The 126,686-nt window shown below is 38.2% G+C and overlaps 8 protein-coding genes across 11 annotated transcripts in view; 1 reads left to right on the top strand and 7 right to left on the bottom strand.

The window, feature by feature from the left end:
• The window catches only part of LOC114466548 (calcium/calmodulin-dependent protein kinase type 1G-like), a 12,165-nt gene extending 10,055 nt beyond the window's left edge, over positions 1-2,110 (bottom strand). The window contains exon 1 of the mRNA XM_028452066.1: positions 2,016-2,110. The gene's annotated coding sequence lies outside the window, so the exon portion shown is untranslated. The remainder of the gene's footprint in view (positions 1-2,015) is intronic.
• A 6,858-nt stretch (positions 2,111-8,968) lies between these two features.
• mical1 (microtubule associated monooxygenase, calponin and LIM domain containing 1) lies at positions 8,969-39,145 on the bottom strand. 3 transcript variants are annotated; one of them, XM_028452982.1, is made up of 24 exons: positions 38,964-39,145; positions 32,270-32,565; positions 31,473-31,680; positions 31,274-31,381; positions 31,073-31,168; positions 30,802-30,957; positions 29,288-29,388; positions 28,850-29,107; positions 25,908-26,023; positions 25,564-25,690; positions 24,096-24,174; positions 23,857-24,004; positions 23,345-23,535; positions 21,328-21,434; positions 19,945-20,007; positions 18,336-18,585; positions 16,538-16,605; positions 14,462-15,215; positions 13,958-14,085; positions 13,514-13,627; positions 13,164-13,257; positions 11,708-11,801; positions 10,953-11,026; positions 8,969-9,779 (listed from the first exon to the last, which is right to left on the bottom strand). In XM_028452982.1, exons 2-24 carry the CDS (start codon positions 32,525-32,527, stop codon positions 9,586-9,588), a joined length of 3,786 nt encoding a protein of 1,261 aa, XP_028308783.1. In that variant the 5' UTR covers positions 32,528-32,565; positions 38,964-39,145; the 3' UTR covers positions 8,969-9,585. The 3 variants fall into 3 exon arrangements, with proteins under 3 accessions (XP_028308783.1, XP_028308781.1, XP_028308782.1); XM_028452980.1 differs by having other exon boundaries at positions 14,453-15,215; XM_028452981.1 differs by lacking the exon at positions 38,964-39,145 and adding an exon at positions 32,646-32,779 and having other exon boundaries at positions 14,453-15,215.
• A 3,041-nt stretch (positions 39,146-42,186) lies between these two features.
• Positions 42,187-45,825, bottom strand: LOC114467019 (tubulin alpha chain-like). The gene is made up of 4 exons (XM_028452983.1): positions 45,717-45,825; positions 44,429-44,651; positions 43,488-43,636; positions 42,187-43,375 (listed from the first exon to the last, which is right to left on the bottom strand). The coding sequence occupies exons 1-4, from the start codon at positions 45,717-45,719 to the stop codon at positions 42,395-42,397; spliced, it is 1,356 nt and encodes a 451-aa protein (XP_028308784.1). The 5' UTR covers positions 45,720-45,825; the 3' UTR covers positions 42,187-42,394.
• A 1,277-nt stretch (positions 45,826-47,102) lies between these two features.
• On the bottom strand, positions 47,103-55,040 carry atp6ap1b (ATPase H+ transporting accessory protein 1b). Its single transcript, XM_028452985.1, has 10 exons — positions 54,886-55,040; positions 54,162-54,285; positions 53,955-54,029; positions 52,866-53,059; positions 52,753-52,790; positions 50,524-50,609; positions 50,229-50,452; positions 50,111-50,146; positions 48,022-48,259; positions 47,103-47,943 (listed from the first exon to the last, which is right to left on the bottom strand). The coding sequence occupies exons 1-10, from the start codon at positions 55,005-55,007 to the stop codon at positions 47,731-47,733; spliced, it is 1,350 nt and encodes a 449-aa protein (XP_028308786.1). The 5' UTR covers positions 55,008-55,040; the 3' UTR covers positions 47,103-47,730.
• A 3,082-nt stretch (positions 55,041-58,122) lies between these two features.
• On the top strand, positions 58,123-68,426 carry gdi1 (GDP dissociation inhibitor 1). Its single transcript, XM_028452770.1, has 11 exons — positions 58,123-58,479; positions 61,433-61,540; positions 61,723-61,822; positions 62,940-63,074; positions 63,175-63,373; positions 64,489-64,620; positions 64,736-64,835; positions 65,578-65,749; positions 66,241-66,385; positions 66,474-66,528; positions 68,211-68,426. Exons 1-11 carry the CDS (start codon positions 58,435-58,437, stop codon positions 68,361-68,363), a joined length of 1,344 nt encoding a protein of 447 aa, XP_028308571.1. The 5' UTR covers positions 58,123-58,434; the 3' UTR covers positions 68,364-68,426.
• A 5,444-nt stretch (positions 68,427-73,870) lies between these two features.
• Positions 73,871-96,666, bottom strand: itih6 (inter-alpha-trypsin inhibitor heavy chain family member 6). Of its 2 annotated transcripts, none has more exons than XM_028454217.1 (17): positions 96,122-96,666; positions 92,818-92,853; positions 91,987-92,141; positions 87,120-87,230; positions 85,250-85,497; positions 83,689-83,858; positions 82,679-82,795; positions 82,416-82,587; positions 79,256-80,827; positions 78,391-78,423; positions 77,467-77,484; positions 77,231-77,278; positions 77,120-77,149; positions 76,166-76,210; positions 75,974-76,087; positions 75,506-75,889; positions 73,871-74,649 (listed from the first exon to the last, which is right to left on the bottom strand). In XM_028454217.1, exons 1-17 carry the CDS (start codon positions 96,236-96,238, stop codon positions 74,408-74,410), a joined length of 3,612 nt encoding a protein of 1,203 aa, XP_028310018.1. In that variant the 5' UTR covers positions 96,239-96,666; the 3' UTR covers positions 73,871-74,407. The 2 variants fall into 2 exon arrangements, with proteins under 2 accessions (XP_028310018.1, XP_028310017.1); XM_028454216.1 differs by having other exon boundaries at positions 76,166-76,261.
• Positions 96,667-97,317: 651 nt separating this feature from the next.
• LOC114466858 (6-phosphofructo-2-kinase/fructose-2,6-bisphosphatase 1) lies at positions 97,318-110,026 on the bottom strand. Its single transcript, XM_074783810.1, is given in 19 exon segments — positions 97,318-97,430; positions 99,571-99,635; positions 99,711-99,773; positions 99,850-99,979; positions 100,150-100,254; positions 101,963-102,031; positions 102,033-102,059; positions 102,061-102,109; positions 102,189-102,229; positions 102,231-102,277; positions 102,280-102,404; positions 102,480-102,526; positions 102,528-102,602; positions 102,694-102,750; positions 104,074-104,148; positions 104,358-104,424; positions 106,721-106,817; positions 107,096-107,221; positions 109,820-110,026. Coding segments are annotated over 19 exon segments (1,377 nt in total). The 5' UTR covers positions 109,872-110,026; the 3' UTR covers positions 97,318-97,370.
• Positions 110,027-112,589: 2,563 nt separating this feature from the next.
• Positions 112,590-120,074, bottom strand: ccn5 (cellular communication network factor 5). Its single transcript, XM_028454137.1, has 5 exons — positions 119,923-120,074; positions 118,439-118,655; positions 116,978-117,226; positions 114,607-114,848; positions 112,590-114,137 (listed from the first exon to the last, which is right to left on the bottom strand). The coding sequence occupies exons 1-5, from the start codon at positions 119,983-119,985 to the stop codon at positions 113,850-113,852; spliced, it is 1,059 nt and encodes a 352-aa protein (XP_028309938.1). The 5' UTR covers positions 119,986-120,074; the 3' UTR covers positions 112,590-113,849.
• Between the last annotated feature and the right edge of the window lie 6,612 nt (positions 120,075-126,686).

A 126,686-nucleotide genomic window follows, 5' to 3' on the forward strand; every position in this document is an offset into this window, starting at 1 on the left:
ATTATATCGTATAGTGACATGCAAATCGTGAATCGTATTGTATGGTATTGTCAGATTCACAGCAATGCACACCCCCAGTTCAAATATGAAAAGGCTCTGGTACAAAGGCAGGTTTAGTTGTTGGTGTATTAGCTGAAATGGTGGTTAGTTTACCTGGTGACACGTCACAGCTGAAGCACCTATAATATGTGCGGAATTTCGTGCAAAACGTGAGGATGATTGACTGGTTCGAGGTAATTCCAGGTTTCATAAATAATGTTTTGGGACCATATCACACATTTCAATGTTTTTTCCTGTTAAATAAGTGGCTGAGGGTCAGCAGTAGCAGTGTGGCTAACGTCAATCTCACGTAATTTCAGCGTAAAATCTCAATTTTATAACTCCTCTGTAGCATATAAAGGTAAAATTAATAACAACAGTTGAATCTTTTAACCTTGTTTAGCATATTTAGTGCGAATTGGGGATGATTAATATCCAGTAAAGTCATCTAAGATGATGAAAAGACAATGAAACGGGAAAAGTGTAGAGAAACCCTGAAAAGGAATTTAGTAAACTTTGAAACAGAAAATAATCTGAGTCCCGAGTCGAGGAAGATCATTGAAAAAATAACATTTTATCATAAAAAGTTTAGGGTAAAAGGAAACAATCAGCCACTAACATGTAACACGAGATTTATTCACTCAAGCAAATGACACACGTTGATGAGCGTCACAGCATCCTAAATAAAAGACTGGACCAATGAAACGGAAGCCAAAGGATTAATGAACAGGTTTCCCTGCCTGTCCTCTTTTCTCTTATATAATGGATTAGTAACTCCTGATCTGAAGACATGACCTTGGCTGTGGGTGTTAACGAACCGCCGTGAGAGGAAGGAACCGCCGCTAACTTCAGAAAAGTAAATTCATATCTGCTTGTGAGAGGTAAACAAACAAGGAAAATAGAAACAGTTGCACAAGCAAATTATAAAATATTAATATTTATGCTTCACTTTGGGTCCCTGCAGTAAAATGTCATGAATGTTTGCATTTACCAGCACTGTTAAAAAAAAACAGGTCAAAATTGGTCCAAATTTAGCCCAATTATAGTTATTGAAATTCGGTTATTATTGCACCGTCCAACTTTAATCCTTATTTAGTCGTTGAAATTGGGAGTTTTTTTACTGTCAAAATTGAGCTCCAATATAGTAGTGGAAATTTGGTTATTATTGGATCGTCAAACTTGGTCCAATTTTAGCCCATTTATAGTTGTTGAAATGGGGTTGTTATTAAACTGTCCAACATAGTTCAATTTCAGCCCAAATCATAGAAATTGAGTTACTCTTGGGCCGTCCAACTAGGTCCAAATTTTTCCCCAATATAGCCATTGAAATTCCAATATTGAACCGTCCAACATTGTCCGATTTTAGACCTTATTTAGTCGTTGAAATTGTGGTTTTTTTTACTGTCAAAGTTGGTCCAAATTTAGCCCCAATGTAGTCCTTGAATTTAGTTTTCATTGGATGGTCAACATCCAACTTAGTCCAATTTGAGCCCAGTTATAGTTGTTGAAATGGGGTTGTTATTAAACCATGCAACGTATTCAATTTGAGTCCAAATATATCATATAAATTATGTTGTTATTGGACTGTCCAACCATGGTCCAAATTTAGCACATTTGGTCAAGGTTTGGCCAAAAAACAGTCATTGGAAATAGGACTTCTTATTTGGTGGTAAGTAGCTCAACCATTTTAACCCTTTTATTTTGATTCATTTGGATCAAAATTAGCCAAAAAATGAAGGAGAAAAGGTATCGTAACAACATGAAACATAATCCAGCCCACAAACATAAACCAAAAATGGTACAGGTTGAATCTGATCCTCTGCAGCAGAAACTGATCATCACACATTCACATCAAGTTCACAGCAGCTGAGCAACAGTAGATGCTGCAACCATGCAGTCAATGAGCAGCATTTTTACACAAATGAGCAGAAATATCAACACAGATGAGGAAAATGAAAAAGAATAAATGAAGTTACCTGTTCAATGTTCACAGACACGCAGCACACGGTCCAGGATCACAATCACTATCTGCTGCCAAAGACGCTCTGAGGTCTGCGCTGCTGACGTCACAGGGAGGGGGGGCGGGGCTAACTCTGACTGCAGCTGTTGCTGCGCCATCCGTCCCTCAGCTGTAAAACTATTATTTTGAAAGGCTGTCATCTGTGCAGGAACTTCCTGGAGGGGAGAAATGGGTCAGCTTCTTCTATGACAGGGGTTTTCAACCTTGGGGTCGGGACCCCATGTGGGGTCGCCTGGAATTAAATGGGGGTCGCCTGAAATGACTAGAAATTGGTGGCGTATTATGGTCACATTAAAATAAAATAAAAATTTGGGCACTACAAGATTAAAGTCGTAATATTTCGAGAATAAAGTTGCAATTTAAAAAAAAAAATAAAGTTGTATCTTAATAAAATTGTAATATTTTGAGATTAAAGTCGTATTATTTCGAGATAAAGTTGTAATGTTATGAGAATAAAGTAGTAATATTTCAGGATTGAAGTCATAATGCTTTGAAATTAAAGTCGTAACATTTCAAGAATAAAGTCATAATTTTATAAAAATAAAACTGAAATTCAAACTGGGTCTTGTCTGTGTTGCGGTCACTTGTGCGTAATGGAGAATGTTGAGCATTTAAGGGCTATTGGTATTTATTGTGTTCAATTCAACAGGGAATTCTGACCACTATACAAGTTTTTTTTTAGATACAGCTATATTCTAAAAAAATTACGACTTTAATCTAATAAAATTGACCTTATTCTCAATAAATTATGACATTATTCTCGAAATTTTACAACTTTAATTTTATAGTGCTCAGATTTCTGTTTATAGAAAGTTTTTGAAAGTTGCACCCATAATCTGATAATCTGAAAGTAGCAGCCCCAGGAATAAGGTAAGACTGCTGCTACGTTATTACAAACAAACCAACCATGCAAATTACAATCATTTGTAATAATCTAAATTCTGCGAAACGTTCTTTATGGCAACAATAATAATAATAAAAAAGTCAAACCGAGCCTGTAGAAGTGATGCCTGAATAAATGGAGGTCATCAGCGTTAGACCACTGTGTTCTATACCGTGAGCAGCATTGTACACAGTGATCTACAGTGGGTACCTTTAACAGGCTTATGCATTAATCTGAGTCAGGGGGCTTACGCTATACTGTACCTGCCGTACACACACAAGCTTTCATTTGCACACAGAGGTCCTTGACCTGGAACTTTTTCTGCACGTGAAATGATGAGTTGCTGATGGCTAGAGGTGAAAGTAATGGATTACATGTACTCATGTTACTGTAAATGAGTTGCTTTTATGGGTACTTGCACTTTTTGGAGTATATTTTTATATACTGTGATTTTACTTGGACTTAAGTAGGTTTTAAAATAAAAAATGTAGTTTGTTTACGTTTTTACACCCAACAGTTACTGAGTAAATGATCATTTTGTGATGATTTTTTATTGATTTGATTTCAGGCACATTGAACATAATCCATATGTTCTTAGTCGTGCCATTTCTGATCAACGCCACTTACTTTGGTTCAGGTTGTGTTTTCTATAACAGTGTATGTTGTTTCCCACATGGAACTGTTTTAGAGTTAATACATGTACAGTAGCTATACTGTAGAGCCTTATCATTTTTATTAGTTTTGAATTAAATTCAAAGATTTGGTCTTTTTAAGTTTAAACATGAGATATTTACTCTATGCAAGGCAACCATGTCAAGATTTATTACCAACAATAAATGTGTGGGGATGAAAGTAACTAGTAACTTTTACTTTGAGTACTATATAAGTGAGCTACTTTTTACTTGAGTTTTCTATGTATGACTTACTTGTACTTGTACTTAAGTAGAATTTCAATCCAGTAACATTACTTCTACTTGAGTAGAATATGTCAATACTCTTCACACCTCGGCTGATTGCATCACAGCTGTTGTAACGTTTCCAAAATGTTAGAAAAAAAAACATTTTACATTTTAGAAATGACATTTTTACCTGTTTAATTTTAATGCTTTAATCTGCCTGAGTTTAGGGCGATACATTGCGCATGCACAGTTGGATTATCATGTCGTTGTCATAGTAACCGGTTCAAAGAGGGCCTTGATGGTCCTCATTCATTTCACGGGAAGTACTTTATCAGAGGTTGAATGACTTCCTGTCTGCTTCAATCAGTACAAGATGAGACATTAAGTGAGCGGAAACATTAACGTTGATAATGAGTCAACTCTGAAGATGATGTTAAATCGAACAAGTCCAATAACAGAGGCAGTGATTGGTCTATTAAATGGAGCTACAGTTATAGGTTGTGGCAAACGCTGTGAGACAAATAATTGAATGAAACCTCTTTGTACCATCACACACTAACTCATGCATACAAGGCAAAGCAAGGCAGATTTATTTGTATAGCGCATTTCATACACAAGGCAACTCAATGTGCTTTACATGATCAAAAAGTGCAACAGAAAACATTTAACAGCTTAAAAATCAATAAAAACATTTAAAATCATCAGTAAAAACAATTAAAATCATCAACAAACACATTACATCATCAACAACATGACCAAAAATCTCTCTCTTAATCATACGCAGTAGAGAGTGCTTTTAACTTTGATTTAAAAATGTTCACATGTGATGCTGACTTCAGCTCTGCTGCAGTTTGTTCCACTTCTTTGCAGCATAACAACTAAAAACAGCATCACCGTGTTTACTGTGAGCTCTGGGCTCCACTATCTGACCTGTGTCCATAGATCTGAGAGACCTGCTGGGTTCATACCTGACTAACATCTCACTGATGTATTCTGGACCAAACCCATTCACACATTTATACACCAGCAGCAGAACTTTACAGTCTCCTCTGAGGCTGACTGGGAGCCAGTGTAAAGACTTTAAAACTTAACTAATGTTTTCTGGTTCTGGTTCAGACCTGAGCTGCAGCGTTCTGAACCAGCTGTAGATGTTTGATGAAGACCATTACAATAGTCCAGTCTGCTGGAGATAAAAGCATGGACCAGTTTCTCCTGATCTTTCTGAGTCATTAAACCTTTCACTCTGGAGATGTTCTTTAGGTGGTGGAAGATGTTTTTGTGATAGATTTGATCTGACTGATGAATGTAAGATCTGAGTCAATCAGAACACCAAGGTTTTTGACTTTAGCGTTTAAAGATCAAGAGTCAACATACTTGCTGACAGCAGTCCTCTTTTCCTTTTTACCAAAGACAATCACCTCCATCTTTTCATGATTTTGGTGAAGGAAGTTTTCACTCATCCAGCAGTTTACATTTTCCAAGCAGTCACACAACACCTCAATAAGACCATAGTCATCTCGATTCAATGATGGATATAGTTGTGTGTCATCTGCGTAGCTCTGATAATCAACCTTACAGTTCTGTAACATTTGTCCTAAAAGAAGTATATAAAGGCTAAACAGAAGTGGTCCAAGAACAGGACAAGAGTTAAAAAAAACAAAATAAAAAATAACGATAAAAAACTCTTCTTCTTCTACTTCTCTGATAAAAAACATGATTTTTACCCAGACAGGGGTTCTCAACCTTGGGGTTGCAAGACACTGTGAGGGGGTCGTCAGAAACTAAGAATTTTCTTTTAACAATTTTTTGCCACTTTTCCGCAACTACACCAATCTTGTCATATTTAAACCCATTTTCATTACATTTTCTTGCCATATTTTTGCTCCCTTTAATGCATTTTGCTACATTACTCTCATTTCTGGCACTTCTCCATCAAATTTCAATGGCTTTTCTGCACATTTTTCTTCCCTTTTAAGACATTTTCAGCACTTATAAACCCTTTCCACCACATGTTACACGTTGACCCATTATTGTCACTTTTAACCTCTTTTCACCATATTTCATGCTTATTTTGTGCCAATTTAACCACATTCACATTTGTCATGCCCATTATTTGCCGGTTTTAACTAATTGTTTCCACTTTGAAGCTAATATTGACACTTTGAAGTTTGAAGCCTTTTTACCTGTCTGTTTTTGGCCACTCTTTGCACTTTTTATCAGTTTCTGTGGCATTTCTGAACCATCACACAGCATACGTTTATCACCTGACATCCACACGCTTGAACCTTTTGATCTGAATTATCCCAGACTCCAGTGGCAATTATGTTGTTGGTGATGTAAAACTCAGCGGTCCATTCTCCTCTCAGGAGACAACAAAACAATCGAGCCATGAGACTTAAACGCTTAAGATCCATTGCAGCTAAACCGATGCTCAATGGGATTAAACTAACAGGATCAGGGAAATGTTCCGTTTATTTAAATCACCATTACACAAAAATGACTCAAGGTGCGTCCAACCATCTCTGACATGTGGAATATTCATCAAACACTCCATGTCTGACATTTAAATGAAATATTTAGGCAATGAAATTGAGTTTAAAAAAACAGGAGCTATTCCTGTTGTGTCCTTATACTGTACCTGTTATATAAGGTTATTTAATTGGTGCTGACATAACCTGAGATCACCAAAGTTGCATAAAAATGGCATTAGGGCGTTATACCCGAACGCGATTAATGAATGGTGTGTGTGTGTGTGTGTGTGTAAAAGTGTTGGCTATTTTAAAGATTAATTTCCTTTAACTCATAAGTATTCAGGTGTGAGATCATTCCACATGTTGAAACGATGTAATGTAATGGTGTAATTAGAAATATGAACTACTGTAAAAGATATATAAAATTAGAACTACTTTGAAAAATGACACTGTGTACACTGTAAAAAGTTACCTATAGTCTGCTCTATTAAAATGAGGTTACAATTCACACTCACTCTGTTGGAGTAGATATTACACTACATTTTTAGTTCAGAAAATTTGGGGAAAATGTACATTTTTTTTTCGATTTACCTGCAATTAATGCTCACTGTTTTATTTTCAATACACTAAACTTGTCTTTTTTTTTCTTAGGCATACTCCAGTACCAACTGTATTTCTGTGAAGAGGTAAAAATGTATTGTATTGTGTGTTCCAACCCAGGATGTCACTATAGTGTTACTATTGCAAGTATAAGACCAACAAAAATGAGGAGTGAAATTAATTAACTGTAATGACTAAAGAAATATTGAAGCGTTAATCCTCCATTACAAAAAAAAAAAAATACAATTTGAAACCACAACACTATGGGTGTATAACTTTTAAGTTGTATAACAGCTCCTACAATAAGTACGTCCGGAAAAAAGAAACTGAAGTATATGATTCAGATAATATAGTCTGGTCTGTTTGGGGGATTTTAAGGAGAGATGGTATAAATGTGTCTACAACAATGAAATTTGACACATTTATAGTTTCCGACCTGCTGGATTAAAATCTGGCAGGATCCAGAGCCAGTTCTCAACGGGGTCGCCATATTGGACAGTTCCAAATGGTGACCACCCAAAAACAGGTTTTTCTATTACTAGCCAACCAAACGTCGCATAATTAAAATTAAAAACACTTTTCTAAGGTTTTGGACCTTGGTGTTTCTAAATATGATGCCAACATGACAGCAATCTTCACTGGCATCACCGCCATATTAGAAAATCCAATCCAGACCAAATCCAACATTGGCCACCAGTGAATACTGAATACTGAACATTTACGCTCAAAAATGTCTTTATTTGACCTTGATCTGGGATGTCAGGCTTTTATGTTGTGAAATAAAGACATTGTTGATCGTAAATGTTCAATGTTAAATATTCACAGGTGGCCACATTGGATTTTCTAATATGGTGATGCCAGTCAAGGTTACTGTCAAATAGGCATATTTAGAATCCCTGAGGTCCAGAACCTTAGAAATGTGTTTTTAATTATGTGATTTTTGGTTGGCTGGTAACAGAAAAACCTGTTTTTGGGTGGCCGCCATTTTGAATCAACCAATATGGCGACCCCATTGAGAATTGACTCTGGTTTCTGCCATATTTGAATTCAGCAGGTCAAAAACTACAAGTGTGACAAATTTCATGCTTGTAGACAAATATGCACAATTCACGCCCTGACAGACCAGACTAATAAGACAAAATCAACTTCCATGGAAACATAATAATCTTCATCAGGTAGGCTGCCAGAAGCACAAACAACTCCGAAACATCAAAGTGCATCATCTTTATTTCTCACTGAGGTGCTGACGAAGACTCCGCCTCCTCTTCACGAACAACAAACAGTTCTCAGTCATCAGTACATGAATGGGAGCACCCGTAAATGATGGACAATGGCACTCATAAATACATCAAGCAGTCCATTTAAGTCCTTTCTTTTCTTTTTTTCTCCTCCCGTGTGTCCAGCAGCCAAACTGTTAAAGGCCATCAGTGAAAACTGCAAATTGGGATCAAAGAGGACTGAGCGATCAGGTCCTGAGAGAAAAGATCCACCGAGCTGTCAGGGAGGAGCAGGAAGTGCTACAAATGATCAGAGTAGAAAAAACAAACTAATAAATTATTACATGTTGGTTTTCTTTAAAGGGATCCTCCACTGTTTTATCACTAATGTGGCCTAAAATCTTTAAAATGTACTTATTGGAAGATATAGGCCTAAAAAAGGGACGACTTCACCGTTTTAGAGCCCATCTTGAAATCACGTGATTGATGATGTCACTGCCCATAAACATCCTATTGTTTTCTATTTGAGTGAAGCATTCAGGCCTGTTTTTCAGATCATTTAGCAGCTTTTTTAAAGTTTTTAAGTTAAAATGCCAATTTGCGCTGCTTTTGGTTTTAATCTAAATATTCAGGAAAAGTTGAATATGTCGATGTAAACATCTTTGGTTTACTGAAAGAGGAATAAAAACAGTTGTTGGAGGCTAAATGATGTAGAGCTAAAAAAAAAAAAAGCTGCTAAATGATGAAAAAAAACAGGCTGAATTATTCACTCCAATAGAAAACAATGGGATGTTTACAGGCAGTGACATCATCAATCACGTGATTTCAAAGAGATTACAGGGAAAAAAAGGAGATGAAAGAAGAGGAAAAAAGAAAAAATAAGAAAGAAAGAAAAATGATTTCAAGATGGTAGAACACAGGCTCTAAAACTGTTAAGTCGTCCTATTTATACAAAGCAATAAAGTGAATATGGTCCAAAATAATGATTTTCTAATAAGGATATTTCAAAGGTTTTTGGCCACATTTGTATAAACAGTAAAACGTCACTTTAATAATATGTAAAGTATTAGATTCCCTTCTTCATATTCATATTTAGTTAGAAATACATGACATAGAACTAGGATATGTATAAGATATTGTTTTAAAGCAAGGATCCATTCATCCTCTCTCTATAGTCACATCCTGCAGCTTTTCTTCAGCCTTTGCACTCAAGTCACGCCTGAGTCCCACAGCGATTATCTGCAGACAATAGGGATGCTTGGTGCACTGTTGCTAAGACCCTGTGGGATCAAAGTGACAGGCTTTGATCTGCAGCCTTACGTCTCCCTCTAGGGGAAGACGGAGCTTAATCCTGCTCGTAGAAGTGTGAAACCTTCCACAGTCGTGACGCGCGCTCGTCTTTGGTAAGTTACGAGTTTGAGGAGAAACCGTGAGCCGTGTGTACGACCTGATGACCTTATGACCAGTGAACCTGAGATCCAGCCTGTGAGTGTCTCTTGGCCTCCCTGATGGAGAACGCCTCCTGCTCTTCACTCATCTCCTTCAGCCTTTTCTCCTCCAGGAACGACACCAGGGAGTCCCTCATGTCCACCACCTCGATCATCTGCTGCAGGACACGTTCCTCCTCCGCCTGCTGCTCCTCACTCTTATCTGTCAAAAACCACCAGCATCCCAGCAATTACAACACACAACAATAAACCACTTACAGTGTGGTAATTATAGACTTCGACAAAAAACCCCAACATTACAGAACGTGGGCGCCTTTGCTTCATATACGGTGAGAACGAACCAATGTTGATTAACGGTTTTCAAAAGGTGAAGGACAGGAGGAGTGTAGTAATTTTGTGTATTTTGGTTTTTTGTGTCTTTTTAAAAATGCTTTTATGTATTTTCTTTATTATATTGTGTTTTTATATATTCATCCTATATATTTTTGTTGTGTTTAAGAGTCATTCTGTTTTTTTTTTTTAATTTATTTTTTGTACTATTAGTTTATGTCCTATGTTTATGTTGTATATATTGTTTATTGTTTACACTGTTTTTGCACTCTTACTGGAGTTGGCTTTTTATAACGTCATCCTACATGTGTACAGTGACAATAAAGGCCTTTTCTGTTCGATTGTTGTTTTGTGTGTTCATGAGAGTCAGTGTATGTTACGTGTGTTTTCAAGAGCTTTTTTGTGTATTTTTTTAATTCATTTTGTGTATTTTCTTTAATAATTTTGTGTATTTTGTAATCACTTTGCCTAGTTTTGTAGTATATTCTGTGTTTGTGGTCATTTTGAGTGTTTGTTGTTGTTTTGTGTATTTCTGGAGAATATATATGTTTTTCATTTTCTTATTTGTGTATTCAAATGTTTACCTTGTGTTCGTATGATGTAAGCATCATTTTTTGATTACCTTATTTATTTATTTATTTATTTTTGATGTGCTATCAGAGTGAAATTGAATATTTGTATTCTTCTATTTAGCATCTGTATCTGCCACACATTTTGGGTTAATAATGAACTTTGGTTTTATTCATCTTTAAACTTCTTTAGATTGTGTGGATTTAAGCCAAACTGTGTTCCTGAAACGTATTGAGCTGTTTACGTTCACATTTTTGGGCGTGTGTCGCTCCAGGAACGTGAAAGTGACACAGACTCTAATATTGATTTGATTCACGCTGTTCTAATGAAAGCTTCCATGAATAGAAAGCCATTGAAGCACAGGAGGAAACGTGCTGTTTGTGTTGGTCACTGAAGCCTCCGTTAGAAACAACGTCTCCTTGTATGAAATGCCAACAGCAGCTCATTCTATGCACACACAGACGCTGTTACACACCGTTCAGCTCCATGTATTTCCTCAGCTCCAGGTCCAAAGTGCTCTGCTTGTCCTCCAGCTCCAGCTGCCGAGACCTGAAACAAAAACGCAAATGTACGTCACACCCGGGTCGTTATAACGACAAACCAAGCTGCTGTGAGCCGTGTCGCTTCCAGCACACTCTTACCCAGGGGTGTCAAACTCATTTTAGTTCAGGGGCCAAATACGGAGCAATTTGATCTCAAGTGAGCCACAGATTTAAAGTGGGAAAACAAGTAATATCAACATTATTGTGCCCTAGTTTGTACTTCTACGGATACATAAAACATAAAATATGAAAGAAACTGACAATATCCAAGCAATAAATGACAGATATCAGTCCCAACAAGATCTTCACGTTAAATTTCCTAGGTTTTGTGACCAATTTTTCTTTAATTAAGGGAAATATTATGTCGTAATTTGAGGAAAAATGAAAGATTTTGTAAGAATTTTGAGTTTTTTTAACTGTTTAACATAAAAAAAAAACTGCAATCTGAGCATGAAAGGTAAACATTTTTAAAATGTTATTCAAACTTAATCAAACTTTCATGTGTTTTGGATAAGTCGCTTCTGAGCTGAGAGTTCACTGGAATTTCAGCTAAAACTAAAAGCGGATGCTGGACGGACAAACCGAGCATCGTTTGGTACATTTCATACCAGATATCAGCATGAATTACTTCATAGAATAAGATTGTGTTGTGTTGAATATTAAATGGTGAGTTAGTGTGCACACTTACGCAACCATGAGGTCAGACTCTTCAGAGACCAGAGCGTTCTTCTGGTGAACGAGCTGGATCCACTGTTCGATCATATCAGGGGCACCTCCGCTGTCTGCAGGAAGAAGTAAAAGGTTTGACTTTATTAGAGGAACACTAGCAATGCAGAGGGACAAGGAATGATTACATTAGGATGAAACTCAAAACAAAAATCTAATTCTGTTGTCTCTTAAATCATCATCAGGCTGATTTAAACTCTTATTGGTTGATGTGCTGAGTGATGAGCTGGCCCGTGATTGCGGAGATGAATTTTACTTCCTGAAACGGTAATACTGTTATTATATCTTAATTTAGATTTTTTTTTTTTTTTTCTTTTAAATCGAGAGGAAATTGCAATACACCCTTGAATAAACCCTCACACGTATGTTTTGCAACAATATCATGCATTTCTATGCAATTTTTCACTTTAAATGGGTGGGCAAAGAGATGGAAATGTCAAATATTGTGCAAAATATGATGTAATATGTCACAATATGACACAATTCACCTCCTCAAATGGAAACAGCTGTATAATGTAGTACAATATCACATTTACATGATGTTTTCTATCCTAAAACAAGTGATCTAATGTGTAGCAACTTTAGCAAATTAGCAGGCGTCAAATCTCATGTGATTTCAGCACATGCATTTCTTGCAAATACAGCAAATATGAAATTAATAATAATACTTAACTCCATCATCAAAGTATGTCAACATTTCTGTTTTTAAAACATCTCTAAACTCTTAAAAAACTGCTTTTTAAAAAGCATCTCTTAGAAAAAACATATATAAATATGCACAATGAGCACTGTTTCTGTCAACGTATCCAGTTGGTAAACTGTGAAAAATATTGAAAAGCTAGATGTGAAATTGCCATCTTCAAAATATAAGCAGAAGATATTTTTCTTTTCCTTGCTCTGGCAAATGCTCGTGAGCAGAGGTTCTCAACTGGTGGGTCGGGGGCCAAAAGTGTTTTTGGACAACAGTAAAAAGTAAAAAGTGCTTCAATTTTGAAAGAGATTTCAGTGGCATTTATTCTCACCTCCAACAGTAGGGGGCAGTAATGAGTTTTTCGATTTCTCATCACTGCTTAGAAAAATGTTTTCTCCACAAACTAATATTTGTGTTTTTTTTGTAAACACATTAAACATATAAAGAAATATTATTTTAAAGTGAAGAAAATAAAGCAAACCCACAGTTCGTTTCAACAAGTTGACCTAATGCACAGTGATATGATACATATCGTATAGTAACTGCACCATATTTTTGTGCAAATATTTCTTAATATTGGAAAAACCAGTTGAGAACCACTGGTCTTGAGGACACGCGTCACACTTATGGTTTTACAAACTTAGCTTGTCGTGATGTAACTGAGATAAAAATCTGTAAGACGTATTGGAAAACAATGAATTAAAAGCCACTGATATTCGATTCGTACCGGCCTCTCCTCGCAGAGTTCGTTCTAACTCCACCCCTTTCTGCTCCAGATCCTTGAAGGTCACCTCGATTTCCTCCAGTCGTCTCTGGATGGACTGAACCACAAAACATTCACTTTTAAAACAACTGAAACAGGTTTGATCATCACCAGTAAACCCAGTTTAAAAACATGAATTAGTACGTAGACATATGCAGAAGCTGCTATTTTGTTTCATTCCTGCACACTCTGTTGCCACGGTAACCAAAGCTAGTAAACTGACAGAATGCTCGACACAAAAAAGAAAAAAAAAGATATTTTTGACCTTCGCCTGAGCTAAACTGACTAATAAGGACGAGTTATTTAAGACCAACCTGAGCTTTACGGAAACGCTGCAGCTCGCTCATCTTCGCTCTTCGCTCCAGCGTCCTCATCTTCATCAACTCCAGCTTCTCAGCCTCAGCTGGGTTGGACGGCTCCGTCTGAAACTAAAGGTCACACAGATGTTAAAGAGTCACTGAAGCCCAAAACAAATGTATTTGGGTATCAAGTAGTGCTGTTGGATTTTTGTCCAACTCTTGACATTTTACTCAAAGTGTTTGGCCTATTTTGTTGTAAAAATGTAAGAGTGGCTGCCCTCTATTTGATCGAGAGAATTGTCAATTGAGAGCTATAGTGAGTATTGAGTAGCTAGTTAGCATAGCATAGATTGTTCTTTGGAGATGGTCCTGAAGCCCCACCCATAATCAAGATATTATGCTCGGGCGCACGTCAGTCCAAACCTCAGAGTTCAGTTTGTGTCCAACTCTGCTGCGTACCTTTTCATCAAACAGGTCAATGTCATCCCGTCCATACATCATTTCGTCATCATCATCATCGTCGTCGTCATCATCGTCTCCATCGATGCCATCCTCCGAGGTGCTGTGAGCATGTGTGAATGTCGTCTCTGAGAGCCAACAGGTCAAAGGTCACTGACTGAACACCTTCCAGCTTGGATTTCATTTCATTTCATTTATTAATTATTTCAAAGGGACAATGCACATGAATAGACAGACATGCTGTAAATGAACCAGAGTTAGCCAAAATAAGCTAGTTTTCATCTGATGTCCCTGGCTAGATTTTAAAAGGCAACCTAAATGTAAAAGCTATTAAATACAGAGAGAATACAACATGACAAAAGAGAAAAAATATAACAACATGAATTACTGAGAAAACAAAGCACCAAGCCTGGACTAAAACTGGAACACAGTTCAAACAAAATAGTTAATCAATACAATGTACAAAATAAAAATAAAATAAAATAACTCACTTACCGACTCTACCTGGGGGATTGATGAGAACGCTGAGTCGGGGGTCTCTGATGATGCGTGGAGACGACAGGTTCCACGGAGAGAACTTGGACCGTACTCTGGTCTGACCCTCAGGCATCTCCTTCCTCCTGAAGCAGCGACGGTTCTTCTTCTCCCGCATGTGTCCCGCTGTGCTGCCGCTCCAGTAGCCCTCCTCCTCCGGGGCGTCCAGGCCCCGCCCATCTTTAGTGGCTCCGCCCGTGTTGGCTGAGGAAGAGGAGCATGAGGAAGACCCGCCGTGTGTTTCTGAGTCAGAGTCAGCGCTGAAGCTCTGCAGGTTCACCAGCTGGTTTTTCTCTTCCAGGCTGAGCTGAAGCTTCCGCAGTGACTGCTTCGGACGGGAGTCTGGCCCCGCCTCCAAGTCTGGCCCCGCCTCCCAGTCTTTCTTGGTGAGTCCGGGAGACGACGGCTTCTCAGGAGAGGAGATGTCGAAGAGCATGACGGTGCGAGGTTTTATCACTGGGGGAGAAGGTTGAGGGCTGGGCGTGGTCTGACGGGAGAGGCGTGGCTTAGGGACAGGAACAAGCTCCGCCTCTGCTGAAGCTGCACCTATAGCAGCAGTGGTTTCACCTCTGGAGGGCCGAGGCTCGTCTTTGACTGCACACTGCTCCTGAGGGTCATTGTTGTGCGTTTGTGTGCGAGTGTGTGTAGACTCTTCATCTGATGGAGACGAGGAGGAATCTCTGCACAGCCCGTTCTCTTCCTCCTTCAGCTTCTCTTTGATTGTCTAAGAGAAATAGACAAACTGTAACACGAACAAATACACAAACAACATATCCCATGTTGTCTGAAAGGAATAATTCAAAATTCTTAACATGTCTGCACAGCTCTAGATCTTTCTCCGAAAAGAAACAACACAACTCAGAAAGTAGCAGCCGAGTCCAACAATATTCTCATTAGTCGTCTGATAACATTGATATTTTGGACTGAATGTTGTTTGTAACAGTTTGTTCAGTTTATTCTGGCCGTTATTAATCGCATCTTCGACTTAATAAGAATCCTTTAATGTTATTATAGCAAAAAAGCAAAACTAAATTGAGTGCAATCCCATTCAGTGCAAAGATAATCTGTAAATACAAATTGACAAACTGTGCAATATAAAAACAAGACATCTTTAGGGCCTGGAGATTTATATACAATATAAATAAGGGCAGTAATGGGCAAAAATATAGATATAAAATGTAATTTATTTACAGTAGCAGCAAGAAACAGTTACATTTATTCAGGTGAAATATGTAATTAACAGGGAGGGAGGGAATATTTTCACCGCCGCAGAATTACGCCAACAGTACTAACAATAGATAGACCGTACGCCAGTGGTTCCCAACTTTTTTGTATCGTGACCCCATTTTTATATCACAAATTTCTGGCTACCACACATTTTTTCTTCTCAAATTAATTTTTGATCATGTTTTTTATACTGTTACAAATACAGAGTAGCCAGGATTAGTGACAAATTGTGCCAGCTTAGATAATTTACACAGCATATTATTTGAACTAGATCTATATTTGAGAAAGTGAAATTTTTTTTTAATCAGTTACTAAAAATTCCAAAGGACCCAATTTAAATCCCAGGTGATCTCAAGGTTGAAAAACATTGCCTTACAGTACACCATGGAAGATTACATTTTAGGATTTAAAATTTTTTATAATAATTTTATAAGTTCTTAAGGAATTAACGTGGAAAACATTATTGAAAAAGTTAAGATAATTTTTGCAGCCTTATTTTTAACTTGTTTTCCTTAAATGGCACAAATATTCGTCTCTCACTTAATCAATAATTGTTTCTGTGCCAAAATCTATCCTTTCAAAGTAAAACATTTAAAATAATTACAGTTCATATTTCTATTAAATAATATATGAACTGTGACATCTGTCTTGATACATTTTTTAGGTAGTTTGTAAAAACGAAACGCATCGCTCGGAGCCTGCTCAGCTCCCACCACAGAAGTGATGCAATGAGCTGTTGTGTAACGAGAGCTTTACAAACGCACAAAGTTAACACAGTGTGAAACCATCAGAGCGTTTCACACATGCTCAGTGACCCACCTCGTGTGACGCTTCCGCCTCGTTCACCAGCTCCAGTTCCTCGGAGTGCTGCTCACAGTAAAACGCCCCTGTGGGAGACACACAACATGAAATGAGCAGAGGAGTCAGAGAGGATGTTCTCTGTGTTATTAAATTATTCATCTGCTTTCAGTCAGATCAGAAGAGCTTTTAAAAGGGTTTCAGCACAAAATATTAATTATGGAAGCAGGGAAAGCCACGCCTCCTCCTGACTAAGCAGGGACGGATAAGAGAACAGGTGCAGCTCCTCTTAAAGGACCATAGGGCAGGATTTGTGAAAAATTAAACATTCATTTTCAGTTTTAATGCTAATGAGTGATGAAGCGTTCAAAACCAAAGAGAATGAGCCCACACACATTTCTCCTTATTGCCTTGAACAGACTGTGTGATGCATTTTGTTCTGCAATTCTAGGCCCAAATTTCCCTCGTAGTTCTACAGACGCTCGGCGGTTTGGAGAGGCGGCCACTCTGCTGGAAAAAATGAAGAAGTAGAAGACGACGACTTTGAGACTGAAAGAAGACAAGCGCCGTGGACCAAACTACTGTTTTGTTCCACAGAGGCAAGCGGAGGCATGTAGAGGATTGCGCGCAGGTCTTGCAGTAAACAGTCATGTGAACGGTAAGTAAATAAATAAACGTGTTGCAGGTGGAGTGTGGATCGGGCTGCATTTTTTCGTCCGAGTGTGACCCGAACTCAACATGCATTTACCATAATTTCCGGACAATAAAGCGCACTATTTTATTGGCCGCATTCCAATAATTAAGCAATTTTCTAAGAAAGATTCACACAGATGCCACAGGAGAGTGCCCTTTAGATAACTTGGCCTATCAAAACGGGCAGATATAACAACTTTATGCTGTTTATCCTTCTATGACAAACTGGCTGACTTTTACTTCATCCACTCTGCTGCGGCGGGCTCTCTCCCTGACATCTCTCTGTGTCTTTGCCATGATGAAGAAGTGTGCATCATGACAAAATGACTGATCAGAATGAATAAGTGGGAGCAAGAACAATTTAACGTAAACAGTTTCATTAGTGCACCTGGTCTAATGTGATGGAGCTCAATTTTGTGGCGGCATGAAGCTTGAAAACTGGGAAAAATCCACAAATCAGCCGCGCCGTTGTTAAAGCCGCAGCGTTAAAAAAAAGTAGTGGCTTACAGACCAGAAACTACGCTAGATATTTATATCTAAGCCCGACCTGAAACCGACAGTTAAAACCTCATTTTTTTCCTCACACAAATGACACATTTATGTTTGTTTTAGTGGTAAGCACCGCTTTTGTTAACGAAGAACTGTTAATTTCAACATCAGATCAGCAGACGGGGTAACAAAAAAACTTTAAACACAGACAGGCACGTAGTAAATCTATTTAAATAATCCAGGTATCAAAGATAATCCATGTTTTTGTGCAGAGAAAAGATTGATTAAACAGTGGATGCTTCAAGGCTGTCCTCCTCTGCTCAATGGTCCTGCAGCGCTGATCCTCACTGCTACAGCTGCTGCAGGAATGGAAAGAGGGCACTATGTGACCGAACCCAACCAGCAGTTCTAAATATTTGTCCGAACCTGACCCGTCGGGTCCTCTAATCACAGTATCAGCTGCTGTGAAGAGTTGATGTACGCCCACATGCCGACTTGGCTGATGACGGCTGTCGTGTCACTCTGGAGTCTGATTTCTCGATCCTGCCCTATGCTCCTTTAATGCTTCCTAATGACCATCAGGGAACACTTGACAGATGGAACTCACGGGGAGGACGTCCATGTTCATGTCCCTCACCTGTGGTCTGGTCGTACGTGTATCCTCCCAGTCTGAGTGTGATGCCACATCGGTGGCAGGTGAAGCAGCTCCGGTGAAAGAACTTCCCCTCGGCGCTGATGCGCTCCAGCACGTAGACCCTCAGATGGCAAAAGTAGCACTCCTCACTGTTGGCCATCAGCGCCGCACCACGAGACTCAGGCTCGGAGGCGGGGGGAGGAGTAGCAGCAGGGGTGGGGTTCAGTTCAGGATGTAAGATGTGCACTGACGACTGGAAGATGAACCGGTTGGAGAGCAAATGGAATCAGTTAGTCTGGGACACATTAGACAACAGGTGAACATTAAAAACAGAAGAATGGACAAATGTGAAGGTAAAAAGAACCAGGATCAAGTTTTCATGCTGCCATAATCAGTTACTTCCAAAATTAGCCTGAGGAAGATGAAGTGATAAATAAGTGAGTGGATGATGGCAGCAACTAATCATTGATGCACTTAGATGACTCATCATCCTGCTCTAAGGAAAGGATGTTCTCTCTCACATCACAAGGACTCCCGTGTGTGTGTGTGTGTGTGTGTGTGTGTGTGTACATTGTTTACTGGAGATCACATTGAACATTAGACCAAGAAATGTAAGAAAGCAAAGCTTTGGTGCCCACGTTTGGTCCTGGAAAGCTCCTGTCCTGCATGTTTTAGATGAGAGGGTTTATTATTTTTATTTATTCACATTAACAACATTCATGTTTAGAATATTATTGATCAGAGCTTTATTTCAAGGGAGTTTTTTTCTGTTGTCTTGCGTAATGAGTCTTTCATTGTTATATTGTATGTTTCTGATGTTGTTTTGTGTGTTTCTGATGTTGGTTTGTTTGAGTCTTTGAGTCTTGTGTTTTTTGTAGCATTATGTGTGTTTTTAATGTTATTTTGTGTGTTTGACGTTTTAAAAAAAAAATTATATGTCATTTTGTGTGTTTCTTGTTCAGTTTTGTGTGTTTCGAATGTCATTTTGTGTTTCTCAGGCCGATGAAGGCTTTTCATGTCGTTTTACGTGTTTCTAATGTCTTTTTGAGCAATGCTAATGTCATTTGACATGTTTCTCAGGCCGTTTTGTGCGTTTCTAATGTCATTTTTTCTAATGTTTTTTTGTGCATTATTGATAGCGTTTTTGGTGTTTCTCAGGCTGTTTAATGCATTTCTGATGTTGTTGTGTGGTTGTGTGAGTCGTTTAGTGAATCACAAAATGAGACTGAGGGCCTCATGTGGCCCTCGTGTCAGTTGCCCATGTCTGATCTAAAACACGCAGGACAGGGGCTCTCCAGAACCAGACCAGGACCTATTTTCAATGTTCCCTAAATGCTGTGACTGCTGCTCACATCTTAGTATGGACGCCACAGCAAACCTCCTGGATCTCGTTGAGTCCAGTATTTCATGTGTGAAAGCTGTTTGGCAGCTATACGTTATAAGTTTGAGCACCAATATGTCACGGCTGATTGATGACAGCTGGTTCTCTTTTGGGAAACTTAATATTTGAATAAGTTTCCTTCTCTGCCACGTTGGAAGCCAACTCAAAATTGGGATGCTTGTTGGCACTGACTCCAAATTGGATGGAGTCGAGCTAAAAATAAAGACTCACGCTTTTGTCGTCTCCCATCTTTGGTACTTTTTCTGCGGCTTGTTTCCTGGAGGCAATTATTTCCTGTGACAAAACAAAAGAGAATTAGAAAAACATATGGGCTCTCATTTATCAACCCTGAATGAAAACAGTTACAAATGTGAGTTCACATTATGTCGTATGACAGGACCAACGTGTGGTTCATGAAACATTCATATCTGACCAATCGCAGTGCACAAATGACCGGGTGTTGATAAATCCGGTGGATTAATTTGATATTCTATCTTGTTATAGACATTTTTTGGTTCTTTTTTCAGGCATTAAGAGTAAGAGTAAGAGTAGGTTGATAGTAGATGCTTCACAGTTTCGGCGACGTCTCTCGCCTTCATCAGAAGCGTCTCACTGACAGCGTGTGACGTGTCAGCCGGCAGAATTTAACAGCTGGATATGATTGTCTAAACTGTGTGAAATGAGGCGTTCAAACACTGCTTAAAGTAGGATTTTATTAATATTAGTGTGTTACCTCAATAACAAATAGAAATCACTAGACTGATATGCTGCCTTGTTATGTAGCAAGTGATGCTAATGCTACACCACTTTAGTTAAACAAAGTAAAAAGACTGTGTGTGACTAAAATAACAAAAAAAAAGATAATTACCTTGTCCTAAATGATCTTTTACTCCTTTTTTCCATTTAGGGCAATTATTTTAAGTAGGTGAATTGGTTTGTTTTATTGGTAAATAACTTATAAATAAATAGTCTAAATGACTTGAATGAAAAAAATCGTGATAAAATCGCGATATGATATTTTTCCCATATAGCCCACCCCTACTTCCTCAGTTCGAAAGAATCCGAGTCAATCAGAGCCGAACAGAAAAAACGTCATATCTCCTGCAGTATCAAAACAAACATAGCACTCGCCACGGAGAAGACGTTCTGTTTTACAACACCTGGATAAATCGTTGAAAACACAACAAGAAGAGGGTTTAAAACCGTAAGTTCGGCTCTGTTTATAAAAAAAGATCTACACTCGTTGGGCTATTCTCGTCACTTCTGCTCGTTGTTTGATTGGTTGATATGCACGCGTTTGTCCCGCCCCAGAACTCAAACGCCCTGCCAGTGCATCCAGACTAATCGCCTGTATTAAACATTGAATATTGCAAGGTGCTTAGGATGGATTTCAGGCTAATCGTAGCATACGCTCACGTCAGGATTGATAAATACCGAATCTTGCGTGAATATGGTCGAACGCACATCGTACGATCAGATTTGAATGTACGAACGGTTGGTAAATGAGTTCCATAGTCTTAATTAGAGGAGAACAGGAGCGACTGATGACTGACAAGAAAACTTCACATCTCTATTGCCTGTGTAAGCGTTGACCTCTAGTGACGGTGGACGTACCTTGCGTCTTTGCAGGGAGTTGTGCTTCAGCTTATTGAGGAAAAAGACGGCTGACTGTGTCTGGGACAGCGTCAGAGGCTTGTGTGACGGCAGGGAACCAGTGGGCTCTACATGTCACAGAAAGAGACAACGAATAATCAAAATCACATCTTATCTTCTTCACCCAGTTGCAAGATGTTCCAAATATTTTCTTTGCCCTCTTTCCAAGGTACAGCCTTTTATGGTGAAGTCCCAGGCGGGCGTCAAACCTGTGTGTGTGTGTGTGTTTGCCTTGATTACTCCCAGGCTTCACAGCAGAGGCAGTGAAATCGATAAAAAGCACTCGTACGGGCACTGGCTGCGAGTCGCACTCCCACTCTCTCACCGTTGAGGAAAGGTTAGCAGAGATTGAAGGCTCTGCCTCCTGCCTGCACATCAGTCACTCAGCAGCAGAACCTGAGCAGCTCCACATCCACACAGCACTAACGCCTCCAGCTCAGAGAAACCAGGTAAAAACCCTCCTCCAGCCCAGACGCCGCTGCTCAGCCAGCTCTGCACAGCGACTGCTGTTTGTGTGTGTGTGTGTGCGCTGCTCAGAGAAGGAGAGCAGCTCAGCCTCTGAGCACAGATCTAGTCACTCACAGCCCAATGAATTGTGGGTAATAAGCTCTTAAAGAGACAGCAGCGACCCGAGTCTGCAGACTGAACATGTTACAGTGGGAGAACACCTGATCCTTTTAGTGTGATGTTAATGCTACAGTATCCTAGCAACCACGTTATGTAACACCGATGCTGCCGTCACTAGACATCAAGGTTTAAACTGCACTCTAATGATATCTGGTAATAAAGAAAAAAGAATGGTGCATCATAAGCAGACTACGGAGTGCAATTATATTCAAATCCTTTAGAGAATAGTGACAAATTAATTATTTTCATTCATCTTTAATTATTTTATGCCAACAAAAACAATATTTTATCAGTTCCTTTTTTATATAGATCACTCGTAAGGCTTAAAAAGGCAGATCATTATGATTTCAGCAAGTTCATTTTGTCTTATGTTAAAGTGTCATTAATTTTTAGGAGATCAAAGTGGATTTCCTGAGGAACAGTTGTCTGAATAAATGAAACGTGCTAGTGCAGTGCCCGTAGGAAGTATGTATTGCTATAGAAAGGTGGGAGTTTAAGTAGCTTTTTCATGGATGGTTAAATGAGGTTGTGTGTGAAGGTGGGACGTGCCTTTTGCTTTTTTAGCCATGGGAAAAAGCAAAAACAGTAATGCAACAGCATGATTTTTTGAAAGTGTTTTGAAGGCTAAATTTGGTCAGATTTCTGTTGAGGATAATTACTGGGTATGTATGGTCGAATATTGTAATAAGTATGAATTTGTTTTCAATCATGGTTATGCTGTTGTATTGGTGTTAAACACAAACCCTTAGTATGTTTAAACAAACATGTTAGGTTTTAAATGCGTTTTAAGACAGAAATTGGTTTTAGATAGAGAATGACGGCTGTCGTAGAACAATGATGATTTTATTAGAAGGAGAAATCGTTCAGTAATGGTGAACGTTAGTGTTAGTGAGGCTCATTTAAAGGGCGGACGGTTCCTTCGGCCTGCCGGCTCGTGCTTTCTCCTCTGCCTGGCCGTGAGGTGGCGTGTGCGCAGCGGGTCAACAGACGCCTCTGAGGAAGACTGGCAGTTGACAGTCAAAATCTCTTATCCCCTGACATGTTTTGACTGCCAACTTCCTTGTATAATGTTTCATTTATTCAGGCAACTGTTCCTCAGGAAATCCTCTTTGATCTCCTGACAATGAATGAAACCTTGACATAAGACAAAATGAACTTGCTGTGATCAAAGGTGTGGTCGAGCCTACACCTACTTTATAATATATATATATAATATATTTCAATGATTGCACATTGAAATACTTCAGCATGTAATTCTGTAGCTGCACTCTCAGGCCTCACACTTATGTAGTTGGGGAAAAAAAAGGAAAACATTGAGATTATTAAGATTTTAAAATAAATTATTTCTTACCTTTCACTGGTAGACTGAAGGCGTTTCTGATCTGAGTGATGTACAACACCAACGACAACTTGTCTATGTGATCACTGTTGGCCAAGTCACTGGGAGACATGACTGGTGGGATTCCCAGTTCTTTCTCCAGGATGCTGAAGGCCAGCTGGATGTTATGGATCATGTCGGACTCATCCAGAGAAGACATGTCACTGTGGGAGGGAGGAGAAAACACAATGTGATCACCAAAACAAAGTCTACAGGCAACTAAATATATGAGAAATTTGGCAATGTGTAAAAAAAAAAAAAAAATCAAGGCTGACAAAGACTGGCAGTTGACAGTCAAAACATGTCAGGAGATCAAAGTGAAGTCAGTGAAGTGAGATCAATATACGTGCCTTAGTTTGCACATCAACATTTAGACAATGTATATCATTCACATACAACAAAAGACAGAATGGCCAAATTTGGCCCTAGTGCCTTGAGTTTGACACAAGTGTCGTAGAGTAAAAGTGTGTGGTGATGATCCTCACATGAGTTTGGGTCTGAAGTGGTGGATGAGGGCACACAGAGCCAGCCCGGACCTCCAGGATTGGGTGAAATCTTTGACGTCGACCATCTCATAACCTCTGGTGTGTTTCTGACACCATTTTAACAACTCCTCAAAACCACTGACTGAGTCTGCATACACACACACACACACACGCACAAGGTTGACACAATACTAACATCTTCACATGTGACAGTGAGGTGTGTTAGACTGGTTGCTGACCTTGGCGTGAGGGAGAGCCCATGTGCTTTTGTTTCCTGCTGGATGAATGAGATTTATCCAGCTCATAGAGGTGCTGCACCTACAGAGGATGATGGAGACGTCAGTGAATGAGCTGGACATCAGTGGCAGTTTAGAGATGAATAGGTTAAAGCAGTGTTTTTTTTTTTAAATCATATTTGTTTTCAAATTAACACATCAAAATCAAACAAATGTATTTATATACTTAAACTTTTTAAAATATAAAGGTAGTTCAAATAAAAGGCATTTCCAAAATATCTGGATTGGCACATCTTGTCACGTTTTGCACTAATGCTGGCAACTCTATATTTAACGCACTATAACAAACGTGATCAAAAAGTAATTCTAGAAGAATAAAGTTTCTTGAGTCGCCAGAAATTTGTTAAAATGGGGTTATGACCCGAAAAAGGTTGGGAACCACTGAGTTAAAATGTAAACCGTAAATAGGTTTATTTTGACTAAAAGTTGCTCCTTGAATATTGAATAAGCGAATTTTACGGTTATTTTTTGGTAATTTCTTTATGTACTTAAATATTTTTAAGAGGGATGCACCAATGGTGAACTTTGATAAGGACGAGTAAAATGGTAAATGGAGTTGATTTATATAGCGCTTTATCACCACACTGAAGCAGTCCCAAAGCGCTTTACATATTAGCACATTCACCCAATCACTCTCATATTCACACACCAATGGGACAGGACTGCCATGCAAGGCGCTAGTCGACCACTGGGAGCAACTTAGGGTTCAGTGTCTTGCCCAAGGACACTTCGACACAGTCAGGTACTGGGATCAAACCCCCAACCTCTCAATCAGAAGACGACCCTCTACCACCTGAGCCACGGTCGCCCATCACTAAGTATCACTAAGTATCACTAATACCAAAAACCGACACTACAATAAATTACTTTGAATGTTGGCTGATCATTTCTGTTGCATTTGTTGGATTTAGCCACCAGTGGGAGACAGTAACGCATAGTTGGAATTATATTTTTGTTTAATTATAAAGTGGAAACTCTGCATTAGTTTCACAAAAAAAAATGTTTTATTTGAACCGTCAGTTTTATAGTAATTTTTTTTTTTAGATTACATTTTTTAAATCAAATTTATCAACATTTGTTGGAACAAAGCAGAAAATAAAATAAAAACCTGTCTTCCAATTTATTATAGTGTGTGTGTGTGTGTGTGTGTGTGTGTGTGTGTGTGTGTGTGTGTGTGTGTGTGTGTGTGTGTGTGTGTAGATATTAAGATTAAGATAATAACACCAGCAGTAAAAGAGCCAGTCTCTTTCTGGAACCAAGTGGTATTGATGCATCCCTAGTATTTTACCATCTCAGTGCTGACTCATTGAATATATTTCATCATAGAGGGAATTCAGACAACTAAAGGCACTTGGATTTCACTATGTGGAGCAAAGTGAAGGGGTTGGTTGGGGGGTGAGGGGGTGCATACCTGGTGGGGCTGGATGGAGCTCAGGTTGATTCTGCAGTAACGCGTCTTTGGGTTGATGCAGTAGGCAGCGTAGTTCTTGCTCGTGTTTTCTGGCGTAGTCTGAGACAGAAGCTGATAGATGCTTTCTCTGTCGAAAACAAAAACTACGTTATGTTAAATAACACAAGATGGAATGTTAGGAACGCTGGATAATTTTTGCAAAGGGTCTCATTCAGGTCAGGAAACAGAGAAGTTCAAAATCTGATCTATTCACTTTAGTTCTAACGAGTTAAACACCCTGCTTGTGTTTCTTTAAGTGTGAGACGTGTGGCAAGTGCAGTTATTATAATATGAAGTGGACTCACCGCTCAGCCAGGACCTTGAGATGTGGGACCCCCAAACCCCAACTCCTCACCATCCACGCTGTGTCAAACACGGCAAAGAATCCACGTGCGATCCCAGTGCCCAGAGGCCAGAAGGGCTGCTCACAAAAAGGACAGATGAAGACATTGTAAATAATGTGTCATGTTATTCTTGCTTATAATAAAGAGAGAATTAGAAAATCAACCAACAGTTTGTCAGGGCGACCGTGGCTCAGGTGGTAGAGGGTCGTCTTCTGATCGAGAGGTTGGGGGTTCGATCCCAGTACCTGACTATGTGTCGAAGTGTCCTTGGGCAAGACACTGAACCCTAAGTTGCTCCCAGTGGTTGACTAGCGCCTTGCATGTCAGTCCTGTCCCACTGGTGTGTGAATGTGAGAGTGATTGGGTGAATGAGCTGATATGTAAAGCGCTTTGAGACTGCTTCAGTGTGGGGATAAAGCGCTATATAAAATCAAGTCCATTTACCATTTGAAATGCAAACCAACAAACACCATCTGCGTATTAAAATCCAAATGTAATAATAATGCACACATGGGTTACTGCTGGTTCATCTTTGTACACCCCCCCAAAAAACTGTTTAAAGCAGACATGGCAACTGGCGGTCCAGGGGCCACGTATGGCAAATCTCCAAAAACTGTAATTCGAGAAGTTGTAAGGAATATAAAGCCCAATATAATACAAAGTACACAAAAAAACACAATATGACTAATGAAACAGAAAACGACAGGATAATACAGAAAACAATGACGAAAATACAGAAAGCGACCCCAAAAACGCACAAATCAACAGCTAAAATGCAGAAAATGACAGAAAAAAAGACAAAAACATTATAAACATTTCATGTCAGCATTTCAATCACATTTTTGTGGCCCCCGCTTTGATATAGTTGCCCATCCCTGGTTTAAAGCTTCTCCAGGAAGTTATGTTTTCTGTCACAAGGGGGCGCCATTAATCGTGGTAACTGACAGCTTCAGAAAGACTATTATCAGGTTTTGTAACACACATTATCTCTCTGAAGTACGGAGCCCCAGACATGACATGGTACAAAAAAAAAAATGTATTTGTTGCCATGAAATACTAATACTGTTGTAAACAGGAAGTTTTATGTGGTTTCTACAACCGTTCTATTGGCTGAGTGGTTAATGCAGTGGTTATTGGTTCATTTACTTTCTCAATTGCGTAGGATAGGCCAGGCTAAACAGGCAGTAGGACCCAGATGCAGAAACTCAGGCATACAGAGAGACTGCCAACTACCTGGGTGGAAGATGACATCACTGTTGAACAAATAAGCCTTTTCACACTCTGGAAGTGCGCATGTGCGACCTGGAGGGGGTCATAGGTCGAGAGGGATAAAAACGTAAACAAGCTTGTTCACTCTGTTGATATTTCCAACCTAACAGCGTTTGTAATTTTACTCCAGAGAGCTTTAGTGCTTTAATAGTGTTTATATTATTAATATTACACATATTCGGACTCAAGAACAGACCAGGGACTTCCGCTGAAGCCACTTTCGGCCCCATCCGAGCACTTTTAAGAACTGATGGAAGCAGCTCAGCAGCAGTATGGAAGCGAGGCAGTCCCCTCGCTTCCACACAGGTGACACCTGGTGCACGAAAACACCGACTACCTGGGTCTGCAGTGGGTGTAATTCAGACTCTACACGGGAATGATGCACATATCAGAGCACTTTTGTGAAACTGATTAGAGAAGCAGTATTAAAGCGACAGACCTCCTCTGTTTTCACACTCATCTCCCAAGCTTTTAACTTGTGACTGTTATGAATTTTTTCTGTATTTACCTTTATTAGTATTAGTTTCTTTTTTTGATTTGTGTAGTTGTTTTAACAACTGTAAAGTGTCTGAGTTTTTGAAAATGTATTGTTATTATCGATAGGAAAGCGAAATGTCCGCTGGTGAAAAGGACATAATGAGTTTGAAAAGGTAAATTTACAAGGTCCACCATTCACTAACCAGGTCCATGATTATTTTTATTGAGCTATAATTTTAATTAAATTGACAAATTTGAAGGAAGTGCACAGGATGGACACTAAACAGGCCGATAAGTGAAACAGCATTGTTCAGCTGATTGGTCACTGTTTGAAAAGCAGGAAAAAATTCAGCTTGTGTGCAGCATTAGCTTTAGCAGCTAACTCGAACAGCAAAAATAACCTAAATCTCTGTCAGACTCGTCAGCTAAGTTAAGTTTATCCCTTGTGCAAAAACACAATTTCCTGTTTACAAGAGCCGCAGTGAGTCCGACGTTATGCAAGTGACGCTACTGTTCACACAGAGCTACACACATACTTAACACTTTTAACAATTGTACAACATAAATAATAATAATAATAAAAAGCAACACGGAACTGACGAGGGCAGCTCAGCAACTGCTTCTCTTTGACCGCATCTGATGTTGCTATAGCAACAAGCCAAGCTAACCACCGGGAACAATATTAATATTACTAAGGAATTTTGTGGCCAGAATATTTTTTTTTGGTTTCCACCATGTCATGTCTGGGGCTCCGTACTGAAGTGCTGGTTTTCTTTGAGTAAACTTTATGATATGATGTTTATCACAAACTGGTTTAAAAAATAAAATAAAAACACAAATCTCATGCCATTTTGATAATTGTGTTGCAAACCCATTTTTAGATTTTGATGGTTTTATTAGTTTGATTGAGACATGTGGTGTGTTTAAGTCCACTCTAATATTATTTACTTTTTGTATTGTTTCTTTATTTCATCTCCACTTGTCTCACATTTGCTAAAAAAAAAAGATTCAACATTTATCTTGTTTTGTGTCAACATAACAAAAGCTTTGAAGAACGCTAAAAAAAACCCACAGGGAAGTGTTGCAGTGAACATTCAAACCAGGGGCAAAGCTTTATGAAAGAAGAATAATAAAGTATTCAACCAGCAGAGCCTCACCTCCACCAGACAGTCTCCAACCAGGCTCATCAACAGTTTCTTTCCTCTCTTCTCACGGACCATCGAGGCGTTCTCAGCGCGATACATGCAGGTGAAATCAAACATGGCAACATCGGGCTTGCCATTGGGGTTCAGAGCAAACTGAAGATCGGGTAGTTTACCGCCAGTGGAGAAGGAGGCGGCGTCATAGGCGTACTGGTTCAACGCCTCCTCGTCCGTGTTGGCAGCAGCCAGAAGCTGCTCCGCATTAGAGAAGTCCTGGAAGTGAAGCACACGTTCATGAAGCAGAGCAACATTTCTGATTTGATTGAAGCAGCAGATAGATGACGAGAATAAAACAACATCCCATCGTATTAAAGCATTGCTGTTTTCAACCATTGGGTTATTTCACTACTTCACTGGCTTGTGTGAATAATCTCTTTAGCTCAGTGTTTTCACCTGTTTAATGACCCCCTTCTTCAACAAGCTCTTCTTCTTGGCAGTCATGACAAAGTAATGGGTGTCGTCTTTGTAGTAGACGATATTCTCGAGGTCGATGCCTGGATGGAGGAAAGAAAGAGAGAAAAGGGTGAGATATAGAGTATAGGATGCTGGTTTTTTCATTTAAAGTTGAGGGTTTGACCTTGGTGGGCGGGGCCTCCGAACCAGGAATATTTGAGGGCGTAACATGTTAATGACGATCAAATTCAGCCGCCGCATTTATCAACACCCGATCATTTTTACACTGGGATTGGTCAGATATGAATGTTTCATAACTCCCACGTTGGAAACTGATCAGAATTCACAGAAATCTCATTTAAACCTAACATGAGTATAGCAACCCGCCTACCTGCCTGTTCTGATTGGCTGAGTCTTTGAATGGCAAACCTCATCAGCCAATTGAGTGCGGCCTATGTGGATTTTTCTTGGAAAATCGCAAAATTATTGGAATGCGGCTAATACAGCAGTGCGCTTTATAGTCCTGAAAATATGTTACTCTGGATTATAAAACCTCCCACACCACAGAAGGAGTGCAGTCGTTTCAAAGACACAAAACTATTTCAAAAAAAAAAAATCCACACCAAAAAAAAAAAAGGGTATCGCACTGGTTGTGTTTGTGTATTCATGTTTTAGGGCACTATATACGTATATATATATATATATATATATATATAAAACACTGGTGCCCGGGGGCCACATGCGGCACTCAATCTAATTTTGTGTGGCCCCCAAAAGGCAATGCTCAAAATAAAATTAAAAAAAAAAAAAACACACACACAAAATGACAACAAAAATACACAAATTGACTAAACTTGAAGTCTCCATCAGCATCAGCATTAGCGGAGCAAAGACATATTTCCTGATCGTGGCATCGCAAAACCTGCAGTTGCTTACAGTCCATATTCACAGGTGTACAGCGGAGGTGGAGCACACATACACACGCTTCTGTGTCAACCACCGCCCTGAAACAAACAGAAGTCTCCAGTATGAAAGCGAAAGTAAATGGGGGCGCTCCGCTCGAGGACTCTCCATTTTAACATGAATCAACAAAATAAGCGCGCACACACATATAAACACACACACAAACATTGACAGCAGATGCTGCCCCTGCTTTCAGAGCCAGGGGCAGCATCTGCTGGGGAAGAAGACCGGTGCTCAGCCCTCAGCCCTCCAACCAAGAGACATTTTTGCCATTCGCTCATAGGTTTTCACCTTTGTGCACAAATGTGAGTGAAATGAGACGATAAAACAATGCAATGGAAGCATCTACAGAAAGTTTTATCACGACAATGACGTCATTGATTGAATCGGTGAATTAAGACATTACAGCCGATCACAATAACTGCATAAAATGCAAAATATCAGCCAATCCGATATAGCCGATCAGATCAGTGTAAAGCCTACTTACGACCAGTCGGTGATGACATCAATAGAGATCACCTAAAATTACTTGAAATCAATAAGTTTCCCACCTGTTTGACTGAGCAGGTCTTGGAAGAACTTCTGGTTGTAGATTCGAGCCACTCCGCTGATCTCTGCCACCTGGGCCTCAGCCGCCGTGTTCCTGTTGATGAAGTTTGCAGTGATGCCGATAGCTAATTGTCCTCTGAGCTCTTTGTGTTTGAAACCTGAAGAATTGCAACAAAAACAATACAGAAACAAACTCAACCCACAAGGAAAGCTTTACGAGGGGAAGTTTGTGCACTTGGAATTGATTCAGTCGCTCATGAGAGTGCGTCTCACCGTCAGGGACAAACCTGCCTCCACCAGCAGAAACAAAGACATCAAACTGGAAGGATGCTGCTGGATGAGTCCGAGGCTGTAGTTTGGCCATCCAACCTGACACAGAGCGAGAGAAACATCACACTGTCACGTCCTGCTTGGTCTTCACATTCTGCTCAACTAAAACCACTGATTGTGACAGATTGTGTTAAACATTAGTACCATTTTCTCCTGAGGGGTCCACCAGGCCCTCGAACTCCACTCCAGTGTGCACCTCAACCCCAAGGAGAAGAGACGCTTTTAAAAGGATCAACTGCAACTGACGGATGCCTGAAAACACACCAGTGTGGAGTTTTTAAATCAGAGTGAATGAGTTTAGAAGCAGATCAAGTCATACAATAACTGAATGAATCCCACTCACTGACGTGATCCAGAGCACCAGAGCAGAATTTCCCATAAAACTTTTTGGCTCCGAGTCCTCGCAGGTCATAGATGGTGTAGGGCCACAGATGGAGAACATTATTCCTGGAGAACGACTCTCTTTTCTCTAAAAGCACCACCTGAGCTCCCAGCAGGGCCAGTTCGATGGCTGTCCTCAGCCCACAGGGGCCAGCACCCAACACCAGACACTGGGGACAAAACACAAGCCATGAGACATTTTAGATTAACTGATAAACAAAAAAATCTACAAAGTGATTCAAAATACCTTTACTATGACCTTCTATAAAATGTTGCACACTCAAATTTTCAATATCTTACTAAAAACATAAGAACCCTTTAAAAAGTCTGTAATAAATCTTATTTTATACAAATGTAATAAAACAAAAATAGTTTTGAACCTTTTACTGCAACTACACCAAATGCACCATATTTTAACCTATTTTCATCACTTTTCTTGCTCTATTATTTTTGCTCCTTTTAATACATGTTTGCTACATTTCTCCAATTTCTGCCACTTCTCCATCAAATTTCAATGTCTTTACTGCACATTTTTTTCCTTTCAAGACATTTTCGGCACTTATTGTATAAACCCTTTCCACCACTTTCCCACCTAATGTCACATATGTTGACCCATTACAGTCACTTAACCGCTTTTCACCATATTTCGTGCCGAACTGTGAGATTTAGATATAGTTACATCTCTAATGAGTACAAATACTGTGATATTGTAATTAGTTTACATACAAATGTTGTAAATGCATAGTTACACACAAATACCTTGTTATTTTTGCAGGCTTTTCCTTGCTGGTAGTCTGCATGAGAAGCTCTTTTGTCCAACTTGGTCCACAAAGTTTTAGCTTTCCAATAGTTCAGTTTTTCTTTTAACTTGTTGTAGAAGTTTCTGAAATCCTTCGAGTTGATCTCCAGCTGCCGGCAAAGCTCTGCAAAGTGTAGCTTGACATCCTGGCAGCTCTGGGCCTGGACGAAGAGGTCGAATGTGGCGTGCGAAGGGTTGCTGGAGTCCTGGCTCGCCATGGCTGAGGGTCTAAGGGTCCACAGGAGGTTTACCTTATCTGTGAGAGAGCAGAAGAGGTTTTTAATTGTGACATCTGCACTTTCCTGGAGACGCGTAAAGGGTTCCAGTCTTTCTTACAGGCATTCAAAGTGGTGGTCCACTACTTCCTAATAGTCTACCTACTGTGCAGTGGGAAGTCCCTGAGTCAAGATGTCCTAATTATAGTGTGCATACATGTTCAAACGCTGCAGGCTTCAAGTCACCTGCTGCAGTTGTGTGATTCATTGCTAACTTCCTCAATGTGGTTTATCTTTATCTGTGTTTTTTACGACAGCTTAGCGTGGTGTGACCCGCCCACTGCTGATTTCTCAGTCTCTCACACAGCCTCCGGACGTGTGTACGTCACTGGTTTCCGTACACAACAGAGTATAGTTTACTGGAAGCACATGAAACTCACAATGTTTGTGTTCTTCCTTCAGTTGTGACTGGGTAAACTACAGCATACAAATTACATTTATCTGGAAATAATGAACAAATATGCATTGACTGCCATGATCAATTTAAATATTTAGAACTATTACTATTCTATTACATTTCTAGCAACCTGAAAACGAAATGAATTTTATGAGAAACAAATGTTTTGTTCCTATGGTTTGGTTTGAATTATGGTTTGAGTCCCAATACAACTTTTTCCACATCCGATACGACACAGATATTGCATACTTTGTTATTGGCCGATACCAATCAATAAGATACGATATCAGCACGAATCATACATACTTTTATTACTTATTTTGTAGTGTGAAATGTTACAAAAGGCTTGATCAAGTGTCATATTATAGAGAGTAACAGTTGGCATGAGAAAAACCAATGGGTTACATCCATTTTAACCTTAACCATAAGAATATTCAACAATAAAATAAAATAAATAAATTAGAAGACCCTGAAAAATATCATCAATAAGTCCTTAAAAAAAATTATGTTTTGAAGGAAAAACCTTCAAATAAGAAGCAAAAAGTCAACAATATTCAAATCTTTCCATTAGCCCCTAATGCACAATTTATATTTATATATAATAATAATATAAAGTAGTTAGGGCTGGGGCCGGGATATGGACCAAAACTCATATCTCAATATTTATTTCTCAAAATGGTGACATACAATAAATCTGCATATACAAAAAACACAGATGTGTCACTTTTTACTTTTTCACCTAAAAGGGACAGCACGTGTGAGTGAGTTCTGTAGTGTGGCTTGTTTAAGGGAAGGTCGGGATTAGGACGCACTCAGTAATCCATCTAACTGAGCTTTTTATGCTCTTCTGAGAAGTAGCAAAAGCAACAACATCTAAAATGAGTATTTTAATACTAAATAAGCTATAAAAAAAAAAAAATATCGATGTAGGCAAAATTGTAATTTTCTATATCGCCAAAATATAAAACTCGATATATTGCCCAGCCCTAAAGGTAATTAGAAGCAAATCAATGTTTATTGTATTATACAGTATAAAACGCACCAGCAAGGCCTGAACATAAAACATATAAACCCAGTTGAACACGTGAATGAATCTAAAAAAAAACTCTAAACCATTAACGTCGCTGACAAAGTGACTCACTGACTGTCAGCAGGTCTTGATATGAATGACTATTAAACTGAAAACAATCCTGTTCAAAGGTTTAGCCAATCATCTGCCTCAGGTTGAACAATATGATGACACAACAGGACTCTTAACCTCAAGTCTGAGCACAACACTCATTATTTATTATTTATGTCATTGTTGACACAAGGAGGGGGACTTTGGAGAACTCGTTACACTTCCAAGCAAGATGCAAATCTCTTCAACCAATAGAAACTCAAACACTGAAAGCAGATCCAATTTCCAGCTTGTATTTCTGACATTTTCAGGCATGATGAATAAGCATGCAGTTACATGCACAGCACACACTGGTATTCCTCTGATGCTGCTGTTTAAATTCCTGACAGTAGATATTTTTTTTTACCTCAGAGTGACTTCAAGCCTCTGTTTCCCCCTTAGGACGATGGAGTTTATAATTACAGCTGCTGCAGCGTGTCAGCACTGATGTGCGTGTCTCTCAGTATTATTTCCTGCACTGCTCTGTTGTGCTTCCACCAGTGACAGCAGGAAATGCTAACTGTAGAGCACGTGTGTCAAACTCATGGCCTGGCGGCAAAATTCGACCCGCAGAATAAAGTAAAAATTAATCTTTGTGTAAATGAAACTCACAGTCTTCCCAAGGCTTATATTGCAGTCATTTTTAATGTTAAACTTTAGAAAAACTCAAAATTCTTACAAAATCCTTCATTTTCCACAAATTACTACATAATATTTCCCTTATTTAAAAAGAAAATGGTCAAAAAATCTAGGAAACTTAAAGTTAAGATCCTGTTGGGACTGATATCTGTCACTTATTGTCACTTAGAGCCTGTCGCTGTTAAGAAAGAGACACTCAGATATAAAACCACACACAAACAAAACAATAAATGAAACATCTTATCAAGTCCCAACACAAAACATCACAGTTTAATACATATTTAGAACATTTAGACACAGAGGTTTAAGAGCTTTAAATTCCTTAACAGTGAGGATCGTTGTAACCGCATTCACACAATGTGTCTGTTGTGGCTTTGTTTGTTTGTGTTCAAACGGGACAAAAACATTACATTTTTAATCCATACTATTATATTTCATGTTCTAAAGAATAAAAATAAGATGAATGGTGCAGCTTTTAAAAACTAACTGGACCTTTGCCTCACTGTATTACACAAAACAAGACGAGCACTACAAACTCACATTATTGTAGGGCTGGGCAAATAAAATTAAAAAATAAATAAATAAATCGATTTAATCGATTTATCGAATTTGATTCCAGTTTTTTAATCTTTTTCATTTTTTTTCCCACCAGTTTTTTTTTTTTACTTTTTTGTGTTCCGTCCTTGTGGGTTACCGTAGCGTGATGTGAGCCCGCCCCCTCTTTGTTTACATGTGTCCACCCTATATGTGTGCCACAGGCATGTTCACTTTTTTATTCACACTATGCTGAGATGCTAAGGGAAGAGTTTATTAATTTTTTAATTGTAATGTTATAAATTATAAATTATGTAGTTATATGATTTCTTAATCAGAAAATTTAAGCTACTGTGAAGTTGCTGTTAAACCTGGTTAAAGCTTGAAATTCTTGAATGACAGAGTCTCATTTACTTTTTATTTTGGGATTGTTCTATGCATTTTAACTCTTGAGGACAATCACAGCAATAAAGTTGCACGTTTGACAATACATCTGACAATAAATTGCTAAATGTAATGTGAAGCCAAACAAACAAACCAAACCTGCTTGGAATGTGTTTTTCTTTGGAAAATTTCACATGCAGAAACAAAGTGAGCTTGTGTGCCAGTGAAAGAATTTTAAAAAGAGACAAGCCAAGCATTGAGAGCCTAAAATAACTCCAGGTGATGATCACAGACTTTGATCTGAATCCCAAAGTGTATTTTTACTTCTTTGTCTGCTTGTACACAGTGTTTTAGGAAGACGACTCACGTCCTTTTGTAACACTGGCTGCTACAATAAAAAAAGCTCAAGGACTTGGTCATGCAGTTATGCATCACCAACATCATCATCATCATCATCATCATCACCTGACTTGCCAATTTTAAAGAACAGGATCCACTACTTTTTGGATCCTGTAAAGCACACGTGTCAAACTTAAGGCCCAGGGGGCCAAATCCAGCCCTTTAGAGCAGCGTTTCTCAAATGGGGGTACGTGTACCTGTAGAGTAGGGTGAGTATTGGCAAGGATGCTGCAATACGATACGTATTGCAATACTTGGGTCACGATACGATATTATCGTGATATTCTACCCAGTTAACATCAAAATTAAACATAGAGATGAAAAATCAAGTTGCTGTCTATGTTCATCAGAAGATATTGATCATTCAGAGGACACATTGAGTCAAAACTATTTGCTTCCAAACATCCTATTTATTATTTATTATTAGTGATTTTTGAAAAAAAGAAAATGCAGTGTTACACACTGCCATCATAAAATCAAGTGCAACAAGTTTCTTTTCACTGAAACTACTGTGTAGAAGTCTCAAAGTAACCATTGCAACACATTGAAAGCATTGTAACCACTGAAATATTGTACAAATACACAAAAATATTGATAAAATATTAAAATAAAAAAATAATAAAAAAAACGATATATCGTGAAATCGATTTTTTTCCCTACTTTAGAGGTATGCAATGGCGCTACAGGGAGAGAGAAAACGAGAGAGAGAGAGAGGAAAATTTACAAATAAAATGTCAGTCTTGGTCCCACCCCAGGCATGATATGATCGGAAATTATAATAACTATAGAAATAAATCTATTCAGTGTTTTTCAAACTTGGTGTCAGGACCCTCTGTGGGGTCACCAACAGTATAAATGTCAGCTGAAATTTCTGAAAAATTCTAATAGATTGTTTTTTTTACATGTATTATTGTTTTTTATTATTATTATTATTATTAAAACTACACCCAACCTTAAACAACTGAATTTCTATAATTTCCCTTTGTGAAATATGAATCTAGTTCAACAAAAATGCAGTAAAAAAATATCTAAAAAGAAAAAAAAATGTCTTTGCGATCGCCAGAAATGTTTGATATCAAAATGGGGTCACGATCCAAAAAAAGGTTGGAATGGGAACCACTGCAATAAATACGGTTTCTTTCCACTTACTCACAAAATGAGATTCTTTAAAATGTGTTATCACTCGTTCATTCATCATTATGATGTAATAATTATTTTTAAATAGATTTCTAAGTCGGACAAAGATTCAGAAATAAGAAAAAGGGGGACTGGAGCTAAAGAATTTGAGAACCACTGCTTTAGAGCATCCAATTCAGCCCACAGGATAAAATGTAAAATAGCAGAGAAAACAATAATTAATGTGTAAATTACCAAATAATTCAGCTGTAGATATCTCAGTCCCTAAATATACAGATTCAATCACACTCTACAATATTTGCAGGATTCATAGTTTTTCCCATGCTTTTATCACATGATGGAAGAGCTTTTTGTTTATAAACTCTCAATTTTTTCCAAAAATCGTGCAGTTTTCCTCAAAATACTTGACATAATGTCCACTTATTTAATACATTTTATTTATTTTAAATACAGATGAAGAAAGAACTGATATCTGTCACTTATTGCTTGGATATTGTCAGTTACATACTTTACATATACGTGGAAGTACAAACTAGGGCAGAAAACTGTTAAAATAAATCATTTTCCTGCCGAGAATCTGTGGCCCTTGAGACCAGAGTGATCCGTATTTGGCCCCTGGATTTAAATGAGTTTGACACCCCAGCTGTAAAGTGACCTGACTTTACCTTTGTAGGTGAAGGAGGATTTAAATTGGATTAGATCAGATTATGTTAGCTGACTTTATCCCCATGTGTAAACGGTCAAAGTGGGACAAACGATGACACAAACATGACGGAGAAGAACGAATGAAGGTGGGACAACAAGGTGATGTTCAGCTACTAAAATGGAAGCATCTCTGTGTTTGTTTGTTTTTTTTTATCACAGGAAGAATGGCAAATTTAACTGGATATAATATTTTAACTAGTGGAAAGTCTCTTTTTGGATATCTATGATTCAATTAAGACTAGTTATTAAATGAATTGTAGATATCTAAAATAAAGATGTTACCAGTAAGAATATAATTTTACAATTATATTGTAGATATCTGAAACGCGATTCCAGACATCTGAAATTACATTCTCACTAGTTACAATTCCAAGCTGACATATCAGTCATTTAATTCTGACTAGTCAGAATTTAATTTCAGATATCTATAATTCAATATATGATAAATTAAATGTAAGAACAATTGTGGATATCAACAATTAACATTGCAACTGATCAAAATTATATTATGGATATGTGGCCTTGGAATTGCAAAATGTCAAAATTTAATTGTAGATATGTGGAATAAAATTTGAATGGAAGTCAATGGGACATTTCAACTAGCTGTAATGAAGTTTCAGATATCTACAATGGGGGATTTCCATAAGTGAGAATTAAATTGTTGATAACTACAAGTTTAACTAGTGAGAATGGAATTGTAGAAATCAATAATTAGAATTGTAACTAGTCGAAATTACATTATGGTTACGTAGACTTGGAATAACAACAGCTCGAAATTGAATTATAGATATATACAATTACAAGTACTGCTACTTATTACATGTTAAAACCACTTGCCATATACAGGAAGCTCAATAAGAACATCTTATCAATTATCAAACACATTTAAAATGGATTTAAAAAAAACGACAAAATGGCAACAATGACAACAAGGAGCCTTTTGTTAGACAATAAAATCAGGTAAAAACGAATTACTCCAAGCGACATAAATCTTTACCTTTAAAAACAATGAGGGACAAACTTACGGTTTGAGCTCCCCGCCTCAGGCACACGTCAGCGGACACGGACTCGCACTGGAAGCCCCCACCACGTCCTTCATGTCCGTGTCCGTTGTCTGTGTCTGTATCTGTATCTGTGTCTGTGACAGTCTCGGTAAACAAACAGTGCACGCGCTGCACGAACGGAGCTTCTTCCGGTACCTTCTGGTCTGTGCGCCACCTGGGCGCACGAGGAGAGAAGAGCACGTGACGCGATGGAGAGTAGTTGAAGGAAGCGGTTATTTAAACTTTTCTTAAATTCGTTTGGATTAAAATAAAATTAATTACGTGAATTTTTATTTTATTTTATTTTTTTTACTAGTAATTAGTCTTGGTCTTGCCTTTAACTTTGATTTAAAAATGTTCACATTGGATGCTGACTTCAGCTCTGCTGGCAGTTTGTTCCACTTCTTTGCAGCATAACAACTAAAAGCAGCATCACCATGTTTCCTGTGAGCTCTGGGCTCCACTATCTGACCTGTATCCATAGATCTGAGTGACCTGCTGGGTTCATACCTGACTAACATGTCACTGATGTGTTCTGGACCAAACCTATTCACAGATTTATACACCACTAGTATCGACTACTAGTAGACTAGACTAGTTTTATCTATATAGTTTATTTGATTTATTTTTAAATTAGTATTATTTGTATTTATTTATTAGCAATTAGTAGACTGGTACTTGACCATTTTTAATTTAGTTTTAGTCGTAGTCTTATGACAAAAATGCAACTTACTTTTAGTCAAAAATTTAGCTATATTTAAACTTGTCTTTAAGGACTCATTTTTTAAAATATTTGTCAGTTTGAACAGTTTTCCCATTTGTATTGTCACTAGTAGTACTACAAGTCTAATTATTAGTAGATACTAGTACGAGACTCTTTTTTAATTTACTTTTATTTGTTGTCTTTTTTAATTATTATTTTTAATTATTATTATTTATTTTTTTAGTAATTACTAGTAGACTAGTACTTGAAACATTTTTTATTTTGTTTTAGTCATAGTCTTTTGACTAAAATGCGACTTAGCTGTATTTCAGTTATGGTCTGGTTTGTGTCAAATAAATGACATCAAGACTTTAGTCGATGAAATCTCTAACAATTCAATTTCAGTTCAAAGAGCTCAACGTCTCAAATAAAGCTAAGTTTAAAAACTCAGCTGCATTCATCAATTCCAACTGTTTTATTTGACAATCCAAACTGTATTTTTTATTATTATTATCAAAACCATATTTTTGTTACTTGTAGTGACATTTGAGTATCATAAATGAACTAATCAAATGCAATGTTAAGCACGTTTTGTTTTTAATTTAGCTAACCATACTTTAAAATGACAGCATAAATAAATAGATTGTGTTTCTGTTGCAGACTCCACAGCGCTGTGTGTTTGCGCCATCTAGCGACAAATGTTAGAAACTGATTTAGTAAAACGTAAAAAGGCTCAAAGTGTTGTTGCTATAAATTATGCCACCATTGGGGCTATGTAGGCATGTTTTGGGTTAGATGAAGGGATCTAGTGGGGTTAGGGTAACAAACGACACTTAATGACAGCCTTCAATCATATTATTATTATTATTATTATTATTATTATTATTATTATTATTATTATTATTATTAATTTAACTCGAATTTGCAAAATAAAAATCGTTTTTATCTCCAAATTTGATTAGTTGATTAAATCGATTTTTTTGCCCAGCTTTATTTTGTACCGGCAAAACTCAAGGCAGAAATGGGCGTGGCCAGATGATTCAGCGCTATTCAGGGAATCTGTGGACATGAAGTTTTTGAATGTGTGACATGGTGTAGGAGTTATAGGCCAAAACGCTTTGAACTTGGTTATAGCGCCACCTGTTGGCAAATATATGAGTTCTCGCGTCCAAGATATGGTATGCTTACATATGTGGTCCCCAGGCCCCGAGGGCTAGGCCCCCTAATAATACTGCGGTCCGTACATTTTGGGAGAAATTGCCGATTAAAAAAAAAAAATAATAATCTAGTTTCTTATTTTGGAAAAACAAGTTTAATAATGCATCAATTTTATATAGCGCTTTCTCATAGGCACTCAAAGTCGCTTTACAGAATTTAGGCATTATTCTTTCACTCCACACTTAGTGGTGGTAAACTACAACTGTAGCCACAGCTGCCCTGGGGCAGACTGACGGAAGCGAGGCTGCCAAAGTGCGCCATCGGCCACCACCAACATTCACTCACACACTACATTCAGACTAGGCAGTGAGTGAAGTGCCTTGCCCAAGGACATAATGACAGATACCGCTGGTGTGACTGCCACCCCACTGTGGCACCTGGAATTCTCAGTCGTCTCCCATCCGACTACTAACCAAGCCCAGACCTGCTTAGCTTCTGAGCTCTAACGGGATCGGGCAATGACAGGCTGGTATGGCTTTGTCAAATCTCTGAAAATAATGAAAAATATGAGTCTGCACTGAAACTATGTACACTGAGCAATTTATGTTAATATAAATTAAGTTATGTCTTGACCCAGGTATGTTATTGGTGTTACTGGAAAATGAATGATAATATTAAAAATGTTTTTTTATTGATTCTCTACCTCTTTTTGATAATGTATGTTCAACCTATGAAGTTGGCATGCTTAAGATGTTTACAAATATGTGCCTAAGTTTGTTTGTGTATAACATTCATCATAAAGTTTAGAGGGAGAGAGTTGGATTTACGGGTGATGAGAGAGCATGAGTTTGGATGTATGCATGAAATGAGAGATTACTCTAAGTCTCACAATTCACTTATTTATGAATAATATATTCCATTATTGAGATGACGTAAAATAAAAAATTACATCATGTTGAGATTTTACAGTTTATGGCTATATCTCAAAAAGGATCCCCTCAATCAAACTAAAAATGTACAGTGTATCTCTTGAATTATTAAGGAACAATTGGAAAAAAATTTCAGAATTATTTGGGTCCAAAATACGTGGGATGTCCTAAAAATGTGTCGAAAAGACACAGAATGACCCACTCCCGTTGGTGCTAATCTGTATTTAGCAAAGAGTTTGCCACTATCAAAGTCAGGAACCTGATTGGTTCTAATGTATGACAGCATTAAAACAGATTAACTCAGTTTTTCATAAACAGAAAATGTAAAATGACCTACCAACTTAAAAAAATAAAGCTCAACCATGGACTGAGGTGGAGTAAGACTTTTTCTGAAAATAAGGACAAACACGTGAAACATGATACAAGAGGGACTTTATTTAAGACTTTGTATTCATTACAAACATCTTTGTGTAACGCCATAGGAGGAGTGATACAGTTAGCATTTCCCTTTGTTTCTATCAGTCTACAGATTGAAGTTAACAGAAATTGTGAACTTTGCTTGGAATGTATCGTAACATTTTATTTTGAACAGTTTCCCTTTTTTAGTGCATTCATGTGACTTTCTAATACTCCTCTCCTTCCTCCTCTCCCTCACCCTCAATGGAGTCGACTCCAACCTCTTCGTAATCCTTCTCCAGAGCTGCCATGTCCTCCCTGGCCTCAGAGAACTCTCCCTCCTCCATCCCCTCCCCCACGTACCAATGAACGAAGGCTCTCTTGGCGTACATCAGATCGAACTTGTGGTCGAGCCGAGCCCAGGCCTCAGCGATAGCAGTAGTGTTGCTGAGCATGCACACGGCCCTCTGGACCTTAGCCAGGTCTCCACCAGGAACCACTGTGGGTGGCTGGTAGTTAATGCCAACCTTAAAACCAGTGGGACACCAGTCCACGAACTGGATGGTGCGCTTGGTTTTGATGGTGGCGATGGCGGCGTTCACGTCTTTAGGAACGACGTCGCCGCGGTACAAAAGACAACAAGCCATGTACTTGCCATGGCGAGGGTCGCACTTGACCATCTGATTGGCCGGCTCGAAGCAGGCATTGGTGATCTCAGACACCGACAGCTGCTCATGGTACGCCTTCTCAGCTGAGATGACGGGGGCGTAGGTGGCCAGAGGGAAGTGAATACGGGGATAGGGCACCAAGTTGGTCTGAAACTCTGTCAGATCAACATTCAGGGCACCATCGAAGCGAAGAGAGGCCGTGATGGAGGACACGATCTGACTGATCAACCTGTTCAGGTTGGTGTATGAAGGACGCTCAATGTCCAGGTTCCTGCGGCAGATATCGTAGATGGCCTCGTTGTCCACCATGAAGGCACAGTCGGAGTGCTCCAGGGTGGTGTGGGTGGTCAGGATGGCGTTGTAGGGCTCCACCACAGCAGTGGACACTTGAGGAGCTGGGTAGATGGAGAACTCCAGCTTGGACTTCTTGCCGTAGTCCACGGACAGACGCTCCATCAGCAGAGAGGTGAAACCAGAGCCGGTGCCTCCACCAAAGCTGTGGAAGACCAGGAACCCCTGAAGTCCTGTGCACTGGTCCGCCTGGAAACAGAAGGACAAGAAAACCTAACGTGAACATTTCTGTCCTAGGAAATGTCAAATTTTTAAATTAACGAAACAATGCATTCAAAACTGCTTCTTCATATTGACTGACCAGTTTGCGGATCCGGTCCAGAACCAGGTCAATGATCTCCTTGCCGATGGTGTAGTGACCACGAGCATAATTGTTGGCAGCGTCCTCCTTTCCAGTGATCAACTGCTCAGGATGGAACAGCTGACGGTAGGTTCCAGTGCGCACCTCATCTGAAATTGTTTAAAATGAAATGTAATTAACATCAATAAGTCATTATTTGTGTGTTTAAGGCAGTGGTTCTCAAACTTTTTTGGGTATTACCCACTTTCATGCCCTAAGTGCACCCATTGCCCCCCCAATATAATCTTGACAAATGACACATTTTCAAATGTATTGATCTAACAAGAAACAAGTTATGTCGTATTTTATAATAAATTAAAAACAAAATTAAATTAATCACCTTCAAGCTTAAGAAAACCAAAAAGGAAATACATTTTTCAAGTCAGCTATTGAAAGTTTGTTTATTGCCTTGCTCCATGTTAAGTACATGCTGACGAAAATCATTATTTTTCAGAATCAGAAAAGTTTTATTGCCAAGTAGAGTTTTTAACAGTACAAGGAATGTGACTCGGTGGATGGTGCAAAAAAACAAAATAACATTATGATAACAATATAGAGAATGACTAAAAATATGAACACATACACATGTGGTGCATTGTTATATATTTGCACTTTAGTTCCACATTTCATTTTGTTCCTGGTCAATATATAATGCAGTCTAATAATTTAATGTTCTTTTGATTTCTGCAACATTTTTAGGCTTCTCACTATTACTTTGTTTGTAGGTGTTTTGTTTGGTTTAATCATCTTAATTGCCAATGAAGTAAGGCATTTAAGAAGATTGGCATGAAACCAAAAATATCCTCTGGTTTGCCACACCCCACCTGTTATATCTCTATTCCTCCACCAGGGGAGCCCTGACACACGGTTCGAGAAGCACTGGTTTATAAGGCCATGCTTACCAATGACAGTGGGCTCCAGGTCCACAAAGACCGCTCTGGGGACGTGTTTTCCAGCTCCAGTCTCACTAAAGAAAGTGTTAAAGGAGTCGTCGCCTCCTCCGATGGTCTTGTCACTGGGCATCTGACCATCAGGCTGGATTCCATGCTCCAGACAGTACAGCTCCCAGCATGCATTGCCAATCTGGACACCGGCTTGGCCAACGTGGATAGAGATGCACTCACGCTAAAAACGGTAAAAAAAAAAAAGACAAAAAAAAAAGAGAGATAAAAAATAAGAAGTTGAAAAATGTAGAAATTATTTGCATATATATCCACAACTCTAACACCACATTGCACTCTCACCTTAAAATAGTCGACTCTTTCCCACCCCTTCCATTGACTCCCTCTTTACTGTCCCCCTCATAAGTGTAACACTGCCCTTTCTTTTTATATTCTCGCTTCAATAATTTTTTTTCTTATGCACAATTTATGCAATAATAAAACATGCATACTGTCACGTAGTGTTGTCCTTCGACAGCATGTGCAGACAAGGTAAAACATTTTTACTATTAATTAATTGGGACATCGAGTGAAAAATAAAAGCTGTTAAATAAAGATACCTGACATTTAAATAAAGTTTTATTGAATTTAAGGGCTTCGGGTTTCAACAGAAACGCTTACTTCAACCGTCCCCCTTTTGTCGCAGGGCGTTGCTATGCGACAAAACCCGTCACCATGGCAACAGGCAAAGACCGAAGAAACAGGTGCAGGGCGGTGTGCTCCACCGTCTCTCAGCACAATAAGATGACTAGAAGGCTAAAGTTGCGTTTCTATGAGCCGACATATGTCAGTCCATGAGTATCCATCATTTCACATTAAATATTCATTCCTGGAGCCACGCTGACACCCCCATTTCATCCTCTTCTCAGCCCCGATAAGGTTTCTGTAGGTCGTCTCAAATTAATTAAACTACCTAATGCATTTAAATTCGACGAGTAAAGGGTAGTAATGGCCCTGGTGTTAGCCATGAGAGGATAAAATGAATGAATTAAGCCGCCATTATTTATCCAGCCCCTAATGAAGCCCTCCATTGTTCAGCCTGACCGCCAGAAACCCGTCAGAACCGGCCTAATTCACCGCCTTCAACCCCCACCGTACCGCAGCACTAAACTGTTTATGCACACACATACATCAATAAATATTGAAAAATGTAAATCAATAATGATCCCATATTATTAAAGAAACAAACCCCCTCCTCCAGCAACACTGTGAGACCATCATTTTCGGACCGTTAGCAGAGTTTTCTTACCATTTTAGTAGCTTTTTGGTGGATGAGTCTTACAGATGGACTGCTATGTCGTCGACGTAAGAGACAATGGCTAACAAAGCGACGATGGACGGTTGTATTTAAGCAGGCCCCGCCCTGGCACGAGCGCCTTCTCTATGACCATTGGTTTTTAATGCTGTCAATCAAAAGTTAAAAATTTGTCTCCGGATTCTTATTGGTTAAGATGCTCCATCCACTAAGAGTCCCGCCTCCGACTCTAACCGATGCCTTCTTCTCGGCGTTTCCATCCATCATGGTTTCCAAGCTACGAACAGACAGACAACAACCAGAGCCATGGCACCATTGTCTATTTCCCGGACAACCATTGTAGTAGGAAGATCAATTTCACTGTAGCAGTATCTAATTTCAAATTAGACCTTTACATCTTATTAAAAAAAACACCTTTCTAAATAGCCTTTTTTACAAAACACCTGCTTTTACTGATTTTAATCTGTTTTACTCCAGTTTTTCCTTCTGTGTTAATTTTGATATACAATATTTAGTTTTAGTCATAGCCTTTTGATTAAAATACAACAGCAAATGACATTAAGATTTTTGTTGACTAAATCTGTGACATAGTCAACAAAAACATACAGAATAAGGATGTATGCAATTTTAAAGATTAAATTGGCATTTATCAACCTAATATGGGGTGGTATAGTTTGTAAAAATAAAAGAAAAAAAACCACATTTTATAATGTGATAAATGCGCAAGATCACATGAGTTCTGATTGTGTAGCTTTTTATGAATGAAAAGTACTATATCAATACAGTTATGAATAATTAGATTTATATTTTTCTATTTGCTCCAGCTGACCACCTAAATTTCCTTCAGAATGAATAAAGTATGTCATATATTAAACTAGGAATGTATATATATATATTAGCCTGTGCTGAAACATATCAAATTGCTTCCTATTCATTGGCCTTATGTTTGTAATCCAATACTACAGCTCACATTGCTTATCGTTTTCTTTAACAATAGCCGTAGCAACATTTATGGGGATTTCTAATGTATTTGTGTATTCCTGATATTTTAGGAAATGCAGGACTTTATCTCACCTTAAAGGATGTACAGGCACATTATGTGTAACTCTATTGCGGGAGGCAGTCAGACCTTCCTTTGCCGCTTTAAAAGTAATTTGTATTTGATAAATTAAATCTTACCTGCAAGATTTCAGTGTGTTATTGCTGATAAGGGCTGCCCAACTGTCTGAAATGACTTGTGACGGCCACAAAAATAGGATTTTCTGGTCACATTATCAAAATTCACAACTTCATTTCATGTATGAACCTGTATATTAATAACAACAAAGGCTGAATATTATTATTAATATGAAAATAGTACCTGCTTGGCAAAGGTAAAAATGCAGTTAATAGACAGCTTTATTTTTGTTTAAAGGCACTTTTCTTTACATCTTGTGGCATTTGAATATAAATAAATGATAAAAACAAAAAACTATGGCACCATCATTGATATAAGCAAATGACCCTGAATCAAAGATATGGGTTAGATAAGAAAAGAAAAAAAACATTAAAAACAATAAATTACAAGACTGCTGTGAGTGTGTCCACAACACATGGCACAAAACCAAATTTACATCCAACCGCAGAATACAGACTTCATATTTGCTTCATTTCTAGACGTCTTTAAATCAAAGTTGAATTAGGAGACAAAAAACAAAAAAAAAAAACAAAGTGATACAATCTACAGCTTTTAGCTCACAATCATGTTCATAGAAGGCAACTTTGGATAGGGCACCAAATAAATTGCTTGGAAAAAAACACCTGAACTGCTTTGTGTACTTTAAATCCATATAAACTTGTACAAATGTGTTTGTCAAATGAAAATACGAGGCGTTAAAGGCAATGTGTCTTGCAAAAATACTTATTTAAAGCATGAGGAAGAAAACTGCAACTGTGACTCACAGAAGGAAAAAAAAAAACTAAAACAGAGGACGCATTGAAGCAGTGAGGAGTGTGAATCCAGGGCGCTTCACTCAGTCTGAGGCACTGAAATTGACGGACCTTTGGGGTCATCGAACCGGTCCATAGTGTTCACCTGCATGATCATGTGTAAACCGTACACAAAGATCAGCAGCATAAGCAGCGAGCTGACCAGGCCCATCCAAATCCCTGCGGTGAAGAATCCTGCACAGTCACTGGCATAGGAGAAGTTGGTTTTATTGGACAGGCCGAAGCCCTGTATCTGTGATGCAACAAAAAAAGAAGAACACAGTTTACAAACAAAACATGTATCCAATAGAAAACCAAACAATATTTCTACCTGGAAGTCGACAAAATTGAGATTCCAATCAGAAACATTAAAGTCCAAGCTGTCTTGGACCAGCAGAGCGTCTCTGAGGCTGGTGACCGACTGGCAGTGGAAAGAATACTCGACTGGAGCGTAGATGCTGCGATTTCCAACGAAAGATGCAGTCGATCCATTCATTCGCAGCTCAACAGTATCCAAGGTGAACCAGTTTCGTGCAGACACGGGATAAAACCTCTGGCTCATTGATAAACTGGAAATCACAGAATTATGGACTGAGCAGAAAGGAAAAGACTGCAGTGTAAAAGGTCAAATTATGGCCTGAAATGAGACACAAGCTCAGCTTGAAGCTTTTTTTTTTGTTTTTTTTTTTAAAAATTCAGATAAAGACAAAGTGTAGGCCTTATGTCAATAAAATCATTAGATCATTTGCTCAAAATAAAAAAAGAAAATATGTCAACAATTAAAACTACAGCTCAATAGTCTGTTTTGAAGTCCATAGTAAACACTCTGTTATTGACTACGTCGGAGAATTTTGCGGGATGTGGAGTCCCATAGGCGGGACACAGATAAGATGGTTCATAACAAAACCTACCCGAGTAGAAAGTTGGACTCAGGCTAGAAGTTTAACAATATAAATGTTTGGAGAAATAAAATATCCAATGAAATAACACACTGCTCAACCTCACGTTTAAAGGACTTAAACCAACTCCTGGCTGGCTCGCCAGGTTTATGTCGCACCTGTAATTTTAATGGAAGAAAGCATACCACAATATCTCTATCGCAAAAGCACAATGGAAACACTTTTTCCGCAATTACAGATCACAGGACGTGAAGTACTTGGTCACATGACCACTTCTCTCCGAGAAAACAGTGCGGTACGTGTGGACAGAAGGGGACCGTTGGCATTATGTGAGGTTTAGAGCGTCTATCTTCCTGATTTCACGGGAGTTATGATGCGGCTCCTGCCCAGAACAACCTTCAATGGAAAGACGTTCAAAGCGCTATTATGCTTTTAATTTGCAAAAAAACATTAATGGAATTACAGCTAATGTCAACAAGGCACATTACCATTTAAAATGTGACCTGTATCAGGATCCAGTGTGAACGGTTTGCGGCTCCAAACTGACACAAATGCGCATTTTTGCATTTGTCTCCAAGTGTTTGTGCAGTGGGAGCCAGAGAATGAATGAGCAGGTGCAGAGGAGGATGATTAAAAACAAAAAAAGAGATAAATATTTTGTTTTGGCTTTTTGCAGTGGTGATTTGCTTTTAAACACAAACCAGTTATGAAATGAACCTTCAAGCTTTGACCAGAACCCACAGGCATTCAGATATTTATATCCGAGCCTGACCCAAAACAGACAGTTAAACCTAATTTTTTTTTATGTACAAATGACATTTACAGTTGTTTTAGTGGTCAGCCCGCTTTAATTAACAAACAGCTGTTAATGTCAACAGAACAGATCAACGCACGGGGAAACAAGAACACATCAAACACAAAGAGGCACGCAGTGTGCACAAGAGACAGTGGATCTATTTACATAATCGATGTATCAAAACTAAGGATAATCCATGTTCTTGAGCAGAAAAATTATTGATTCATCAGTGGATACTTCAAGCCTGTCCTCTGGTCCATGGTGAGCAGAAGACAGCGCCACGTTTACTGCTACAGCTGTTACTAATGACGTCAACGTATCAAACGCGCATCCAATCCGCCTTGTACGTTCACACTGAGGTCACATTGAAAAAGATCAGATCTGTATCTGATTCAGGATCACATATGAAAAAAAAAAAAATGTATTTGAATATTGGATTTTAAAAGACATTTGAAAAAATCAAATATGGGCCAGAGTTCAGTGTTCACACTGCTTTTAAAAAATTGGATCTGGTCACTTGACCCCCAAAAAATTGGATTTGGGCCACTTTTGCCTGCAGTGCGAACATAGCCTGAGAGTGTTTACAGTGGAGATGAAAACAAACTTTCAAACAGAAATTGTAAACTTTATCTTTTTTTTCCAAAAAGATGATCTTGGATCTCTCTCTCAGGTAAAGATTCTGCTGTTAAACTTTCTTTTCAATAAAACAATAAGCCTGGTCCTACCGTAGTGAAATGCCTGCTGAATAACCGAGCACCAGCCTAGAGATGGAAACAAACACAGATTCATTAGGAACAAACAGTGAAAATGATTTGCTATTGATGCCAGTAAAGATGATCTTACAGTGAGTTTGTGGCGTTACACATGGAACCATCAAGCAAGGGGGTCTGAGCAGACAGGTCGATCCACTTGGATGGAGAGAAGCTGACGGAAATATTCTGAGCCCAGAGCATGATGCACGGCGTGCCCGTGTTATTAAACATGATGGGAGGCTTCACGTCATTTTCCACCGTTTGTAGCAGTACGCGCCCTGCAGGCTGGTTCACTGTGGACGGCTCCTTAATCACCTGTGACGTCAGCAGAGTGTGTTAGAATCAGAAGAGAACCTCTCCTCTGTCACTTAATGTGTTGTTCTTACTCGTGAAGGTTGGAGTCCCGTGTATATCGCGGTGTAAGGCACGTCTTTGCTTGTCATGATGCTCAGAACATTTCCAATCGTCTCGTCTGTTGAGGAAAAATGTGTGATTCTATGTGTGACTCAACATCAGTGAGTATCATGTATGTAGCAATTTAATCCCTACACCAACCTGAAAATCATCCCCAATAAAACATATTTTGAGGAAAGTTTAACAAAAAACCCAAATGTCTATGATGGTGGTTGTATTACAAATACAGAGGAGCCAGGATTAGTGCACAAATGGCAATGACATTTTTATACTGCATTTTATTTTAACTAGATTTATATTTGAGAAAGTTTATGTTAGGTCTAAATACGTTAAGACCGTTGCTAAAATGTGAATGTTGGGTCTAAATACGTTAAGACCGTTGCAATCACAACTCAGGGAGAAAAACACTATCTGACTTAAAAGGCGACCAGAGGCAGAGAGGTGCGAGCTGCAGCTCGGAGAAAAACCCAACAAAAAGAGACACAAAAGTCCGATATAAGTTGGATTGCTCTGATGGTGATGCCTCAGAACCAGGTATTTATTATAGAAAACATAGACCACACCCAGAGGGCTGTGCAACAGCGCTCTGGGTGCAGGCTTAATACCATATATGGTAACACGAAAACTTTGGGGGAGAAAAAGGCTCATATGTCCCTGCAGTGGGTCACATATCCCCACACTGGCCCAAACTAGTTTAAACCAGCTATGGTGGACAATGGATATGTTTTGCAAACACACACACACACACACACACACACACACACACACACACGCACACACAGTTAATCATGGATAATTTCATATTCTAACTATCGTTTAATCATTTAACTATAACTAATAAAGTAATAAAAACCACACAGACTATAACATATCTTACAGTTTAAGTCGATAGAAAACAGTAATTTGATATTTATTGTGCGTGATGTGTATTTGGAATTTTTTTATTTATTTATTTTTTTTAACTAATTACTAGACATTTCCGGTGACCCCACATGGAATGCTGACCCATAGGTTGAAAAAAACTGGTGAATGATGAGGCGACTCTTTATAATCAAGTAACTTTCATTTTTATGTTCAAAAACAAACATTTACATCTTAGGTAATGCAGCGTTGACTCCAGTAAGAGCAGCTGCTACCCTGATGGTGGTAATAAATAAACAATGAAGAGTAAACTTCACAGTAAAGTTGGGCAATATATCAAGATTAAAGATATATCAAGTTTTATATGTTGGCAATATAGAAATTTACAATAACACCTATATCAATATATTTTTTTTATTTTGTAGCTAATTTTGTATTAAAATACTCGTTTTAGGAGTCACTGCTTTCATTACTTCTCACAAAAGCATGAAAAGTTCAGTTAGATGGATTTCTGCGTGGGTCCTAACCCAGACCTTCCATTAAACAAGCCACACTATAGAACTCACTCACACATGCTGTCCCTTAGAGGAGGAAAAGCTTAAAGTGACACATATTGTGCAGCTGTTTGTTAATAAATGTGCCTGTGTAGCATTTTACATCAGCAAATTTAACCAAGAATTGTCTTTCTAGTCAGACTTCATTTGATTAAAAATACTGAGATTGTTATCATATATCGACATTTTGAGAAAAAAATATTGAGATATGAGTTATGGTACATATTGCCCAGCTCTACTTCACAGTGCAGTTCAGTAAGCTCTGCTTTTCCTAACATCAAGATCATAAATATGAAGTGTAAGAAAACTGCTTCTAAAAAGTACTTTTAAAAGCCAAATTGAATGATGCACAAATTTAAAATCTAGCACTTAAATGTATAACTATTTCAGTGATAGCAATCATTTGTACCTGTAAATTAACAAATTCAACCTAAAAGTATGTTTCTATGGAAGCGTACTGCATTTACTTGAAGAAAAATAATTTTTTTAATTTTCTGAAAAATGTATTCATATTTATGAAAGAGTTTTTTTTTTCATGTTTTCGGAACTAATTTTTCATTCTTTTTTTTTTTTGACAATTTTTTTTCAAATTATTATTATTATTTTTTTTTAATTTAAATGCAATACGCCTCAGTACGTTTACACAGAGATTACTTACAAAAAAGTCAGAGGTTTGATAGGACAAAATTCTTTTAAAATAAATATGTTTCCATCTGTTTTTGCACAGGAAAATGCCCACCACTCACTGACATATTTACTAAAAAATGGACAGACTTTCAAACGTACCGTTCTCTTGTAGCACCTCCTTGCACGGCTTCTTCACACTGAAAACCAACATTTCAGGTTTGCATTATCAGCATCTCATTAGTCACCAGGTTTAGTGTCTGCTAGAGTCTCACCTGGTGCAATACGGAAGGCTGATGAGCAGCAGATTGTTGGCAGATGCACTGATGTCCAGATGAGGCAAAGAGTCGACGTCTACGAGCAGAGGAGAAACTCCCAGCGTCTCCTGGAGCAGAGCCGGGACTGAGGAGGAGTCTGACCATCTCAGAGCTGGGAACGTCACGGAGGAGGAAGAGGACTGCACTGCAGCCTGAAATATGAAAAGTCAATTAAACACAAGTTATCCAATTGACAACAGATATTCTACAAGCGCTCCAGTAACTATTTTACATTGTGGCAAACTTTACACCACAAAGATCGACATATTTCCACAAATAAAATGTGATCTAAATTGTGAATGATCATTAGACTCAGAGAGGACGAAGGTAAGGAAATAATACAAGGTAGCACTAATATGCAGACAGAGTAGCAAACTTCTGTGTAGAAAATGTTTAGCCTCGTCTCCCTTTCAGTTGCGTAATTATGCGTGTATGCGGAGCCAAATGAATGAGTAAAAAAACCAACAAATCATAGTTTCTTGTCGCTTATTATTGTAAACTAATAAAATGCGCTTGTAGAACTGTAGTATAAAAGCAATATCAGATTTAACATTTAAATTGAACGTTAAGATTTAGCTTGAACATTTCTCTTTAATATTTACATTTAGATTCAACATTTAGATTTAGATTCAACATTTAGATTTAGATTCAACATTGAGATTTAGATTGAACATTTACATCTAGATTTAGATTCAACATTGAGATTTAAAATTAACATTGAGATTTAGATTGAACATTTACATCTAGATTTATTTAAACAATGATATAAATCATAATGTTTTAGATTGAACATTTAGATTTAAAATTAACATTGAGATTTAGATTGAACATTTAGACTGAACATTTACATCTAGATTTATTTAAACAATGATATAAATCATAGTGTTTTACATTAATTTGTCTCAAATGAAAGAAAAATCAGCTAAAATATGTCAGCTATGAAACAGTGACCGTATGGGTACCCCGTACGATAATGCATAAATGAATCATCATTTTCATCGGCCAGCCAAAAATGTATTGATGTATGTGTACAACGTAGAGACGTACCTCGAGGTGTTTAAAGGCGCTGTCCTGCCTGTTTCCAAACACATCACCAAAGGCCGTGAAGTCATCTTTGCTTAACTGAGAAGAAACAATGTTTTTATAACACAGTGGTGACCAAACATCCCAACAATGCAGAGATGAGGAAGTGTGAAACTGGGAAGTAACGCTAAAGCTCACTGTCACACCAGAATGTGTGTGTGTGTGTCTGACCTTGTCTTGCAGAAAAAGCAGCAGTGTGTGTGGACCTGGACCAAAGGCAGAGGTGAAGTATGCAGAGAGTTGCTCACTGGATGTGATGTGACCAGCAGTGGGCGGGGCTAGTGGTGGTGGTAAACTGAACATACAGAAAGAGAAACGGAAAGTTGGAGCTGAGTTTTTATACTGTACCAAGTCATTGACTATTAAACTTTTAAAACAAAAACACTGAAATGCAAACTTTAGACCAAAAGTACAAGATTTACTATCACAGCATCATCATCATTGTTAGTAAAAAACACCAACAAAAATGCACAAAAATGACTCCTAACATACAAAATAGAATAAAAAAAACTAAAATAACATTACAGTAAAATTAGGAAAAGAATACATAAAAATAAAATGCCTCAAAAAATTGCACAAAAACACATTTTCTTTCCAAAATTAATATTCATATTGTTCAGTATTCCTAATGCTGTCGATAATGTGGCCCTCGGACGAAACAATCACATTTTTTGGCCCCTCTGTCATAAAACCTCTGCCTTACAGGATAAAGATAACTTACTAAGAGGAGTTATTAACTTCAAACATGTGATCATAATGATGGAGAAAGAACTTTAACTGGACCGTAACAAATTCGAACAAAGTCTGAGCGTTAATATGAAGTCTGACAGCTGGCGCACATTTCCAAATAAGTTGTGTTTTACTCGTTTCAAAGACTAAAAAAAGTATCTATTACCTTCCATTAGACCACATTAGAAGCGGCACTTGATCCGTGGCACTCCCCGATGTGAAAAGGGAGAATAAAAGCGCGATAAAAGCCGTGGATCGTGTCGGAATGCAGCTCACCGTGGCTGCCATTTTCGCTTCTTCCTTCCGCCTCGCGGAGAACAAATCACGTGACTCTGCAGCAGCTGACAGTCATGTGCCCAGAAACACAGGACTTCCGGTTTGTGGCATTCAGCAGATTTACAACAAATATCAAAAACCAGATTAAAACATTGGCAGCTCTGAGTTACTTTATCGTAAGAAGGGAAAAAAATGCACGGATTACAATAGAACATCTTATTTGAGAATAAGTGAATAAAGATGTAGAATTAGTGAAGCCTTAGTTTCATTTACAGAAATAAATACTTGGCATTTTTTTAATGTACTGGTATATGAATTACCGTGGTTTGCACATTTTGATTAAACATTTGAACATAAAGCAAGCAAAGGTTCACTTCCAAAAGGGTTGAAGAAAAGAAAAACTACATTTCACGATGCAATAGGACAGAACAACACTGAAATGGATGAGTATAACAGTAGCAGGGGTTAAATTATGGAACTGCCTAAAGGATATATATATATATATATGAATACTTGCTCAATAAACATAATAAAATGTATATATTGGGCTAGAGTATATTGTGAATTGAGATATTGCCACTCTATTTTGTAATTAAAATTGAATTGATGAAATTTGTCATAAATATTAAATACTAAATAGTAAAATATTGTGTGTGTCATTTAGATGCATGTGTATGTGTGATTGTATGTATACGTATATATATGTATGCATGTACGACGTATATGTATATATGCTTGATGTGCATGTATAAACTATATATATATATATATAAACCTGTGTAGAATATATATCTAATTTGTATTGTGAAATTAGTAATAATGTGATATTAGCCTTGTTTTGTTTTTTATAATGTGTACCAGCGTTTGCTTCAATCTACACCCTTTAGGTTGATCAGTTAGATAATTGAGTGTTGCTTGTTCTGTTTTTTTGTTTTTCTGAAGACTGCTGAAATAAAATTCAAATTTAGTTAACATTGCAGAATTGTATTCAGTCTTGAGTCCTTGTGGTGAATGTTAACATTGGACCAAATCTGTTTAAAAACAGGTGGAACAAACTTAGAAACTTTGGACTTCACGTCTGTGAATGAGAGACAGACTGGAAGCAAAAGTCCTAAATGATGGTTGACAAAATGATGACATGTAGACATAAAGGGACACATTTATGACATGTGTCAAACTCGAGGCCCGGGGGCCAAATCCGGCTGTTCAGAGCGTGCCGTTCAGCCCGCATGAGAAAATCACAATGACTGAGAACACAAGAATCATTGATTAAATTACCAACTAATTCAAATATCTCAGCCCCTACAAATACAAAAATGTGATGGGCTCATAATTTTCCCATGCTTATACCACATGATGGCAGTCATTTTTAATTGCGTTCGAAAGAACTCTAATTTTTTAAAATGTCCCCAAATTTAAATTAAAATTGGTCACAAAATCAAGGATATTTAAAATAAAGATCCATGCAGTGACTGATATGTGTCATTGCTTGGATATTATATCTATGCGTTGAAGGGCAAAGTTGGGCACTGTAATGTTGTAAATGGTATATGGTATATGAGAGAGGCTGTGATGTTTGGTTTAGAGATGGTTATTTATCTGTCAAAGGCAGGAGACTGAGCTGTGGGTACCAATTAGATGTAAATGCTGAAATTTTAAGGACAAAAAAATGGGTAAATCAGAGCAACAGCTCACAGAGCAGTCGAACGATAAGATCAGAGGGACTGAGATACTGAATAGAGGCTGTAGCAAAATGATGGAGGAGGATATAAAAAACATTCAGCATGTGTACAGTTTCCTAGTGTTTCAATCATAGGGTAAAAATGAATGAAAATGAAATTAAAATATCAAAGAAATAGCTTTATTTGATATTATATAGGCTTATTCAATGATCTGACAAATCGGATCTATTACCAACCACAATCATACGAACAAATTAGGGTAATTTTCTTATGGAGAAACTAATTTTGGGCAAATCAAGAATAAAGTTGGAATGTCAAGAATGAAGTAAAAAAAGTTGAGATTGAAGTTGAAAATTTAAACTCAAAATACAATATCGTGATTAAGGTTGAAGATGTGCTAATAAAGTCAAATCTACGGAAGGGGACTTGGGCCAATTCACAATAAACGACAACAAACAGCAGATCGTAACCGTCTACAACATGCTGTGTATTGATGAATGCGTTAAACTTTACTTCAAAGTTGGATTTAATAACAAAGAGATTCTTTCTTTTTTTAGCTCATAAACACAGCGTTGAGGTATCTTCAAGGGTTTTGAAGAGATACTGCAAAAAATCTGTTCAGAAGGAAAAAACAATCAAGTTTAGAAGAGGTGGAGCATTCAGTCCGTCTGTAGCTGTTGAGGAGCGACGGAAACAGATTAGGGCCAGTTTGAATGGAGACTGGTGAATTGGCTTTAGTCAGCTTCCGTAGATTTGACTTTAATAGCAAACCTTCAACTTTTATCACAATATTGTATTGTGAGTGACACTTCAACTTTAATCTCGTCTTTTCAGCTTCAATCTTGACATTGTATTTCAACTTTAATCTCGACATTTTGACTTTATTCTTGAAATTTCCACTTTATTCTTGATTTGCCCAAATTAATTTTCTCCTTCAAAATTGGCCTGAATCCTCTTCATGCAACAGTAATGTCATCCTAAAGGTGAATGAATCATAATCACACTATTACAGACATAGAAGTGCATGAATGGTGATGGCACCCATCATCATCATCATCATCACCATCATCACCATCCATGCATGATGCTGATGCATGTTGTGAAACACACTGAGGATGATGGAGGCCTGTGTGTGTCAGTGAAAGTAGAGCCCATCCACACAGCTGTGGTGGCGGAGGGATACCACAGTCTGCATCCAACACTGCGCCCTTACAACTGGGAGGGACGAGGATGGGACAGAAAACAGAGAAACACACGCACGCAAACACCAAATGTGTCCCTAAATGCTAAAATTAACATGACAACTCAAAGCGGAAAAAGCAGATAAAACGGATTCCTGTTTGTATTAGTGGTCTGTTTCAAGTGGGATTCCTGACACGCACATTTTATGTCCCATTGTGTGTTCGATGGGCAGAAGGAGGAGGAGGATGCGCACTATTTTCCGTCGCGCAGTCACATTGCTCTGGACTGCTGCATGATCAGGGCCATCTTTGGTCGTCCTCGCCGGTGACAGTGTGGACACTTTATTCCATTGTCATAATTAACCAATGGTTGCGCAATAACAGTCATTTCTGAAGAGAAAGAGATAGATAGAGATAGATAGATAGAGAGAGAGAGAGAGAGAGAGAGAGAGAGAGAGAGAGAGAGAGAGAGAGAGAGAGAGAGAGGATCCCTTCCGGTGTTTTCTGGCTCTCTGCTTCCATTCATATCCTTCCTTCACTTCTAAAGGCAGAAACCGGGCGAGGCGGTGGGACAACATGGATGAGGAATACGATGTGATCGTTCTGGGAACCGGACTCACAGTGAGTATCTGATCTGTATCTGTTTGCACATGATGGAGGAGTAAAGAGAACCATCATCATCATCATCATCATCATTATCCAGATCAATCCGCCCCGCATCCCGGTGGAAACCATCACAAACACCGCTACGGGAAAAACCTCCAAATGCGCAAAGTCACACCCGGTGATTGACGTGTGGCAGAAATAAGTACGGGTAGGGAGGGTCGTAGGGTTCGTCTGCAGGGTGTGTGTGTGTGTGTGTGTGTGTGTGTGTGTGTGTGTGTAGTCCGAGCTTGCAGCATCTTTTAGGCGTCACCCCTCACCGTGTCCATGCTCCCTGTTCAGAGCCAGGCCCTGATCCAGGGACCAGGGACCAGGCCCGGGTCTAGGCCTGAGGACTGACTCAACTCCTAATCCATGATCCACCCTCAGGTTTTCACCACCGCACGTGATGATAGGGAAAACAAATGATACATATTCATAATCACATGCCTCATCTATCTATCTATCTATCTATCTATCTATCTGTCTATCTATCTGTCTATCTGTCTATCTATCTATCTATCTATCTATCTATCTATCTATCTATCTATCTATCTATCTAACTATCTATCTATCTATCTATCTATCTATCTATCTATCTATCTATCTATCTAACTATCGATCTATCTAACTATCTATCTATCTATCTATCTAACTATCTATCTATCTATCTGTCTATCTGTCTGTCTGTCTGTCTATTTATCTATCTATCTATCTATCTATCTATCTAACTATCTATCTGTCTGTCTGTCTGTCTATCTATCTATCTATCTATCTATCTATCTATCTATCTATCTATCTATCTAACTATCGATCTATCTAACTATCTATCTATCTATCTGTCTATCTGTCTGTCTGTCTGTCTATTTATCTATCTATCTATCTATCTATCTATCTATCTATCTAACTATCTATCTGTCTGTCTGTCTGTCTGTCTGTCTGTCTGTCTGTCTGTCTGTCTATCTAACTATCTGTCTATCTGTCTGTCTGTCTGTCTGTCTGTCTGTCTGTCTGTCTGTCTATCTAACTATCTGTCTATCTGTCTGTCTGTCTGTCTGTCTGTCTGTCTGTCTGTCTGTCTGTCTGTCTGTCTGTCTGTCTGTCTGTCTATCTACTATTATTATTATTTTTACACACACGCCCAAAGCGTGACCTCGTGATAAGCTGCCCTCCCACAACTTCAAATGTTAAAGTGTTCTTCAGCCTTAGGGATTGCCTCAAATGTCTAGTAATTGAGTAAAAAATAATTACTGGTTAAAAAATAAAATTACAGTATATATTAATAAATCTATATATATATATTTTTTTAATCTATTTATCAGGATCAGGATCAATTATAGTTATAATTGTGTAATTGATAATTAATTACAATTATGATTAAATTATAATATAATAGAATAAAAAAGAAGAAACATTTCCTGTTTATGTTGTAATTAAATTGTAATTGAGTCCAGATGATTGACTTTGTAATTGTAGATGGCCTGGAAATTTTGAATTAAAAACTGTCATTACAAATTAATTGAAAACCTGGGGAACCATGTTACAGATCTATGGCTTACACATACGTAGTTGATAATTATAAAAGGATGTTTCATGACACAAAAAAAACTCAGATGCCCAAACCCAAAATATGAATACCAAAATTTTCATGGATAAACAAGATTAACAAGATAAATACGAGATAAGAGAAAATGAGATGATAATATTATTTAGTGTATTTTATAGTTATCATAAAAGATACTAACAGGAAGCTAACACAAGAGGAACAATACATTTTATGGGGTTATTTATTAAAGGCTCAGTAATTGTGTATAATTGTAATTAAACTTTAGCAAAATGAGAACGTAATTGTAATTGACTTACAGGGGGAGAATGATAATTGTCATTTTAATTGTAATTGGAAAAAATTCCGGTCACCATAATCGTAATTTAGTTATAATTAAATATGAATGATTGAAAATATAATTGTAATGGAAAAATGTAATTGACCCCAACCCTGCGATTAATCTATATATTAAATTATTATATAAATTCTTGCTACAAGAGGACTATTGTTGTAATTAGCGCTATATAAATTAAGTTGAATTACATTATACAGTCAACTGTAAAGTCTTCCTCAGAGGCATCTGCTGATCACTTTGCTGTGTCCTTATGAGTTATTTCTGGGCGTGGCCAACTTAACAGTTCTGTCAGGCTGGCCACACCCCCTGTTGCCAGATGGTCTCTGGAGAAGATGTGGGAGAGTAAAAATGTTCCCTCATCCCTGTTTTCAATCACAAGTCACATCAAAGCAATAAGCAGATGCCTCTGAGGAAAACTGTCAGTCAAAACATGTCAGGAGATCAAAGTAAATTTCCAGAATAAAGTTGTCTGAATAAAAGAAAACCTTAACATAGTATTCAAAAAGAAGACCAAATTAGTAACGCTGTCTACATTAGGACGTTACAGCCACTGATAAATAGGAAAAGATAAACCTGTGCAAACTATTTCTGTCATGAACTGTAACTAAAAACTGTAAAATGTAACTGTAAACAATGATCAAAGCGATCAAACCAACAACCCTCCGGTTACAGGTGTGCGTCCGTAACCATTAGGACACGTTCTGCTTCAAACCTGAAACTGTGGTTTAATGAAAATTACTTTTTGTAACAACCTGAAAATGAAATTTTCTAAACTAAAATAAAAAAGGATACACTTTTCAAGTTAGCAGAACATATACAAAATAAAAATAAATTAAAGAAAAATATAAGAAAATAAATGTGAATGAAACTCACTCAGAACTTTGAGTTACTTTAACAACTGTTGAAATACATTAGTATTCAGAAGTATTTGGTGTTTGCTTTGGATGAACTTAGTCCCTCCTTGGTGATCGGACGCCTGTCACGTTATGATGAGATCTTATTAACGGTCGTTGTTTGATCTTCCTCCACAGGAATGCATTCTGTCCGGGATCATGTCTGTGAATGGAAAGAAGGTCCTGCACATGGACAGGAACCCTTACTATGGAGGGGAGAGCTCCTCCATTACACCACTGGAGGAGGTAAACGACTCCTGGGAGTTTTAAACCCCAATCAATACATCCTTTATGCCCCTCCATATATCTCATTTTACATCCTGTGCCCTCAGCATCCTGATCACTGCCTACTTGTCCTAACTGCCCTGTTGTCATTAATGCTCAGAGTGCACGAGCCCTGTAGGATTAATGTTCATTCCTGTTCTCAGCTGTACAAGCGCTTCACTCTCCCAGATAGTCCCCCGGAGTCCATGGGCCGAGGAAGAGACTGGAACGTTGACCTCATTCCCAAGTTTCTAATGGCCAATGGTCAGTATCATGTGATGTGTGATGACATTTTTAAAAAAAAAAAATCGACACATCTGGATAATTTATGATGCATACGTTCGAAGGAAAACTGAAATCAACCTTTATAATAAGATCTTTTAAATTAAAATGTATGAAAATACCTGTAGGAGGTTTTTGGCTGATATATATTTACTGTATACAGTATATATAAAAGAAATAATTGATCATTTGATTATCAAAACTGTTTGATTAGCAGAGGTGAAAGTATCGGATTACAAGTACTCACGTTACTGTAATTGAGTTGCTTTTATGGGTATATTTCTAAATCTCTAATTTCACTTGTACTTAAGTAAAACAATGGGAAAAAAAGTTAAGTGATTTGTTACATTAATATACCCCAACAGTTACTGAGTAAACAAAAAAATGAAATGACCAGACAGCAATCAAATGCATTACATCATAGCCGACCAACCAGATTAAATGTAATGTACCGCGCCAAAACGGCATTGAATGCTGGTTATTTTCTCAGTTTTAGAGTTCATATACTTAACTATACTTAATATCTGAGATTATTTATTTTTATTTTGAATAGAATTCATTGCAAAAACAACAAATCTCACGCAAAATCTTACATTTTGCATATTAGGCAAAATCGAAGATTCTACGTAATTATGACATGCACAGAAAAGGCTTAACCAATTATATTACCACTGGTATTTATCTTGTTATGGATGTTGAATGGGGGTGAGATGGGTTTGTCGCAGGTTGCAAAGTAAAAGGTTCGCTTCTGAACATTACTACCAATGTGCCTTTAGATACTTAAACCCAAGTACCTTCCTATAAAAGGCAATGAGTAATGAGGTAATAGAGAATGTTGCCATCAAATCAATGTGCCATACTTGTGATGCCCATTCACCAATTAAACCTCATTTCCGCCACAGAAAGTCTGTAACTTACAAATGTCCAAGTTGCAAACATTAATTTCCAGTAAACTACATCAAGATTTCATCATTTTACGAAACTACTTCTGTAATTAATCACACCTGTTTAATATTTGTTTGCTTAGAGCGTGAACTCTTCGAATATTTTCCAGTGTGGGTTCTATTTGTACTGATCTGTTATAACTGTGTAACTGCAGGTCAACTGGTGAAGATGCTGCTATACACAGAAGTGACACGGTACCTGGACTTCAAAGTGGTTGAAGGAAGCTTCGTCTACAAAGGAGGAAAGATCTACAAAGTCCCTTCGACGGAGACTGAGGCGCTAGCATCAAGTGAGCCACGGAAATATACAGAAAAATATGTCCTGATTCACTGTCTACGATTAGTTTTGATGGAGTTGTTGTTTGTGAACCTCTTTGTCATTTTTTGCAGATTTGATGGGAATGTTTGAGAAGCGAAGGTTTCGGAAGTTCCTAGTCTTTGTGGCCAACTTTGACGAAAACGACCCCAAGACCTTTGAGGGCGTGGACCCCAAAACCACAACTATGAGGGATGTTTATAAGAAGTTTGACCTTGGCCAGGATGTCATTGACTTCACTGGCCACGCCCTGGCCCTCTACAGGACAGACGAGTAAGTAACAGGAAGTCAATAACCATCTGCTGTTGTATAAAAACCTTTGCTTTCGTAGAGGTTCAGGAATACTTAACTCAACCCAAATAACAAAGACGGCTCAACTGAAAGTGTTTATTAGCTACAGATGCAATACAAAGCACTTTACAGACATCCAATTGTACCGAAAGCGTCGACTTCCTGTTTTAAGGTGTCTTTCTTGTTCAATTAAAGGCATTCGTGGATCTGTATCTAGGTGGACGATAGTGGCGTGAAATGCTACGCCCTCCCATTTTGCATTTCCCAAAATCAGTCCCTCATAATCTTCCCGGTCTTCTTAGGAATAACTTTATAAAGTCCAAGGAACTGGTTTACATGAAACTAAGCACTAGAACGTTGGAATAAAATGCTATTTCTCCATAGACTCTCAATGGGAGCGGAAATACGAAGAGTAATCCTGATGTGATGTCACCATGGTATGTGAATACCGATTGGCTGAAATCTCCAAAATGGCGACGCCCACATATAAAGGGACATTACATTGTGTTTGAGGCTAAAACTGGATATAAATAACCCCAAAGACATTTCTTTCTCAACTTAGCAATAAAGTGTTATTATTCAGCTTTAAACCAACTTTTTTCAGGGAGATTACTTTGATCTCCTGACACGTTTCAACTGCCAGTAGTCCTCAGAGGCATCTGCTGATCGCTTATATTCAGACAACTTGTCTGAATAAATGACACTTTAACATATTATTCATAGAAGACAAAATTAACTTGTTGGATTTATTAACAGTACTATTGCTCAATAAAATACTATATTATTTATTGAAACAGGATCATTTTATGCTGTAGAGGCCATTTTATCACACTTCTAATAACAGGAGACAGTAATTAGCTACATTTTACAAAGGAGACTGTATTTACTTACTATTGAAGTAATCACATAAAAGTTGTTTTTTTTGTTTGGTTTTTATTCCACTCATTGTTTTGAATTTGTAAATTAAGCCTTAGCGAACCTAACGTGGATTCATGTGATTGGCTGCGTATCTCTTTACAGTAAATGTGTTTCAAACTTAATTCAATGAAACATATTTTCATTAAATTGTGTCTTCTCTTGTGTGTTTTGACCTTCAGTTATCTGGATGTTCCTTGTTTGGAGACCATCAATCGTATCAAACTTTATAGTGAATCTCTGGCACGATATGGAAAGAGTCCGTACCTCTACCCCCTGTACGGTCTGGGAGAACTACCACAGGGATTCGCTCGGTAATTTATACCCTTTGTTTAAATACTGTCTGTTGTGTCCTGAATCATGCAATGTATTTTCAACATAGAAACATATGCAAAGATTTAAACAGACTTTATGCTTTTATGGTTCCAGGTTAAGTGCAATCTATGGAGGAACCTACATGCTAAACAAACCTGTGGAAGAGATTGTGATGGAAGGTGGTCACGTGGTGGGAGTAAAGTCTGAGGGCGAGGTACAGCCACACACACACATACCTTTGAATGCTTTTTAAATGAATGCCAGGGTTACCAGATTGGTTTGAGATTTAAGGTGTTTTGGCACATACCTCTTTGATCCACACCATGCTTCGTTTCCTGGGATAATTCTGGTCTTTTTGCGATATGTGAATGGTCACTGGAAGTCTGGTGGGGAGCAAACAAGCTAAGTCTGGTCCTCTATAAAATGTGGGTCTCGGTTCTCCTCAAGCGAAGCACAGTGCGGTTTTTAACCATGTGAGAAAGCAAACCAGGACCAAATATAGGACTTTATGTTGAAGCACAATTGTAATGGAGCAACTCCATCAGTGACTCGACAGCGACGGCACACAGCAATCACACACATTGTCGCCGCAGCAACAGGCACGCACACACTCACAACCCAGCATTCCAGCAGGCAGCACACACAAATATCCATCCATATATCCATATATGCATCCATTTTCAGACATGCTTTTTCAGCATGGAGGCTGATGTATTCTATTCAACAGGCGATCGACCGTTTTACCTGCGTGATGTTCAGAAAGTTTGGTGTGCTTGGCAAATAGCCTGTGTGAAAGCGGACCGGACCAAGTCAAAATGCAACAATGTTGCAGATTCACCACCTGAACCGCACCAAATCCACCGGACTATATGTGTGAAAGCACCCTTAAGTAGCTGGTAACCCAATGGTGCTCAGTTCGAGACAAAGTCTACATCCGGGTCTCATTGTTATTACAGGTAGCTCGTTGCAAGCAGCTGATCTGTGACCCCAGCTACATCCCGGACCGCGTGCGTAAGGCGGGTCAGGTGATCCGTGTGATCTGCATCCTCAGCCATCCGATCAAAAACACCAATGATGCTAACTCCTGCCAGATCATCATTCCTCAGAATCAGGTTAACCGCAATTCAGGTCAGTGGTAACTTTAGTCAGAATCACCAATGATGTTTTTATTTTCGAGCTGTGCTACGAATTGTCCTTCTGGATACTATGTATAGTTGAAAGACATTAAAGTTTGTCTAAAATAGCTGAATGATTTGCTGCCACGACTATTGTGGGTTTACCTACATGTAAAGTATGTTATTTATGCATTTAGAACTAGTTATTGCAATTCCTCTGGTCCTGCCTTTGTTCCAATTACTCAAAGCAGAATAAAAAGCTTCTGCATCGTGCAACATGAGCTCAGAGACCAGAGGGTGAACACAGCTTAGTGTTTATCAGTTGAAGGAGGAACAGTGAATGCTGGGCGTGTCCCGGGTTATGAGAAACCTGACTCTGAGCTTCCAAAGGGAATCGCAGTCAGTGGCATCAATCGTCTCAAAATTTAACCCCCCCACAATCAGAAAAACACATCTGTCCTCCAGGTTATGATGAAGGTAACACATGAGTTGTTTCCTCCGCAGACATCTATGTGTGCATGATCTCCTACGCCCACAATGTGGCAGCCCAGGGGAAATACATCGCCATCGTCAGCACCACAGTGGAAACCAGTGAACCTGAGGCTGAGATCGAGCCAGCGCTGGAGCTGCTGGAGCCCATTGACCAAAAGTTTGTCCTCCTATTTACTACAGAATCCTCTAGAATCTTAGAGTTTAAAAAGTCAACATGTGTAGATAATAACACTTTTTATTTGCAGGTTTGTGGCGATTAGCGACCTGTATGAGCCTACAGATGATGGCACTGAGAGTCAGGTACGACTGCTTTCAACTAAAAATTAAACTAAAAAAACATCTATCCCAGTCAGTTATTTCAAATTAATATTCTTTAACGCAGCGGTCCCTAAAGATTCCACTCTTCTTCTTGGAAAGTGTTCAATAAGATGTTGGAATGTTCCTGTTCCTATTACCCGTATAGCTTTAATGAGGTCAGGCACTGATGTTGGACGAAAAACCTGGCTCATATTCAGTATTACAGTTCATTTCCAAGGTGCTGGATCGGGTTGAGGTCGAGGCTCATCAAAGCATGTCTTCCTAGTCCTGGATTTGTACCTTGGTCAGAGTCCCAAACATGGGCCTTCCCCAAACCGTTCAAACCTAAACTTAGGGTGCGTTTACACTGGTTAGGTCCTGGACTCGGTCCAAATTGGCGGAGGACAGCTGATCACCTTGGTTTGGCTCGGTTTGCTTTCAGATCACAACTTCTGATCTGCTCCAAACAGCCTCTGGTGCAGTTTTATGAGCTAACCACTAACGGGTTACTGGAGTAGAGACTTCTCGAGGCAGAGAAACAGCTCTCATCTATGGGTCAAAGCAAGTACTTCAGAGTGCTCAGATACTTCTACCTTCTCTGTTTGTTCTTTCTCAACATTCAGCAAGGAGCAGAAACAAGTTACATTTATGGTTTTAAAGCCCTGTTTAACAGTCGTCAGCTCTACTTATCACCCACATCCCCGTGGGCAATACGACATCTCCAATACTTCCTGTGTTTGATCCACTTCTAATCGCTCTAGACTGCAACGCTCCGAGACCAACAAAAACATAAAATTCAACAATAATTTGCCTGTTTGATCTGCTCTCGAATTAGTTTGCGTGTTCACACCGACCAAACGAGGACCATCAGAGCAAACAAATCCTAGAGTGTTTTAACCGCAACTTCAGCGAGAATAGTCGCTTAAATTGACCGCGAGGACTCGCTTGAACTCGCGTTTTTTGCTCGCTTTTTCGCTTCATCGCTCCAGTGACGTGATGACCGAGAGGCTGCACTGAGAGGGCTGCACACGTCTTTTGCTTGTACTTACGGTTTAAATGATCAACTTTCTGAGTTACTAAAGAATGAGTTCACTCAAAATATACTTAGAATTTAAAAGGCTGTAAACGTGCGGCCGTAGAAGAAGTGTCCAACCCTCTCTGTGCAGCCTCCGGCTCTGCAGACATATCCTTCTCCAACCGGGGGAGCGACGTAGAGGAGAAACTCATTGCCGATTAGATGTCGCGACACAGCGTCACTCGAAGTCGCTTAAAGTAGTTCAAAATTTTCAACTTTGAGTGACTTGTTGTGCGACTCAATCACGCTGGAATCAAGCGAGTAGCGTCACTTTAAGGGGGTTGCTTGACGCCATTTACATTTATTTTAAATGTAATCTAGTGGCCAGAGTTGCTGAAGTCGTGTCTGGGGTGAAAGCACCTTTAGAGTTCCAATGAATAAAATAATTGTCCTCAAATATGTGATATGAGTCAGAACTCCAATCTTTTGGTTGACTTAAGTCTTTAAACTTTCTAAACACCAGTGAAAATAATGACCTCCTTGGCGGAGGTAAAAAAATTGCAATGTCTGATCCAATGAGTCGGATCTTCTCAATGGTGACTTAAGAGTGATGTGAAGACAGGACATGTTACATTCTCCAGAGTAATGAACCTCTTTAACATTTCCTCAGGTTTTTGCCTCCAGCTCCTACGACGCCACCACTCACTTTGAAACCACTTGCAACGACATCAAAGACATCTACAAACGCATGACCGGCACCGACTTTGACTTTGAGAACATGAAGCGCAAACAGAACGACGTGTTTGGGGAGGACGAGCAGTGAGCGTTCAGAGGGTGAGGCTACGGAAAAGGAGGCGAGGGGAGGAAGGGCAGGAAGCTCATTGGTAGCAGAGCTTTGGGTGGGGGGGCGGGGTCGGGCTTTAAAAAGTTAAAGGGAATAGAGAAAGAGTAACTGTGGCAAAGGATCGTCTTCTGTCTCCTTTTCCCGATGTCGCGCTCTCAAACACACAAATGCTCTCACAAACACACACTGTTTTTAGACATTTTCACCCCCTTTCCGCTGTCACTCAGAAGCAGGGTTGATGATGTTTTTCATTCCATTGTACGATTTGCAGCATAATCCTGTCATAACCGTAATCATTAGAGGTGAATCCATAACTTTGCATTCTTTCTTTCTGTAATGTCTTTGTTCTCATGTACCACAATAATTGGCTCCATAGAGCAGACATGGGCAACAGGCGGCCCGGGGGCCACATGTGGCCGTCCCCAAAGCAAATCCCCAAAAATTGTAATTCAAAAAGTTGGAAGGAATATGAAGGGCAACATAATACACAAAATAACTCCCAAAACAGATTACAGAATAGCTCCAAAGACACATAAACTGTTAACAAAATGACAGGGAAATACAGAAAGCAAAAACAAAAATGCAGAAAATGACCCTAAAAACGAATCGACAACGAATATTGAGAAAATCACAGAAAAATACACAAAATTACAAGACGAACACAAAAAAATAACAAGGACACACATAATGTTGAACCACACAGGCTGCCTGTTCACACCATATAAGCACCTTCGCTTTGTTCTTTGACGTCATTGCATCAGCGAGAACATAATGACTCCAAAAACAACATATTACAGAATAGCTCCACAGACACACACAAACTATGAACACAATTATAGAAAATAACAAGAAAATACTGAAAGCAACAGCAAAAATAAAGAAAGTGACCCCAAAAATGCACAAATCGATTACAAAAACACACGACTCCAAAAAACACACATAATTGCTATAAACTGACACCTGTATTAATACTATGATTGGTAATTATTGTAAATGCCTTACTTATATATATATATAAATGTTGATCATGTGGCCCTCAGGTCAGATACAATCACATTTTTGTGGCCCCCGCTGTGATAGAGTTGCCCATCGCTGCCATAGATAATGGAAGACACTGAGTTTTACTTTGAAGTTGGAGCTCTGACAAAAAGCATTTCCTGTAGTATTTGTACATAGGTTCACTGCGGTTGGAAGGCTAGAGCGTGGCTTCCGTCAACCCTGCTTTCTCCTACTTGGTCTTTTACCCGTGTTTTCTTTCACAGATGAAGCTCCACCAGGCTTTAATCTGCTGCTCTGGCTAAAAACAAACGAAACAACAACAAAAAAAAATTATCTATGACGTGGTGAGAAGTTGCATATTCATGGGCTGTTCTGTGCTCACTTTGGCAAATGCTGTCGCGTTAACTGTGCTAGCAGCCAAGCTAACCAGTGGCTAATAACTGTCAACATCCACTTTTCACAACTACTTATTTTCCTTTTTTCCCCCTGTACATCTTTTGTGTGCAATTGAGTGTCAAGCCAAACAAAAGTTTTGAATTTTGGGAAAAAAAAGCCAGAAAGTGCAAAACAAATGAGTGAAGTTGGCACAAAATCTGAGTCTCTGTAAGTTAACTTACCTCATGTATGTGCTATGCAGTCACAGCTCTACTGCCCCCTACTGGCGTGGAGGGGTTTGCGTGGTCAAGTAAAGAAGCGGAAGTGGACACTTTTCAAAATAAAATACCTGAAACGTAAAATACATTACATTTTCAAAAACTACACATTTTTATTATTTTCTTTGCAGCGTGTTACCAAGTGTTCGAAGGCCCAGTACTGGTCTGTGGCCCCGTGGTTGGGGATCACAGAAAGACCTGATTTATAGAAGCATTTCATCAAATTGAAAAAAAAACTGTTTGGGGCCACTTAAGTAGAATTAAACAATTCGACCTAGAATAATGAGTAATCTTTTGACCTTCCTATTATCCTCAAATATTACTAACACGCACAGATAGACAAGTTTAGCACAGCTAAAACAGCTTGGGGTCAAACTGACAACAGAGGAACACCAATGCGTGCAATGATATACTGCATATTTAAAAAATATCATCATGATGATTATGCTTGATCAATTGTAATCATCAAATTAGAAAAGTCATGAAATATGAAGCAAAAAAAATAAATAAACCCCAAGGATAATAGAAGGGTTAAAGCATGTGAGTGTACCATGACACAGTTGTTGTTCTCGTGCATTTTTTTAACATCCTTTTTCTGCAATCAGAAAATACTGGAAATTTGGAAATGACTGCCTTAATGCAGCGGAATGGATTTTTCCAATTGTTTTTCCGAAAATTGAAGACAAATAAGTGGCATGGCTGTTACTCTTTGTCGTCATTTGTGTGTCGTCCTGTTTTGAATTTGAATAGTTTTACATTCTAACATTTTAAATTATTAAAGAGTTTTATCTTTTCTTGACATTTGGTGCACCTTTTTTCAGCTGAAGCTATGACGTTTACAGAGCGGAGGTCAAAGTAGTTTGAAGTAGCGAAAACATTGGAGGCAAATCAAAGGACAGATTAGGCTCAGAGACGATTTTTGGTGGTTATGGAAGGCATGGCACTGTAATATTGAATTTGTGTTTGTGAACGTTGGGGAAATGAAAGACTGAAATTTCAGCAGTAGCGTGAGCACCGGACCGTAACGTAACGTGAGTCTTTACCCTAATAACTAAATCCTCTGTTTGTCCGACTTTTTTCAAAGGAAAAACAGGACATTTCCAGAGATTTCAGATTAAACAAAGTCTCTACTTTTAAGTGCCGCCCCACGAAAGTGACGCTTTCAGGGTTTGATTCCAAATTTTTGGGCCTTTCACGCAAAGAAAACAAAAGCTGCTTTTGTTTTACTCGCGGGCAGTCGTAGATGCCAAGAATTGCTTGATTGGATGAGAATAAAAAGATTCATCTGGATCCGAAAGTGATGACTGAATTTAAATTTCACTTGGATTTGTGGGCGATGCTTTAACCCCGACGTACCTTAATCACAATAATGCTCTATTTATTTACGTACCTGTACGGTATAAATGTAAAAAACTGCATTGAATACGCTATGATACTACTAAGTTATGTTTGGATAACAACAACAATGCTGCACACCTCATTGGTTTGTTTTGGTTCATTGTTGTCTCTTCGCCGTCATTCCATTGCCGTCACAATTTAATGTGGTTGTTTTGAAAAAAACGGGTTTCTACAGATGAAGATACAAAAACACAACAATAACTACGGAGCTCACAAAGCGACGTGGATATTTTCTTTTGATGAAATGAGTTTTAGATGCTCGCGTAAGAGCTTGAAGCGCTAAAATACTGCAATGCCGGTGTTGTTCTCGGTTCGTGTATTTCTGTGTAACCCATGTTCTACTTAGAACTTTGACGTGTAAAACTCATTAAACAGAAATCACGTCGCTTAAGGGTCATTCCATGTCGTTTCACAAATTGCTCACGCACTTCGGTTTTAAAAAATTCTGAAATTTTTACCAATTGTCGAGTGGTGAATGAGCCCCAAAGTTCTTTTTGTATATTCTTAGACAGTAGGTGGAGCTGTATTATTTTACCAAATTTTAGTTTCCTATGTGATGTCATTTTTGAGATATTGGAAGAAAAATAAGGATGAGGGAAAATCAACACATGACCCTACCCTCCTCACTAAATTTTCCATATCTCAAAAAGTATTTATCCGATCAAACTAAAACATTACAGTAAGCCTATTGAATTATTAAGGAACAATTTGTAAAAAAATTTTTAATTTCTTTAGACTGAAGGGTGTTGTATGTCTTGAAAATGTGTTGAATTGACATAGAATGACCCTTAGGGGCTCCTCAGTTGCCCGATATTGTGTTATTTTGATTCCAGACAAAAAACTGGAAATGTGTTTAGTCATCATTCATTGACTGAAACTCTTCCATCATCATTCCTCTTCTTTTGTTCTGATTTATTGGAAACAGAAGCCTCGTGTGGATGTACTGTTTTATTTCTATTCAGTATGGCCTTTGAAAAAAAAAAACAAACACTACTGACGACATCCCTTAAAAAATTGACAAATTAATGAACATAGTCCAGGCTGAGTAGTAGAAAACTTACTGTCCTTGTTTGATCACTAGTATGTGAACAATGCCTAATGTCTTGTGTAACAAATAAATGAATTAAACTATGAATTAAATGATAGAAAAATAAAAAGCACATGGCAAACCTGGAGTGTGGATTTGTGTTTTCCTTCACATACGTATAGGCATACATTGTGGTGATGAATATACATTTAAACATTAAAATACATTTTATATACAATCATACAACTCACAGAATAATGAACATTTTTGGCTTCATCCACATGTATTCTAATACGATCAAAAGTGATCAATAGGCGCCACTTCCTGTGTGATAAATAAGTCAAATATCATGGCTGCGTTAGAGATTTAACTCTATGTTGCCATACCTCCAAAAACAGACACACACAAACTAAACAACTTCAATGTTGACTTTTAGAATAAACACTCCATTTATTCAAAAGTCAATATCGAATAAATTATATTAATTTCATTTTTTGAAATAATTATCACTAAATAATTGTAGAAATAACTGCTGGTATTGATTAGCCATTTGTTGTATTTTCTATGACACAGGAAGTTTAGCCGTGTATCATATCTACAGTAAGTCCTTTCAGAATAAGGTGCGTATAGGTATTTTATGAATAAATGCAAAACATATTTTTAAAATCTGGTATTTTTTTTTCTGTTTGCATCAAAAACAGAATTATCTCTGTTTTTTTCCAGTTAAAATCAGTAAACATTCCCAGGGCTTTGAGCCGATAAACTGATCTATTGGAAAGGACCACATGTCAATGACTAAAGCATTTAGGAATAAAGAGGACTGCAGGGTTGGAATCAATTACATTTTTCAATTACAATTACGTCTTTATTTATGTTCGATTACAACTCAATTACAATTATGCTCACTAGCATTTTTTTCAATTACAATTAAAATTATAATTTTTCCCCCGATAGTCAATTGCAATTGCATTCGCAATTACTAATGTTCAATTACAATTAATCACAATTACTGAGCCTTTAATAAAGAAGCCCATAAAATGTAACCTTACTCTTGCGTTAGCTTTCTGTTAGCATGTCTTATGATAACGATGTCATGGTCTGAGTTCACCTCCGTACAGAGATTATAACCCTAACATAATCCAATAAACAAATAAAACACGCGTCTGTTCACTTTGAAAACAAAAATAAACAAAAATGTATTAATTTTTTCAGCAAAAAAAAAATTTTTGGTAGTGGGCATGTGCGTGCATGCGCATATACAATCTCAGTACGATGTGAACTCAGTACATGACAATGGGTCCGTTTTGACTCATGTCTTAAATCAGCTGTAAAATACACTAAAAAATATTATTTATCATATCATATCTTGTTTTTTTTAATCTCTTGGTTACCTTGTTAGGCTTCCTTATCCATGAAAATATTTGTATTAATATTTTTATTGTGGGCGTCTGAGCCTTTTATCTGTCAGTATACCCCTTGTTTTCAATTTTTATAAAATGGTAAAATGATCCTCAAGAGAACTAACAGGCAATGGGTAAACTTGAGCATTTCACATTACTTTTAAAAGGTCTGTAATTGCTAAAAAGGGCTTCATCTGGATTTCAAATCAGCATTGGGGTTTGGAGGACTTATGTTTCTATCTGGATACTTGCAGCAGATGAATACAGTATTTGCTGGCTTTCCATGTGACTGGAGGAACATTGCATCGCTTGTCACAGAGACAGAAAGCTTTAAATCAGTGATGGAGATGGCACAAAGACATCATTCATCTCTTCATAAATCCTTATTATGCCTCGACCAGCGACCCCCTCCCTCACTGCTGCCTCTGCTTTCCCCTCGTGTGTAACCAACCACAGCTTTAAATGTCTTCTTCAGCCACTGAAGCGACTCATCTGATCCCTGCGTTGTCACCCGAGACATGAGGAGGGGGCGTGGCTAGGCTAGAGTTACGCGTAGTTCACCACGTAGCTCTCATACGGGTGACCCAGGAGTCTCGTAACCTCTGCTTTGGGAACCACCCAACACTTCCCCAGGTGGCGTTTCTGCATCGAGTCTTTGAGAGTTTTGTCCTGCAGAGTCACCAGCATGTGCTCGGACCCCCACTTCAGGACCCCTTGTTCTAAAGCTTGGCCTCGATCCTTATGGTGCAGCACTGAAGTCAAACTGACATCTGCATGCTGGAACTGACCTGCAGGTAGAGGATGGAAAGCATCAGTCAGCCTGTCAGATGTAACCTTTTTGTCTGTGGTTCATGTATAATATTGCTTGCTATACAGTTTGACAAGGATTCACACCTTGAAAGTTGGGGTCCAAAATAAAAATGACGATGATTGTTTTAATCACAATTTTTTTTTCCTTACATTCCCACATGGGCCAATTAATATAGAAAAGTTATTTTTTGGATTTCAAGAGACTGTCACTCAAGAACTAGTACATATATGTGACTAATCATTAGTGATGTGAACAGTCTATGTTCATAGCTCAAAGCTGATCAAATTACAGGGAGCTGAGGCATATGCTAAGTAGTTTACTGAAGGCCCAAACATGTTCCAGCCCCAAACCCAATTTTGAGGAGCTAACATGTCCACCAGATAGGATGTATAGTAGATATTTTTGAATATTCTGAGAGAGTAGGTGGAGCTGTATTATTACACCAAATTTCAGTTTCCTATGTGATGTCGTTCCTGAGATATTGGAAGTTGAAAATGGAAAAAACTAAGCGTGCACAAAACTCGACACATACCCCCCTCACTAAATTGGCCATATCTCAAAAAGTATTGATCCGATCAAACTAAACATGTACAGTATTTCTATTGAATAATCATTGAACTGAGTCTACTAGACTTGTTACCAATACTTTGTTTTGTTACATTTTATAACCATTGAGACATCCGTCGCACTTGATCCATGTGTGTTCTATTGCTGCGTTGATCCTGATTCATAATCATACACTGTTGTATTGACACGACGAAAGAACCCCCCCTCACCAGTTTGAGAACAATTGGTTTATGGTACTTAGAATATGAATAATTTCCCCCTCATACCAAGCAGGCCTTGAGTGGAGGCAGACAGCCCCTGTCCGTCTGTGATGTAGAAGCCCAGGTGAGCCATCTGTAGGTAACTGGGATGTTTATACTGGTGGAACAGGACCAGGAAGCGCACGCCTCTGTCCAGCTGGATCCAGCAGCTGTGGTGATTGTCCACGCGGACGTTCACTCCCTGTCGCGTGACCGATCCCTGCTGGTTGATGGGCAGCGTCTCCCGCCCCTCGCCCTCCACCACCACACCCTCCAGTGATAGAGTGATCATGATGTCAGAGGACGGGCCTGTAGCTGCAGAGATGGTGAGTCTATCAAAGTACGTCCTGGAACGTTCCTCCATGCCATGTTTGGACGGCGCTCCCAACAGGTGGCCGTCAACTATGATATCTAGAAGTGATGAGAGGTAAAAGTGTTCATGTCTAGTAAAGAGAGTTCATGATGTTCGCATATTTAACACTCCGCTCTGCAAACCTCTCACTGGGTCCTCGAGCAATCGCAGGACGTCGTTTGCTCTTCCGTCGACTGTGAAACACAGGTTGTGCTGCAGCTTTGGAAGCTGAACCACAAAGTGAGGATCTCCATCCACTGCAACAGAAAAAGAGCAAAAGACTGATCAGGTGCAAAAAAGAGTGACACTAACCTAACAAAGTGCAGACTCCTGACCTGAGGAGGAGAACCCTCTGATGCTGCTCAGTGTTGACGAAGGCTCTACAAGCACAAGACATTCAACTAAAGGACAGTCCTCCTCACTGCCAAGCACTGAAACCAACGACAGGACGCACATGTGTGCAGGTGTCAGAGTGAGGTATCAGGTATCAGGAAAACCTTTGTCATTTGTCAGAAAAAGTATTCAGACTCAATGGCCTCAGCCCGTGAAACATGACATGTCTTTGTATTTTGAAGAAACTGGAATTTCGGATACAAGAGTAAGTCGAAAGATGTTATTTTTTATTTATTTTTAACCGTTAAGATACATCAACGTTTCATTTAAATATGTATTTATCAATCATCATTATCATCATCATTCTTTATTTCAGACTCAGGAGTCCATTTTAAAAACATAGACACAATTAGTATTCACAATGTACATATTTACTGTATGTATATATTATGTATATTTTTTATAGTGCCAAAAAACAAAATATATATATGAATTAATTTGTTGTTTGTTTTCAGTAAAATGGTCCCAAACTTTTGACACTTTAGGTTGGTTCTTCATCTGTTGTACAAATCTTCACTATGTAAATGGTGAAGCGACACTGTGCCCAGCAGTTCATGTTGATATATCTTCATTTTTAAAAAATAAAAGGAAAGAATGGCTTTTCAACTTAGTTCGTCATGTGTACTTTCGGTTCCTTCAAAGTAGTGTTTTACAGCTTGAGACCGTGGAGTCTGATGACTTTTATTTTGAAGCCTGAGGCCGTGTCATTTGAAGACGTTTAGTGGCACCTTTTCATCTGACGGAGGTTTTGCTGAGTCATGAGTCCAGTTGGTCTGATAAATGACAGGTTTTCCTGATACGTGATACCTCACTCTGAGATCTGAGGATGTCCTAAAATGTGCACCGTAGTGTCGTGTGTTTGAGACATTCAGGACACACAGAGGCTTTTTACTCACCAAAGGATCCAGTGTCTGCAGCCTCGTCCCCTGAAATAAAAAACCAGCATTGAGTCTTAATTCCATGTTATAATGTGCTCTTACACACAGAATGACAGCAGCAATACTTACAGGTGTCATAGTTCAGGTCGTAGTCATAGTCGTATGTAGCATCATAGTCTATGAAAGACAATGACAAACTAAAACTTTCTATACATGCTCAGTTTTTATTCTGGTGTTAATATTGTAGTTCATATTTTTCGTCGACTACATTTTTTTAAAGTGACAATAGCCGACTAAGTTGCATTTTAGCGAAAATTAAAAATTTAATTTATCAAAATTAACACTGCTGGAGAGATAACACTCACCTTTCTCTAGGTCAAGATCTGTTCAATAAAAAAAGAAACACGTTGAATTACACCTCATGTGGCGTCCAATGACTAATCGGCCATTACGCCGACATACCGATCAAATAACAGGCTTTGCTTATCTAATGTGCAAAGTAGATAGAAAAATAAATTGTTGCTAATTATATTTGTTTTTCCCAACTGTGACATTTAAAAATATATAGTTTTTCCTTTTCAAAATTTCAAATCTTGAATTTTCTAAAGTTGAATCAATCTGCCGTAAACCTCTATTCACTCCCGATCAACACTCCATCAAACTGTTTGGTTACTGTTTAAGCAGTAGTTCACTCACCCCTGATGGAAAGCAGTGACGGACATACAGGACAAGTAGTTTCTACTAAAAACAAATATCTTTTGAAATGAAGTAGTGCTGTTGATTGATTCTTGTCCAAATCTTGACATTTTACTCAAAGTATTTCAATTTGGTGTATTTTGTAAGAGTGACTGCCCTCTATGGGTTGAAACCCAGCTATTACAATGGAAATTTGCTATTGGATGAGAATGGTGGTTTTTTGCCATTTTTGTTTCTTTTTACGTCATGAACCACCACAGTTGGCTCCACCCCTTCTATAAAAACTATCACCTGTGAACTCTGCAATCTGTGGCGAGTAGGTTGGAACGAGAGAATTGTGAATAGAGAGCTATGGTGACTGAGTATTAAGTAGTTGGTATAGCATAGATTGGTCTTTGGACATTTGAGATGAGCCCCACCCATAATCAAGATATTCTTTGAATTTCTAACCTTAGACGCAAGTCAGACAAAGATTTAATTACTCTTTATGCTGCGATTGGCAAATTCAGAGATGTGTGTGTATGTGCTGCATAGCATTAGCATTAGCATAGATGGGTGTAGAAGGTTTGTAAAGAGGCAGAATTCAGTATTACCTTTTCTCTGAATCTGTATTGAGGTGGAGACGTCTAGAGGGGGAACAAGAAGTATAATTTAAACACAGTTGAAAATGTCATACTAACGTACTACTCAAACTAAGTCTGACGTCAAAATGAGAATGTAGTGTGTTCACATTAGAAAATATGAAAAGATTGAGTATGCAAGAAATACCTGGATGTATACGATATTGGGACATTTTCTATGTATACAAGGTGGGAACACTAGTCATACTCCAGCACCCCATGATGCATTGCAAGCGGGATGTAAAATCGTCCTGGGATCGACTTCAACCTAAAAATAAAACATCTGTTTTTCTAAATAAAACCTTTTTGTAAATAGGGCTCTTGTTTTGAAGTTAATCATTGATTAATCATAGCAGTGAGAGATCACCTTTATTGTTGTCACATATGTAGAGCTACATACATGACATTTTTTCTCTGCATTTAACCCAGCCCTGAGGAGCAGTTGGCAGCCACAGTGTAGCGCCCAGGAAGCAGTTAGGATTAACGGACTGGCGCAACATTCCACAGTAATGGCCCAGGTGAGATTTGAACTGATGACCCTCCGATTACAATCTTGCTTCCTTAACCACTAGGCCACCACTGCCCAGTTAACCAGAACTTTTGCCAGGAGCACAATGAAGGGTCTCCAAAAATCTCCAAAATGTCAGCAGGAAATGTGTTTTCTGTGAGTTTTATGATCAAATGACCACATGGATATTCTACTTTGTCACTTTCTCACTTAAAATGCTTTCAGAACTTTCAAAGGTGGGTAGAGAGTGAGAGAGTTTGTAGTGTGTAGTATGAAGTATACCATTTTGAACACAGCCTATCTCAGATTGTTTCAGTGTGTAACGCTCACCCAGGAGACCGGTCGCCTCCCACAGACGAGGTCCACCCGTCACACCTGGCATGGGAACAAAGGTGGCCGACACCAAAGTAGCGATTCTCATGTCTCCATCAGCGTCTGGCTTTATGTTGCTGTTGTCCACGGCTGGGGCTGGTGCTGGGGTGGGGGAGATGGGTGTGGGTGAGAACCTGGATGGAGTGGTGGCGATGGAGGAACTTTCTGGCTGATGAACATCTGGAGCAGGTGTGGTGCTTTCCTCTGCCTCCACAGTCTGGGTAGAGCTCCTTCCTGGTGAAGGTGTGGACACAGTCCTGAGTGAGGTGAGTGGTGGTGGTGTAGTGGTGGTTTTGGAGAATGTTGGTGTTGTCGGGGTTGTTGAGAGTGTAGGTGCTTTCACAGCGTTGAGTATAGGGATGGAGACTTTTCCTGGTGCAGGGGGTGAAACTGTTTTCAGAGCGTTGAGCAGGTTGGTGGAGATCTTCCCGACGGGTGGGGATGAAGCACTTTTGGAGGGACTCTGGGAAGGTGTGGGCTTCTTACCCGAGAGCGGTGCTGGTGCTGTTTTTAAGGACAAAGGACTTGAGGTTGTAGTTGTTTTTTTGGATGTTGTCACCAGTGTTTTTGTTGCGGGAGTGGACAAGGGGCGTTTATTGGTGTTTGCTTTATTAAAAGGTGGCTGCGGCGGGTCAGGCTTGGGTTTGTTGGGTCTGCTTGACTTTTTGGCGGCTAACACTCTCACTGCGGTTGTAGTTGTCGCTGTCACAGTGGTGGTGGCGACAGTGGTGGGTTTGGCAGTGGTTGGAGTCTGAGCTGCTTCATCTGCATCAGGCTTAACCACAACTAGAGACGTGACTTGTGTCACAAAGTTATATTTGAGGGAAAGATTGGTGGCTTTCTCAGTCAGTAGTCTTTGAGAGACTGGGTCAGTGGTGTTCAGTTTGGCAAGCAGAAGCTCTTTGATAGTGAAATATGCCCAGAGACGATGTACAAAGCTGGATATCCCATCAGAACCGTCCTCACAGTCAAACAAAGCTGATTTATTGTTGGCCTTAGCGTGAGAAACAAGCACATCATTCTCAAACTTCACACGTTGCTTTGAGTCACTGGCCGACACAGACACCCACAGATCTTTGACCTCCGGTTTGACTCTCCCAGTCACAACCAATTCAGACCCCTTGAAGTAGTTTGGAAACATGGACCGTGTGACGTCAAAAGCCTGATTTTCCAAATACGAGAGCTGGATGTCTGTTAGCAAAGGGCTCGCCACTTCGTCATAGAAACCCTTCAGCTGCAAGGCAGCGTCTGAGTCCTCGTACACTATCCTGGCAACACCTCTGTTATCCAGAGCTAAACGTTTCAGGAGCAGGAAATCTGCGTCATCCCCGAAGGCCAGACCAAACAGAGAGGCCAAGCCTAAAGACTTCTTGGCGTTACTGAGGATGGTGTCGCCAGATGTAACTCCAATGGTTGCCTCACCATCGGTGAGGAAAATTACTAGTGGGACACGATGGGACGTCTGTCGGCCTGAGGATGGGGGGTTGAGCAGTTGGGCAGCAGAAAGCAGAGCTGCGTTGATGTTGGTCCCTGATGAACAAAAAATCAACACATGAAGCAACAGACAGGCATACGTGGAGTTTGCGGGGGTTAGGGGAAGCATTACACCCCGCCCCCACCACCACCACCAGTGGTCAAAAGGGACTGCACAAAATATATATGAATTAATTTGTTCTTTTAAAAATACTACTATAAGCTTTCAGTGCAACGGCCCCAAACTTTGAGACTTTAGGTTGGTTCTTCTTCTGTTCTTCACAATGTAAATGGTGAAGCCACACTGCGCCCCAGCAGTTTTTGTATGAGATGGTCTGTATTAATTTTGAATTTAATTCTCTGAGTGTGTGTGTGTCTTAAACAGAACTTTTCTGCAATGTTGCTTTAGCTCAGCCATCCTTACAGCTACCTTGCATTAAAGCCAACTTTTCTCTCTAAATGACCTTTAATTATGCTTTAGATTCAAATCTTCAAACACAGAGAGTGCATTTAGTTTAACACCAGACTCTTTCTCTTGTAATGTAAGGTAAGCTTGAGATGTGCTGAACAAAGAATGAAGGCTGGCAAATGGAGGTCAAACATGCACACAAATAGAACTAATCACAAACCTGTTTCTTGGCTACGCTTGAGTTGGCAACGATCTGGGCGACCCTATGGAAACTGTTTGGCTTCACAACCGCTGCAGCCTTTGCAATTCAAACAAATAACCATGGTGATCTATTATGGGGTAAGGCTACGGTCAAAAGATGTGTGTGCGCACTTGTAAAGAGGGCTTGCACATTCACATTTAGTAATACTGTGTTTACACGTGAAAGTTGGTGAGCATTGGTGGATTTTCTTAAACCTGAAAAACTTAAAACTACTGTCAAAGCTACATCACAAGGTCATAGGCATTTTGTGTCAAGAAAAGATCCATAATCCAAATAATCCACATGTGCCCTAAATGAGACAGTGGATTTAATTTTAAAAGAAAAAAAAATTGGAAAAAGTTTTGAATTTCAAAAAGATATTTTAAAACAATCTGTAGGCGACGTGCCTGACTCCGCTCTGTATCCTCATGTACAGTATCAACATTGAGGGTCTTTTTACGCATAATATCTGTGAAGCTATGATGTAATGTGAAAATGCAAATGTATCGAAATGTGAATTCCGGATGAATATATGAATTTGTATTAATTTTGTTATTGAAATTTGAATGAATGTATGAATTTGTATAAGTTTTTTTTACTTTGTAGAAAATAAAGATTTACAAATGCCTGTGGAGTATTACCTTCGAAGGAGATAAAGTATAAAATGTAATGATTTACACTACTTTCTGTCATAATCTTCACAAATATTACATACAAAATATTACGGTTGATAAATAAATACTGAACAGCTAATCCTTGTTAAATCTTTTTATATATATATATTTAATTTAATAAAAAATAATACAAAAAATGTTTTAATTAAATTCCTCTTATTTTTTTCTAATTTAATAAATAAAATAATCATAATTATACTTTTCATTTGTTTTAATTACTATTATTTTTTAATTATTGAATTCATTTAATTTAAAAATCTTCCTAAATAAGTCCAGTGTCAGACTGCAGCGTCACAGTTTGAGTAGCAGCGTCCCACTTACACCCCTCTGCGATGATCCTCTTAACAAACTCTTTGGCGTCTCGCACGTTTTGCCGAGTGGCTCGCACTGTTCGCCCTTTCTTCCATGTGTGTACTTTGTCTGAGAAGGTGATGATGTTGAAGTGGTCTCCCTCTCTGAGGTCCCCGAGAATGGTTCCCATCGCCTGCTTGGTCTAATAAAGGCAAAGAAATGCTTTAATAACAAGGAGAACACAACTTTAGAATTTATCTAAGTCTGTGTAGAAGTAAAATTATTCACTTTACCTGTTTAATCTTGGGGCCTATCATTGAGCCACTGACATCAATGACAAATATGACATCCTTAGGAACCACAGGAAGGCCTCGAGGTGCGAAGTAATGCACAAAGTAGCCATTGTAAACCTGACAGAGGAGACAGACAAAATGGCTCATGTTTTCACTTTGTTTAGTGCAGGGGTGTCAAACTCATTTTAGTTCAGGGACCAAATACGGAGCAGTTTGATCTCAAGAGGGCCACAGATTTTATGCAGGAAAACGAGTAATTTCAACATTATTGTACGTATACATAAAATACAAAATATGTAAGAAACTGACAATATCCAAGCAATAAGTGAGAGATATCAGCCCCAACAGGGTTCTCACTTTTTGATTTTGTGACCAATTTCTACTTAGTTAAGGAAAATGTTATGTAAGAAATTTTGTAAGAAATTTGAGTTTTTTCAACAGTTTAACATTAAGAATGACTGCCGAATATTGTTGCATTTCATTTACACGATGATTCATATTTTCTATGGCAAACTCAAGGCCCACAGGCCAAGTTAGGCCCGCTAGATAATCTAGTCCGGCCCGCAGGAAGATTTCGTTCAAAGTAGAAATTACAGGACTTTTATAAGTTGTAGATAAAATACATTGGGAGTTGCAATACTACATTATTTACAGTGATATTGAATTGCAAAAATATTTTTAAAAAGTTGGGAAATTCTCACAAATTATCCCACAGAATTCTGGCAAACTACATTGCAAATTTAAAAAAAGATTAGTTGCAAATTTCCAGAAAATTAGTTGCAAATTTAAGGAATTTTCACCAGTTGCTTAACATTCTAGATTTTGTTTAAATTTCTGCTTTTTTCCTTCAGAAAAAGATGGATTTTTCTCGTCCGGTCCACTTGAGGTCAAACTGGGTCGTATGTGGCCCTTGAACTAAAAAAGGTTTGACACCCCTGCCCTAAAGGGATGAATTTGGCCACAAACGTGGTCTTGTGTGACAGAAAGCTACAATTCACGGCGCTGCTGACCTGTACATCACCCATCGGGTCTTTAAGATCCACATCATATTGCACATTAAAGTCTGCATTGAGGCCTTTAAGAGAGATGGAGCTCTGCTGCTGCAGGGAGGGGCTGTAGTGGATCCGAGCACACGTGGAGCTGCGCTCGGTGCGAGTGGAGGCTGGAGCCTCTGCTTCTCCTGTAGGAGCGTAAACACTTCACCTGTGCTCTGAAGGGAACCAAGTGCACTGGTTCCTTACATGAAAATCTTTAACAGAAGCTGCAGATCAAACTTCCATATGTTTCCCTTTCTGTATTTAAACAGTGCAAATATTTAGGTAATTAACTTTAACCTGAGTAAAAAATGTAAATGCCTGAAAGATCAAATGCAATATTAAAACATACCAGACTTTAACTATGAGACCTTGAATCATCTTATAATGTCCACGCCAATCAGAACATTAAAAATATAGGATACAACTTATTGCAGGACTATGTTTAACTTTATTTGACACAATTCAGTGTTTATTATTTATAGTGAATTGTTTTGGTGCAAACTTACAGTATAGCTGCTGGAGACGATTTTCTTTCTTTTTTTTTTTTCATCAGATAAAGACAGTGTAGGCCTCGTAGATCATTTGAAAAGGATGAAGTTGAAAGTTTGCTTTGATCACTTTATTTATCGACATTGTTGAAAGCATTTCGTGCATTGCATTGTGGGATGTGGAGTCCAGTAGACGATGCATAATGTGCATAAGTGTTTTTAGGACCTCATTCATGCTTTTAATTGTAAATAGTTCCTTAAACCTTTACAAATATGCTTCAGTATGTGATTAATTATAGGTGAAATTGGCTGAAGGCATAATAAACACAGACAAGGGACAACATTTAGTCATTTTAAGGCTATTTTAAGGTTTCAATAGTTCATTTCTTTTAATGTGGTATTTATTGCCTAAAGCGTGCTTATACTGAGGCCGATAGAAACGTCATATCTGTGTGTCTCTATAGGATCTCTGTTGTGAAGTTGTTCTCAGCGCACACAGGGGGGCAGACTTCACTTGCCCAGTAGCTGATTCTCTTCCACAAAGCGTTAAAATGAGCTTCTTTAATTCCAGTTTTCACACGTTCAAAAACCACATCTTTGTTTTGCTCCACCTCAGATGTGAAGATGCAGATCTTCATCTGGAAAATGTTTCTTTTCTTGTTTGACCTCAGTGGGCGGGGCCTCCGAAACAAGAGAGCGTAGCAAGTTTATAACGATCGAATTCAGCCGCCGCATTTATCCACACATGATCATTTGTATATACTGGGATTGGTCAAATATGAATGTTTTATAAATCACACGTTGGTTCTGTTGTACGACCAAATGTGCACTCACATTTGCACCTGTTATCATGCAAGGTTGATAAATTAGGGCCTTTATGTCTTCATCTGAAAAAAAAATGATCATCCCGAGCAGCTTTTTGTGTTTCAGTAAATATATTCCAGAGATGTTTTCATTGGGTTTTGCTGTCTCTATGTTGTGAAGTTCTCTACAGATACTGGAGCGAGATAAGCTCATTCTGTTTACCTGATCTGTTTTTGATTTACCTTGAGCATTGTTGGAGAGCAGCCGACTTGTCTTGAGAGGTAACACCTTAATGAAGCTAATGCCCGTCCTCTCTGTGATGCTAACATCCACGGTGAGGTTGGGCACCAGCTGACCAGGCCTCAGGCCCAAACTCAGCTCGTAGCGTCCGAGTCGGCGAGGAAGGAGCTCCTCATAGGAAAGAAGAAAAGACATCCGAGTCCCTGATGGAACACTGACCGCCACACGGAACTTCTCTACTTCTCTCTCTCTGAAAACAGTAAGGATAAATACAAAAAACACACACCTAAAGCTGGGTATGTATAGAAGCCAGGGTTGAGATCAATTATAATTGTAACTGCATAATTGGTAACAAATAACAATTATGACGTAAAAAAAAAAAATGTTTCTGTTGTAATCATAATTGAGTTCAGATAAATCATGAAGAAATGATAAAAAAAACTGTCATTTACAATGTAATTAAATGCAAAACTATGGGGCGCCGATTGTAAAGTTGTGCATGTTAAAATAAACAGCACTTTTTGCAACATTTAGCAACAAAACACGCTTAAAAATGTAAAACAATACATTTTTACCTTTGACCAGATTTACAGCAATATTTGTGAAATTTGTGTTCTTTACTTTTCTCGTAAAATCTAAATGTGACATTTAAATATAAATGTTAAAACTAAATGCTAAAAATCTAAATGTAATTTTTTTTAAAAATATAAATGTTAAATCTAAATGTCACAGGTGAAACTAAATATTTAGCTAATATGCAAATTCACAGGAAGTACCAAAATAAAAGCTCAATGATGGAACATTTAGATTTAATGTTTAGATTTACATTTAATATTTAGCATTTAGATTTAACATTTATATTTAAATGTAACATTTAGATTTAACATTTATATTTAAATGTAACATTTAGATTTAACATTTATATTTAAATGTAACATTTATATTTAAATGTAACATTTATATTTAAATGTAACATTTAGATTTAACATTTAAGATTTACATTTAGGATTTACATTTAATATTTAGCATTTAGATTTAACATTTAGATTTTAACATTGAACATTTAGATTTTAACATTGAACATTTAGATTTAGATTTAACATTCACATATTTTTACGATAAAAAAATATCACAAATTTCACAAATATTGACGTAAATCTGGTTAATATTAAAATCATATGTTTTTTTAAATGTGGTTTGTTGCTAAATATTGTGAAAAGTTGCTGATATTTTAGCATGCGCAACAATCGGCACCCCATACAAAACTGGGGAACCATGGTACAGTTATATGGCTTACACATATGCATAAGTAGTTAACAATTATTATTAATATGTTTCATATCAAGTTTATCAGTTAGGATAATTTTACCATTTAAAAAAAATAAATAAATCTAGGGGTATACTGACAAAGCTCAGACGCCAACAGCAAAAATATTAATATCAATATGTTCATTGATTAGGAAGCTTAACAAGGTGACCAAAGGTAACCAATAGATGAAAAACATTAGATGATAGATCATTTTTTGTGTGTATTTTACAGCTGATTGAACGTGTCAAAACTGACCCGTTATCATAAGAGATGCTAACAGAAAGCTAACACAAGGGGAAGATTCCATTTTAAAGGTATATTTATTAAAGGCTCAGTATTGTGATTAATTTAATTTGAAATTTAGTAATTGAGAAGGTAATTGCAATTGATTCCAGAGGCAAAGTAATAAATGCAATTTTTAATTTGAAAAAAATACCAGTCAATGTAATCGTAATTGAGTTGTAAGTGAACATGGATAATTGAAGATGTAATTGCATTTGAATAAAGTAATTGACCCCAACCCTGATCAACGCATCTTTTGAGATAAAGTTCTTCCCACTGACTTGGTAGCGACGAGTCCGGCTGTTTTTCCTTGCTTTTTTGCGGCATCATAAATTTTCCTGGCAGCTGCTCTTTCCGTCACCTGTGCCACATACACCTTACCGTTGGAGGTGCTGATGGGAAAGAGAAACAAAGGAACACAGTCACATGCTCGTGTGACTCACAGGAAGAAGGTCATGTTACAGCGAGGACCGTGTCTGTTTGTTGCACATGGTTTACTTTATATTTGTCCTTATATTTCCCACCAAAAGCTTCCAAAGCTGCCTGTTTGTTTACAGTAAGAGGGCTATAGCGTACCAACGGGGTTAAAAAGAGGAAGTGGAAAAGAGTAATTTCCCTCTGAAAACAACATCAAAGAAGGAGGCTATCCCATGATGCTTTACGGCAGGGTTTCTGAACCTTTTCACCCTGCGACCCCACAAAAAAGGTGGCAGAGACCAGGCGTAGTCAATAAAATGATGGTCCATTGTTCTATGAATCTGTGATGACCACTTAATTATTTATCTGAATAATATCCAAGTTTATTATTATTTTGGCCATAGTATACTATATAGTCATTTTAAAGATGTAAATCCTTGTTTTAATCAGAAATAAAATGGGTTAAAAGTGACCAAAAATGGTGGAAAAGGTGGTAATATGTGATTTTAAAAACCACAGAAATTGGTTAAAAGTTGCAAATGGTGGTTAATGGAATTTAAAAATGTAGGGAAAATTAGGTTTAACTGGCAAATAGTGGGCATGACAAAAAGTTGAACGTGGTTAAATTGATTAAAATAAGATGAAATATGATGAATATAGGTTAAAAGTGGCAATAATGGGTCAACATACGTGACATTAGGTGGGAAAAGTGATAGAAAGGGGTTTTAAGTGCCAAAAATGTCTTAAAAGTGGAACAATATGCAGAAAAGGCATTGAAAAATGGGAGTAATGTAGCAAAAATGCATTAAAAGGAGCAAAAATATGGCAAAAAAAGTGATGAAAATTGGTTCAAATATGGCAAGTTTGGTGTAGTTGCAGAAAAAGGGTGAAAATAAGTAAAAATGGGCTAAAATTGTTCAGAAAATATTCTTAGTATCTTGAAGGTATCTGGCGAGCCCCTCCCAGTGTTGAGAACCCCTGCTTTACGGGAGTGCAATGCAGCAACACCCTAAGAAATCCCAGAAATCCTGACCCCGGTGCTCAGAAACTGGATCCAATTCCAATGCCGTCATGTGACGAGGAGCTAAATGAAGGTCAAATCCTTTGGACTAATATATATAAAGAAGAAAAAAAACATCAAGGGCAAACCAAAATAAACCCTGAGGCTTGAAGAGGGGCTTGTTAGAGACAGAGCAGAATGGACTGGGTGGAAAATGGAGGTGCTTGTACTTCTATGAGTTTCTGTGTGAGCTATAAACTGAACACACTGAACACAGAGCTCTCAGTCGCACGCACAGAAATACCAATGAACTAACTCAACGCCACTTTTTCCAACCTCTGGGTGTATTTGGTGTCACTGCAGCCTGTATGTGGAGGATAACAAGTAGTCCATGGTTCATAGGCGAAGTTTGAGATTCTTGCCGGGGGGCCAAAAGAAAAAAAAGAATATACAGACTGCCTCGAGATTCACACCAACCACAATGTGTGAAACATAAAATTATGCAAAAATTAATAACGTAATTGATAATGTCAAAATGCATGTTCTCACTCATTCATGCTCTTAAGGGATTAAATGCATCCTATACCATTTGAAAGCTTAGTTCGGGGGCGAAATACAGACTTGTTTGACCTCAAGTGGGCCGCAAATGTTGGGAATCAAACAATTTCTATATTAGTGCTACTTTGCATTTCCATGTATAAATGATATAAAAGTATGTAGTATATAAAGGCACTCACAATATCCAAGTAATAGGTGACAGGTCGTGACGATATTTATTTAAATTGGGGACATTTTGTCATATAATTTGAGAATTGAGCAGGATTTTAGAAAAAAATTTGCATTTCTTCCAACAATTTGAAGGTAAAAATTACTTCCATCGTGCTCTACAAGCATGGGAAAACTGCCAACCCCTGCAAATATTGTAGAGTTTCATTGAATAATTGTAAAATTACAGTATATTTCCAAACAAATCTGTTGAAATCTTGTTTTCTCTTCCATTTTTAACCATATAAACCATTCTGAGACACAACCATCACAGCAAACACAGTCAATTATTTTGTCAAACTTAAGCGATGCCAAGTCAAAATCTTCCCTCGACGTTCAAAAATCCAACAAATCCCAGCATTTAGTGCAAAACACAGTAAAACTGCTAAAAAATAAACTGTAACGTCCTATTAGAAAGCAGCTCTGCACTGATTTGTTCTTCCTTTTTTAGCCCTGTTTTAGATTAATGTTGTAAATTAATGATAAAATCACGTTTATTTTTGCTGCAGTACCATAACATGAACTGCGGGGCGCAGTGTCACTTCACCATTTAGATTGTGAAGAACCAACCTAAAGTCACATACCTCAAGTGCCAAAAAATTACAAATGAATTCATATATATTTTGTATAGTCCCTGTGTTTTATGGCACTTCAAATATATTTGTATATTAAGAATTGTATTTTTTCAAGTGAATTTAGGAAAACTATAATGAAATCTTTTTACCACTAGGGGGGGCAAAGGCCCCCCTGGCCCCCGCAAGCTCTGCGTAGTCCGTGGTTGTACAAAGCTTCAGAAATACACACTTTAAAAATATCTGCATGTCCGTATGTATCCCTGCACCCGATGCATACAGTAGGTGTTTGTGAGTGCGTTGCATATCTAAACTGGCAGACAGCCTCAGTAAACAGCGTGAAGGAGAAAAGGGGGCAGCAGCCAAACTCCCGTCATTTTCCCCCTATTAACTCTCTGACTTCCACCCACAAAGCCCCATATTCATCTGGCCTCAGGTTCCCCCTCCTCCTGTCCTGCTTCCGCTCCCACATCCAGCTCCACGTTAGCTTTTCAGCTGCACTGTTGACTTATTTGTTTTATTTATATTTAGCATTTTTAAAGTTCCAACCGCTCTCAGTAATCAAATCATGTGTCTCCTCAGCACCAGATTTAAACTTTCTTACATAATACCTCAGAAGATTTTATTTCTGGAAACTCACCATCAATGAGATCTTATCTCTATATATAATGTTCTGTTTAGAACACATCATAAACAGTTACTTTATATAAAAGCATGATTATATAGGATTGTGACACACTAAATAATCCTTCATTGAATCGAACACCAACATGTAGAAATTAGTTTTCACATTATTTACTATATTGTACATAATGACATAGTTACATTATATCACATAACGTTTTAGTTGCCATAAAAGCCACAATGTTAACATACGCCATTGTTACATTAACAACTTAAGCAAGCAGCCCTAAGCATGTGGCGCCCAAGGCAAGATTTTAGGGTTCGCTCTTTGCACTGTCAGTGTTTTGTTTTTGTTTTGTTTTTTTTAAAAAAAAAACAAGAACCCAATCAAAATAGTTACCCAAAAAATTATACACATAGAATGATAAATAAAAATAAATGTAAAACAAATAAACACTAAATTGCATTTCGATGTGTAAATAGAGCTGCACAAAATAAGAAACCAGCATCAACAAATTAGGATTATTACACAAAATAACTATTCATCAATTTTTCTCTGGTTTTTTGTTAGTTTTAAAAATATACAGTATATTTTATTGGCTTTGTATTTTTGTGTAGTTCAATTAACGTGGACTTGTTTTTCATATTAAATTTGCATATTATTTCATGTTTTTTGTCCACCATTTATATGATTGATTAGATAGTTTGTATATAATTAATGAATCAATCAGTTATTCTGACTTCCTAGAGTCTTTTTAAAAAAACATACATGTTCTGACGGGCTTATGGATGATGTAAATGAGCAATTTTATCTAACATTGTTGTTTGTTTGTTGATGTTTTTCTACTTCATTTGATGCAAAGCACTTTGTGACCTCTGTAAAAAGTGCTCTATAAATAAAGTTTACTAACTTACTTAGATAATGTTGCCTAACAACATTTGACACCAGAAACATCGTTTTTCAGTTTAAATGCCCACGAAACACAGGAATGACTTCTTCTCAGTTTTCCCGTCGCTTGCAAGTATATCCAGCTGCAGCCGTGGGTACAGTAAAAGCCTACGCCCCCTACAAACCACGCCCACACATGCAATTTTTCAATGCGCTGAGCTGTTAAAGAACGCCCACATGTGCGACGGTGGCCGGTGAAGCAATTTTTCATTGTAACCTCAAATTTAGCCAGGAAGAGGAGGCGGTAGCGGTTAAGGTTAGTAAAAACGAAAAGTAAGTATTGCAAAGTTCTCCAAATTTGGCAGAAAAGTGGAAGCGGTAGCAGTAAGGGTGAGGGTTAGTGAAAAAGGAAGGTAAGTATTGCAAGGTTCCAAATTTCCAAACAGTGGAGGCAGTAGCGGTTGAGGTTAATGGAAAGGTTCTCGTCCAGGTATTGGATCAAGGGGAACGATAGGGCGTATTTTGCAGTAGGGGATGGTTAGTACGGAGCGTGGTTTGTAGAGGCTGCAGATGCAGCTAGACCCTTCTTGTCTCTAGTTTTTCTGTTATTAATTTGTTGCTATTAACGCAATAAAATCTCAGCCCTAGTAAATATATACTGTAATGCAAAGCTGTATGTGCAGTATGTTGATCATGTGAGGAAATTTGATAAGTAAGGCTGCACCAATATTGATTTGGAAATAAAATAATCAATGTTATTGCATTGTGCTTGGTAACAAGCTGCAGCAAGGAAACACACACACTGCAGTGGACACACATACACATGCATTAATCTGATGTTTTAAGGACTTAAAGGCAGATTCAGAAACAATGACACTTACATGGTGAAGTTTGAAATAAAAGCGTTGGAGGGCAGGTCCACTTCAAACGCTGCCTCTTTCACAACAGGCAACTGGTTCCACACTGAGCTCTGGATGGTGGTGATGGCGTATCTGGACACTACGCAGCACTTCACATGGTAGTCAGTCACTTTCAGCTAAAGGTGGGGAGCAGAAAATATGTAGAAAATGTTATATCACGATATACTGTAGGGAAATTTATACAACCACCTGAATTAATGTAATTAAGACCCTGGAGCCACATTGACGCAGGGCTAAAATTTTAATCTGCTGAGGCTGAAACTGATCACCCAGCATGACTAAACACATAAAAGATACATACACAGCTCTCAGTAAAGTCTTACGTTTCCCTCTCGTTATCAACATTTGCCATGCCTTAGTCAAACAGGTCATGAAAACAAAGTGTTTTTCTGCCTCTTCTTGTTTACGGGAAGAACTCTGGCGCCTTCTGAGACCAACGTTGGCCGTGTTACTGCAGGACGAGGTGAAGGAAAAGACGCTGCCAGGAGCAACAGAGCCACATCAGGCCTCCAGCTCACTCACTGGTGCCCAGAAAAACTGCGGTTTGTGTGGTGCAGATAAAAATACGTATGTATGTATGTTCCCAAGTCATTGCTTCACAGTGAACACTGAGGTTTAAAAAATAACTACTGAAGATGTGCTTCAAGGCCAAGGCTGGTCTTTCATAGCATCATTCTGCAGGTCTATTATCACATACAGAGAAAAACTCACTTTATTTGATTGTTTCTTTGACAAAAATCTCAAATTTCTGACTATTTCCATGAGCTTTTAAACTGTTACACACAAACTCACCACTGGCTTTGTTGGTTTACTTTGACGTCTTTGTCTCTGAAAAAGAAACAAAACAAATAAAGTCAACAATGTGTAGATTATATGTTTTTAAGGCAGACGTGGGCAACTGGCGGTCCAGGGGCCGCATGCAGTCCATGTAGCCTCCAAAGAAAATGCACCAAACGACTCCAAAAACACACAAAATGACAGAGAAAGACACACAACAACAAGAAAAATACACAAAAATGACAACAAAAATACACAAATCGACTCCATAAACCCAATAGTATAACAAAAGTACACAAAAGATTAAAAGAAACACAAAATAGCAAAAAATATACAAAATGACCCCAAAACACGCAAAATGACAACAAACATACACAAAAATGACAAAAATATACAAAATGACTCCAAAAACTCATTAAATGACAACAAAAAAACCAACAAAAAAACAACAAAAACATACAACATACAAAATGACTAAAAAAATACACGACCCCTTAGTTCTTTTCTGCGTTAATACTCAGATTTGTCAATATTCTAAATCCTGACATGAATATTAATAATTTGATCCTTCGATTAGCCAATCACAGTTTTGTTGCCCCTGCTGTAAAGACAGTTGCCCATCTCTGCTTTAGGGTTATTTTTCTTGTATCTAACAGTCAGTTAGAGAGAATCACGGTAAGTTTAACATTCCTTCATTTGAAGTAATCTCTATAGATTTCCCGGTTTAGGGCTGGGTCAGGTATTTTGTGTTGAAACAGGCTGAATCAAAGCCTTTCATGAAATATGGGGAAGTAGACGTGGAAATAAATGCCCTCACTGTACACGGAGCCATGAAGGTTTACTGATTTGGTTCCAAATGCTAATTCTACACACAAGTCATGTGCTGTGTCAATACATTACCAAATATCCCATGCTTTGGTGGGAATATAACATCAGTACATTTATTCAGGCACTGGAAAAACCTACTTTCTGGAAAAAAAAGTTAGAAGTCCAACTCTACTCTATGTAAACTTATTTACTGTAATATTTGTATGAGATATCCCCACATTCCTGAACTCCTCTTGCAGATGCCTGGTGCGGATTCCTGAGGAAAAGATCCACCGGTGACACTGGAACTTATAGACTCCAGGGGGTCACTCAGGGGTCACAGATGACTTTGTTGGTATAGGTACTCGACCAGTGTGTACGTGAGATGTAGATATCTAGTGCTAAAGCACCGCCTCTGGCGTTCATCCGGGATTCATAGAACCGTTTCGTTTTTTTTATGCCTGAACATATTTGTGCCTTTGAGATTGTTGATTCCCTACATCGATCTTCCTGTTTCCGCTTGCTTTGCTGTGTAACCGTTGTGCTTTACACTACGAGGGGGACTTCTGCTGGAACATTTGCATTTACACTTTTACAAAAGATGCTACGTGAACGCATATAAATTTCAGTTGTGCAGCCAATAGTAATGCCCAAAACAACTGAGGCAGCCTCAGAATGTCTGAGGCTGCTGCAGTGTTAGCGAGTGATGGAGGTGTACTGTAAATAAGAAATTAGGGTTTTAAGAAAGCAATCTGTTCTAGGGAAGTACTGTACGAGGTTACAAGATTTTACCATTTTATCTTGAAATCTAAAATCTTAACATACCAAACTTGCCATCAAAGAATGAACCTCTTAAAACCATGACAACAAACCATTTAATACATTTACAAAGACTGAACAGTGCCACAAATACTCAGTACCACCTGCTGTCTGTCAGAAGAAACGTTTAAATATGGATTTAAATTAAAGGAAAAAGTGCAAGTGGCAGTTAATGTAAACCATGTTAATAAAAGGTAAATTAATTCATATTTTATTAGGGTTAAATGAAGAATTTCCTGACATGTTTAACTTAATAATAAAGAAACATAGAAATAATAAGGTTACATTATTCAATCAAAAGTACAATGTAAAGGAAAATATGACACTGGTGTCATATGATAAGGTAAAGTATTACAGTGAAATGTTATTATTTGTTCTCTATGATTCTTCTTAGACCTCGAGGAGGAAATTGTCTGATGTGAAAAGAACACATTGAAAGTGGAAATTAAAATGTATGTATGATTTGGGATAATGTGAAAATGAAATGAGATGCTTAACCCTAAAACAAAATAAAATAAAAATTGCATTACAACTTATTCGCAAAAATTAATAAATCAGAATTGCAATATAAATCGAATCCGTGCAGTGTTGTGATAAAATCAAATTGGAACATGAGCTGCATTGCCCCAGCCCTATAACATATGATACAATCATAGTTTGGACTGTAGCATTCAAGTTAATGGTATTGGTAAACTTACAAACACATGTCAAACAGAAAACAGAAATCTCCTGTGGAGCAGAAGGGCACAGGATGTATGCCCCGCATGTACAGTACGTTAAATGCATCTTGGATTTTGAAAAAATAATTAATAAGAATAATGTTCAACACACATAATATATACTTTTAATTTAAAATAGAAAATGCCAAATGTGCAAATACTCTATGAAGCACTTTACTACAGGAATGGGCAACACTTATCACAGCAGGGGCCAGAAAAATGTGATTTTCTACTTTGAGGGCCACATTTTTAGAATTCATGTCAGCAATTAGAATAATGACAAATCTGATATTAATAAAGCATTATTAAAGAACAATGCTATTTGTTTTATTGTTGTTTTGTATATTTTACTGTCATTTTAGCATTTTTGTTGTTGTTTTGTTTTTCTTGTTGCTGATTATTATTAATGTGGAATTGTTGAGTTTTTTCTTAACAATTTTATATTTCGTGACAAGTGCTACAAGATCACTTATTAGTAATTAGTGCTATTAAAGTTGAAATTAATTGAATTGTGTGTTTTTGGAATCATTTTGACTGTTTCTGTTGCTGTTTTGTGTAGTTTCTGAGTAATTTTGTGTCTCATTATTTTGTTTGTTTTAGGTTTTTTTTCTCCATATTTTCTATATTGTTCCATCATTTTTGTATCTTTTTGTTATGTCTGTTTTTGTTGTTGTGTTGTGTGTTTTGTTGCAGTTTTGGAATAATTTTGTGTGTTTTTGTCAATTTTTACTGTTGTTTTTCCATCATTTTAGTAACCTTTTGTTATTTTGTTTGATTTTGTTGTTGTCTTGTGTGTTTTTGTTGTTGTTTTGAGTGATTTTGGCCTCATTTTGTGCAGAGGCACAAAACATATTACCACATGTGTCCCCTGGGCCCCCCTTTGCCCATCTCTACTTTACAAGATCATTGCCAAAGTCAAAACTACTACTACTTTTTTTTCTAAATGACCATAAAAAAACAAGCATAAATCTCACCTGTAAGTGGATATCTCTTTCCAGTTTTGCTTCATAATCCAGTGCAAATCCTTCCTTCAGGTACAAAGTGCAAAAAACCAGGATGCACTTTAACATCTTTAAAACCATCGCGTCCATGAGAGCAAAAATGTTTTGGGCTGAAAAATGTGGAAAGGTGTCCAGAGTTCTCACGTAGACTGAAGCACACACTCCTCACATTTCACACACCTTTCTTGTGTTTTTTTAAGCCTGTGCCCCCTCCCTCACCCAGGTTACAGGTTTACCCCTAACCTGGGTGTGTGTGCTGCCGATCCCGATAAAAACCGTGTGATAGGGGGTGAATAATATCCCCAGGGAGGGTGGGAGCATGGAGCTCAGCCTCAGAGCTCTGTGTGTGCGTGTGTGTAGAAAGCAGTTCCTGAGCTGTTTTCACACATGCTGGAGACTTTGCTGCCACCGAGGTGTGGCAGAAATGAAGGATTATTAACCTCTGCCCAACTATTTTGGGGGAAAAACACCTCCCTCATCTCCTCCACATGAACTGTTTAAAAAAGGACTAAAAGGCCTAAAGCCCAACTCAATTTTCCAAATTATTGCCAAATGCCAGCATTGCTTCGTTTGATTCGCTTTCTATAAAGGACCATTGTTTGCTGCAAAAACAGAAAAAGTACAACGATATAACCACAATCCGAGCTTTTGATGCCAGGCACATTTAGATAAAATCAGGCATTTCTGAGCAACAAGAAGAGATTAGGAAGATGAAAACAATCAAGGCTTCAATTTGCAATTTCTGGCACAAAAGACGATGCTCTATGTCACTGAGTTAATCAGCAAATACAAATGTCACCTGTATCTTCACTAATTAACTAATCCAGTCACTTGCGTTCAAGACAGCAGCTGTTAGCGTTTAAAGGCAGATTTCAAAAGGCTGTCAAAAAAATCAAAAATACACATATTGCATCTAGACCAGTGTTTATCAACCTTTTTTGAGCAAAGGCAAATTTTTTCATTGAAAAAATAAAAACCCAAATGCATTCTTGAGCGTCCACATTATGTTACATAGATAACTTAATAACTGGTAATTGGAGCGTTTTACAGACATATTATGTGTGTGGGTCCGTTACATCCTCACAGGACGTCTGTCTTCTTCTGTGGTGGTATTTTCACAAAACATTAAATTCACTCTCGTGTTGAAAGAGCTTTGTTTTTTCTTTTTGGAGTGTAGATCTAACATTTGCTGTGCGTTTTCAGAGCCTAAAACAAGTGCAGGTTATTGGTGGTGAGGAGCCGTCTGCAGAGCTTCCTCTGGTTTTCTGCTGATACTGACGTTCTGAAAAGACACATACAGCACAAATACAGGCATCAATCAGCCTACTAAACATTCTCATGTTGGTTTAAAGGAGACATATCATGCTTTTAAATCCTTCCTTTTTACATATAAATCATACACTTGTGGTCTATATAAAGCGGAACTGCAATGCTAGAGCAACTCGTTTTGGTGTGGTCTCTTTAAATGCAAATGAGACACTTCATACCCCGCCCCTTCTCCAGGTTGCAGAGGTGACACTCGGTTCAACTCCACCCTGTTCGGCCATTTTTGTAGTTTGATAGAAGAGATACGATTGTCTAGCGGCAGAAACTTTTTATTCAGAGGTTATTTACAAAATGTCAACAACAGAAGACTTGTCCATCCAGCCTTACATGTTTGAGCCAGAGTCTGACCCAGCGGAGCGAGATGAAAATGAAGATGATGAACTTGCAGAACCCTAACAAGTGAGCTAACACAAGCACCGAGCTAACGCTAGCGCCAAGCTAACATCACGAAATGCATTTTAATACAGTCTTTTCAAAGACAAAAACGGCAAAATGAAATGACTAATGAAAACTTTAGACTTAAATTAAATCACGTAGGCCATATCATCAAGGATCTAAAACGAGCACACAGCGCTAACATATGAAGACGGTGCAACTGTTAATGCTAACAAAACAATGACAGGGACGTCTTATCATCACACTTTTTAGCGTTATTTACAGCTTACCGAAGTGCTCTGTTCATCGTCTCCAAAGATAGAAGGAATTGAACCCTCAATCAGACAAAGTCTTTAGGCAAATCCTTCTTTATACTGGTGGAGGTTGCTGAAGCAGTCATCCTTGAGTGCTGCGCGCACACAAAAATGACCTTACCCACAGATGTGGGTACATTTCTGTGAAAAATAAAACTCAACCAGGCACTTTGAAAAGGTTCTGATGCTGGGAGACGGTGTAATGAAGCGTGTGGGTTACTACATCCAACAACCAAACATTTTGATTTCTCCTCTCGTAACTTTGGCATCCTTGAGCTTGGACTACAAAATAAAAGCGAGAAATAAAAATGGCGGATTGCTCAAAGTGTTGGGCCTGGAGTCGATGTCCTAATTTGGCAGTTCCGCTGCAAATACTGTGATGTAATAGTTCAAAAAACATAACAGAGAATCGAAAAATCAAGACAGATTGAAAAATATGACCGAAACAGAATATAAAGATATCAACGGAGCACCTGAAGAGACTAATTTGAACTTTTCTGTATTTCTAAACACTAAACAAGTGGATTTAGCATGATATGTCCCCTTTAAATGCCATCCATCCACCCATCCATCCATCCGTTTAAATGATTTGACTTGATCACTTGACTCCAGATGACATTCATTCACTCCAATTTGTTCAAACTGCTCGCATTTGCTCGCTTTAAATCCACGACTCGGTTCTTCTTTTGTAACTCAGTTTAACGTGACGTGATCAATTTAATACCTTGATAGAGATTTACTTTGTTTCAAATATTTTCATCCGTTAAAAATCAAATTGACACAAAAACTTTTTCCCCTTCGTCCCAGTTTTTAATGCTGGATTTATTTGTTTCCTTCCCTATTTGTGACGTGCTCACAAACTACCCTCGGAACATAACAATCTGGCCCCTCCTTTGCAATAACGCTCATACACTAGATGATACATCTTTTCATATCACGATATCTTGTCACACGATATATCATTCCAGTTTCAATCATTATATCCATTCATTTTCTGACCTTTTTCGAAAAAAAAAGAAAAGTTTTTTCTTCCCATTCTGGCTTGGCCCCTCCCCTGTTGCCATAGCAAAAGAGGATTGGCCATTCAACATAATGGCCCTCACAATGATGCCTCCTTTGATGTTCTCCCCAATAGAAATATATGGAAAATCATGTAAAATTTTTTACCTTTAATTATATTCAGCATTCTCACTTACATTTCTGTTCCTGGAAAAGTTATATTTTTCATTTATGTTAATAAATACTTTATTTATTTATATTTATGAATATATGTAAATACAGTTAGTTTTAGTTTTTACTGTATCTTCTCTTTGGGGAAAGATTTTTTACATCATGTATTTTCTATTGAAGTATTTAATGTATTTTGAGTAAAGTTGGAATAGAAAAGCTGGGCTAGTGAAATCTTACCTGTGGTCGTTCTCTGTGTGTGTTCACAGCTTCCACGTTGAGGTAAAAAGACTCCACTTTACATCCTGCAGATGATCAGAGAGGTAGTGGACGGTCAGGGAAGGACCAGCTGAGGTTCTTTCAAGAAGTGTTCCACCTACCGTAGGCGATGGGTGTAAGTTTGAGCACCGTGTGAAGGGGGCATCTCAGGTGAGGCAGTTCGTCTGCAATGAGAGGAAAAAAGATGAGAGCGGTTTCAGAAGTGTGTCTGTGAGCTGGATGAGCCTGATGGTTTAGTACCTGCAGGTTTGTCCAGGAAGTAGGCCAACAAGCAGCGCATCACAGCCTGGTGACACACAACCAGGACGTTCTCCTGCCTCTCCAGCTCCATGATGACCGGCTCCAGACGATGGACCAGGTCCTCGTAGGACTGAAAAAGATGCAACATGACTGACTCCATAAGAGTGTTTACCTTTCACTGCTAAGCTGGAGCTCTAACAAGGAATGATTTATCTGCATTTAAATGATCAAACTACACCTTAAAAAACAGCTTAAACACAAGGTTTATTGGTGAGAATTTTGTGAATAACGATCCTTTACCTCTCCTTTGGGATAACGGTAGCGATACTTGTCCTGGTCTCTCAGTGCAAACTCCTCAGGAAAGTTCTCCTGAATCTCCTCGTAGGTCATTTCTTCACAAACACCCTGAGTCAGAGAATATTCGGCTTTATGAACTTGAAGAGGCAAACTATAAAGCTATCCAGGTTGAAATTTGTTCCCATCTTGGCCCTCCATGAGTGTGTACAGACGTTACCTTAATTTTAAATGGGGCACAAATACAAAAGCAGCAGGATTTTAAAAAGACGTCAATCCTAGAAATGGTCACCTGTACTAAAACACAATTCTTCTTACTTTACATTAAAACAGCACAAAATCCTGATTTAGTGTCGGCCACTCTTATTTCTAAATATGTTAGAGAATACTCACTGATATGAATACTGATGAAAGTAATTCATTTATTTTTACAAGTCATTACATTTTTTTCATATAAAAGTGAGGAAGTGACTTATACGGCAGAGCTACCTATCGGTTGATTTGTCACTTTGTGTGAACATGAAAGCATATCGACTTCTCACTTAGCTTGGAAACCAGTCAAAAGTGGTCAAAAGTTTGCATTACAGTTTCCCCAAATTCATTAAAAAAAATGAATAATACTTTTCTGCTGCTTTGATTTGACATATCACTGTTAGTTTCACATCACAGATGTTAGTTCTACCTCAGGTGTGTAGCATAACTTTTCAGTGAAATGGTTCCAAACTTTTAAGACTTTAGGTTGGTTCTTCTTCTGTTGCACAATTCTTACTGCAGTCAGCAGTTTATGTGTGGTACTGCACCAAAAATGAAGCAGAAAGAAGCCGCCAGCCTGATTTCATCATGAATTTACAACATTAAAGCTGCTATTCGAAGTTTCAGAGAGAACGTCTCGATGTCACGCCCTCAACAGCTCGACTTCCTCCCCTGCCTCTGCCAATCTACCAGAAGCTACGCCTCTACGTTTGTGTATGCACATCGCAAAACTACACGTTTATTGTTAAGAGTGCCATAACTTTTGATTAAAACAAGTTTATTACCTGTCCATGAGAAATGTCGCCAAATCCTGGTCAGTTCAGAATCCTTTTAAAAGCAGCTAGTCCCTCCCCCTTTGAACAGTAGCTCCGAGATAAATTCTGATACGATCACAAAGACGTTTATCCACAAGTTTTGTACCTGGACTTTTCTTTTCTTTTTTAGTCGAAGCTTTATACATCAGCAATCATGCAATGTTTAACTGGAGTTTTGGAGCGCTCCTCCATGACGTGTGATACCTGTCTGAGACGCGCGGCCTCGTTTCCGTGCACAGTTTACGCAGCATGCGCATTCACTTTGATTGACAGTCCTCGCTCCAGGAAGTCAAAGTCTATTGGCTGGGCACACTCGGCGATCATTTTCATTTGTATAGGGGTCTATAGGACGAAGGAGGGACTTATATACATTCATGTATATGAATGACCATCGGCAGTAGACCATAGTAAAAGACTAGTTAGATATTTTTCGCATTTCAAAAGAATCGTACATAAACATAGATTTCTCAGAAACTCTTTAAACTACGCGCCATCGACAGAACATTTTTGTAGTCAACATTATCAATTATGTTACTAATCATTTTTGCAATATTGTATATGTTACACACATTGTGGTCGGCGTGAATCTTGAGACAGTCTATATATTTAATTCTGTTTTTTCTTTTGTCCCCCCGGCAAGATTTGCAAACTCCGCCTATGGCTATTTGGCTATAAAAGGTGCCAATCAACATCAAACTGAGCCGATTAAAGCAGTATGCAAACTTATAGCCTGGAGCGACTTATCTACTTACAGCATCAATCTCGTTGAGAGCCTTCCACGGTTCGTTGGGAACTCCAGACCTTCTCCCTGTCTGGATGGTCCCTCTTCATGTGGCTTGTCCATACCTTTCAGATTGTTGATCTTCGGATCTTTGATGAACGTGGCCAAGGCCTTGGCATACTGAAACACAAAGTGACAAACTCATGTGATGGGGTTGTAAAGATCTCCACCTACCTGCAGTGCACAACCGTCCGCTCAACTGCAGTCCTCTAGAAGATAAGCCTGAATCTCCACCGATGCATCCCCAGCAGGTTGAGCTCACTCTCTCCGTGTCGGCTCAGGTAATGGATCTAGGTGTGAGGTGGATGTTCATCAGGTAGTAAACTATTCTGCTCTGGATGTGGGTCCTGGGACTCGGTTTCACCATGTATCTCTGCCTGCCCACGTCCAAAGATCTTATATAGGACAGGTTCCTGATGAGAAAAGAGGGATAACACATAAGAAGGAGAAACTTTTGATTATTTTAGCTTTGAATGAAAGATACGAACCTGTCCTTCTCATCATCAATAGGTATGTAGCTAGCTTTGTAACACTCGAATGCGTTTAATGAAGTCCTCCATTGCTTCATCAATGTCCTTATCGGCATAATCAGGACTCCCAAACTTAACTTGCTGCAAAGAGAAAGTTTTACATTTAGGTTTTGTACTCGGTATGTATTGAAAAAACAGAAAAGGTAAACGTGTGTTTGTGTGTGTGTTTGACCTTAATATTCTCAGAAATTATTTCTGGATCGTCACAAAATTGATTCAACAAAAACACCTGCAACAAAAAAGTGTACTTTAGCTTACGCTTCACTTGTTTTATTTTAGAAAGAGACATGGAATCATTTTTGCAGTTGCCAAATTAAATGCAAAAAAGAAATTACTCAAAAAAATGACAACATAAATACACAGAAAAGGCTCCAAAAACACAATATCATAACAAAATAACACATAGAAAATCGGATAAAATATACCAAATGAGAAAAAAAATACACCAAACGACAATAAAAATGTGCAGATGGGCTACAGAAACACACAAAACGACAAGAAAAATACACAATATGAATCTAAAAATACACACAAAACAACAACAAATGCGTGAAAAAATGAGAGGCAGATATGCAAATAAAAACAGAAACACACAAACAACCCTAAGTTTCTTTCCTGTATTAATGCTCAGGTTAGTTAAACTTAATGTTAAGTTTAGTTGTATTTTCTTAATGCAATAGTCAAATTTTGTGCGGGCCTCCAACACCTGTTTTAAAATGTTTTAAAAGCACAAAAAGTTACATGAAATTACTAAAAAAAAAAACAAACAAAATAACAGCAAAAAACACAAATAATTCTAAAAAGACATAAATTGTCTCCAAAAATACACAAATTGACACCAGACATACACAAAATACAAAAATGGCAAACTAAATATACAAAACAATAAAAAAATATATGCAGAGGACTACCCAAAAAACACACAATGTGAATTCAAAAACACCAAACAACAACAAATACACAAAAATGAGGAGGAAAATAGGCAAAATAAACACAAAAAAACCTTTGTTCTTTCACATACAGTATAAATTGACTCCAGACAATACAACAAAAAATCACAAAATGACAACAAGAGTATACAAACTGATGACAAAATACACAAAAAACCCATTGTCCTTTCCTGTATTAAGCCACTGATTGGTCAATATCCTAAATGTTGAATATGAACGTTGACAATGTGGCCCATGAATCAGATAATCACATTTTGTGTTTTTGTGATAGGAGGCGACCGTGGCTCAGGTGTAGAGGGTTGTCTTCTGATTGAGAGGTTGGGGTTCGATTCAAGTACCTGACTATGTGTCGAAGTGTCCTTGGGCCAAGACACTGCACCCTAAGTTGCTCCCATTGGTCGACTAGCGCCTTGCATGGCAGTCCTGTCCCACTGGTGTGTGGAATGTGAGAGTGATTGGGTGAATGAGCTGATATGTAAAGTGCTTTGAGACTGTTTCAGTGTGGTGATAAAGCGCTATATAAATTTATTCCATTTTTACCATTTTGTGGCCCTCGCTATGATAAAAGTTGTACATCTCTGTGTTCCACTCATGCCACTTGCCTTGTAGCCTTTTTCTTTTGCAAAGCTGTTGATGACTGCCCTCCTCTCCCTTGTCGTGTTGGTAGCATCAAAAACCTGAAACAGAAAGTTGGTAGATCATATGACAGCATCACCTGACCACGTGAAATATTTCAACAATGACCAGTGAACTTTTCAGTCATTAAATGTCTTGCCTAAAACCTTTACTACACAAACCCAGTCTACGTATGTGGGCTACATTTAGCACCTTGATTGATTGAAACATAAACATCATGTTTAAGTGATCAAAGACTCCTCCTACTCACTGCTACTTGTCCCTGATCCTTAGTGAAGTAGATGGCAACGTCCTTGAGAGCAGCTGATGCACAGGCCCTGATGGAGAAGATACAGAGACGGCTGTGAGCTCAACATGTGAGACTAAGGCTGTGTTTGAAATCGCACACTCCGTACTATGCACCACACACTAGGGGCGTGCAATGCATTGCTATAAATCTGACGATACAATATAATTCACGATTTGCACGTCACAATGCGATAGTAAACAATACGATATTTTTTTTTAACTTGCGAGAACAAGTAAATGGTAACTAAGTGTAATTTAAGTGCCAATATCAGAAACAAGTGGCATGTTTATCAAACTGAAATTAGATTTTTCAAAAAAGTTTAACAATTGCTTCTACAACAAATTCTGAATCTGTTAAGTTCTTAAATTCTTAAAAAAAAAAAACTAACCACATACATCTATAAAAGTGCCGAGTATGTTTTATGAAAATAAAGAGGAATCAACTTCAAGCAAAGATTCATAGACCCCTTAATGGCCCACATCACGAGTGACGTGGCTGGAGGCAAAAACAGGAAACGCCGCTGGCTAAAGCATAGATATATATACATACGAGATGACGCCAGCGTAGCTCAACGACGACCATCTTACCTCAGACAACTGATGTTCTAACATTCTGACGCGCTCTATGGTAGCTGTTGGAAGGTGAGTGATCAGCTTGAACAAAAATACCCTTAACTTGATGAAATATTGACGGATTTACAAACGGTTTGCCTTATTACAAACCTTATTATACGTAGGTGTGACATAGGATTCTTGTACATGTTGAAATTGAGGTTTGCCGTTTGAAAATTGGTTGAAAAATTCAGCAAGTTAGGGTTATTTAAATAGTTCATGCACCATTGACATCGATGTAATGAGCGAGGCCAGCTGTCTGAGGTAAGATGGCCACCACGTTGCTACGTTGCTCTCCATTGTCTAACAGCACGGGTTAGTCACCTAGTGTTTATATATATCAATGGTGGTTTGCCTCCAGGCTAAGCCCCGCCCAGTAAATGTGTCACAGTGTTTACAAACAATCAAAGGGTCTATTGAGGAGTGAGGTAGTTTAACAAGGTCTGATGTGCTTCACTCATTCACTGACACCAAGTGACCGGGTGTTTACGTGCTATGCAAAAAAAAAAAAAATATTAAAAAACCCATTTGGTTGATTAATTACGTGGTGAAATATTGCAAACTCAACGAGTATATACTGTCTACTATATACTATAAGTATGGATAGGAGGATTAGAATGATGAGCATTCCCACTGAAGTATACTTCCAACTTTCCCAAGATGCATTCTGAACCTTTAACGACAAAAACTTGAATCAATAAGAGACTAAATATCTCTGTTGATTCTCCACCTTTGAAAGTTCTGAAAACATTTTTAGTGAGAAAGTGACCAAGTAGAATATCAACATGTGCTCATTTGATCCATAAAACTCACGTAAACACATTTAATTTCGACATTTCAGAGATTTTCAGAGACCCTGTATTGTGCTACTGACAAAACTTTCTTTTAACCTCAAAACAAGAGCCCTGTTTAAAAAAGGGTTCAAAAAATTATGGAAGACAAGAAGAGATGCTTTTGTTTTGAAAAGAGGATGTTTGATTTTTAGCTTGAAGTCGGTCCCAGGACGATTTTACGTTCCGCTTGCAATGCATCCTGGGGCAGTTTAGTATGACTAGTGTGTCCACCAAGCATACTTAAAAAAGTTCCTCATACAGTATACATCCCGGTAGTTATCGCGTGAGTGCTGGGCAATATACAGAGAATCAAGATATATCGAGTTTTCTATTTTAGCGATATAGAAAATGACAATATTGCCTATATCGATATATATATACATTTATAGCTTATTTTGTATTAAAATACTCGTTTTAGGAGTTTTGCTACTTCTCCGAACACTTAGATGGATTGCTGAGTGTGTTCTAACCCAGACCTTCCCCTAAACAAGCCACACTACAGAACTCACTCACACATGCTGTCCCTTATAGGAGAAAAAGCTCAAAGTGGGACTTATTGTGCAGCTGTTTGTTCATAACTGTGTCTGCGTGACATTTTACATCAGCAAATTTACCCTAGAATTGTCTTTATAGTCAGATTGTATTTAAATTAATAATATGAGGATTTATAATCGTATATTGCCATTTTGAGAGAGAAAAAAAAAATCAAGATATGAGTTTTGGTCCATATCGTCCAGCCCTATCTCACATACTCAATCTCTCCATACTATCTAATGTAAACGCACTACATGCTCATTTTGATGTAGTATGAGTAGTACAATAGTATGACATTTCAAACACAACCTAATTCCATGTCTCATCCGGGTCCTACTTTACTTACTTGCGGATCATCATGGCTTCCTTGTTATTCGGGTTGAAGAACTCAAAGTTCTCGTAGATCTTTACAGCTTCTCTGCGATACTGACCCACGTTGAACACTGGTGGTTAGAAAATGTCAGCTATCAAAAAAACTTTAAGAAAAAAACAACATTTAGTCATGAAACATCCAGGTTGTTAATTGAAAACACAAACCCAACAGACAGAAGTCCTTCTCTATCAGAACCAGGAACATCATCAGCTGTCTATCTGACCAGCCTTTGTGCATCACTGAGTATCACTGCTGCCCTCATTCATTCATCACAATGTGACACACTGGCTTAAATCCTTCATTTGTTGTCTAGGGTTCCCTCACAAACAGGATGAGAGGAGAACCAACCTTTAGTGGGAACACCGATCCAGTTCAGGTAGCGGGTCAGCTTCTTAGAGATGTACGTCTTCCCTCGAGCAGGAAGTCCCACCATCACGATCATCGTAGGGGAGTTACAGAACTGTGGTACTGGGGCTGAGGAGGACCACCACCACACACACACACACACACAACACACACCACACCACACACACACACCAGGATAAAGTCGTGACCCCTTTATTCTCTGTATTTTTATACTGGAGTTAATTTGAATTAGAGTTATATTTGAGAAATAATGAAAGATTGAGATTGTATGTGGTAAACAATAATTAAATAATAATTATTAACAATAGTACTTTTAATCAGTATCTTTTTTTTTTTTTTTTAACAATTACTAGACATTTCAGGTGACCCCATTTTAATTCCTGGTGACCCCAAGGATGAATAACACTGGGCTAAAGTGTGTTTAGGTTCAATGGTCTATGTTTGGTAGTGATGACATAGACTTCCAGCTGCTTCCAGATGTGCACTGCAAAAAAGGTGGTTTGAGAATAGCAGAGAAGAAGAAGTCTGTCATCAGAGATTAATGGAGGGTCAGTGTGTGTTTTCGTTGTTCATTTTCACTGATTGTTCAGAAAAAGAAATTGAAAAAAGGATTTCATATCCCTAGAATTTATTAAATCAAAACTTGCCAAAGACTTCTATTCCAAATTCTATTCGAAAATGATTAAGTAGACTGCTTAAATGTATTGTTGTTGGTGTTTAATTAAAAAAATGTTTTTATTTTAACGTGTTTTTTTTTATGCTATATAATGTCTGTTCATGCTAAACATTGCAAGATGTATTTGCCTGACTGGTTTGTATATATGTTTGCAATAAAGAAGAAAAGAAGAAGAAGAAGAAGAAGAAGAAGAAGAAGAAGAAGAAGAAGAAGAAGAGGAAGAAGAAAATCTGATTTTCATTTAAAAAAATTTCCAAAAACAAAAACTTTTTTTTAGAAGTCCTTTATGATATATAGTGCGACCGGAAGCTGCCATTTTCAAAGTAAGAGCACGTATGCATTTTTTTCTTCTTCTTTTTTTGTGTCTTACACTCATCATTGAGGGCTTTTAAATATTGCCCGTTGATATTTGTAATTTACGCCATCAAAGCTTTTAACATCTCTTCCTGGTGTTAACACAAATGATATTTTAATTTATCACATAATGTCTGTGTAATATATACATATATATATGGAAAAGTATTGTTCCAAAAATAATTGGAAATGCATTAATGAGGTGCCACAGAAGGAATTTAAAGTCAGTTTTAGATTTATACCCTAGTAAACAGATGATGTTTCTGTTGTAACATCAATTATCTTATCAAAAGCTCAATTATATCATAAGATAAATATCTGACTTTCCAAATATTTATCAGCTACAATGTGTGTAGATGCTCTGAACTGAAGCTACACGTGTTGCAGCTAAACAGAAGCTTTAACTAACTTTACCACCAGGGGGCAGCAAAACTCTTTACATAAATGTGTGACGAATAAATGTAACATGCTGGAAATGTTCTCCAAAGCAAAATGTATATCGTTCGGATGTTTTATATGCAATGAGTCAGGTATTCACAAACTGGAAACAATAAAAAATATTTAAATAAATTAACTAATAAATAAATAATAGATAAATAATCAAAATAGTTCTAATGAATTTATATAATTATGTCAGACCTTCAAATTAAACACACAAATGTCAAATTAGACAGTGACTCAATCAATACATAAAGGACTGCAAAACAATTACACAACAACTGAAAAAAATACACAAATTATCACACCAAAAACACACATAAGCAAAATACAACACGAATACACCAAAATGGTACCAAAAACACACAAAATATTAATACATATGTCGAAATGATGAAAACACACACAAAATAACTCAAAAACACACAATAGGACTTTACAAACACACAATGACAGAAAAATACACACAATGACTCCCAAAATGATAACAAAACACACAAAATGATTCTAAAAAATACACAAAATAACTCCAAAACGCACAATAGGACTTAAAAAACACACAAAATGACTCTGAAAACACACAAGAGGACTTTAAAAACATGCACAAAGACTCCCAAAAACACACTAAAATAGTAACACAAAAAAACACTACATTATTAAAAGCACACAAAATGACACAAAAAGACACAAGAGGACTTTAAAAACACAAACATTGACAGAAAAAATACACACAAAGACTCCCAAAACACACAAAATCATAACAAAATACACAAAATGATTCTAAAAACACACAAAATGACTGTATACATTAATACATAAAATGACAGATATATACACATACAACTCCCAGAAAATTAATGAATAAAAAATAGACGAAGAACAACAAAAACACAATTGACTCAAAAAAGGAATTATTCTAAATGCTGACATGAATATTGATAATGTGGCCCTCAGGTCTGCAATATAATACGTAATAAAGAATGTCAAATGTGATTATGACGTTTTGTCATTTTCTATCATTTGATTGGATGTGAGAAATCACATGCTTGTTTTATTAAGGAGGAGCACATTGTTAATGAAAGTGAAAGTGGAAGCACAATAACAGTATCAGAGCTTTGGTGTTGCACGTGTGTTGTGTTGAGTGTAAAGTGGACAGACCCACTGTCTGATCAGATTCAGCAGCTTTAGCGTGAAACATTTTCCGTGTTCATTATGTGTCCATGCAGTCCTCCTCTTACCTGCACTGTCACACCTGCGTAGCCTCACACGTTCCTTCTGTGGAAACTCCATTATTCTGTGCTAGCACACCGCAGCAGGCCTCCCTCACAGCCCTTAAACTGGATTATGAGGCAACACAAGCAGCTACAGCTACTCGTATTTAAGTTACTGAACCCCATGTGATTTATCCCATCCAGCCACAGCCGCTCTGAACTCACACACATGGACATATGATAGCAGCCCAGAGCGCTTGTCCTTTAATGTTTGCCAGGGCCAGAGTTCACATTAGCACACGTGGTGGAGGAGGTGGAGGAACACTGAGCAGAAGACCAAAGGCCCTAACCAGGTCATTCAACACTTACACCAATTGATGAGACAATGTCTTTGTCCACAACTCAGTGATGTCCTCCACTACTACTATTATTACTGATCAGCCGCAAATCGCGATAACTGTTACAAAGATCGATGCAGATTTCGCAGCACGGGATTAGCGCTACATGTGAAAAGTCGGTTTTCAGAAAGTTAATTCAGTGAATTCTGTCTGGTTTCTGTAATCAAGTCAAATAAAGGTGCTTCCATTTCTTTGTTAGATTAGCTTTAAATTCCCTCATGCAATGCTATAAATCATAGGGTGTCCAAGCTCTGTCATGGAGAGTTGCAGTTCTGCAGGACCTTGGAAAAAAAATGTTGGGAAGTGTATTTCTTTTCATGCTTTAAGAAAAGGGGGCGATATTATGCTATTTTTCACCTTCTCCATTTGTTCTAAGAACCCCAACAACATATTTTTTGAGGTTTATTTTCCCAAACTCGCCTGTTTTCCAGAGTTTTAACCTCTGAAAAGTGACTTTCTGAGCAGTTCCAAAAACGGGCTGTTTTGGAGCCTACTTATGCATATTCATGAGTGGGCGTGTCTATAGACACAAACTCCCACACCTGTTGTTATTGTTTTCAGCCAAAAACTTGCACATTGCAGTAAAACACAAGGCTATTAAGCAGCTATAGTTACTGTGAGTCAGACAAACACTGTTTTCATTGCGTGTATACGGCAGCAGCAGAGTCAGTCAGCTGCTGCTGTGGCTGCTCTGCTGCTTCAAACACTGACTCACCGGAGATGCTAAATCCCTGTCTTCTCCTCCTCTCCTCTCCTAACCACAGGAATAATCAATTTACGGTGATAATCATTTGTCTGTCCAACAGCTTCGTCGCATTGGGTCACAAACACGTCGGATCAAGTCAAAGGCGATACAAGGCGATATAACGGGTACTAAAAATGGAACATTTTTTGTGATTAACTGTAATATGAACTACTTACTACTTGATAAAAGTGGTAATTCCTTAATGCACATCATTAATAACATGAAATAAAGGGATATGAGGAACCAGTTTTAATGAATGTTGTCAAATGTTGGTTAACCGTGAGAAAGATATACAAAAACAGTTTCAGTCTACAAATCTTACAAAGTCAGCACGGCCACACATTAAAGCAATATAAACAGTTTTCACAATATCACATTAAATAATATGTACAGCAAAACACACGATACAAAAAATGAGTGCAACATCATGCGAGGCGTGGCCAGAATCTTCTGCAAAGAGCAGATCTAGTCTTGATCTGTAGTTGGTAAAATCCATCAATCAATAACCAAAAACCCCGCCCTCCGAGGCGCAGTATGGGAGATTTGATGCTAAAACAGTCCACAACACGCCACTGAATGCCATAAAAACCAAACTGTACAGTTTTTAAAAGTTCAAGAACAATCCTGTTAAAACAATTCCTAAAATCAACGTAGATTTGAGTGACTTTCTAAAGTATTGCAGATGTGAAATAGCTCTAGGCTAACTCAGAATGTATCAGATGGAAACATTTATAGTTAATGTTGTCCCTCAACAAATCTCTCTATAAAAGCAAGGAACGTCTGTGTGTGTACGTGCGTATGTGTTGAGCGCATATCTCCCCGCAGTGTCTGTTTGATCTGAAACTTTAAAGTGAACGGACACGTGTTTTATTTATTTAATGCACATTTCTCCGCAAATACAGCATTATAAACGCTGATATTTTCACCACGTGTTTATAACCTAATGCGAACCTTGGATGTACATGCCGCACGCACACAAAGCTGATTAGAGAGAGAGTTTGCGACAACGGAAAGTTTGAAATAGACTCAAACAGTTCCCGGAAGTTATTGGCGGGCAATGGCAGCGCCCGTGCTCAAAGCGAACAGCGAAACATGTACATTTCTCCACGAACATGGCATTATAAACGCTGATATTTTCATCACCACGTGTTTACAACCTAATGAGCCCTTGGATGTACATGACATGTTAGTGTGTAATTAATTTTCCCACTGGTTTTTTGAGTTTTTCTTTGCCGAAAGAGGGTCTAAAGACAGGGGATGACATTCATTATCCATTTGCTTACGTCCAGAAAACATTGGTGCAAACTTTATTTATCCATGTATCATGTGCATGTCCCATAGAATTAATCCAGGGAAATCGCACTCGATATTTTACTTTGCATCTGCAAATAAACCCCTTTATAACACTACAGAGTACAGAGTATGTACACTTGTTTGTACATCCAACCTTCAAACATATACTCATTTGGCCATAATTGACCACTCTACTTAAGCTCCTCCCACTATATGAATACATACTTCTGACAGGCGCTGTACTAATATAAATAAACTACAGAGAGCTTCATGGGACTGGTTAATACTTTCCTTAATGTTCTCAATAACTGAACCGTTATGTTATGTTATGTTATGTTATGTTATGTTATGTTATGTTATGTTATGTTATGTTATGTTATGTTATGTTATGTTATGTTATGTTATGTTATGTTATGTTATGTTACACTTGATGATTTCAAAGGTTTTAAATGAGGAAATGTTGTATTTAATAAACTAAATCAGTGCACATCTTTTTACCAAGTCCTTTACCTTTAACTCAAGTAGGAGTGGTCACATTTAAAGATATAAAAAGCCCACAAATGTCATGAAAAATAATTAGAGTCAGAGTTAAAAGCCTTGTTATGAATTAACTGGTCATCGCAGAGATTCTACAGCTTCTTCTTTGTGCTGGAACTTCCGATCTTTATCCTTTTTTTAAAAACATCTTCTAATTCTTATAAGTTGTAGATTAGCTTGTTTTTACGTCATTTTTTCTTTCTTTTTTTTTAAACGTCCACTTATTTCACTGAGTGTTTTTTAAGGTAATGTTAAAGATGGAGTCTACAATCCTGTTCAGAAACACTTTTTGTTATTTCTGGGTGAAATGTTCCTTCCATCCTGATTGTAGTCATTATGAATTCAGAAAAGTAAGTGAGTATTGTTTAAGTCGGAATATCGTCCACATAACTGTAGCAGATCCTTTCATTTCAGGAAAGTTGTAAGACTCATTGACTGGTTGTCCATTACATCCCACAGTGGCACATTTGCTCAATTTCATTCAGATCTTTGGATTTTTTTTTTGTAGTGGTAGACTTTCCACTGTAAAGTCACCTCATCATGGGTAATTTTTTTTTTTCATGTGTATGTTTTGTCATAGTTTTGTAATAGTTTGGCCAATAGAACCAAATTAAAGTTACAGATCTAAGGTTTTTCAACAGAAGTCGGCTTTCCTTCTTCTTATGAAGAGGCCACCTTCATTCATCGCTCTCAACCATTTCAAATTAAATGCTTACACGATGCTCCAAATGTTGCAGTGAGATATTATGAGACGTGGCTGGTGTCTGGAATTGGTCACTTCTGGTCAAGGTCTCCTGGGTCCATGTGAGCCCAGGTTCTATCACTGATGATGCGTCCCAGAATGAGCTGCCCAAGATGTAGTTGCTAACCACGCCTTAGCACCTGTTAGTGGTCATAATGTGTATATGGCTATATGCAGTCCTGTGGAAAACTAAAAAAAGTCTCTTTTGAGGGAAGGCTAACACTTCCCATATTTTACCAAAGACTATTGTACAATGAAATGTTCCAGTTTTTCTTCTGCTGATCGTCCTGATGAGACTGAAGGTCCAGTATCTACTCCTATCTCTGTGCTGAAGGTGAGGGTTCAGGGCCTGAGTCCCCTCAGAGCCGGGTTGGTGTAGGGTGCGTAGGGGCAGTTATTGTGACATACACATGATTGGATCATCATGACGGGTCGCCGCAGTAGCCTGCCAGTGGCACACTGAAAGGTCACCTCGACGGTGGAGGTTTGATACGGCGTGCAGCACCGTGAGTCCGTGCACTGTCCGCAGTAGAGGAGTCTGTAGGTGCCAGTGCTGTAGCAGCCGTGGTGAACCAGACGGATCGGACCAGGAGGTGAGTAGCTGGCTTTGCAGCGTCCATGGTGTCTCCACTGAGTGAGCAGAAAGGACACATCGATCAGGTTGTTGGATCAATCGGTAACATTCTATTTATAAAGCACTTTAGGGTGGACTGAGACACCCTCCAAAAGTGAACTGCAATTCTGTAAGAATGGCAACAGGAACCATTTTTCTGTTGAATCACCAAATAAAGAGCAATTTAGAGCATTTAGCGCAGTCAGAGCCATAGTGATAGATCACCAGTGATGTCTCTAACCTTAGAACACTATCCATTAGATTAATGTTTGGCTTAAGTAATGAAACTAAATTGCTGGAATTAAGTTGAGTAAAGGTTCAGGTTATTTGAAGGTTGTGTTTGCAGAAATTTTAACCTTGCAGAACTTCCCTGAAATTCAACTTGATCTCATATTTGAACATAAACTGCTTTCACTTTGCTTTTGGAGACAGGGGCATTTGCAGATTGTACAAAGGCTCGTGGGGACATGTTGTCTCACAGCTCACCTCAGGGTTTCTGTAGAACATCTGGACGTCCTGGCATGGCCGAACTTTACAAAGTCGAGTTTCCATTTGCAGCTTACAGGCTGGATTCTGGTTGGAAACCCTCGTGGAGAGCCCGTCACCGCAGCTTTGGGAACAGGCGCTCCACTTGGTACTCTGCTCAGTGCAGGTGGGCGTCACTGGGAGCGCTTTCTTAAGCGGGGGGTTTCTAGACCGAGCTGACCACCGTATATCTGGCCTCGTAGCTGAAAGAAGAAAACCAGACAAAGCAGTTATGATTAACGATACAGCATAATCATTAGATATACGAGTACTTTGGATTTCCTCAGTTTTGTGGTCAATATAGTTTGCCTTCATATGCATCTAAATTTAATGCTGATGTGTATTTTGCCTTTTTCTATAATCAGATTCGAGCATCAGGTTTACCAAACCCTTATTTATTCTTAAAAGGACATTCAGGGTACTCTCATTTAGTTCAGCAGAAGCTTTAGGAAGTAAAAAAAAATCAGATTAACATGTTGTGTAAGGGTTTGTGATGTATGGATGTATTGGTAATCTGCGAAGAGCGTCTTGGAGATGTTTAAAAGCCAGTGTTTTCAAAACAGGACCAACCAACGTTTGAACAGTGACACATGGATTAGTATTGTGACTATGACCAAGAGGGGGCAGAAACAATCAATGAATCGTAATTTAAATAGAATTATTTATTTATTTGCATGGAATTTTAATGGAATGTTAATGTATATTTTAAAAAAATTTGAGCTGCTGACTTGGTTTATTATATACATAAAACTGTTGTGGGATGTGTTTAGCTCGAAAAGACAGTGGATGGTGCCCGTTCACATCTATGAGCTTTTATTTTGGTACTTCCTTTGAATTTGCATATGAGCTAAATATTTAGCTTCACCCATGACATTTAGATTTAACATTTAACATTTAAATTTAACATTTAAATTGAGATTTAGAGTAAACATTTAGATTTAACATTTAGATTGAGATTTAGAGTAAACATTTAGATTTAACATTTAGATTGAGATTTAGAGTAAACATTTAGATTTAACATTTAGATTGAGATTTAGAGTAAACATTTAGATTTAACATTTAGATTGAGATTTAGAGTAAACATTTAGATTTAACATTTAGATTTAGATTTAACATTTAGATTTAGTTTTAACATTTAGCATTTAGATTCAGATTTAACATTTATATTTAAATGTGACATTTAGATTTAACATTTAGATTTATATTTACTATTTGGATTTAGAATTTACATTTCTATTTAAATGTGGCATTTAGATTTAGATTCAACATTTTGCATTAGATTTAATATTTGACATTTGGATTTAGATTAAACATTGACATTATATTTTTACGAGAACAAAAAATCTCAAATTTCACAAATATTGCTGTATATCTGGTCAAAAGTAACATAAATCAATTTAAACATAATTTGTTGCTAAATGTTACAAAATGTTGCTGTTTATTTTAGCATTAAGGGTAAATTTAACTAAAAGCCTGATAAATTTGATCTAATTTCCAAATTATTACCTCAACTTTATTGAGTAAATTCTACAGCTTGTTTTCTTTTTTACAGTATAAAGGCAGCAATGAGTTATTGTTGGATTTCTTGATGAGTGAACAGCTGCTACATGTGATTTAAAAACTTGTTTCTGAGTTGAAGTGGCAAAAATAGAGGCGTTGAAGCCTCCACCCAAAGCTGCAGAAGTCATAGATCAGCTGACTTCCAGACATGATGAAGCTTGATTTATTTAAGAACAAAACGTTCCGTTTTCCTTTTTGGATAATTAAGTTTGACTCAGACAGCGTTTGTAATCCCAGCTTCATTTCCCACACACACTGGCACGCACACTTAATGGGATAATGTAATCTTCACATGTTTAATTATCACACAGATGTGGATGCTGTTATGAAACATAAAACAGGCTTATTTTTGGACTTTGGGATTTTCATCTTAGCCAGACACAATTTGGATTAATACCCAGTAAAAAAAAGCCTCCAGACGTGACCACTGGTGACACACCTTATAAAAATGAATAGGGGGGAATTTCTCCTGCACATGGACTCGTCAGCAGTGAGCAACTGGAGCTGAGAAATCCATTCATACTTTAACTGTGGATACAAGAATCAGACACTGGAAAATATGCAGTAAATTGTCCAGCTCTGATGTTAGGGTGGATTTTTGAGCCACAGTTTAACATCGTAGCATGTTTTCATAGTTGGGTGCAGTTTATTAGAGACAGGAGACAGTCTATCATGGTGGGAAATCTGAGTACTAAGTCTAACAGTATAAGATTAAAGAATAGGAAGTCAACCTTTCCTTTTCTTTCTAAAAACATAAATCCTCACACGTTACCTGTGATGGCGTCTTGAATGACCGTGTTGTCCAGGTTCTCACACACCCACTCCTTGCAGCACTTCCCAGGCAGGCGGACGTGTTGTGGGTTGGGACAGTCTGGAGTGGGAAGACGGACGTCCATGGGACAGGTGGGCACACAGTACACGCCTCCACCTTTGCAACGACAATGGGTGTCACAGGAGGGCTGGAACGATTGGCCTTCATGATAGGTGTTACCATTGACCTGACACCCCACATCCTCCTGACCTGTAGGCATTGCAAGAGAAGGGGTTCCAGATCGGCATCAAACCAGTGTTTATCTTGGTTTTTAAAATGTGTGCAAATCTCTTCTTTGCCAGATATTGGCAGTTATCTGGATCAGTGATCCTGATCATGGTACCATGATCATTGACACTTCAAAGGCTTGAAGAAATGTATATCTTCATTAATAACCATACAGTACAATACAGTATAGACACCCCCATTTTTTTTTTTGAACAATTGTAATGAAAAGCGCAATCCAGATGGAACTCAGTGGGGTAATTACGAACGAAAGTGTCTATTTGTACGGACAACCCCTGGTGCTATTGATATGTTTACCGAACTACACGTACGTAGTGTCTTATGGTTAGGGTTAGGTTATAACCCAATATCACAACAAGTTTTAGGGTTAGGGTTAGGTTTAAATTTATTTTTAGTCTAAGTCACGTGACCTAAACTGGCCAATAAGGGGCACTGAGTACGAATAGAAAGTCGGTATATTGATACGGCAACCATACGGATAGCCACTGCCATTATGAAGTGAGATATAAATTCCTAAATTTATAGTTTTTTATTTTTCAAATTGATCCAGAATCAGTATATTATTCCAGATCCAAAATGTAATGGAATCCCTATTACGTAATGGTCTACATTTGGTTAAACTTTAATCAAAATGCTTTAAGGACCTTTGACATAATCCTGCTAAAAGACGTGAAAATATTACCTCTTTGGTGGAGGTAATAAAAACAAGAAAGTGTCTATTTGTACGGATGTCGTACGGACAACCCCCGGTGCTATTGGTATGGTTACCGAAGTACAAGTATGTAGCGTCTTAGGGTTAGGTTTAGTCTTAGTCATACGACCTAAACTGGTCAATGACTGACGTATCACGTGACCTAAACTGGCCAAATAGGGGTGCTGCATACAGATAGAATGTTGGTATATTGATATGGCAACCATACAGATAGCCACTGCCTAAAAACAAACAATAGCAATCTGTAGTAGATCAGTTGGATTTTTTTGAAAATAGATTGTTTTTATAAAATTACAGTATTTTATAAGACTGGAATGTTCTTTCAAGAAATGCTACTTGATTGAAATTTAAAGTGATAAAAGCTTGGTCAATATTGTGGAGTTTAAATTAATTGGTGAATATGAAGGGACTGAAATATCTACAACTGATATATTTGGTTATTTACACAATGATAAAATACTCACCGACACACTCCCCGGGTTCTCCAGGGAAGCTGGCGCTGTAGTCACACTGCAGCCCCTTCAGGCTGTCGCAAGGTAACATATCAGTGCAGGCATCCCCTCGCTGCCGGGCACAGACCTTGCAACACTGACAGACGTCCAGCACCAGTGGCACTCCTGGGGGACACCGTGGGGAAGGTTGGAGGCAGCGGCAGGGTTTGTCACACAGCTGGCACAACATCTGGAGGGAAGACACATGAGATTTTCTCTGTTGATGACTATGGGATTGATGCTCATGGGTGATGTAAAGTTTTCAAAGAGTGAAGCATCCGATCACGAGGAGAACATGCAAAGCCCACACTAAAGCCTCAGGTGCATCAAACACCATCTCACTTTGAGGCAGAAATACAGACAAATTCAGTGTACAACTTAAGTACCCATCACAGTCAAAAGACTAACATGTCAGATTGGGTATTGCACACGTGGGCAACTGGTGGCCCAGGACCCACATACGGCCCTCGGTCAAATTTTGTGTGACCCCCTAAAGTAAAACGCGCAAAAATGACTCCAAAAACACAGAAAAAAAACAAGATACACACATCAATAGCAAATATACACAAAATGACTCAAAAAAAACATTTACAGACAAATGCACAAAATAACTCTAAAAATACACAAAAAGACACAAAAGGACACTAACAAAAAACAAAAAAATTACATTACAAAGAAACAAAATTATTCCAAAAACACTCAAAGTGACAACATATACAAAAAAGAGCAAATTTACACAAAATTACACAAAAAACATGAACATTTACACAAAAACAAACAAAAGACAACTAAAATACACAAAAGACAAAAATACATAAAAAGACAAATATACACAAACTTTCTCCAAACAACAGCAAAAAATCAAAGGAAAATATGGAAAACACAACAAATGATGACAACAGAAATAAACAAAATGACTGTTCAGAGAGAACATGCAAACTCCATGTATAGAGGCGGAGCTTGATCTTGCCATTTTTGAGGTGACAGTAAAAAGTATAACAGAAAAACACAAAATGATTCCAAAAACACAAAAAATAACATAATACACAAAAAAAGAGCCAATGTATACAAAATGACTCCCCAAAATGTACAAAAAAATACAGAAAAACAACAAAAATACACAAAGCGGCAACAAAAAATGACAACAGAAATAAACGAAATCACTGTTCGTAGAGAACATGCAAACTCCATGCATAGAGGCGGGGCTTGAAGTATAACATACTCATAAGAATTAAAATGATGCATTTAAATGATAGGGAATGTAATTTGTGAGATCAATTAATGAAGTATGTGATATAAGGTGAGAGATGCTGCTGCTTAACTCAGTTTATCAACAAAAGCCAAAAACAAAAAAAAAACACAAGGTTGCATTAAATAAACAAATCAATTAAAGACATGAATGCTGTGTGTGTGTGTGTGTGTGTGTGTGTGTGTGTGTGTGTGTGATGCATCCTCACCTGTGTGGCCACACTGAGCAGCACAACCAGGCCGATCACACACTCCCACAGCAGACGCTCCATGATGCTGATGCAGCTCCGTCTGTGTGATGGTGCTGCTGTTTGCTCAAGGCTCACATTTATAAAGTCAGAGCTCTGATGTCACAGGCTGACTCCCGTGTAAACAGTCGGCGGAACAGCATTAGAAATGTTTCACATTCCTGCTGCTGCCCATTTCCACTCTGAGACACACACACACACACACACACACACACACACACACACACACACACACACACACACACACACACACACACACACACACCTCCACCCCAGTGTTCCTCCTCATCTTCCACTGCTCTCTCTCTTTCCAGTCTGTGGCTGTCCCAGTTTGCATAGCTTAACTTGAATTACATGAGCCGTGTTGTCTGTAAGTCTAATGACTTCCAGGGCTTCGTGGTGACAGCTCATATTTTAGTAGAAAAAGTTTTCACAAACTGCTGCTACTGGTGTAAAACATGTTAAGGTTTCATTTATTCAGGCAACTGCCAGTTATTTACATATATGCATATGTTTATTTATTACGCGAAAGTCAAGGAAAACATCAAAGTGACCAGCAGACGCCTCTAAAGAAGACTGGCAGTTGATAGTCGAAACATGCAAGATCAAAGTCAATTTCCTGAAAATCAGCTGTCTGAATAAATGAAACCTCAACATATTATAGAAAAAAAGACAAAAAAGACTTGTTGGAATTATTACGTGAAAGTCAAGGAAACATCTAAGCAACCAGCAGACACCTCTGAGAAAGACTGGTCAGTTGATAGTCGAAACATGCCAGGAGATCAAAGTCAATTTCCTGAAAAACAGTTGTCTGAATAAATAAAACCTCAACATAGTATTGAAAAAGAAAATAAAAAAAACTTGCTGGGATTATTACGCTGAAGTCAAGAAAACTTGAAAGCAATCAGCAGATGCCTCTGAAGAAGACTGGCAATCAAAATATGTCAGGAGATCAAAATAAATTTCATGAAAAAACAGTTGTCTGAATGAAACCTTAACATATTATTAAAAAAAGACAAAAAGAACTTGCCGGAATTGTAACGCAGAAGTCAAGGAAACATCAAAGCGATCAGCAGACACCTCTGAAGAAGACTGGCAGTTGACAGTCGAAATATGTCAGGAGATCAAAGGAAATTTTGTGGAAATACAGTTGAATTAATGAAACCATAACATATTATTAAAAAAAACAAAGATAACTTGCTGGAATTATTACGCTGCTGCTGTGTTCGATACAGTCATTGATTCTGTGAATAGATGGATACAAAGTAGATGTTTCCACTACTTCATTCTTTATCCAAACATACTCAGCCAGACACATGGAGTTCATGTCTGTGAAGGTTCTCAGTCATCCCAGTCTTAGTAAGTCTGCTAAAGTGCATTTTGAACATCCCTTTTTTTCAGTCTTGGACTGCAGGCCAGACTCTAGAATTTCCGTCTAGACATTGGAGACCTGCAGAGATCTGCAATTCACCATCTCCATTAATGTGAGAATAAAGACCTTGGAACTGTTCCTGATTAAGTCATGTTGTAATTTGACTTCAAACATTTAGCGTTAGCTCACTGATTGTTATGCGAATGGTTCAGACACCTGCAAAAACTCTGACATCATTTCTCGGCAGAAATAGCTTTGAACATTTACTTAAGGCCTCATTCACATGACAAATAAACTTCTCATTTTCAGATATTCAAAATTATTCTAAACTTTTTGAAGCTTATAAATACATTCAAGCATTTTTTCAAAAAATTAGCTGGACAAATTGGATAGGATTTGATATTTTTGCATGTTGTGCTTTGGAAGACTTGCAGACACTTTGTTTTTGTTTGTCAAATGTATTTAAAATAAAACTAAAAATAAAGATAAACTTAAAATGGACTTTTATGGTCTTAGTCTTGACTCACAAAAGTCTTGGTCTTGACTCAGTCTCTCAGTGCATTCTGTTCTCGGGCAAGTCTTGGTCTTGGATATTGTGGTTTTGAGTAAAAAAAAGATATAGCGCTTCAAATCCTTGGGGAAACATTTTGAATGAGACAGGAAATGTCTTTAAGTAAAGTTCCAAGTGCGTTTATCTGGACTCGGCACATCAGTCATTGACTTTCTCCTCGTTTCCATGGTGTGAATCCAGTATGTTTGAGTCATGGTCTACTTTGCTGTGAGAAAACACTGTCGGGACCCAAAAAGAAAAACATGACACCTGTTATTAATGCAGAAATTTATTTTTGAATGTCTTTTAACTCTGGAGCAGATTGGATAGACTAGTTTCAGATACTAAAGGACATGAAATAATCTGGCGCATTTAACCTTGAAGATGATGGACTTTAGCAGCAGATTTCACAAATGGCCCATGCACTTCTGTCTCAAAAAATTCTGTAATTCTTACCAGTTGTTCCATGATTATTCAATAGGCACAATTTAAATTTCTTATTTGATCGGATTAACACTTTTTAAGATATGGCCAATTCAGTGAGGGGGGTTTGTGTCGATTGGTCCTTATTTTTCTTCCATTTTTGGCCACCGATATCTCAGGAACTGGTATAGTAATACAGCTCCACCTACTCTCTCAGAATATGCAAAAATATATGCTATACATCATATCTGGTGGACATGTTAGCTCCTCAAAATTGGAAAAAGTTTGGGCCTTCAGTAAACAACTTAGCATATGTCTCAGCTCCCTGTAATTTGATCAGCTTTGAGCTATGAACATAGACTGTTCACATCACTAATGATTAGTCACATATATGCATTGGTTCTTGGGTGACAGTCTCTTGAAATCTGAAAACACAATAACCCATAACTGCACGTGGGAATGTAAGAAAAAAAATCTGTATAGTATAAAAATGACTCTTTCTTGAGATATAAAAAAAATTTCTTTTTGCGACTTTTTATTTTGGACCCTAATTTTGGATTATTTCACCACTCGTGAATATTAAAAATCCTTCACATGAGGTCATTGTACTTTATTTATTGGTTTTAAATACTGACTAAAATGTAAAGAGTGGGACTAGGATAAATAAACTTCATACCTAACTATATACGTATTCAGTAGAAAAAAGTGGTTTTAGGGTGGACACTTTAATTACTAGTGAAGTTGTCCCAAAGCACTTTACAGTACCACAGTGACACTGGTTCAAGATGGGCCCCTGTGATACAATAAGATGATGTCATGGACAAACCTCTTAGATGAATGTTTCAACACTCGGGCTAGAAATGAGCCAAGAAAAGCCACAAACTATCAGCGAGACATTACTGGGAGATGACTCCAATAACAGTCCTGGAGCCAAAGTCAGTGACTGCTGCAGGAAAAACAAAAGAAATGTTCTATACAAAAGGAATTTAGCCATTTCTGAATTCCAGTGTGAGCCGTGACTCACATAACTGGGTGGGCAGGAAAGACGTCCAGCTGTGGAATAAAAATAGGATACAGGCAGAAAGATATGGAATAGGAAAGTATGAGAGACAGCAGCAGGTGGTCTCCAGGTGGTCCGACATCACAGATGAAACTACAGTATAATATGCTATGCTGGCATCAATGGGGTTTCCATGCACCTACTTTCTCAGAATACAGAGAAATATCTGCTTTACATCCTATCTGGTGGACATGCCAGCTCCTCAAAATAGGAAAAAAGTTTGTCGCGGTTTGGGTCTGGAACATGTTTGGGCCTTCAGAAAAATTCGAAAAAAATACTTTAGTACGATTTTAATTTGCCCATAACTGCATGTGTGAATTTAAGAAACATCTGATCTTTGTTTTAATTTATAGCATAAATATTATTCTTACTTGGGGTATTAAACAATTTTTCTTTATGCAACTTTTTAATTTATTTTTATTTTGGAGCTTAACTTTGGGTTATTTGGCCACTCGCGAATATTGAAAATCCTTTACATGAGGTTGTTGTAGCTTGCCTCTGTGTCTTATAATAATGATTTATTGTTTATTAGTTTAGTTTTTTTACATAGAGCATGTACAGTAAGTGATACAGGTGTTGCTCCATATTCTGTTACCCACCAGATTCGGTGCCAAAATGTCACCATACCAAAGCGTATCAACATCTGCTGATAACAACACCGGCAAAGCTTTCAGGTATTCCATTCTATATCTTGAGTAAAATTTAAAAATGCTTTACATGTGCACTAAGCATATTCCTAAAGGTTTTAGGCGCTCGTGTAGAATTTTTAAACAAGCATGTTGAACTTATTCAATAATTTAAAAAATCATGTTCCTTCAGGGGCTCTATAAAACTTTTTTTTTTTTTTCTTGTTATCCTAAAGTACAGAGCTTTTTGGATGGCTATGATTTAAAAAGTAAATGTACTTTAGGATGTTGGGAGCTAAAAATAGAACACCCAAGGCAAAAGCCGACAACTTGACCTTCACTCACCTTTTAAACACAAACATTGTGTTTAAAAGAGGAGACTGTCAGAGGCAGCCAGTATCATTCACACTGAAATCATATCTGCCAAATCAAACCGAGACACGCAGAGGGAGCCTCCATAAGTTTTCCACAGCGGACAGATGTCGGAAAGTTCCCGACCACTCTCACTGACAGCGGCAGCTTTTGAAGACAGCCTCAAATTCTGCACAATGACCCCTATTCAGTTTGAACACGTATTGTTTTGGTATGTGATGAATGGTCTGCAGGAAAACCCCTTTGGAATCCTTGTTGCTTTATGAATGCAAAAACTACAGGGCAAAGTAAGTAAAATATTATTTTTCATTGATCTGAGTGCTGAAAGGAGGGATAATCAGTCCTACTGTAAAGCAAAAAAAAAAGAAAAAAAAATGAACACATGTTCCGACAATCTTGTACAAGGAGCTAAAAATAGAAGAGAGTGGAGACGGCAGAGAAAACATAGATGGATTGCACGGGAATAAAGCAGCTACTGTTAATCATACTGAGTCTCACACAAACCTGTTCGTGTGAGATTCAGGACAGAATCACACACGGCCTGTTGGGTGATTCCCACTGGAAATATCTATAATCACTGAACAATGGCGTGCAGTGTTGGGACTAGTCAGGTAACGCGTTACTTTTGATGTATTGCAACGCATTACAGTTACTGTTACTTTCAGATGCGTTAATATGCTATTTTTATGTAGATGATCAAAGTAATTCATTTTTCGTGGCCTTTGATGTCATTTTATGTTTTAATCCTCCGCTGACATCTTGTGGCCGCGTTTGTTTGCTTGTGCTGTGAAAGCAAAGCCAGTGACACGGGTTAGATAAGTTACTTCACATGGAGATATTCACACTTTTTCTCTTCTGTCGAGGACGAAGAGAATATTACAGTTTTTCTCAAAATAATATTTCTAAATTGCGTATGTGTAATTGCCGTTTGAAGGTTGTTTTGAGGTCGCGTAGCTCATGAAATTTCATCGCGCGAGACTTTGCTGTAGGAAGATGGACGCTTCAAACCTCCTTATTCCTTTGATGTGTCACGTCTAATGTGGCAGTAATAATTTTTAAGTATAATGCTAAGAAATGTCTCAACTGTCCACACGTACTGCGTCATGTTTTCTCGGCGAGAAGTGGTCATGTGACCAGGTGTGTCACGTCATGTGACATATAATTGCAGAAAAAGTGTTTGCACTTTTGCAATACATTGTAAAATTGAAATGTCTGAAAAACCTCCTCATGAAAGTGAAAAAACTGTTTAGTGATATTTGAGTGTTTTTTCTCAAAAATAATTCCTAGTTTTTAATGTGCTGTTTAGATTTTGTTCATTTCCAAGAGAAATGAAAACACAGCTACCGTCGTCTTCTACTACACAGATGAAAATGAAGTTAGTGGTGAATATAGTGGAGCAAACGTATGAGTTTTTATGTTATCTATTTACAAGTGAGGGTATTCGTTCTTTCCAATCATTAACTAGCTCTTATCAGCTTTTCATTCAAGTGAGTAAATAATGTACTCTGGCTAACATTTTGATGTATAGTTGTTTCCTTGTTTTATTTGTGAAGCACTTCCTCATTTCATACATTCATTCATCTTCTGATTTGTTTGTTTCTGTTCAGGGTCTGCACTATGCAGGCTAGGAGGCTAATCCATCACACTGCTAACACACTCCCAATTTAAACCTAAAATACGTGTTTCTGGAAAGCTGGGAGAAAACCAGAGAGAACCTACGCATGCACATGGAGAACATGTTAACTCCACAATCCGTGTCCATCCATCCATCCATTTTCATACCCGTTTATTCCCGTTTAACAGGGTCGCGGGGGTCTGCCGGTGCCAATCTCCGGCTCTCATAGGGCGCTGGGCGGGGGTACACCCTGGACAGGGCGCCAGTCCATCACAGGGCAACACAGACACAGACAACCATTCACTCTCTCATTCACTCCTATGGGCAATTTAGAGACTCCAATCAACCTTACAGTCATGTTTTTGGATTGTGGGAGGAAGTACCCGGAGGAAACCCACGCAGCACGGGGAGAACATGCAAACTCCACACAGAAAGGACCCAAGTCCACCCCAGGGCTTGAACCCAGGACCTTCTTGCTGTGGGGCGGACGTGCTAACCACTAAGCCACCGTGCGCCCACAATCCGTGTATCATTCGTTTTTCTTTTTGTAACGAAAACATGAAAAACGAAAAAAACACTCATTATTTGACATTTGTTTCCAAAACCAAAATGAAAAAATGGAAAACTCCTTGTTTTTCAAACTCAAATTCTTTTGCTTCGGTACAGAAAACAAAAAACAGAAAACGAACACCTTTATTCGTTTTCTC

This window comes from Gouania willdenowi, chromosome 7 (assembly GCF_900634775.1).
Source record: "Gouania willdenowi chromosome 7, fGouWil2.1, whole genome shotgun sequence".
NCBI lineage: Eukaryota > Metazoa > Chordata > Actinopteri > Blenniiformes > Gobiesocidae > Gouania > Gouania willdenowi.

Excerpts from the sequence above, each read along its gene's own strand:
- LOC114467019 (XM_028452983.1), bottom strand. Across the intron at positions 43,637-44,428 it reads CCTGGAGCCCACTGTCATTG|ATGAGGTGCGCACTGGAACC; the intron begins GTAAGCATGGCC and ends AAACAATTTCAG. Across the intron at positions 43,376-43,487 it reads TGGACCGGATCCGCAAACTG|GCGGACCAGTGCACAGGACT; the intron begins GTCAGTCAATAT and ends TTCTGTTTCCAG.
- ccn5 (XM_028454137.1), bottom strand. The coding sequence starts at position 119,985 with ATGGAGCGTCTGCTGTGGGAGTGTGTGATCGGCCTGGTTGTGCTGCTC. Across the intron at positions 117,227-118,438 it reads AGAACCCGGGGAGTGTGTCG|GTCAGGAGGATGTGGGGTGT; the intron begins GTGAGTATTTTA and ends CAATGCCTACAG. Across the intron at positions 114,138-114,606 it reads TGTTCTACAGAAACCCTGAG|TGGAGACACCATGGACGCTG; the intron begins GTGAGCTGTGAG and ends CTGCTCACTCAG.
- gdi1 (XM_028452770.1), top strand. The coding sequence starts at position 58,435 with ATGGATGAGGAATACGATGTGATCGTTCTGGGAACCGGACTCACA. Across the intron at positions 61,823-62,939 it reads CAAGTTTCTAATGGCCAATG|GTCAACTGGTGAAGATGCTG; the intron begins GTCAGTATCATG and ends GTGTAACTGCAG. Across the intron at positions 63,374-64,488 it reads GCCCTCTACAGGACAGACGA|TTATCTGGATGTTCCTTGTT; the intron begins GTAAGTAACAGG and ends TTTGACCTTCAG.
- mical1 (XM_028452980.1), bottom strand. The coding sequence starts at position 32,527 with ATGGCGAGCCAGGACTCCAGCAACCCTTCGCACGCCACATTCGACCTC. Across the intron at positions 31,382-31,472 it reads TGGTGCTCTGGATCACGTCA|GCATCCGTCAGTTGCAGTTG; the intron begins GTGAGTGGGATT and ends GTGTGTTTTCAG. Across the intron at positions 9,780-10,952 it reads GAAATACATGGAGCTGAACG|ATAAGAGTGAGGAGCAGCAG; the intron begins GTGTGTAACAGC and ends GGTTTTTGACAG.
- itih6 (XM_028454216.1), bottom strand. The coding sequence starts at position 96,238 with ATGGACGCGATGGTTTTAAAGATGTTAAAGTGCATCCTGGTTTTTTGC. Across the intron at positions 85,498-87,119 it reads GCCGGACTCGTCGCTACCAA|AGAGAGAGAAGTAGAGAAGT; the intron begins GTCAGTGGGAAG and ends TACTGTTTTCAG. Across the intron at positions 80,828-82,415 it reads GAGGATCATCGCAGAGGGGT|GGACCAACATCAACGCAGCT; the intron begins GTAAGTGGGACG and ends TTTGTTCATCAG.
- atp6ap1b (XM_028452985.1), bottom strand. The coding sequence starts at position 55,007 with ATGGCAGCCACGGTGAGCTGCATTCCGACACGATCCACGGCTTTTATC. Across the intron at positions 53,060-53,954 it reads GCGCCTTTAAACACCTCGAG|GCTGCAGTGCAGTCCTCTTC; the intron begins GTACGTCTCTAC and ends TTCATATTTCAG. Across the intron at positions 52,791-52,865 it reads AGCCTTCCGTATTGCACCAG|TGTGAAGAAGCCGTGCAAGG; the intron begins GTGAGACTCTAG and ends GTTGGTTTTCAG.